General features: G+C 36.3%; 1 protein-coding gene across 2 annotated transcripts; it reads left to right on the plus strand.

Moving 5' to 3' along the window:
* Window positions 1-1,682: 1,682 nt before the first annotated feature.
* LOC150100743 (uncharacterized) lies at window positions 1,683-84,670 on the plus strand. Of its 2 annotated transcripts, none has more exons than XM_090401929.1 (7): window positions 1,683-1,808; window positions 12,419-12,815; window positions 27,390-27,524; window positions 43,163-43,340; window positions 54,803-54,962; window positions 70,104-70,290; window positions 83,989-84,670. In XM_090401929.1, the coding sequence occupies exons 2-7, from the start codon at window positions 12,428-12,430 to the stop codon at window positions 84,354-84,356; spliced, it is 1,416 nt and encodes a 471-aa protein (XP_090258055.1). In that variant the 5' UTR covers window positions 1,683-1,808; window positions 12,419-12,427; the 3' UTR covers window positions 84,357-84,670. The 2 variants fall into 2 exon arrangements, with proteins under 2 accessions (XP_090258055.1, XP_090258054.1); XM_090401928.1 differs by lacking the exon at window positions 1,683-1,808 and adding an exon at window positions 2,143-2,213.
* Window positions 84,671-114,415: the final 29,745 nt, after the last annotated feature.

Here is a 114,415-nt window from a genome sequence, read left to right on the forward strand (position 1 = left end):
AATCAAAGCCTCTTCTTCAACAGCAGGATGGTGGTTGGAAGATGGAGAGGCAGGGACAAGAGATACGAATATACCTGTCCCTACCTGTGGCAGATGAGCTACCAATTCTTGAACTAAGATTTTGTAACTAGCTTTCCGTTTATGACACTTGATGGCATCCAAAGATCTTAATGGAAACACCCTAATTCTTAATGGGAACACCCTAATTAAAGCCTCATTGATGTTCTTTATCCCTCGATCCGTCAACTCGATTTCATGAGCGGCGAGGATCTTTTCTTCTTTGGTAGTCCAACATGCTTTGACGTGCCCAGTTCTTATTGCAGCATTGGCTTCTGCTGGATGTTTTGAAGTGCGATGCACGCCAAGGCCAACTGCAATGGAGAATGCATGATCGCAGACCTGACACACAAAGTATCTGAGATTTGAAATTCCTTGACCGCTGGAACAAGCATAATGAGAACTTGAAGAAATGGGTTGATGACAGTCCTTACAGAGCTTTCTTTTAACTTTCTTCCTAAGGCAGCTGGAACGGGTGACAGGATCACCTCCAAACAAGAAACAGACATCTGGAATCACATTTGACGAGTTTCCTGGCTCTGGCCTATAAGAGTTGGAACCTTCATCTGAGTAGCTCAGTAAAAGTGGCATTTGCACTCTACAGCGCTTGACCGCACGAAGAAAGGATTTGGTGGTTCAAATCTAGTCGCCGACTAGAGGAAATTTTTCTAAGCCTTTTTTGGCGGGTTCCCGAGTTAGTCGATCTCTGGCACGGGCTGGCGGGTTTTTTCTCCCGGAAACTCGGGTTTTTCTACCCGTAAACTAAAAAAAATCGACCGTAGAACCCACACTATTTTTAGACATTAAAAATATTATGTTAGGGTTAGAGACCACGAGATGTCAGCACTAGCTTGCCACCGTCTTCACTGCGTACCGATGAATCAGTGATAGCCCTGTGCCAGCTATCTCTCTGATTGGCTACCAGTGGAGATTGAACTGCCCACTCAGTCTCCAAAAGTTAGATAGGGTAAACGGCCCCACCTTCTCCATATACGGGAACAACATAGGCATTAGCTGACCTTCATCTGATGAGTTGTTGCAAGTGAGGAAACTTAACCCTACCAGAGCTGCTAACCCTGGAAGGGAGGAATAGCATAGCAGGCCAGTCAGTCACCCAAAGGTGTCCAGGAATCACCCCAAGGAGGCTGCCTACTGCTGCACTTGCGAGTGTCTCAGGGGATGTGCACGCCAAGACAACAACGCTTTGGATTCCTAAATTATTTCATTATCATTATCCTTTTTTTAAATCTTGCAGATTCACATCCCCCCATATACCACTTTTTGATATCTGTCAGTCAGCCATCCTTTTATCCACGCTAATATTCATAATCCAAACCCATATTTTCCAATTTATGCAAGAGTCTACCATGCTGTATTCTGTCAAAAGCCTTAGCAAAATCCAAAAGTATCATGGTGTATCCATTCCTTAGTTCAATGGTAACATTGTTATAGATTATCATTTTTTCCTTTCTTCAGTGTATGTTAATTGGACCTATGGACGGTATTAAAATGTAGTCATTAGTGTAAATCTTACGATAATAAATGTGTGCATAGACTGCAAAATATATTAGTGTTAATACTAATTTAATGCGACAGAGGTTTCTGCAGGTTTAGTAGTAGAAGTACATGAATGCTGTACGTTTGGAACAAAATGTTTCGTAGGTATCAATTCAGACTAAACCAGCCTACGTTATACTAGAATGATGTCGGTAACAAGTTGTTAGTGAATAAAAATCTGCCGAAGTTTTGAGGTAAAAACGATTTCTGTCAAAAATTATTTCGTTCCTCTTGTGTGAAAATACTTATTCAGCATGATCGACGCAAGACAAAACCTGTCGTGTAAATGGCTAAAAACGGATTATTTCAAAATTATTTATGGTAAAAACATTAAGAAGCTGAGCTGTAATATCCTCATGTCATTAAATAGCTTTATGTAATTATACTTCATAATTCTGTAAATTCCTCTACATATCTTAATCCTTACAGATCAGTAATAACATTTTAAAGTTACTTTTTTCGCATTTAAAAGGAAAACTTTACATGTAGGTGGCACTAAGGAACGGTTCTACATGTATACTACTTAGTTTAACTTGATATATCGTTATATGTGTGAAAACTGGAACTGTTTAATTGTTATAAAGCGCATAATTCAATTGGTAAGTAGGGAAATAAGTCTGAATGATTGTAGGTCGGCCGGCTGTTGTTATAAAAGCCCTTTAAAGCTAGGTTCTTGGAGATTTTCGAAAGAGAGTTAATTTTTCGTATTCGTGCATTGTTGGTTGCAGTGGCACAACATTTGTCTAGTAATGGAATTCCATCTATCATGCAAACTGTGTTCATAATTGCTTGATACTGACTTGTGTAAACAAAACTCGACTTAGCAGTGGCATTGTTCCTGATGTTAATAAAATTATCATACGCTTAGATTTCACAACTTTATAAGATTAAAACGTATACAGTTTGGTTTAAAACCACTTTAATACAGACGTATGTTTCTTTTGATGCTTAAAAATTTACAACTACATTCTTACATTTCTGGAGGTACCACCTAATAATAAAATGTCGGAATTTTATGTTTTCACCAGGCCATACTAATTTTTCCCAGTGAAAGGATTACTGTTGCCTTTATTCTTATTGTGCTGAAATGGTTAACAAGTTACTAGACAGCATCACGCGATGATACTTTGCAAAGTTCGATGCTGTATCTGAAATGTCATTAAAGTTTCTACATAAAAGAGTTTTCTGCTTAGTAAAGTTTATCAGAATGAAAACTTCAGAATATAACTCTTAGTTGATAACAGCCACACCCTTTAGTTCAAATCTGCCCATCTAGAATGCAAAGAACTATTATATAGGCTTTTCAACTGAAGTTGATTCAGCTGATCTCATACAAAGGATGGCAGGGTTTTTCCATCCTGCAAAAGCAGCTTACTGAAGAACACTGAAATGTAATATACAGTCCTCAAGACCATCTGATATTAAGCTATATGCTGATGCTTTTCTGAAATTAACTAAACATAAGAGTATAGCTTAATATCAAAATTAGCATTATTTACTGGGCTGGTTAGCTGAGTGGTTACTGTATTTTCCAACTAGCAAACTGTGGGCTTGAATCTCAATGTGGGCTTGGATGTTTATGAATGTCTTTAGATGAGAGATGAATTGCTGACTTTAGGCTGTAATTTTGATCTCCATCTAAAGTTGCAGATATCTCATAAGTGTATGACTGGTGCAGACTCATTTTGCTATATTATTATTATATGGGCACCTCCATGGATTGCCAAGACCCATTACAGGAGAACCAATCTATCCACACAATCCATCATACCTCTCCTTGAACTCATTAGCAGACAAAGCACTCACAACTGACTTTGGCAACCCATTCCACTCATTCACAACTCCAAACAAAAAAATCTAATCCTTGCATCCATACTAACCACACCTTTATTCAACTTCCAGGGATAACCCCTTGTTCTGGTCCTTATAGCAAAATGAAACATTTCCCCTGCATCTGTCCTATAAAACTCTTTAAACAACTTAATGTTTCTATCATATCCCCTATTTTTCTCCTATCAACCAACTTCTGCAATCCACACACCTTCAATCTGTCCTCATAAGGAACATTCCACAGGCCACTCACCTTCTAGGTCATTCGCCTCTGAATCCTCTCCACCGCTTCCTTATCCCCAAGAAACTCAGGGGACAAGACTTAAGCACAGTAATTTAGACATGGGAGTATCAAGGCCTTATAAAAAAGGATTAACAACTTCCTTATCTCTACTTGTTAATGTGTTCTTAAATAGCCAAGTAATCTTATGGGCTACCTTTGCAATATGCCCTCCAAACTTTAACTCTCTGTCTACCACCACCACTAAATCTCTAGCTTCACCTATTTCCTGGAGTACAGTACCATCAATGTGATTACATGGCTTGTAATCTGTTTATCCCAAAAAGCATTACTTTACATTGCTCTACATTAAACTGACATCCATTAACTTTTGCCCATACTGACAGCCTATTTAAATCATCCTGCAAGCTCTCCACATTGTTAACTGTTACTCTACCTAATTTTGTATCATCAGCAAACAACTGAATATTTCCTTTCAGATTATTTCCAATATCATTTATGTACAAATTAAACAACAATGGTCCCAGCGCTGAACCTTGCGGCACACCACTAGTTACCTGTTTTTGTCTCAATTCTGCCTCTTCATAACCATATTTTGATATCCGTCCAGCAGCCACTTATCCACTTAACCAGTATCATATCAATTCCCATTTTTTCTAATTTGCATAACAGGGTTCCATGTTGTATTCTGTTATATGCCTTTGCAAAATCATTATGTAGCTATTTCCTTTATCCCACTTGGCTGTTACTATATTATAAAAAGTTAGTAAATTACTAAGGCAAGATCAACCCTTCACAAAGCCTTGTTGACCCTCATATCTACCCATTCCTGAATTCTCTTTTTTTAACAATTTTTCTAGTATTTTTATCACCATGCCTAAGATTCTGATTGGTCTCTAATTTGCTACTGCCATCTTAGAACCTCACATATGCAAAGGAATTATTTTGTCCTCTTTCCACTCCCTTGGAACTCTACCAGAGCTGAGACTTAAATTAAAGAGCTTAGTCAAAGGTATTGCTAGTTCCCTTGCACATTCTTGCAAAACTCTGACTTATGTCCCATCTAATCCCACAGCCATATTTACATTGAGACTCTGCAGTATCCTAAGAATCTCCAATTCATCCACTTCTGTTCCCACATTAGTGTCTGTCACATAGGTTAAAGCAGTAACCTCATTAGGATGATATATCCTTGCAAAGTGGTCACTCAATAACTCTATTTTATCCACTTCTGTCTCCTCGTGACCATCTCACACATTAAGATTAATCTTCCATAGTTGTTCTTCCTCTTATTTGCCACATAATGAAAGAACTCTTTGGGATTTCCTTTGGCCTTCTTGGCTGGATTCTTGCCATAATCTTATTTTGTCTTCTTTGACATGCTGATCACCTTTCTTGCCTGAGCCTTGTACTGTTCATGAGTTTGCTGGTCACCTTTCTCTTTTTATACCCTCCATAGCATATTCTTCTGCAGCTCATGCTTAACCATCATCTAACTCCTACCCGATTAACTCTCCTTACCGTAGGTATACAATTTAATACTGCTTCCTCTAGATGACCCTTAACTATATCTCATGCATTATAAACATCCTTATCCTGCAGTGTTTTATGCCTTGGTACAGATTTAAGCTTTTTCCTAAGCATGGCATAATCACCTGCCTTGTAGTTCTTGGTAGAATAATCCTCATATTTTACCATCTCCCAAGTCAAGATTGCATGGTCCTTCTGATTCTATGACCAGGTCCAGTACTCTCATACCCCTAGTCCTCACCCTTCCATCACATACTGCCTTAAGTAATTATCTCTTAGCAGGTGTATAAATTCTGTTTCCTTCCTGCCGTGTGATCTTTCTTCCTTCCAATCTATCTCTATAGTTGAAGTCCCCCATAATAATCACTCGACCTGGACTCTTACTAATTTGGTGATGCATGTCTTCCAATTCATCTGTGGAACTCCCTGGCCTATAGCAACAATCAACTATATTTTTTGTCTTACTGTCCTTAATCTCACACCAGTTTGCTTCAAATGAACAGCCACCCTCCTGCCTGTCTCTCATTCTTTTTGGCTGCAATTCATCTGCTATCATCAGCAGTACTCTCCCTCCTCCCATCCTATCTTCCCTGAAAATACTAAATCCTACACATTCAATCCTGTAACTACATCATCTGATGTTAGCCAAGTCTCATTAATGCCTATAACTTGGTGAGGTTGCACTAGCCAATGCCCCAAACTCCTCCCTCTTGTTCCTGATACTTCTGGCATTAGTATATAGAAACTGCAGCATCCCTTTACTTTCTGAATTGACTACCCTATTCAATATTTTTGCTTCAAAGACTTGATTTCTCACTTGGTCATTCTCACACTCACTTGCTTCATGGATGTCTTCACACAAACTCGCTTGCTTTCACCCTAATTGCCTTAAGTTTCTCTGAATTTGCACTTCAGCATGTTAGGTGAACAAAGCTCTCTTCAGACACCTAACACCAAAACCATTAGGTTCAGTCCATCAGCATTGTGCAAATCCTTCTTTCCATCAAACAGTGACCACAGATCACAAATTCTACATCATTCCTTTTGCACAATCTACATATAGACTCACTGGCTGTCAATACCCTCCTCTTCAGTTCACCTCTATGGTAGGAGACTTACCATGTTCACCTTTCTCGCTCTTCGGTTTTGTCTCTTCTAACAACTCCTTTACATCCTTATATGTAGTGTGGTAATATTGAACTCTGTAAAACTAGTGAGCATTACTCCTCTAATCAAGAAAGTGTGTAAATTGGGTATAAAGTTGGAGACCAGACCCGGTGAGCCCAAGTCTGGTCTCCTGCTATATGTTGGCCATGGTATGGAGGAAGCCATAGAAACCATGCATACGTTTCCTTCTGTTTAACATGTTTCCAGAAAAGTTGAAGCCTGTAATTAAATATCCAAACTTTCTGTAGACTGTGAGATCAGTATCTCATGATTGTTTGTGTCCAATTTTTAAACTACCTGACATGGACTATGCATACTTACTCCTGAAATGCAGTATATTCTCATGAACTGTATATGTATTTTCAATTTCCAGTTATGTATGCATTTCATTTGATAACCTTAGCCAAATTGAATAATTCTGTGAGAGATATGAATCTTACTGAAACATAAGCTGAAATCTTAAGAAGAAATGAAGGCTTGAAACTTCCTTAAAATAGAGCAAATTGACCACCTCATTTAGAATTTTTATTTTTCCTCCCCTATGGATAAGGATCTTATGTTGGTAATATAAATTGGCTCTATTAAAAGATCTTGTATATTACATGATAAATATTTCTATAAGAGCAACTGAAATGCTTACTCTTTCAGTTTCTTAAATACTGCTATATGTGCATTTTACAAACAAAGTGTCACATTTGTCCAGCCACTCCAGTTTAAATGAATTCGTGGCTCTTTTCTGCATGATTTCAACAATGACATTTTGAGGGTTTAACTCACTAAAACCACCAATGTAATATTTCTCATGTTAATATTGCCTGTTTTTTTCTAACTATAACTTGTAGAATTGCAAGCACTAAATTAATTCACTTAAATCTATTACAATAATCCATCACTGTTTGCACAAGTGATTGTACTGTTTAGACAGTAGGCACTAAACAAATATGACTCTTCAACTTGCTGACATCAGCATCGTTTACCTACACAGTACAGGCTAAAAGTAACCAATTAGTGTAAGTTGGAATAGGGAATCAGGACATTGGAGTACTAAATAAAGTAAGCGACAACTATGATTTATCATACAGTACAGTGCAAAAATTGACTGTAAATTAGAAATTCTGAAAGGAAAAATTTTGTGTGTGCAATTACTAGTCATTTCTTTCATTTGAATTGGTGTGAATGTGCACACACATCTTAGAGGGAACATTGGCCCTGCATTTAGTTTTTAAAAGATTTAGATTTGTTAAAGATTGTAATTGTGAACTTCGTTGTAAGCTCTGAATGCAGCTAAGTTTTTGTCTTACACAGCATATGATTATGTGTTTTTCTTTGGACTGCCTTGTCACACTTTTGAAAAACCTGGCTTGGATATCGGACAGGAGTTTTAAATGGAGGGAAGAATTAAGACACTCATTTAAGCATGGATAATTTCTCTAATATGATCACAGCCAAGATATCTGAAGAGTGGAAAAACAGCTGACCATGGGAAGGAAGAGTAGAATCTTGGAGGTCTTCAAGTTGGGGTTGTGATGCCAAAGGACATCAAAATGACTAAGGGAAGTGTTATCCACTAGAAATGAAACTTTTGTGAAGCTGTCATCTGAGTTATGCAGATGAGAGATTACTTCAAAAGTGGAAATGTAAGATGTAATTAGAAGTAATTGAGAAAAGATCAGGAGTATTGGATGAGTGAAGAGGTTTTCTTTTTTTTCCTGCTCGATAGATGAACAGTTTGCTTAATGTTATTGCTTACAGCAAATATTCTAACCCTCTCTTTTGAAAAAAAAAAAAAAAAACAAGCATGGGAAGTTTGGAGTTTTGGATATTAATTACCAGGAAGACGACTTCACTGTAAGTCTTAGTAAGCCTTTGACCAGGTCTTGCACAAAGGCTTACTAAGCAAACTCCCATCATTTGGACTGTCTCAGGACTTCTGAAGATAGATTGCCAGCTTCCTGTCTGGACACACATTATGCGTGATGGTAGATGGCTCCCTATCCTCTCACCATACAACTAATCCCTCTTCCTTCTATATATCAATGACCTACTTCAGTTGACCCCTAATCCAATACACAGGTTTGCAGATGACAGCACATTACACTCCTCCCTTTCATTTGACAAACCCTACTCTACACAACTCACTTCAACCCACAGAACATCAACCACCACTGCTCTTAATTCCGATCTCCAAGCCATCCTCCAATGGGGCTCAGATAACCTCGTCAACTTCAACGCTAGTAAAACTCAGTTCTGTCTTATTTCTCACAAAAAAGAACCATTTTCTCCCCAGCATTGTTTTTGATAACACTCAAATTCCCAGACAAGATGAGCTTTCTCTTCTTGGAATTACCCTGACATCAAGCCTCTCCTGGCATAAACATGTCACAACCATTGCATCCTCAGCTTCCAAAAAACTAGGTTTTCTCTTTTGCTCAAGATGCTACTTCACCTCTAAACAGTTGTTAACATTATACAAATCACAAATCTGCCAGCTATCGAATACTGCTCTCACATTTGGAGTGGTGCTCCTAAAAGCTCCCTCAAAATGCTCGACTCAATACAGAGGAGAGCAATTAGATTGGTAAATGACCCATCTCTCACCAACTCACTCCTCTCACTTTCACATAGATGCTTGGTCTCTGCAATTTGTATATTCTATAAATATTTCCATGGGAAATGTTCATCTGAAACAGCATCAATAATTCCCCCACTCTGTACTAAGCCCATTGGAACATACAGCTGCCACCCAACATCCTTTCATAGCACACCTTGAAACCCACAATAACAAGTTTCTTTTCCTCCTCCTTCATCCCTGCTGCTGCTGTGGTACTGTGGAACAGTCTTCCTCCCCCTCTCCCCCATGTATTTCCCAAGGAATACAACATACAGGCTTTTAAATCAAATGTAAAAAGTTTCTCCTTTCCAAACCCACCACCCATATGCAGTACTAACATACTATAGGTTGACCAGCCAACCTCTTATATATGGGCCCAACATAATAAAAAAATAAAAAAAACCAATTGCCCTTCAATCTGTTGAGCATTCTTTTTAAGCCTGTCACAATCTGAGTAACTTGCTTCCTAGATTCTCTAAGTCACTCCCTCAGCCTCAAGGAATCCATTCAAACAGATCTCTGTGAATGTGCTTGTATGTCCAGTAAACCAGGTAGAGGAATTGTTAAGAGGAATAATAACTTCCCTATCTATGGCATTCTTCACCATCTAAGTGATCTGGTGAGTTGCTTTAGCCAACATGTAATATGCCTTTTAAACTTTAACTTCCAGTCCACAATTACTCTAAATCCATGGCCTCATTATTTTCCTGTAGTTCAGTTCCATTGTCGTAAGCAGCTTGTGATCTTTTTCCTAAAATTCATTACCTTACACTTTGCTGCATTAAACTGATAACTGTTATCCTTTGTTCATAGCCTGTTTAAGTCATCTTGCTTAATCTCTATCATTTTCATTGACTCTTTCCAGTTTTGCATTTTCAGCAACAATTGGATATTTCTTATATCATTGAAGCACAAACTAAACAGCAGCAGACCAGATAGATCCCTGCAGTACACCAACAGTCCCCCATCTTCTCCTGAATTTTCCCTTACACTCGTTATTGATGTCTGCCCATCAGCCCCTCTCTTATCCATATCACCAACTTCTTATCCCTTCCCATTAGTTCCAGTTAATATCAGGGTTTCATGCAGATCCTGTCAAATGCTTTCAAAGTCAAGTAGTATCACTGTGTATTCATTTCCTCAATCTAACTGAGTTGTCACTTTATTATAAAAAGTGAGCAAACTACTTTGGCAAGACTTAACTTTTCACAAAATTGCACAGTTCTGAATTCTGCCTTTTAACAACTTCTCCAATACCTTAACCACCACTCCCTGATTGGTCTGTAATTTGTTACCTCTGTAAGTAGTAAATTACAGACTTTCTCAGAGCTGTTTGGTAAATAATTATTTTCTATGCAATAAACTAGAATTGCAAATCATTCAACACATCTTCTTTGATTATTCTAATTTTTTTGACTCAAAGGTGTATTCTAAGCACCTCCAGTTCATCTTCTCACATCAGTTAATATCAATATCTGGCACTACTATTCATTCATTCATTTGTTTATGCTCTTGGCTGTGGGGATACGGTCTGATATTGATTTCTTTAAACATCCCATGACTGCTAACATCATTCTCTCTCCAGATTCTTATGCGATGACACTGCTCAAGCCAGCTGTTTATTTGTCATAATCACCTGCTCTGTAATTGCACATATACCTCTTCTTTAACTGAAAATTCCACATCTGACATTGTCCCCAGTCAGAGGCAATCTATTTCAAGCGATTCTCAAGCAGTGTAAGAATTTTGTTTCCTTCCTTCCCTGTGACTTAATATTGTGCTAACAGCCTTAAATGCACTAACCACTGCATCCCATTTTCCTGATGAACTCCTTTTTTTATTTCCTCTCTTATGATTAGTAAAAATACCTCTTCCCATTTGGTATTCTCTGAAAATATTAAACCTGTTGCATTCTATCCCTGGACTATATCATCCTTTGTCAACCGAGTCTCATTAATGCTGACTACATTGAAGAGGGAGATAAGTTTTTGGCTAACCATCGTAAAAAAACTCCCTCTTATTCCAGATGCTTCTGGTATTAGTATACATAAACTGTCATATCCTTTTCAGCCCTGTACCTCCCTTACACTGTACATTGTCTTATTCCACTCAATTTCAGAATCTGAAGAGCTTCATCAACATTGGATCAGTCTTCCACTTATCTTCAGGATGCTTGTACACACTTGCATGGGCCATTCCCCCCCCTCCCCATTCTCCCCCCAAAAGTTTCCAAACTCTTGCTAAACAACACTTCTCAAGACTCCTAACTCAAAATCCATTCAAGCACAGTCCTTTTTTTCAAAAAAAAATCAAACTCACTCCATACATATATGAACTCCATTCCTTCTGCACAGCCTATATTAACTCATTTGCAAAAACCGTTTCCACAGCCAGCATCCATCACATTCTGCACATTTCTGGTGAGCCTATAGTAGTAACATTGAATGTGAGCTGCATGATATCCATTTGAATAATTTTTTGATTATGTTAAAACTAATCACTCGCCTCTTTCACAGTAAAACAAAAATTTGCAGGTTATTGCTCAGTTTAGTAGTAATAGAAAAGTAGTAATTAATGGGATTATTTAGGTACTATGAGGCTTAAAGAACAGTTGGAAGAATATATATGTATAGAGGAATAACGAAAAAACTGAAAGATCAACAGAACAAACTGAAACAAAATTATTTAAGGAATAGATGAAAATGCCATAGATAGCAGGCAAATCCATAATAAAACTTGAATTGTAAAACACTGCAGGACGTCATAATCTATTAAAGCATTTTAAGTACGGCATATTATAGAGTAATACTCTATTACTCTGTGCCCTCCCACGATGAGTCCTTGGACTCCCTGGATGTGTCATGTAATAATAATAATTACAATATTTGTAATCCAGTATAAATTAGTCATATCCCCACGTGTCCCGAGGGCACAGAGGTCCAACATACATCAGTTTACAGGCCAAACTTAACCCTGTGAGAATAGCCAGGCTTCAGCAGAGTGCCAACAGCATCAAACGATTGATTCCCTTCTAACTACTAACCGTGCTCAGACTTGCTTAACTTTTTGCGTGAGCCATTAGTAACAGAGACTACCTATCGACCAACTTTGCTGGCTAATCCAGTATAAATTGCACTGAATAAATTTATACAGCATAGTTTTTTGAATATAAATATCATAAATGTACTTTTAAATATCATTATAAATTTATGAATCTTGAATATGTTAAGAAAAATAACTAGCTGAGAAAAAGCGTACCATTACTGAGCAATGCACTTTTGGTTACACACATAACTGAAGATTTGATTCAATTCTTGTGAAGCAACATTGTTCATAAATCATACTATACCTTAATATATTATTCTGATATAATATTTTTCTTATGAAGTGTCTTGCCAAAAATAATATAACACTTTACTTTTTAGTTTTTCAGAATGGAAATTTGGAATTTGCCATCAGAAATACTGGAGAGGATATTTGGTTATTTAGATGGCCAGTCATTAGGTCGTGCAGAACAAGTATGTCAAGCATGGTTTAGCATTATAAATAACATGCAAAGAATTTCTGATGTCTGGAAAAGATGTTGTCTTAAAGAAATGTCAAGAACAGTTCTTGAAGAATTAGTTGGCAATCAAGATCTCTCCACTCAGAAAATTTCCAGTGAATTTATGCCAAGTTGTAACCGAGAAAATGCTATCCTAATAAATTGGAGGAAAATATATATTCAGTGGTTTCGTGGCCATATGGTATCTAAATGGCCTTACTGGACGAAATATATATCAACTTTCAATATGAATCCTGTTTCTTGTGTCAAAATATCAGGTGAGATAAATTTTAGTTATACTAAATAAGAATCAAAAGTGGAAGAAGAAAATTTATTCACAAAATAAATGCATTTTATTTTAACTATTACAAAGACAAATGATTACTTATAAGAATGTAGTCACATTGTGCAAATGTTATGCTCTCTAGTACATCATATTATAGAGTAATACTCTATTACTCTGTGCCCTCCCACAATGAGTCCTTGGATTTCCTAGATGTGTCACGTAATAATAATTACAATATTTGTAATCCAGTATAAATTAGTCATATCCCCACGTGTCCCAAGGGTACAGAGATCCGACATACATCAGTTTACAGGCCAAACTTAACCCTGTGAAAATAGCCAGTCCTCAGCAGAGTGATTACAAAGACAAATGGTTACTTATAAGAATGTAGTCACATTGTGCAAATGTTATGCTCTCTAGTACATCATATTATAGAGTAATACTCTATTACTCTGTGCCCTCCCACGATGAGTCCTTGGATTTCCTAGATGTGTCACATAATAATAATTACAATATTTGTAATCCAGTATAAATTAGTCGTATCCCCACGTGTCCCAAGGGTACAGAGGTCCGACATACATCAGTTTACAGGCCAAACTTAACCCTGTGAGAATAGCCAGTCCTCAGCAGAGTGATTACAAAGACAAATGATTACTTATAAGAATGTAGTCACATTGTGCAAATGTTATGCTCTCTAGTACATCATATTATAGAGTAATACTCTATTACTCTGTGCCCTCCCGCGATGAGTCCTTGGATTCCCTAGATGTGTCACGTAATAATAATAATTACAATATTTGTAATCCAGTATAAATTAGTTGTATCCCCACGTGTCCCGAGGGCACAGAGGTCCGACATACATCAGTTTACAGGCCAAACTTAACCCTGTGAGAATAGCCAGTCCTCAGCAGAGTGCCAACAGCATCAAACAATTGATTCCCTTCTAACTACTAACCATGCTCAGACATGCTTAACTTTTTGCGTGAGCCATGGAGAAAACTCGATAATTGTGACCTTTCCTTCAAAGACTTGTAGCAAAGTTCTTTATATGGTCTACTTCTTGATCGTCTTTCTCCAGCAATTCCATTGAAGGCTATATTTGGTAATCTTTGAAAGGACGTTCTCTGGAGAATTTGCTGTTTAAGAATTATAGCTATATCTTCTCTATAGTTTAATTCGTGTTTAACTTGCTCATTTGTTTTGTTTTCTGACCAGTGAATCTTATTTATTTTTCTTAAGTATACAAAAACTTTGTATGCTTAATTAAAATAATAAAAAGTAATAAAAATAATATAAAAATTTATTTAAAAAAAAGATGCATGCTTCGAAATTATTTCAAATGCTCTTATTTTCTGTATTTCTTTCTGATGGAGTGTTCAAGTCTCAGCTCCATATGCTGCTGTAAGTATAATAATAGTTTTATAGAGTTTTAGTCTGAGGCTTTTCGAAATGCTAGTATTTTTCCATATTTTGTTTAATTAATTTGTATTAGACCATCCTTTGTTAAGTGTATTTAACCGTTTCTATGTTGTCAAGATTGTGAGTGATGATACCGCTAAGATATGTAAATTGCTTCACTTGTTCAAGTATGTGATTTTTGAAACAAAACAAACAAACAAACTTTATTCCTCTCCAATTCTACTTAAGTGATCATAATACCTGAGGTTAACCCTGCTCATACATTTCTGAATGCTAACAATATCAACTTCCTTCCTTCCTAATATATTTGTTTTTGATATGATTTTGCCACTGGCACCATTTCACTCTCTTAATCTTTCCTGGAACTCTCGTATTTGTGGTCTCCAGTCTTTGAGTGCATGTTTTTTTCCTAACCAGTTCTCAAATTCATAAGTAAAAATCAGTTTGAATACTGCCTTGTATTCAGCTACTTTAGTGTGGGCTAATTTCTCTCTTATCCTATAAATTTATTCAATTGACTTCCTACCATACCAGCTTTGCTAATTTTGTTGTCTATTTCATATTTAGTTTCCTCATTTTCACTAAGACTTGTGCTTAGTTGAAATATTTTACTCGTTCTGTAGTTTTCCCTTTGGGATGCAGTTGATGTTTTTCAATGTTCCTGCCTATTTTTATAGTCATTCTTTTTATTGCTGATTTTCATATCAAATTTACTACAACAGTTATTCAATTTAGTTAAGGACTCCTGCAGACTTACACATGGATTTATTTACAAGTATATATATCTTTACATCTGTAAAGAGCCAAGATTAACATTTCCAATTTTGATATCAGGTTTAATGTCGCTTTCTTTCATAATATGATCCATATATATGATAAATTGACATTATGAGAGAGCAGTGTCGAGGCTAGCTGGTGAACGGTCGTGCTATCGGAGAGCTCCTGAGAGATTTGTGTTTTTTGTTGATTTATTGGTGTTTTGGATTCAATTTAATGGACTTAAGTGTTTAATTTTGGTATATTATTAGAGCTTTATTAACGTGGTTAGTGTACTAAAGTGTTTTATAACATAATCTATGTCGGAAGTCGCCGCTAGATGAATTCGTAATGAGTAGTGTTCGTGCAAGCTCCAGATAAGATAAGTATCATTTTCAGTTATCGATACAAATTACTTAATATTGTGTAGTTTTGTTTTGTTTGCCTTGCGTATTTTAGTGCGTCTATTTTTGGTGTGTTATAACGTTTAATTTGACAAAACACGTTACAGATAAATATGGCACCTGTGCGTAGGAAAATGGCGCCAATAATGAAGGTTCGCCATCGTTATCAAAGAACGGTAGCATAAAAGAAATGAGTCAGTGTACTAGCTGTGAAATGTACGCTTTGCGGAGTGCGGTCGGAGTGTGGTTAGATGATGATAAAGGTTTGAATGTGTGTAGAAAATGTAGGGAGAATGCGGAATTGAAGTGTATTTTGGATCGTGAGTGTGATATTTTTGTCAACCTTCAAAATGAAGGAAATAGGGATATGACAAGAAACGGCAAGGTTGTACATGAAAATTGTGAGAGTGTGAATGTAGAAAGTGTGAATGATAGTATAAATGGTTTCTCAGAGAACAAAAAAGATGAGATAGATGCATTGAGTGAGATCGCGTTGTTGAATAGTGCGATAGAAAGAGCAAAACAGCAGCTAGAGTGCATGAACAAAAGTAGACTGAATGAACCAAGCAATAATAAAAGGTATGACAGGAAAAATAGACGTATGAATGTGAACATGAACAAAATGAAGGATAGCGTGCTGTATGGAGACTCGTTAGTACGAGGTGTGTTAGTAGAGGATTTGACAAAATCGTACCAACCTGGTGCGACCATAAAGGACGTAACTGCGTCTATTAGAGAGCAAAAGGAAAGGGTGAAAGAAATGATTGTTGTGGCAGGTACGAATGATTTGAAAGGAGATAAAATGGAAATGATAGAAGACCTGAATGAATTGTTTGAGGTAGCAAAAGAAAAGAGTGAGAGAGTTAGAATGATTAGTCTTTTGCCACGGTATGACAGTGAAATGTTTAAAAGGAGGGCTAATTGCAAATGACTTTATGCGTGGGTTATGTATGACGAGTGGTGTGGAATTTGTGGATGTGTGGAGTGAGTTTGATGGGCGAAAGGATCTATATAAGATGGATGACTTGCATTTGAATGGTTATGGTGTAAGAAGACTTGAGAAAGTGTTGCTGAATGTAGTGGATGTGCAAATTCAGGGAAACTAGATTTGTTAGGGGGGGGGGAGTAGAGATACAGTCCTTATGGAGGCAGTTGAATGTAAGAATGAATATAATATGCCAGAGCAAATAAGGACAACAAATCTGAGTGGGATAGTTAATATAAGGCATCAAGGTGGGGTAGGGGCTAAAGGGGGTCTTAAATTCATGTACACTAATACTAGGAGTATTAGGAACAAGAAGGAAGAGTTTTTGGCCATGGTTGGCACTTCCAGACCACAGGTTATAGGTATTAGTGAAACATGGCTGACTGTAGATGATATAACTAGTGGGATTGAATGTGATGGGTATAGTGTGTTCAGGAATGACAGAGAGAATAAAATGGGGGGAGGAGTATTGTTGATGATAGCTGATGAGCTCCAGCCAAGGAGAATAGAAGTTGAATTGCAGGATAGAGAAAAGAGCACATTTGAGGCCATTTGGTGTGAGATTGTGGCTAGCAGAACTAAATATACAATTGGGTGCTGCTATAGACCAGGTGATGGAAAAGATGGTGGTGACAGTATGCACAAGCAAATAGAAGAAATGGGTGGAAGGAGGGTGATTATTATGGGAGATTTCAACTATGGTCGCATTGATTGGAGTGAGGAGAGGACACACGGGAGGAAGGAACTGGATTTTATGCGGTTATTAAGGGATAACTATCTGCGACAGCATGTAATGGAAAATACTAGGGGTCAGAGAGTGCTTGACCTAGTAATTACATCTGAGGATTTGGCTGTAACAAATATGACCACATTGCCACCAATCGGTGAGAGTGATCATAGGGTCTTAACTTGGGAGGTGGCTAAAGGTGTAGAATTTTCAATTAAGACAGGGTACATGTGGAATTATCGGGTGGGAAAGTATGACAAGCTTAGGAGTTTGATTGGTTCAGTGCCATGGCATGTACAACTGCAAGGACTAGAAGTTGATAGTGCATGGGAGGTAGTTAAGAAGTGCTTGCATGAAGCAATGGCTGACTGTATACCTAGAGTCCGAATAATAAATCAAGTAGGGGTTAAATGGATGAATAACACCATTAAGCTTGAGTTGCAAAAAAAGAAACAACTATGGAGGGAATTTAAGGAGAAGGGTGACCGGCAGGCACATGAACGGTATAAAGCGCAGGCCGGAAGGGTTACGAGTGTGGTAAGAAAAGCAAAAAAGGATTACGAAAGAACATTGGCCATGCAGGCTAAAGAGAATCCTAAACAGTTTTTTAGATATGTAGCAAGTAAAAGAAAAAATGTACATGGCAGATTGATTTTAAAGAATGCCGATGGTAGGGAGGTAACTGAATCAGTTGAGATAGTTGAGTTACTGAGTGAGCACTTTGCAAAAGTATATCATCCAGGTGGTGACATTGCAGAAACGAATAAACCAGTAGATTATACGGGAATTGTGGTTAATGAAGTGGAGGTGAGTAGTCTATTGCATAACCTCAATGTCAATACATCTGTGGGATTGGATGGTATACCAGCTCGTGTTGTACGAGAAGCAGCTAAAGAATTGTCAGTACCCTTGACCATTTTGTTTAATTTGAGTCTCGGGTCTGGGTTAGTCCCGAGCGGGTGGAAAGAGGGGAAAATAGTTCCACTGCATAAAGGTGTTTCCAAGACTGCTGTTGTAAATTACCGACCGATTAGCATATCAGGAATCATTGTCAAGGTCTTAGAGAAAATAGTCAAGAGGAAAATACAAGATTGGATAGAAGAAAATGGGATACTATATCGGGGACAGCATGGTTTTGTGAAGGGTAGGTCATGCCTCAGTAACTTGCTCATGTATTATAACACAGTGACGGCTGAACTGGATAAGGGTAATGGGTTTACGGTGATTCTACTGGACCTTGCCAAGGCCTTTGACAGGATTCCACATGGAATTCTAATCAGTAAATTGCAGCATATGGGAATGGACATAGGGTTGGTGAGATGGATAGGAGGGTGGTTGACGGAGAGATATCAGAGAGTGGTTTACTCGGGAGTAGAGTCCACAAGACGGCCTGTGACTAGTGGTGTGCCACTAGGATCTGTTCTTGGACCACTGCTGTTTAATTTGTTCATAAATGATATAGGAAATGATCTGAGAGGAACAGTACATTTGTTTGCGGATGATGCGAAGTTGGGTAGGGCAATAGTGAATGCAGATGACGTCAAAATTTTGCAGGATGATTTGGATAGATTGGAGGTCTGGGCTAAGGAGAATGGATGTCAGTTTAATGTGGCAAAATGTAAGGTTATGCATTTTGGGATGAAAAGATTGGCGGCAGTTTACTGCATTGGTGGAACCCTGCTCCAGGAAATTGATGAGGCACGAGATTTAGGAGTGTTGGTGGATAAGGAATTGAAATTTAGGGGACACATTGCAAAAGTGACCAAAAGAGCTCATCAAATCACTTGGTTGCTGAAGAATACGTTGACAAGCAGAGACAAGCAGGTTATTGTTCCTCTCTATCGAGCCTTGATAAGACCCCATCTAGACTACTGTGCTCAGATTTGGTCACCTAGGTTTCTTCTTGATGGGGAGGAGGTGGAGAGGATCCAGAGGCGAGTGACCAAGATGATAGCAGGTCTGTGGAATGAACCGTATGAGAACAGGTTGAGGATTTGTGGGTTGCAAAAATTGGTTGATAGGCGGAGTAGGTGAGATATGATTGAGACATTCAAATTACTGAAGGGTTTCTATAAAATTAATTCAGAAGATATTTTTGAGAACAGGGCTGGTTGTGGGAGGACTAGGGGACATCCATGGAAACTGGGCAAAAGTGTGGTTAGTAAAGGTGTTAGAGCTGGGTTCTTTACTTTTAGAGTAGTGAATGAGTGGAATGCGTTCCCTGAGTCTGTAGTGGATGCTGTGACAGTGAATGAGTTTAAGGCGAGGTATGATAGATACTGTATGAATGTCAGATAGTTGTGATGAATATGATTTGGGGCCTCCCTCGATGAGTCTGACTCCCTGGAGTTGCCCGTAATATTAGTAATAATAGTAATAAATAACAGTGAAGATAACATGCACTCTTGTTGCCCGCAATTGATTTAACATCAAACTATCTTCCTGTATCTCCTTTGATCCAACTGCTGAATTACAACTCAAATATAGACTGTATTCCTGGTACCATTTACACCATGTTTTGAACAGCTTTTCTCTTGGCATCATATCATGCTTTTTCCAGATCTACAAAACATAGATCCTTGATCCCATGATTTCTCAACTATTTAAATGCCTTAAAGTGAAAATCTGATCCTGACAACGTATTTGTTCTGAACCCAGCTTGTTCAAGTTTCCCTGTCCAGAATTTTTCTAGCCTTTTCTATAGGGAAATTTCTCTGCAATTCCCATTTAGTTTTATTTCACTTTTTTTTAGATGGTATATGAGAACTCTATTCCAACCATTTGGAATTTGATCCCCATATTCTAGCAGTCCAATAGCATCTACTCCAGTTGCCTTTCCACATGTCAGATTCAGGTTTATGTTGGTTATCTCTGTCTCCAATTATTGATATGTATTCCTAATTGCATAGTTCTTAAATGTTTACAGTCAGTGTGCTGTCATTGCTTGTTGCATTTAGCCATCTTTCAAAATAACTACTCTATACATCTAGAACATCTTTATCTTCAGTTTTCATGGCATGTTTCCCATCTTTGATTCCTTTTATGATACTCTTTTCATTTCTGAGCTTTTTTTTCAATAGCCTCTAGAATGTTTTTCCACATTCCTGATGTTTGTTTTCTGTGTTCTTAACAAAGTTTCCATTACTTTTGTTTAGCTTATTTTACAGAATGCTTCACTTTCTTACATTTTTGTCTGTATTCTCTCTGAGCATGTTCTAACTTTTCTTTTTTTTTTCCTTTATTACCTCTAACTTCCTAAATCCACCATGGAGTTATGATTTTTCTATCTTTGGCAGCAGAATGCTTGCAAAGATAGAAAAATCTCACTGCATATTTCTTCAGGGTTTGCCACTAAATCTCCAAGGTTAAATTCTTGTTTTCACTCTTTTATATCTTCCTGAATAATATTTGTATTTGTCTGTTTACCTCTGAAAACTGCTCAACATCATTTTCTTAACTTTCTTACACAGTTTTCTTTTCAATATGATATTCAATTTTATCTTGCTCAAAATTAAATGATCATCCTGTTTCTTATCTTCAGTATATTCTTATATCCCAAACCATCATGGAAATGTCACTATCAACATCTTTTATCATATTTGTCAGAACATGGTGTTAGTAATAACTAGTCTGTGTCCTGAACAGAAATCAGCATGTGCTTACCATTATGGTTAGCGGAAAACTTACTCAAAAATTAGTGTAACAGATTCACTTTTTCTCTGCAAAGAATAACCTATTATGAAAAATGATATAGAAAAAACTAAGTTACTAATTAGATAATGTACATGCAACAAAGTTATGGGATAAATATTTCTAGAAAATATTAAAGGATGTACTATAATTTCAGTTGCAGTGATTACAGAATGAATTACAAAAGTAGCTATGAATTGAATTTGCAAAAGTGTTTTGGAATGATCTCTTTGTATTACTTCCACTCATGAATCATTATAAACCTAAATAATCTGGAAATGCCACTCTGATATATCAAAAAAATTTTTTGTCTTACTACAAATTTGGTTTGTACAGAATTTCAAGCTGCAGTTAGTTTGAATTAGCCAAGAAAAAAAAAAAAAAAAACTTGGAATGATGTTTTAATATTAAATATACCCCCTCCCTCTTTCTAGCAAGATTTGAACTAAAATCCTTGCATGTGCAGCTTTTAGGCTAGTTACTTAAGTACTGCCGATTTACAAAATGTATGTTGTTATTTTTTCATTTTCTGCTTATTTTAAGAATACAAGAAGTTCCTGAGTTTGAGTTCTTATACACATTCTTATTCTGAAACATGATGCTGTTAATGACTAGTCTTGAGCAGAAATCTAGCAGGTCTTTATTATTAATCTTAGCCATTTTTCAACATCCAATTACTCAGCTGTTCAGGTTTTCAAGAACCAGCTTTTCCTTCTTTATCTAGATCAGCTGCAATCTCTAACAAAAATTCCCCCTGCATCTTCTACCAGTATCTTCAATGGACCATTGATGCAAATAAGTTTCATTGTTCAATTTCTCATTTGAAAATTTGCTTATATCACTCTACTTGAGTGTGTGATGTTTAAGAGGTTCGTCTTGTGCTGATTACTAGAGCTACTCTTTTTTTCTGGTACTTAGTATCTGAGTAAGTTACAGGAATTTCCTGGTTTGAGTTATTTTTTTCAAGAATCAATAAAATCAAAAATATGAGCATTAATTGCAATAAATAAATAAATGCTAAACATTCATGAATATGGTATTTCAAACCATGCAGGCAACCATGCAATGCACTACTGTGCATACCTTTGTTTGTTCAGGCAGACAGGAATGTCTCACTGACTTTGCTCATCATTTTTGATGTCTTATTTCAGATTTAATCTCCCTCCCCCTTATTAAAACTATGCAGTATGCCAAAACTAAGCAGTGCACACTGATTTTAATTAAATGAAATAGGAAAAACAAATAACTTGGAAAGAAAATGAGATCATAAACAAACATGCAGCAGCCTGTTGATCTTTTTGAGAAATATTATCTATGCACTTCAACTGTGTGTGCGTGCGTGTGCACATGTGCACAATTTTAAAGGATAAAGAAAAATATTCAAAGGCAGTTAAATTCACAATCCATGCAGTTGACATAATTTATACTAAAGAAGTTGACAGCATTTTTTTCAAATGGAGAAGCATTTAACTATGTGGATGATCAAACACAGTGATTGAATATGCCTGTTAACTAAGCTGCTATTCATGCATCTCAAAAGTGGGCAAAACTTTTGCCCACTTTTGAGATGCTTAATTTCTTTAATAAATAAATCATTGTTTAAGCATACTGTTATTTGCTTGATGTTTATCATTGTCTGTGAGAAATTCTTGCTTTATCAACAAATTAACTTGTAAAGTCAGGACCTGTCTGTAGTCGAAATTTCTGTTGCATTAAATGTAGTAATAACATTTTTTGCTTAAGTTCTATAAATGCGACATGCAAGGTATGCTCAGAACTCTTCATAATATGGGTGGATAGGAATATGATACTTTATATGGGACAGCATGGCTTTGTAAAAGGTAGGTCCTGCCTCAGTAATTTATTCACCGTTTATAATAAGGTGACAGCAAAATTGGATAAAGATGGCTATACTAGGATACTGCTGGACTTTGCAAAGGCATTTGGCAGAATACTGCATGGGAAAACTATTACATAAGTTGAAGCTAATGGAAATGGATGAGGCTGGTGGCATGGATAGAGGGGTGGCTGATAGATAGATATCAGAAGGTGGTGTATGGTGGAATGGGATCAAGGCAAATGAGGATGACTAGTAGAATGCCCTAGGTTTCTGTACTAGGATCACTACTCTTTAATTTATACCTTAATGATACAGGAGAAAAATTTGAAGGGGGGACATTTGGTTGTTTGCCGATGATGCAAAAGTAGGGAGGGCAATAGTTGATAAAGGTGATGTAGATATGTTACAAAATGATTTAGATAAATTGGCAGTGTGGGCAAAGGACAATGGCTGTCAATTCAATGTTGTAAACTGTAAAGTAATACACTTTGGGATGAAAAGATTACACACTTTGTATCATATTGATGCTACTAATTTACACGAAATTGATGAGGCTAGGGATCTGGGGTGATGATGGATAGAGATATGAAATTCAGAGGACATATTGCAAAAGTTGGCAAAATAGCTCAGAGGGTTACTTGTAGGCTGAAGAACACATCGACAAGGAAAGATGGGGAGGTTATTATCCCTCTTTGTAAGGTTATGATTCGGTCACATGTTGACTACTGTGCACAAATTTGGTTATCTGCGGTTCTTGGAGACTGGGGAGGTGGTGGAGAGGATTCAGAGATGAGTGACCAAGCTGGTGACAGGTCTGTGGAATGTTCCCTATAAGGATAGATCTAGGGCATGTGGGTTGTTGCAGAGTTAGCTGCAAAGAGGGAATGTGATAGAAATATAATTTACTAAAGGGATACTATAAGATTGACACAAAGAAATTTTTCAATAGATGGGGATTAGGAGGAAAACAAGTGAGCACACTTGGAAGCTAAGAGTGTGGTTAGTAAGGACATACAGACCAGGTTTTTTACTTGGAGAGTGGTGAATGAGTGGAATGGATTTAATGGATTATGTTGAATAGATTTAAGGAAATGTATGATAGGTATTGTGTTAATGGATAGAGCAGGTCTCCTGCGATGAGTTCTTTGACTTCATGGAGTGCCCAAATAAACAGTAATAAAATTTAACTGAAAAACTAAGTTAACTAGTTTCTAGCAGTGGCAGTATTAAAGTGTCTAAATAAACAATGTTGATATATATTTCCTAGCTCACCATGTTGTGAATTTTAAACAACTAAATCATCATCATCAAATTCCTGCCATGTACCCTCAAGGGGTGCACAGGATATGATAGTACTACATGAAAAAAAATTACATCATTTTTAATTTCCTATCTACAATTTTCCTCCAAATCAGTCTGTTACTTGTCAAGACTCCAACATTATCAGATCTTATATTTCTATCGTCTAAGGCACTTTGTACTGTATCAATCCACCTATATCTTGGTTTTCCTCTGGGTCGTTTTGCTGCCAACCTGGCAGAGAACACTTGTTTTGCTAATCTTTCCTCGCCCATTCTGTTTAAGTGACCATACCACCTGAGATTAGCTCTGCTAACGCATTCCTGGATGTTGACAATGTCAAGTTCTTTCCTAATATCCTCGTTTTTAATATGATATTGCCATTGATGCCATCTGTTCACGCCTATAATCTTTCTCAGGACTCTCATATCTGTGGTCTCTACTCTTTGGTCAAGTGTTTTACATCTGACCCAGCTCTCAGATCCATAAGTTAAAACTGGTTTGAACACTGTCTTGTATACAGCTAATTTAGTGTTCCGACTAATTTCTCTCTTATTCCATATGAATTTATTCAATTGACTTCCCACCATACCAGCTTTGCTGATTCTGTTGTCTATTTCTATATTTAATTTACCATCTTCAGTAAAAATCGTGCCTAAATAGCTGAAATGTTTTACTTGTTCCACAGGTTCTCCATTCACATCACAGTTGACATTTTCAATGATTCTGCCTATTTTCATTGTCTTTGTCTTTTTATTGCTGACCTTCATACCATATCTATTACAACAGCTATTCAATTTAGTCAGAGAATCTTGCAGACTTGTAGCGGATTTATTTAGAAGTATAACATCATCTGCATAAAGCAAAGAGCTGACATTAACATCTCCAATTTTGATATCATGTTTAATACCACTTTCCTTCATAATGTGATCCATATAGATAATGAATAACAGAGGGAATAATGTACATCCTTGTCTCACACCAGATTTAACATTAAACCATCTTCCTGTACTTCCTTCAATTCTAACTGCTGACTTACAACTCAAATAAAGACTAAGTATTGCTTGATATAATGCCCCATTGACACCATATAACTGCAGTGTATTGAATAGCTTCTCTCTTGGCACATTGTCATATGCTTTTTCCAGATTGACAAAACTTAAGTATAGATCTTTGTTATATTCCCATGCTTTCTCGACTATTTGTCGTAAAGTGAAGATCTGATCCTGACAGCCTCTGTTTGTCCTGAATCCAGCTTGTTCTTCACCAAGCTTTTCTTCCACAATTCTTCTCAACCGTTTCTCAAGTATACTTGCATAGATCTTGCCAGGAACACTCAGTAGGGACACACCTCTGTAATTCTCACATGCAGTTTTATTTCCCTTTTTATATATGGGTACTATGAGAGCTCTACTCCAATCATCGGGAATTCGTCCCTCTGTCCAGGCTTTCTGAACTATGCAGTGCAGCCACTATAAGACTCTTATACCACCATACTTCAGCATTTCTGGTCGAATATCATCTACTCCAGCTGCCTTTCCACATTTCAAGCCTTTGATGGCTTTTTCTACTTCAAGTATGGATATGTATTCCTGACTGCATGCCTGGTCAGTGTTTTTTACCACTGTGCTGTCATAACTGCTTGTTTCATTTAGCAGTTTTTCAAAGTAATTACTCCATACTTCAAGGATATCTTTTTCTCCCGTTTTCATGTCACCTTTATCATCTCTAACTCCTTTTACAGCACTCTTTCCTCCATTTCTAAGCTTCTTCAACAACCTCCAGAATATTTTGCCACCTTCTTGATATTTATTTTCTATATTCTTGCCAAAGTCCTCCCATGACTTTTGTTTAGCTAGTTTTACATAGTGTTTAGCATTCTTGCATTTGTCTCTATATTCTCTAAGAGCACAAACTGACTTATTTGACAGGAACTTTTGATATGCTTTTTTCTTTTCCTTCACTGTCTCTTTAACTTCCTGTGTCCACCAGGGAGTTCTCATTTTTTTTATCCTTACAGACAACCACACCACATGTCTCTCTGGTAGAATCAATCAATGTTTTCTTCAGAGTTTGCCACTGAATCTCCAAGGTTTGACTCCTGTTCTGAAACTCTTTCATTTTTTCTTCAATAATCTTTGTGTATTTTAGTCTACAGTTCATATCTGAGAGTTGCTCAACTTTTATTCGCTTGAAAACTTTCTTACATGTTATTCTTTTCAGTATGAAATTCAATTTTATCCTGCTCAAGACTAAATAGTGATCACTTCCAATTTCAAATCCTCTGTACACTCTGGTGTCCTGTACCAGGGAGAAAACATCACTATCAACAATAACATAGTCAATGAGACTTTTCTTATTCCTTGCCTCTTCTCTCCATGTGAATTTGTGCACATTTTTATGTTGGAACATGGTGTTAGTAATAATCAGTCCATGTCGTGAGCAGAAATCTAACAGATATTTGCCATTATTATTAGCTTTGCTCTTCTCCAAATTTTCCCAAAATATTTTTGTATGTCTCACCATCATTTCCTACTCTGCTATTTAGATCCCCAACAAGGACCAACTTTTCCTTTTTCATTGTGTCAGTTGCTTTTTCTAAAGCCTCAAAAAATTCCTCCACTTCTACCTTAGTAGAACTTTCTGTGGGACCATAGGCACAAATAAGTCTCATTGTCCAGTTCCCCATTCTCATATTTGTCCACATCACTCTACTTGAGACCGACTGCCATTCAAGAAGATTAGCCTCGTATTTTGTGTTGAATACTATGGCTACTCCTGCTTTTCCTTGATTGTCATTGCCTGAATATAACATTTTGTATTTATTGCTCAGAAAGATCTCATCCGTTTTGGTCTTTTTTGTTTCAGTCACCCCTATTATGTCGATCTGGTACTTATCTAATTCCTCAGCTAGCTCCATTTCTTTGCCATTCAGGCTTCTTACATTAATAGTACCGATCTTTAACTCTGGTGATGTTGAGTTGGGGTTTGTTTTCAGATTTGTTCCAGTAGCTGACTTTTCGCTGTTCACCCTGGTTCCCTGGCGAAAACAACGGGGGCCTTGTTTAACTGGGCGACGCCCCAGCCGGCATGACATTTTGTCATGTTGTACCATCATTTTTTATTTTGGTTTAACCAATAAGAATACAATTTGGTCGGCTAAATCCCAAATTGGCAGCCCATCCTCGTTCGTTCAGTATCCAAGTAGATACCCAACGGGGTGCACCTCGAGAAGGTGAGGATTGGACATTATGTCAGAAACCCTGGTCGGTTCTCCGCATTCCTTTAAAGGCTATGTGGAGGTCTCCTCTCGGTTATACTGCTTTGACCAAGCACCCCAACAATGATATTTCTTGAGATTCAGTGTACTTTTTTATATATATATTTGTTTAGTATAAGACCTTTTATGTGTTCCGTGATTTATTGTGAAATGTTTTTTTAAATAGGTTCCTATGTAGTCACTGGACATAGAAATGGCAGTGTTTGTCTTTGGAATAGCTGCACTGGTGAACTAAAACGTGTTTGTTCTCAACACCTTAGGTTGGTTGCAGATATTGCCTTAGTTGATGTCTTACATTTAGGTAAATTGTTTTAAAATATTTGTGATGTAATATATATGTATATACAAACCATAAAAATATATTATTCTAGAATAAGAGTTGTTAATAAGTATTTAAACAAATTGGGGAGACAATTTATGTAATTTAGTTTAACATTTTTTCGTAGTTTAATAAATTTTGCTGAAGTGAGTAACTATGATGATCTTGTGCAAAATTGTATATTAGTGAGATTTAGTTGACAGAGGAGGATATGGGTGTGAGAAAGAACATAAATGGGTCGATTCTATAAAGACAAAGTTGCTGTGACAAACTGCTAAAAAGTCCCTACTAAATTTTCATAGGTACACCTCTTTCTTATCCTGGAGTTTATAGAATCTCTTGTGTCTTATGTTATTATGGGCAGACTGGTCATTCTGCATAAATTCATATGGAAGAGGATCAAGAATATATTTCACTTAAAGAAACCACTAAATCTAGTTTAGCAAGCTATGCATTATCTACAAAACACAGGATTCTTTGGAACAAGATCAAAGTATTATATAAGTATTTTGTTCTGGAGAGACTGCACAAAGAAAGCTGTGAAGCACACATTCAGAATCCAAACCTTAACAAAAAATGATTGTCTTGAACTTAATTTTGGGAAGTTATGCTGACTACTCACCATCCTTGTGTTTGTTCTGTAAATTGTAATTAATTAATTTTATATTTAAAAATATTTTAACTCATTTATTTGATTGTACTTTATTTTTAGATATCTTTTAATACAGATGGAGCTATTCTCCTGGATAATTCATATAATATCACATGCTCACTTTCAATTGAACTGGTGTTCTCTTTTTTTTTTTTTTTTTTGATTGTTTTCCTATTGTATTGATAAGTCAAATTCTACAAATTAAAAAGAATTAAATTAACATAAGCATTTTTGTTATGAATTAGTTATAATGTATTTCCATGATCCCTGTGTGAGTTTGCTATAAAGTGAGTTGACTGTAAGTAATACTTTGTGATCAACAAGCGTGGTGGTTTAAAATAAGAACAGTAATTAACATCCTGATAAGAATTGCTTGTATGGGTAACTTGCAATAAACGCATTTCAAGAAGGAATAATGATTAGGGATACGCTAGACAGGTGAATAACAAGTGTTTTCTAGTTTCTGCTGGTGAAGGGTTGTGATGTGGCTGATACTATATATTCAAGTAGGGCAAGTGAAAGATATGATTTAGTTGGGACAAACAGTTTGAAAGGAGATAATTTTGATAAGAGTGAAGAGAGAAAAGCATTGTTGAATGGGACAGAAAAGAAATGCAAAAAAAATCAAGATTGTAAATTGCCAAGGTATGAGTGAGCTGACTGGACGGCTGTGATTGTTAATGATTCAATTCGTAGACTGCACAGGAGAGATGGAGTATAGTATGTTGATAAGTTAAGTGTTTTTGATGATAGAAAGGATTTGTACTGGCATGCTGGTTGCTTAAATAGATTTGGTATTAGGTATTTGAAGAAATTTTGGTGACAGAGTGAACATATCTAGTTAGGGAAACTAGATAGGACAGGGTGACTGCATGAGAGATTGGACATGCACTAGGATGAGAGAGAGAAACATTATGGAAATGATTTCCTTGAGAATGATGAGACTAGTTTTTGTCATAGAAGAAAAGCAGTGATTATGGCAGTGGTTTAAGAATTAATTTCATGAATGAAACATGGATTGCTTTTTTGAACCTGTGAAATTTCAATCTCTAAGCTAATGCTTGAATAAGCATTAGCTTAGAGATTGAATGTCATGAAGAGAAGAAAGATAAATTTTTAGCATTGGTAAATGATAAACCAAAAATTACTGGTATTAGTAAGATGTGGCTGACATCATGTTGGAGGCTTAATGGAATATATACAGCACTCGAAAAGGATTAAAACTGATTTTAATACTTCCTATCTTTCGTCTCAGTCACTGAGACATCTTCAGGGATTACAAAAAACGAATGTAACACACACTCAAATACAACACAATACTAAGCCAAACACTTGGGTGACTCTAAAGTCCTATCTAGGTGGTGGGATCTCTGATAATGTTTCCCAAATTTTTGGAAGTTTAATGCAACCGTGTTTATTTAGATTCAGTTGATTTCTGAGTGTTGCTGCAGATTCTAAAAATATTCTTTCTTTTTTGAATTTACTGTGGTGGAGCATGGTGGTTTTTCTCCAGGAGATCCTGTGGGTTGTATCAAAAACATGGTTTGCCAGGCCAGACTGACCTTAGTTGTGATTGCAGGTGTATGATTTGTGTTCTTCTAAGCAGATGGTTGCTGATCTATCTGTCTGTCCAAAATATGCCAGCTTGCAGGAACAGGGTACTTTATAAACTCCAGGCATTGAGAGAGGAAGGAGCTGATCTTTGGTAGAATGAATAAGGGTAGCAAGTTTGCAGTGTGACTTGAATGCTGTGTGAGGATTGTACTTTTTTAAGGACTTGGCCAATTTTTCTGATGTGCCACAGATGTAGGGTATGGTGATGGCATTTCTGAACTCCTTCTGAAGAGATGGCTGGGGAGTGGGGAAGGAACCGATTATTTTTTTTTAACTGTAATCGCTATAGCCATTCATTGGAGAGGAAGGTGTTGTGTATGTGATTGAGTTCAGTTGAAAGAGCAGTTTCACTGGAACAAAGATTGTGGGCTCTCTTGGTTAGAGTTTTAATAATGCCATATTGTTGAGTGGGGTGGTGGGAGAGTTTATGAATGTATCTGCTTGTGTGCGTAGGTTTTCTATATACAGTGAAGGAAAGTTTACCATTAGGAAAGCGTGTAACTAAGGTGTCTAGGAAGGGTAAATTGTTATTTTCCTTATCCACTGTAAACTGGATTCTTGGATGTAGGCTGTTGAGGCAACTTAGGAAGGAGTCTAATGTGTCTGAGCCATGAGGCCAAGCAGAAAGCACATAATCTCATCTTCTCATCTTAGTTAGATAGGTTTCAGAGGGGTTGAGTCTATGGCTGGCTTGTTTTTCAAAATTTTCCATATAAAAATTGGCAAGAGGATGTGAGAAGGGGAACCCATGGCAGTTCCCTCTATCTGTAAATATGGTTATTCTTCCAAGAAGAATAACCATAATTGATGGCAAAGGAAAAGAGATCTAAATGTCAGAAGGCAAAACATTTTTTAAGAGTGTTAAGGTGTCACTTAAGGGAATATTGGTAAACAGTGAGGTGTTGTCAAAGTTTACCAATATGTCTGTATTATTTAAAGTTAGATTTTCCATCAGGGTTATAAAATAAGTAGTTTTTTATATAGGATGTAAGTCCAGTGGGGGGGGGGGTAGAGAGTTAGCCAGCTGCTTTGATAGTTTGTAGCATGGTGCATTAGTGGCATCTATTATAAGTCTTGGGGGGAAGATATTAGGTTTGTAGATTTTTAGTGAACACAAGTTAAAAAATTAAAAAAACTTTAAAAAAGTATCCTCCTGGCCTCCGGATATTATAAAAAAAAACTCAAACTTTTCTGTTTTCACCTTCCCCAAATATACGGCTTACCAAAAATCCACAAATCCAAACCCACATGTTTGGCTTAGTATTGTGTTTGAGTGTGTGCTACATTAGTTTATTGTAATCCCTGAAGATGTCTCAGTAACTGAGACAAAATATAGGAAGTATTAAAATCAGTTTTAATCCTTTCCGAGTGCTGTATAATCCATTAAGCCTCCAACATGTCCTCACAGCATTTAAGTCTCAACACACAGATGTGGCTAACAGAAGAAGATATCCATATAAGAATATAATCTGATGGGTATAGTGTATTCAGGTTGGTTAGACAGGATTGATAGTAATGGGGAAAGATTGCTAATGATTGCAGAGGGATTAAATCCAAGCAGAGTAGCTTATCCAAAGTTGTTTCATGTTGGACGTGCATTCTACCCTATGAACTTCCTGGTTGCCAACAACCAAGAAGTTCATAGGGTAGATTATTGGTGTCTAAAACAGATGTTTTATGTAGCCTCTGTCTTATGCGGACTTTTTGCTCTGCATTTTTGCAGAGCAAAAAGCTAACGATTAACTGAAATCACCTTGTCTTCTGGTGAGTTAAGTACTGAGTTATAACAATTTACAGAATGAATGCTAAGAAGTCGTATGCCATTCAGAGAGTATCAGCTTCTTTAGTCACAGAATGTGATTCAGTCAGTTCTGAATCTTCTTCAGTTTAGGACTTGAATTTAGATAGGAATGAGGCTCTCTGTGGTGGTGGGGGGGGGAGAGGAAGCATAACTAAGAAGAGATTCTTTTGCCTTAATAATACTCACTTTTGTAATAAATTCATCAGAGAAATTGTTATACCTTGTGATATTGCATGACTTTGAAATATGTGAAAATTGGATTAAAAATTAGAATGGATATTAAAATATTGATATGAATAAGACTACCTAAGCATATAGAATGAGTGAGTGAGCAGTGATGTACTGTAGGACTCTGTACTTGAGAAACTGCTGTTTGGTTTAGCTAGTCAGGTAATCTTATTAGGAATGGTCAGAAAGGTGATATCCTTGCACAATTGTCTCAAATTCTATGGAAATTCTGCATTTCTATCCATTCAAGACTACCCTGACACAGTAGTTATGCCTGCTGGACTTAATGTTTTTGTATGCCCTGAAGGAGAATTTGAATAGACTGATGCTATACAGTGGTAGGTGTTGCTTCATTATAGTAAAATGTAAGGTTATATATTCATTTTACATTGTATGCATAACCTTATATTTCACTGTGTATTGTGTCGATGAGAAATTGCTGCAAGAAAAGTAGTATATGCAAAAAAAAAAAAAATTACTGGAATGACCTATGCTAACAAATATAGTTTATTTTTTTCTTTAATAAAATCTTGATATAACCACACCTTGGCTACTCTCTCTTTGTCATAGACTAGGCTCAAGTAGAGAACAGATTTAACTTTTGTGGGTTTATAATTAAAGTTTAGTAAATAGGCAGAAAAGAGAAGATGTAATAGATATATTAGTAAAGAGTATAGGAAAAACCTAAAAGTACGTACATTTCAGTAAAGAACAAGTCATGTCTTGAAATTTGTAAAGATTTTTATTAGTAAGGATGTGAGGACTAGATTTTTCTCACAGTGAGTAGTGAGGAATTAGTGATTACTTTATCATGCTAGATTATTCATGCCAGCATTATATAGCTGAATGAATAGCATCTCTGCTTTGTAATCAGAGACTCGCAAAACATGCCACGATAGGACTTGAACATCCTTCTTTAGGCAGCAGATGGTTTTCTTTTTCCAGTGGAAAACCATCACCTTAGAGACCTTTTAAAAACCACTCCATCTTTAATAAAATACCTTTCTTGGTGTGTTGAGTTCCTTGCTTTTTTTTAGGTGCATTATATATTTAGAATACATTCAATTTGTTTTTGTCCATCAATGTGTAGGTTATTGCTGGTTTCTGGTTCATAAATTTTATTGATATTTAGCATTTAAAATTCTTGCAAAAATTGTTGCTAAAATTTTAAATAGTTTTAGGAATGAAAAAAAAAAAGTTTAAAATTTGTGTTGCAATCATTCCACTCACTGAAATCAAAATGGAAATATTTCCACATTTCAAATTCAAGACATGAATGCACCTTGCACGACTGTCTCAAATTCTATGGAAATTCTGCATTTCTATCTATTCAAGACAACCCTGACACAGTAGTTATTCCTGTAGGACTTTGAAAGTCAACTAACATTCACTTCAACATTCCTTCCTTGAGTGGAGTTGAGCTCTTTGTGACTGTGGATGAGTTTGTAGGGGAGATGAGTCTCACTTTCACCTGAATGGATACCTGTGTAATTTCACCTGTCAATACCGAAATTCCCAAGTATTGTCTATGTAAAACCAGCATGTGATCAAACAAATTCCTTTGCATTCACTCAAAGTTAAGTTACTGTCTGGTGCAGGTTTACAACTTCATTTAACTTTGGACCATTCTTCTTTGAGACATTTGCCAGTTGGACACAAAACACATGCTGAATGATTATTTTACTTATTATTAATACAATAACACTTGACGTTTCGACCCCTGTATTGAAGTCATCATCATCAGGATACATGTGTATAAACCAAGCTACATGCTCTTGCACTCTACAATAAACTAAATCTATGCTGTTAATTAATCTTTTTCTTAGCCTGACCTCTAGTGATAAAAAAAAATTTAAAAAATAAATAAATAAAAAACTACAATAAACTCTGCTAAAGTCCCCCCTGTACTAAGATTACTAAGATTATTCTGGATTTGTACAATTCAGATTGTTATACTGCAATTTTCTTCTGGACTCGACAGTTGAAGTTGTATTGAATGTTAAGGGGGGGGGGGGGGAACTTCACCAAGTCTTCTGGTATTGAGATTTTTCTTTGGCTTGTATTGAAATTTTTTTCAGAAATGCCTCTAACATAAGGTATGATAATAGCATTCTTGAAATCTCTTTTGTTTTTAGTGGTATCTTGTGAATAGTTTTTTTACTGTATCCATTTTTCATAAATATATGGTTGATGATCTTATATTCCTGGTTTAGAGCTTGTTCATTTGAACAAATCATTTGAGCTCTGTGTTTAAGGGTGCTTATGACCCCTAGTTTTTGTGTTGGGTGGTGATAAGAATTTTTGTGTATGTACTGGCCTGTGTGCGTAAGTTTGCATAGACTGAGAAGGAGAGACAGTCTGAGGGAAGATGTGTGATGAGTGTGTCTAGGAATGGAAGAGAGTGTTTTTTTCCATTTCAATGGTGAGTTGGATACGTTTGTGTTGTTTGTTCAGGTGGCTAAGGAATGTATTTAGTGCTACGTGGCCTTGGAGCCAAATGGCGAAAATATTGTGGACTTTCTGAGCCACATTTTGGGCTTTAGGGACGCTGACTCTAGAGCTCATTGCTCAGTCTTCCACATAAAAGTTAGCTATTGGGAGGAAAGTGGTGAGCCCGTGGCTGTACTCTCTTTTTGAAGGTAAAAATTGTTTTGCCACATGAAATATCCAGAGTGGAGTACGTGGGAAAAGAGTGCCGTGATGTCGTGTGGAAATATGTAGGAGTAAGATAGCATCATTGATTGGACATTGGTGAAAATGGATGTTATGTCAAAGCTGACTAATAAATCTTGGTCGTTGAGTGTAATGTTTTAAATTTTGTTTATGAAATGTGTATTTTTTATGCAGGAAGGGGAATGACCTACCAATTCCTTGAGTGTGACTGTTAATTTTTTGGCTAAGTACAGAAGGCTTTAGCCGATGTAAACTTCTTTAATTTAATGCAGTTGGGTATTAAGTTGCTGTCTCTACATTGTTTCAAAAAGGCTAGTCGATTAATCAACAAGGAAACATGTATCTTTAGCTTACCGTAGAGGCTGCACTGCTTGTGGGTCACATCTCCATGGGTTATGATGACTCTTTCTTTTAAGGTTACAAGGTGATCAGCATTCATATTTCCGAATTTAGGGACACAAAACACACGTGTTGAAATTATTATTTTACTTATTATTTATAAAATATCACTTGACGTTTCAACCCCTGTATTGAGGTCATCATCAGCGCTCTGTATCTGTGCCTGGTTGGAAAAAGCTTTGTTAAGGGAGCATATCTACGAGGCACGAAAAAACATAGCGTCTACCCAAGCCACAGTGTTACAGCTAAAATTAGACCTATCCAGCTACGTTAATCCAGAATTATGGGATATTTTAGACAGGATCACAGACGACTCGGCCAGCAACTTATTACTCAAAAACAAGAAAAAAATTAATAATGAAGTTTCAAGCACTACAACATGAAAGCACAAGACAAACAGGATGCCATAATGAAAGGAGCAGCCAATCACCCGCAAACAATGTTAGGAGCAACCAACTACCATCGGACCACGGCCTGGTTATCGATCAATCAATCTACAATCTCACCCAAGGTGAACTCTCACTGCTGGAGAAAGGTCTAAACTACTTCATTGCACCAAAGTCAGTAAATAAACTTGATATCATTTATCATATTGAGAGAAGTTTAAGATCCCTCCCCACCAATCTAGCTGACAAAATACGGATGGAAACATCTTGTATACTAAATTCAAACAAAAAAAAACTGAGCAGCAACCTAAACAAAACAGGAAAAACTGGCCCTCAAATCCCTCAAAAATAACCAGGGCTATCACAAAATCAGACAAAGGGAATGCCACTGTTGTTTTAGATCGGGCAACTTACATAGATAAAATGAACCATTTGGTATTGGACCACAACACCTACCAAATGGTAAATTACAACTCCATCAAAAAGAAAACTGAATTAATTAAATTCGTTAATACATGGCCAGAAGAAACAACTAAAAAACTAATACCTCATTATGCCCATGCTCCCAGAATTTATGGCCTGCCAAAAATACACAAAACAGACACACCACTGCGCCCAATTGTTGAAGGAATCGACAGCCCAAATTACCACTTAGCCAAAAAATTAGCGGCCACACTCAAGGAATTGGTAGGTCATTCCCCTTTCTACATAAAAAATACACATTTCATAAACAAAATTAAAAACATTACACTCAATGACCAAGATTTATTAATCAGCTTTGACATAACTTCCCTTTTCACCAATGATGTCCTAATCAACGATACTGTCTTACTCCTACAGAACATATTTTCACATGACATCACGGCACTCTTTCCCCACGTACTCCACTCTGGATATTTCGTGTGGCAAAACAATTTTTACCTTCAAAAAGAGAGTACAGCCATGGGCTCACCACTTTCCCCCCAATCGCTAACTTTTATGTGGAAGACTTTGAGCAATGAGGTCTAGAGTCAGCATGCTTAAAGCCCAAAATGTGGCTCAGATACATCGACGATATTTTTGCTATTTGCCCACACAGCCACGAAGCACTAAATACATTCCTTAGCCACCTGAACAAAAAACACAAATGTATCCAATTCACCATTGAAATTGAAAAAAACAACTCCCTTCCATTCCTAGACACACTCGTCACACGTCTTCCCTCAGACTGTCTCTCCTTCTCAGTCTATGCAAACTTATGCACACAGGCCAGTACATACACAAAAATTCTTATCACCACCCAACACAAAAACTAGGGGTCATAAGCACCCTTAAACACAGAGCTCAAATGATTTGTTCAAATGAACAAGCTCTAAACCAGGAATGCAAGATCATCAACCATACATTTATGAAAAATGGATACAATAAAAAAACTATTCGCAAGTTCCTCCACAGAGATACCACTAAAAACAAAAGAGATTTCAAGAATGCTATTATCATACCTTATGTTAGAGGCATTTCTGAAAAAATCTCAATACAAGCCAAAGAAAAATCTCCCTGGTGAAGTGTTTTTTTTTTTTTTTCAGATTAAAAAAAAAAAAACACTTCACCAAGTCTTCTTGTATTGAGATTTTTGAAAAAATTTCTGAAAAAATAGAACACTACACAAATACAACATCAAAACCACCTTAAAATCCCTGACAAAATTAAGACACCTACTCAGTTCTTCCAAAGATCCTCTTCTACACCTAGCCCACCCAGGGGTTTACAAAATACAATGCACATGTAACCTACCATACATAGGGGAAGTAGGGTGAACCATCCCAATTAGGAAGGATGAACATAAACGACACATTAAATACCTCCATTTTGGAAATACGGGCCTTTCTGACCCCGCACTCCAAACATACCACAGAATTGATTGGAAAGGTACCAAGTCCCTACACTGCACCAAAACTTGGTTTGAGAGGAAATTCAAAGAAGGATGTGAAATGCTCGAACATAATCCAAATCGGAACAAAAATGATGGTCTAACCATTCCAAGGATCTGGAGGACCCATTTGCAACCTTTATAGCGACTAGAACAAGCCAAAGAAAAATCTCAAGTCCAGAAGAAAATTACAGTATAACAATCTGAACTGTACAAATCCAGAATAATCTTAGTAATTTTAGTACAGGGGGACTTTAGCAGAGTTTATTGTAGTTTTTTGTTTATTAATTAATTATTTAAAAAAAAATTTTTTTTTTTTATCACTAGAGGTCAGGCTAAGAAAAAGATTAATTAACCGCATAGATTTAGTTTATCTTAGAGTGCTAGAGCATGTAGCTTGGTTTCCTATACACATGTATCCTTCTAATGGTGACCTCAATACTGGAGTCGAAACGTCAAGTGTTATTTTATTAATAAGTAAAATAATAATTTCAACACGTGTGTTTTGTGTCCCTAAATTCGGAAATATGAACTGATCACCGTGTAACCTTAAATTTTCCAGTTGGGTCTTGTGACCTGCTCAGTTACTGCCGAGAAGTATTATGATATAATAATTTTGTTGTGCTACAGTAACACTTGTGAATGGATTCGGTCATTTTCATGCAGGATGGGGGGACCCCCACTCCACACATCAGATGATCTGTATAAGAGGTTATTTGTAAACATTTCACAGAAGTCAGAGTGATACAACTGTGCATTTCCCACTGCACGGCTACCTCTTTCACCTGATCCTGACCCCCATGTGACTTCTGAGTCTGGGGGATTTCTCAAAGACGTGGTTTATTGGGATCATTCTGATAACTTGCCAGTGCTGAAAGACCAGCCTCATTCTTCCATCAAATACACTGCAAAGGATGCAATTTGTGGCATACTGGGAATGACAGCACATTGAACAATACAGCCCATCGATGCATAATGGAAGTGAATAAATATGTGTTATTTATGCCTGTGTTGCTTTTCTCCTTACACACACACAGAAAAATTACGTCTACATTCAGTACATCATACAGCACCCCTGGTAGTGAATGTTAGAACTACTGTGTTTTCTCAGATGTCGCTTCCATATGATGCACAATGTATTCCTGAAAAGTTACATGTTTGGATGACTGGGTGACGCTCCACAAGGTCTTAAACAAAGATATTTTAATTTTAATCATCCTGTATATTTTGGTCATATGCATTCATGCATGTATCAGATGCTGATTTATTCGTTTCTACATCAGTTGGTCTTGGGTAAAGGATTGCTTGATGCAATTTTAAAAATTTTTTTTTAAACTTTTTTTTTTGTTATTCTTAAGTATTCTGCAATTGAGCAGGTTCTTCTTTTAGTAGCAAAAACTTTCCACTTTCTTCTGTTCTGAGCCTTCTCTTTCAAGGTTGTATCCTGATGACATGCTGAGTGGAGACATGCTGTCTCCACTCAGCATGTCATCTAGCATTGTTTTCCTCACTCTTCCTCTAGGTCTTTTCCTTTCTATTTTTCCTTCAGTGGCATCTCTGATTATTCCATTTCCTCTCAAGATATGTCCAATCCAATTTCCCTTTCTTCTTTTTATCCTTTTTAACAGATTCTTTTCTTCCTCTACTCTTTTTAAGACCTCTTCATTATTTTATCTGTCCATTTTATTTTTTCCATCCTTCTCCAAATCCACATCTCGAAGTTTTCCAAAATTTTAATTTCTTTTTTCCTCAATGTCCAGGTTTCAGTTGCATATAAGACAAACCTCCACACTTAACATTTTATTAGTCTTTTCTTTAACTTTCTATCCATTTTACTTCTGAATAAATTCCATTTTCTATTAAAGGCATCTCTTTCCATCACTATTCTTGCTTTTATATCACTTATACATCTTCCATCGCTGATAATCATACTTCCTAGATATTTAAATGTTCTTACTTGATTCAGTTTTTCTCCATTTATTCTTACATCCATAGTTGTATCTTTCCTTGTTATTTTCATTACTTTTGTTTTGTTTATGTTAATTTTCATTCCATAGTTGATATAGGATTCCAGTAATCTTCAGCAGACGTTGTAATCCTCCTCAGTGTTTGATAATAATTCCTTGTCATCTGCATATTGTATTGCAAATATCTGTCTACCTCCTATCTTTATTCCTTCTGCATTCTCCAATGCTTCTTTTAATATTGCTTTGGAATGCATATTGAACAAAATTGGTGACAAAGAACAGCCATGTCTTACTCTTTGTCCCATGGTACCTGGTTCTGTTGTACCATATATATCTCTTACCATAGCAGTTTGTCCCATATATAGAAATAATTAGTCTTCTATCTGGAAATACTTTTATTGGGATTATATTGATCAAGTGCATATAACAACAACTAAGTTATACCAACTAGTTTCACCAACTAAGTCTGTTGGCATCTTCAGGGTACATAACTGATGTACAGCACTAAAAAGTAAACTGTTACAAACTATAATCAACCGATTCCAATTATATTAAACAAAGAACAGAGTGCGTACAATACATTCATAGCGCGTGGATGATATCACTTGTTGTTATTTAGGAACGTTCTATAGTTGGCACTGTAATTCAGTTCTGGCGAGTTGAAGGATCTGATAAGGGTCTTCCAGATCACGGGCAAGATTAGTCCTTGGTTCCTGTTAAGGTTTTGTATACAGCGGGCAACTGTTGTGGCCTCCTTAAAAATTTGGGGGCGGAGGTCCTCCTCCATGTAAGGAATTGTGCTTCTATCCCACTCTATGGTATAGTTCGTTCTTGAGAAATGAAAAGCTAATCCCGATTTTTCTTCTCTGTTATTATTGACATCGCCTATGTGTTCTTTTTGCCTAATTTCAAGGCTCCTTGAAGTTTGGCCGATGTAATTCAAGCCGCACGAGCATGGTATGTTATAAACTCCAGCATATTTGGAGAAAGGATGGCTGTCTTTTGGAGATCTTAAGAATTGTCTAATCGTTTCTGTGGGTTTAAAGGCCATTTGTATTTTATGTGGTCTAAGGAGTCTAGCAATCTTATTGGAAACTGTCCCCAAGTATGGAATGACGATGGTAGAAATATAACGTACATCATCTTGTTGTCTTTGCCGGGGTTCAGAGAAAAGTATCTTGTGGACGAGTCTTCGAGGAAATCCATTCATGGTAAGGTTGGTGGATATCAGGGATAGTTCTTCCTGGAGGTCTTGTTGATCTGTTGTAAGGAGAGAGGCACGGTTCTTCAACATATGTACAATACTAAGTTTCTGAGAAATGTGGTGTGAGGAAGTGAAATGTAAATAACGTCCTGTATTGGTAGGTTTGCAGTAAACTGAGAGGTTGATACCACCACTCGGAAGCTTCTTAATTAAAGTGTCCAGAAATGATAATTTGTTATCTTCTTCAAGTTCTAGAGTGAATTTGATTGTGTGGTGTAGAGAGTTGATTTTGTTAAGAAAGTCGAACAAATCCTTTTTTGTGTGGTTCCAAACGATAAAGATATCATCCACATATCTCCACCATACTGTGGGTTTAGGGTCTATTTGAGTTAAGATTTTACTTTCAAAATCCTCCATAAAGAGATCAGCACAAGATGGAGAGAGGGGGCTACCCATTGCAAGGCCAGTCAATTGTTGATATATGGTTTTATTCCATAAGAAAAAGTTTGATGTTAAACAATGACGGAACAGAGAAGTGATGTCTTGTGGGAGCAAACTTCCTGAAACGTTGATGACTTCCTCCACAGGGATGTTAGCGAATAGAGATGTAACATCCAGGCTGGCGAGTAAATCCATATTGGAGATAGAGATGTTGTTCAGTTTCTCAATGAAATGTTGCGAATTTCGTATATAAGTAAGTGTCCGAATTATGGATGTGAGGTTTGAGGAGGCCTGCCAGGTGTTTGGATAACAGATAAGTTGGCAAATTGATTCCATCCACAATCGGGCATAGTGGTGTTCCATTTTTGTGTACCTCAGGAGCACCATATAGTCTTGGTGTTAGTGGATTCATGGATTTCAATCTTCGTTTTAAGTCTATAGACCAGTTCTCCATATGACGTATTAAATCGTTAGTATCATTGTGATTCTTTAGTGTTGGGTCTGTTACTAGGACACGGTAGGTTGATGTATCCGACAATAGTCTGTTAATCTTATCTTCGTAATCACTGGTGTTTAAAATCACTGTTGAATTTCCCTTATCTGCCTTCAGTATGATAATGTCTTTCTTTTTCTTCAAACTATACAATGTTCTTTTTTCCAGAGTAGTGATGTTTTTGTTAGGAGTTCTGAAAGATGAGAGGATGATACTACTTTTTAATCTAATATCATTAGCTATAGGTTCCGGTAACGACGAGACTTTTCTATACTACAAATGATATCCACTTTAGGGACATGATCAGGTGTTATCGCAAAATTGAACCCTTTTTTAAGTATATTGATCTCTGGTTTTGTTAATACATGATCCGATAAATTAAAAATAACTTTGCTGTCTGATAGAGAAGGTTTTGACTTAAAACGTTTTGTATAAAGATTGTTAAATTTTTTTATTTGGTTTCGTTTGCTTGTTGTAAAGGCTTTATCATAGCTAGTAGTAACCATTCTGTCCAAATGCGACCATATGTCTTGATCTAAAGTACTAGAAATATCGTCATAAATCTGATAACAGTCTAAATCTATTTGGCTTAAAAGAAATCTGGTATGCTGTATCCGTTCACGTAGAGGTACCAAAGATGTTTTAAAATAAATATGTTTCGCTCGTCTTGAATGGAATTGAATCCAGAGCTTTTTGGTCAAGAAAATTGAACGTTTTTTTTAACATGAATAGAATCCATGGGGAAACCAAAAGGTACGCCGTTTTGAATTCCTTAAATGTAAAAAAGCCAAACTATTAAATCACCTCACTTTTTTGAAAAGATGTAGAGATAACAAGATTATTCCAAAGTTTCTATTTTTAAAAGAACAATTCCATTCAAGACGAGCAAAACATATTTATTTTAAAACATCTTTGGCACCTCTACGTGAACGGATACGAAAAACTAAACCTTGAAAACCCAGTAGGAAAATCTGATTGATTTAGCCAAGGAGGCTTTATATGTTACCAGTTATGTAGCATAATTTTTGATCAAGAAAAACTTGGCTAACAATTATGTTATGATAAATATTTCATAACATATATCCATTTATCATTAATTATACTGTTTTTTTTTTATCGTGAGAGTTAATGTGCCTACTGCTATGAAATCTTGCATGCTTCTGTTTAGTGGGAAGACTTTAGGTTCTAACTTGTTTATCACTCTCCTCCTCTTCTTATCTGCCATTTTGTTTCAGGATGTTAACATGGATTAAAAATGTCACTTTTACAATTCTCATTCTAATTCTTAAAAAAAAAAAAAAGGAAAAAAAAGTGTAATATGTTTTTTCATACAACTTAGTCATACTTGAGATATGCAGTAGATAATTAATAGAAATGAGAATAAGAAGTAATCAACAACCATCCTGCTTGAAAACAGTGTTTATTTTTAAAAAAATAAAATAAAACTTAATTGAATTAATAACCTTGGTGCTTTGGAATAGGTTATTAGTCATATTTAAATGAATACAATTATAACATATCTTATGCTTTGTCATTATTGAGTGTCCTGACATCTATGTTAAAGCTTTCTGGTTTATGTTTCTGAGTGTTAGTTAATGTTGATTCTATAAATGGAATGGGATTAGTTGTGAGCTGTCTTAGATTCAAGCTAATCTTGGTGTGTGTGTGTGTGTGTGTGTGTGTGTGTGTGTGTGTGTGTGTGTGTGTGTGTGTGTGTGTGTGTGTGTGTGTGTGTTTATGCATGTGTGTGCACATGCACAAATATATTTAAGTTGCAGTGATTATTGACAGAACTCTTTATAATAACTGTAATTACCATTTAATTCTTCTTAGACATTTTTTTCCCCTTATAGGTCCATATGGCTCTGAAAAATATTATTCTGATCACCATCATGTAATATCTGTTTCAAATGACTTTACAATTCATATCTCCCCTCTGTTTCGAATCAGTGATAGTGATGATGATGATGATTATTATGATGATGAAGTGGTGATAATTCCTCATCACTCACGTAGCTTAGAAGCAGTAAAGTATGTACTTGTTTTTTCTTTCTGATCAGTGATTTAACTTGCTAATTTTCAACTCTACACTTTATAATTTTTTGAGTGATTGTAATTTTCCAGTCGGGAATGTTGCTGTTCTACTCAGTAATAAGTTTTTTTTCTCTCATAAACCTTGCTTTCCTCTTTAATTTCATAATAATTTACCAAGTAGTTTATTTATTTTCTTAGAATGAATCATGTAGATGCACACATGATAGTGAACACCACTGTAGCAAAATAATATACTATAACTAACTATTGGACTAATGTTATTTTAATCTCGCTATTACAAACAGTGAAAGTTAAAAACCTTCATGGTAACAAAAGGAATTTCCATAGCAAATGATGTTAAAATCTATGTCCCCAACTGTTCATTTGCTATACAGATGCATATATTCTAACTTTTTCTGTTTATCACAAAGGCAAGATATGTTATCTGTATGAACATGTCAGTACATGTGAAAGGTCACCATGCTTTAGAGGAGGTCATTCAGTATATTGTTTACACCGATTGGCTCAAAATACAGCTGATAGTAATGTTGTTAAAGTATTCTATACAAGTTATATTTTGCACTTTTAATACAAAACACAAGATAAGGACAAAACTAGTCACCTTATGCAATAATTTCATGTTTGGTATTTTCTTATTTCAATGAAGAAAAAAAAATGCAACCTTTTATTTTCCCCTCCAACTTGTAGTGACGAGCTAAATTAAATTCATATTGTGAATCAGCTTTAAGGATATGAGTTAAAATGGCAATTTTTTTTAGCCATAGCAAAACAAATTTTTAAAAAAGGGATAGTTAGTGTAAATTAGCATGTGGTAGCATAAAAAATTCTGCCTGCTGCAATTTTACAATGTACACTGCCACTTGGTTGTGGGGAGAAAGGCTTTTTTAATGGGACTTCCATACAGAATTATTGTTAATAAATGCAATGGTGGGCTAAGTTTATGTTTTTAACTTGATCCTGTTCTAAAGCTAAATATGCAGCTTTTTTTCAAGCCACTTCAGGCCTCCTTATAAGCAGAGCAGCAGTCTTTTCATCTCAAATTTGATCTCAAGTGTTTCCTCCAGCACTCCCAGCTTGAAGGGAGTGACCTCAATACCAACATTCTTGCCTTGTAGCAGTGTTGTACAAATTATTCTGCCCTTGTAAGTTTTGTATTCTGAGTCCTCCAACACTAATATTCTGTGGTGATTTTTTTCATCTTTAAGAAGAAAGTAATTCATATTTCAGGACTTCAAGTGCTTTTTGTCGGGATGGTAGGAAAAAGACCCAGAGGAAGACCAGGATCCAGGTAGATTGGTACAGTATGGAAGTGCCTTGGAAGACTGAAATGTAAGATCTGACAATATTAGAGTTATAGATAATAGATTCATTTGGAGAAAAATTGTCGATAGAAAGGTCTTAGATGAAAAGGTTACATCATTACTATCAAAATATCCCCCCCCCCTGGGAGGACCTATCAGGAATTTGATGATGAATTACAAAGTTGACTTACTGCCCAAATCAGTAAGTAACAGTTGTGTAGGATAGCATGTTCTGTTTTAGTTAATAATTAACAAATTGAATTCCCAATACTTTCTTGGGTATTTACATTCTCAGAATGGAGGGAAGCATTTTTCCTAAATTCACTGTAACAAATCTATAAACTATTTCTCCGGTCCCCTACAGGTTCACTATAGTGAGCATCTACTATACTTGCATGTGTTGATTAAACAAAAGATTTCTTCATAAGTCGATGTTATTGTAGTTGGTAATTATGGGCATGAACTGGAATGAACAGTGTTTGGTGTTTGTGAATATCTAAAAATTGATTGTTATAGTTGTTTTTAATATTTTAAAAATATCAAATTTTTATTTGAAGAAAGACTTTCCTTGTATTAAATAAAATTATATTACAGTGCGTTATTAAATCGTGTGAACAATAATGCAAAATATTTTACTATAAACTTATATATATATATATTCAATTTTTATGATTGAATTGTACCCATCTGGAACATTTGTAACAGTTATTTTCCTATTCAAATTGGTTTTTTTTTGAGAACCTTGATTTCTATGGAATTGTTTCTAGCAGAGATTGTCTGCTGAACAAGGTGAGACTTGTTTCTAGTAGAGATTGTCTGCTGAACGAGGTGAGACTTGTTATACTAGGTATGTAATATAATCTTAATTCTTTTCCTTTCAAATAGATGTGGGCCTTCCTGTGTGACAGAATAAAAGTGATAATAAGAGTAAGACATTTGATAAATTCCTGTAGAATAATGGCTCCACTTTGTCTTTAGAAGAATGCAAGAAGCATAAGTTTTGCTCTTTTTCTCAGTGCCTTATGCTTGATGAGACATCTTGATGTTTGTCTCTGTGTTTCCTTTCCATAGAGAAAGAACTAAGGGCTGCTGTTTATCTCAGTATGAGATGGTCTAGAAAAGAAAATTATTCATTTCCATTCTAGTGTAAACTGGAATCTGATGTTTTAAATCTCATGTTAAAAGGGTGAAATTACTGTCAGTCAAGACTTCCAAACAGTAGAAATGACGTCTGTGTTATGTACCTATATAGAAGCTCTGGAATTTACAGATTCAAGGATGTGTTCCTCAGAGTTTATACATGTATAGGTGACAGTTATAAACAAAATGGACATAGCAGTTCCCTCAACCTGTTTATTTATATAATTTGTCTTCTTGACAGCAGCAATATAAATATCCAGCAGTAGTAGCAAATTCACAGATTCTTAGTATTATTATTGTTAAGCGAGATCTCCAGTGAATCAGACTCATCGAGGGAGGCCACATACTACAGTCACCAGTTGTCATACTTGTTCTTGAATTCATTCACACTGCTTGCACACGCACGCGCGTGCACGCACACACACACACACATCCGATGGCAATCCTATCCAATCACACACCACACTATGAGAGAAAAATCTAGCCCTCGTCCCCCCTTAGCAGCATTCATTTTCAGCTTCCAAGGATACCTTCTTGTCCTTTCCTCACCCTCCATAAAATGGAAAATTCCATCAAATCCTGTATGATCCTTTCAGACGTTTGTAAGTCTCCATCATATCACCACTGTTTTTCCTGTTTGCTAGTGTCTGTAGTGTACAAATTCTCAATCTGTCTTCATAATCAGTATTCCACAATCCTCATATCATTTTTAGCACTTCCCTTTGTGCACACACTCATTCTCTCTATTGTATCAGAATTACAATGGAAACCACCAGACCAGACCTCTGCACAATAATCCAAGTGAGGTCTTATCAAGGTCTTGTAAAGAGGCAAAATGGCATCCTTATCTTTTACATGTAAAAGTTTGTTTTAGCATTGCAGTTATCTTTTGAGTTGTATTTGCAATCTTTTCTACATGGACCCTGAACTTCAATTTGCTATCTACTAACACTCCAAGACCCTTAGCCTGATCAGTTTCTTTTAGCATAATCTCAGCAGTATAATACGAAATTGGATAAATCACACCAAAATGCATGACTTTGCATTTACTGACATCCATTTTCACATGCCCACAATTGTAGCCTATTGAAATCATTCTTCAAGTACTTCATATCAGCAGCATTCCTGATTACCATACCTATCTTTGCATCATCTGTAAATATCTGTATATCACCTGCCAAATCCTTCTCAATATCATTAATGTACAGATTGAATAACAGTGGGCCTAGGACTGATCCTTGTGGTACACTACAAGTTACCTTAAATCTTGCAGACTCACATCCCTCATATACCATTTTTTGATATGTCAGTCAGCCATCCTCTTATCCACACTAATATTTTATAATCCAAACCCCATATTCTCCAATTTATGCAACAGTCTTCCATGCTGTATTCTGTCAAAAGCCTTAGCAAAATCCAAAAGTATCATGGTGTATCCATTCCTCTTGTCTAGTTCAGTGGTAACATTATTATAGAATATGAGCAAGTTGCTAAAACATGATCTTCCCTTAGTAAACCCACGCTGTTCATTGCGAAGTAGAGATTTACTGTCAACCCATTTCTGAATGCGAGCCCTAACCAACTTTTCCAAAATCTTCACCAGCACCACTCATTAAAAGATACTGATAGATCGATAGTTGGATACATTTTTGAACCATCCTTGTGCCATGGGATTACCATTCATTCTTTCCATTCCTGCAAAATCTTCATTGTTTTGGGACTCAAATTATAGAACTTTGTTAAAGGAATAGCCAGTTCATCTGAACACTTTTAGCACCCATGCTGATATCCCATCAGTTCCCTATTGCTGAATTGTTATACAGCTTGTGCAACAGGTTCATTACCTCCTCTTCATACACCCGAGTTTCTTCATTAATTGAAGAGGTAGCAGTGAACTCAATGTTGCATATACCAGGTTGATTGCTTTTAAAAATGGGCACCCATTAGTTGAACAACCTCTTCTGCATCTGTGATCCACATGTCATCTTCATCTAGAAGAGTTATTCTTTCATATTCATTCTTTCTTTTACTTGCAGCATATCAATAAAATGCTTGTGAGTTGTCTTTAGCTTGCAGAGCCAGTTTCTTTTTCTACTCAGACTTGGCTTTTTGTACAACAGTTGTGACTATTCTAGCCTGTTATAATTTTCATAATGGACCTCATTCTTGTGTACATGGTATTCCTTCTACATCATCTATTTCGTACGAATCTCTTGCTTAATAGGATTACACATCCATTTGACTCATACCCTATTCATTCTTTAACTCTCGGGACACATTCTGATATTGCATCATTTAAGTATTTTTTAAATGCTTCCCATGCATTGCTGATATTCTTCTTATCCAGCAACCAATACCCTTCCACTGAACTCAGTACTCCTTAGTTGGTCATAATGTCAATAGGTTGTATCAATCATTGAAATATTTGTAAAGATAGAAAAATTACTGGAACTGATAAGAACATCAGGAGACCAGCAAATATTGGATGTTTTCTTTTGAAATTCATGGTAACTAGTAGTAGATTGCATATGTCCATAAACTTCAAACACAAGTTTTGCTTATCATCTGCTGATATTTTTATCAGTTTGACATTGTTTCTCTCTGTACAAATATCCTGTTAGCTTGATATTATTGTGTTTTTGAAAAGATTTTCCTTCTGTCATACTAAAATATTTAAATTTTTTTATCAATTCAAATTCAGATATCAAGATCAATTATATATTATAAACAAGTTGAAGAAACTGCTATCAGTTCAATTATTACATTTGATATCTATTAAGTGGAACTTTGAGCAGTATATCCTTGAATGTGTTGATCCTCAACTTTTATATATGGATGCATTATGTTAATGATATTTTTGCCAGTTGTAATTTCTCCAGATCAGAACTGTAAGCATTTCCACATAAGATCAACTCCATCCATCTTGGAATCACAGTAGAAATGGAATCCAATAATTGTCTTCCTTTTTCTAGATCTTATTCTCAGGCATCTGGATTGCAGTTTTTTTCTACCGAAAGAAGTTTGATGCTGAGAACTATTAGTATTATTTTGTTGAAAGTTTTTTCACTTGGAACATTAACTTCACATTAATTGCCTTGATATCCTATAATGCAAAAGCACACATCCTTTTGGATATATAAATGCTGTGCATTACAAGGAGGACCACTATCCAGTTTTGATCTTTATTGGGGTACTGTTAACCATGCTACCGGCCAAGACTTCTATAGATGTGAAGGTTATCCATGATAACCTTGACGTCTATCGCATTCATGATAACGTGACATCTATAGACATCAAGGTTATCATGGATGTGAAGTGCATATTAAAATTGTAATACCATTGATATTACATTGATATATGATGGATATGAAGCATATGAGGATGCGTATTTGATCCATAATGGCCTGTAAGGTGGTTAAAGTGCAGGGGGGTACTTCTCCAAAAACTTTTCTCTACAAGATCACTCTAGGGTAATTCAGTGTGATTTAAAGGATCACTACTAAACTCATCACTCCTGATCTGAATCACATGCAAACTTTGTTTACACTTAGATAAACAAGAATATAATTTCTTGGCATCTTTATTTTATAACCAAGTGAAAAAACTTTAAACTAGCTCTAACCCAGACCATTATAATAAGGTGTTTCACCTTTTCACTACTTGTATATGTGAAATGACTTATTGCCAGGAACTTTTCATATGCTTTCTTCTTTTCCTTGACTGCTTCTTTAACTTCCTGAGTCACCCATGGAGTTCTGATTTTTCTATCCATGTAGACAACCTCACCACATGCCTCTAGCTGAATCAATCAATGTTTTCCTCAGGGATTTACCATGGAATCTCCAAGGTTTGTTTCTTGTTTTCAAACATTTTCATTTTTCCTTCAATGGTGTTTGTGCATTTGAGTCTACATTTCACCTCTGAGAGCTGCTCAATTTATTCGTTTTAAAACTTTCTTATACACTCTTCTTTTCAATATGAAATTCAATTTTATTCTGCTCAAAACTAAATAGTGATCACTGCCTATTTCAAATTCTCTGTGTACTCTTGTGTCCTATAGGTTGCTGCTGTTATAGATCCCAGGTATATAGCAGCAGCAACCGACAATTATATTTTATCCTATTGGTCTCTAACACCAGACAGCTGCAAATGTACCATATCCTTCGGATCTATGCTCTTCCTTAACTAATAATTTTGTTGGTTGAAGTTCGGCTGTTGTTAATAATACTCCTACTCCTGACCTATTCCAGACCCTGCCCTAAATTCTATCCCTGTAACTACACCATTCTATCACCCAGGTCTTACTAATGTTGAAGTATTTCTAATACTTTGGACATTTGTGTACATGTATTTCAACATCCTCTTGGAACTGCAGGAGTGCTTGCATAATATCAATACCAGCTCATTCAGATTCATAACCTTGGAAACTACAGCTAGCTCTTCAGTTTTCCTGGGATAAATGAGCACTCAACTCATTTATCCCAGGGGCAACTATTTCCACATGGTCATTCCTGCAGTCACTCATTTTCCCCCTAGGTGGCTACACACGTGCTTGATTGCATCTTCATAATATCTCTAGTTTCCTTGATTTTGCAGTTCCAAACTCTCAATGAACAACAGGTTGCTGCAACTCTGTTACCCTATCAACACTTCCTTCAAACATCTAACTCTAGAACCATTCAAATGTGGTCCATCAGGTATATATACATCCTTTCATACATCAGTTTCACTCCACATCTATAAACTGTACACCATTCTTCTGTACAGTTTCTTGTTGGTAATCATGGCCCTTCTCAATTCTGTACTGTCATACCAAGGCAACAGACTTGCAAGATTTTCTTTCTTTCTTTCTTACTCTTCATTTTTGCTTCTTTCAACAGCCCTTTCATATTCTTTCTCATTGCATATTTCTCACCTTTCAAATCATTTGTACCTTCCAAAACAATCTACTCTTTCACTTCTACATTCTACAAATAACAGCTTCATCTTTGATCTTTGCACTTGGGGAAACATGTTTTCATCCCTTTCTCATTAAGAGAGGAGAAAGAGAAGACACGAACACCAAAAAACAAGATGGACAGATGAAATAGGAAAACTAGCTGGAAAGAGATGGATGCCATCAGACTGGGAAAATTGGAAGATCATGGGGAGGCCTTCGTCCAGCAGTTGATCAAAAATGGCTGAGAAAGAATAAGAGACATCTCTTATAACCTAATTAATTATGGAATATTTTTTCTTTACTCCCAGTTTCTTGCACTTTTATACTTTTTTCATTCACTTTCTTTCATTTTCCCCCTTGCTGTACCACATGCCAATCATTTCTCCAGTCGCTTGAGCTTGCATTTTGTCCTCTGAAGAGTGCATAAGCATGCTATTTCTCTCTGCACTGTTACCCTATCATCTGCATTACTATCATCTACTTTCTTCATACTCTCATTTGTATTTCTTGCACTATCATTCACTGCTTCCACTACATTCTCTACAACACTTCCACAGTCCTGCCCTATATCCTTAATATCAGTCACTTCATACTTCTGCTCTTGACGTGACTCACATTTCATGTACTCACAAAACATTTCTCACTCTCCCCACTCTTGCCCACATACCACAAACCATTCACTGTCTTCAATGAATACATTACACTCGTGCACCACATCACCTTAAATTCTGCATATTGATATTGAATATCAAAGTCTTGGCTGGCATTTTTTTTTGTACCCATCAGTGCTACTAATATAAAATGCTTTTGAAACAATATTTCATAATTGATAGTCACAATAAGTTTACACGATCAACTATTATTGAGATGATAAAAGTATAAAATTTTTGCCCAAGTATCACTGGTCTCATCACGATGAACAAATTAGCATTAGAGTTTATTCATACTGAAGATTTCCTTGATACTAAGCCAAAACTTTTATAATAAATAATAAATCCAGTTAAGTTTTTGACTCATCATGAAAATGCTGCACATTTTTGAGATCTCCTTGTTATTATTATTATTATTAAGCCATTTCTGAGGAGCAAACTAATCTTAGGAGGCCCACATTTTTTCATAACTATCATACTTCTCAAAGTCATAAGTACCAGAACCCTTGCAACCACCTCTGACAACTAATTTCATTCACTCACTCACTACAAATGAAGAAATTTAGTTATCACTTGCCAACTAAACTGTTACACAACTTTCAGAGATAACCAATTGTGCTCTCATATCTTGTAGTGCATTATAAAATTCTTCTACATGTAGTCTGTTAAATCCCTTTAGTAACTTAAGTGTTTCTAACATGCCCCCCCCCTCTTTTTCCACCTTTTGGCTAAACCTAGTCACCTGCAAACCTTCAGTCCATCCTCATAGGAAGCACTTCATAGATATTAGACTTCAGCTGCTCTGACACATTGCTTTTCTTTCTGACATTTTTCTCTGAATATTCTCAGAGCACATGCTGACTTACTTGCTAAGAAATTTGATGTGTTTTCTTCTTTTCAGTGATTGCCTCTAACTTCTTGATTACACCTGGGGATTCTGATTTTTCCATCTTTGTGCCAACAACTTCATTACATGCCAGTGATACTACAAATAGATCTCATCCAATTTCACCATTATGTTGTTTGCCCACATCATTGTACTCGATATTGCTTGACATTCAGGACCATGTTAGTGCTGAATACTACATGTCCACTCTTTTCTTTCCCAGAGCAGCAGCTGCCCAAATACTGAGCCATGGTCACATACCTTCTTCATTTATCTCCACTGTATACTAAATTTGTTACACATCCATTAGAAAGCTTTGTGTTTGTAACTATGTTCATACCAGTACCTACTTACTCCAGTTTATATCCTGTAGTTCCTTGCAGTATTTTCTCAGCTGCCTTTGCAAAGTCTAGCAATTTTATGGTGTGATTACTTTCTTTTTTGGCTGGCTCTATTTTAGAAAGTGAGCAAATTACTGAGATAAGACTTCACAAAAAACCTTGCTGTTTTCCCCATTACTGTCATATTCTACCTGTTCCTTAATTCTACCTCCACTTTTCCATTACCAGTATCAAATATTTAGCTGATAAGAATAGATACTATGCTCTTATTTTAGCTAAAGAACAAGAAATGAAAAGTATAGTACCTGTTTTTATCAATTTAATATCTACATGGACTCCATTGGCCTCTAAGTGTGTGTGTGTGTGTGTGTGTGTGTGTGTGTGTGTGTGTGTGTGTGTAGTTTATTCCGCCTTTGCCATGGTCTTGCACTACATTCAGGGTCGCTGTCCCCCATAGGGGAAGAAATGAAAAACATATATACTAAACTGAAACAAAAGTTTGACAAAACAGTACATGCCCCCCTACTATTTATAATAAAGTAAAAACAAAAGCATAATAGTTAATATCAAAGATAAATTTTATTAATATTTAAATACAATACAACAACAACAAAAAAAAACCCTCAATAAACAGAAATTAACAAATATTTAATGCCACAAGGGTCTTCTCCTTGAGGATTAGGCATTTGCCTGTCTGGCTTCATTGGTCTCCCGCCTCCCTTCCCTGTGGTCTATATTTATCCACTTCTTTTGGTAGCTCATATCTTTCTGTCCTTAATGGTATCTCCACAATCCAGTAAAGAGGCTTGTATGCGCCAGTGACCTCAAAAGCCATGGCAACATTAGCTAAGCTATTGGTAGGGCCTCCCTAGCTAGACAGGTTGAGAGGTAGATGCCAGACTAAAAGAGATACTCTGGTCTGGTCCGCCAGGTTGGGGGTTTTGCATAAGACTTGGTTATTTTACCAAGTAAAAAATCTAACTCCGACTTCAACTGCCACTGGTGTGCTTGCCATTAAATAGGATTCAGTTTTATTCATAGGAATAAACAGTTTTGCTCACTACACCTATTCTTTCAGAAGACAAATGAAAACTCTGTATAATGATAAATATCTTCTCTCCAACAAACACCGTACTACAAATGCAAGAAACACAAGTAGCTTTATTGTACCACTAAATACAGTACGGGCACAATTAAGAGTATGTACTATATGTAGCAACAATTAGCATAAATTAGAGACATCTGGAATGAAAACTGACTGTATAACGATAAACAACTTCTCTTCTGCACACTATACATTTTCATTAACACAGTAATAGTTTTTCAATTGAATTTTAATTGAAACCAATCAAACTAGCATGCTGTATATATTTAAAACTCTAAAAATGCAACCACTCAACACAGAAGGGACATAATATACAGTGAGTTCCCTCTTGAAGGGAAATATGGGATGTGACACTACCCATCCTGAATGTGGTAAAACTATGACATCAGTGATACACTGATATTTTCTATCATTTCATTTAAAAAAAAATGCTGATCGCAACTTGCTGGACAATTTCATGGGTCACAACCTGCAGTTTAAAAAACACTGATTTTGAATAAACTCTTTGTTTTGCTTGAGGAAGCCATGTGTGTGAATTACTGCTGTAGATTCTTTGATCTGTCTGGAAAACAGGTTTTCTTCTAAATAGGATATGATGGCTGTGAAATGTTGTGATCTTTGATTAGAGCAGCTGCAATACATCTACCATGCTTTATTTAGAGGGAAAACCTTTTTTCTCAAATATTCAAGCAGAAATTCACTCATATGACTCTCAGCAGAAACCAAGGGTTTATTCTAAACAATGTATGGAAATCACTAATCAGAACTCTTGACATATCAGACTTCTCCACCAATTGTCTACAGACTTTACAAAGAGATGGCTAACATGTGCTATGTTTCATTGCAGTCTTATTTACTTTGCATTGAATTCCTCATCTAATGATTTAGGTTTTTGACATCAGCTAATTTCTTCTATAAAAAAAACAATCCTCATGAAGCCAGATTATAAGTGTTTGTGAAAGTAGTCAATCTTGATTATTTTTCTAGTGTACTATGCAGTAATTAATGAGAAGTTCCTAGTAATTAAATCATCCCTTAATTGGAAAATGTAATTTAAAATCTTAAATTTCTTATAGAATATTTGGTGACTGTTTTGCTGTCTATTGTGTCGATAATACTCTATCAATATGGAATATGAAAACTCCTCAGCATCCATACCAACGAATAGATGTTAGTCTCTTGCTTAATGTCATACCTACAGAGCTTGTTCAGTGGATTGGATTTTGGCATAGTCATGTGAGTAGCATCTGTATTATGCAAGCCCACATTTCACGTATTACTTAGATTATATTATGTCTTAAGTTATTTGTAACCTAGCAGCAAAAATTTAAAAAAAATAAAAAAATGATAGAATAATATACTGTTTGTATGTATGTACCCTATAATATAAAATGATAAGGCTTTTTTGTCATGTTTTTTGTCAAGTTATTTGAAACGTTTTGAAACTCAGGGGCTACCCTCAGTGTCGAGTCTTCAAAATTTGAGTCATCTGAATTGAAGGAGAACTGGCCTACCAGTCCGAAACTCAGTGGGGGGGGGGGACCCCTTTCGAGTCATCAGAATTCAAGGAGAAACCGGCCTACCAGTCTGGAACTTGGGGGGGGGGGGGCACTGTAGGCATCAGAGTCCCCTAGTATGTATGTGTGTGTGTATATATATATATAAAGATAAGCCGAAATATCTGAAATGTTTTTATGTCACGTTTTTTGTCTCTGGCTTACCAACCCGGAACTCGGGGGGGGGGGGGGGAAGAGCTGGAATGGGCATAGGCTTCTTCATTAAAAGAGCCTATGCTAATACAACTAACTGCCTCCTAGTTAATGGATTTCTGCCAGACCTGATCAGTATTCAAAATGAGTCAAGCAAGGTTATCTTATCCCTTACTCTTTGCATTGGTTCTGAGACTCCTTACAGGAAGCTAACAATTGTATGCTATGAAAAAGATAAGCTACAACCAAATATAGAGCTCTTCATTTGCGACTTTCTGTACCCATCCTATTCTTAGAATCTTCCTGTAACAAGTTCTTTCAAATGCCAAAATTCTTTTTCTTGATTCCATATTTATTACCCAGATTTCAGATCCATACAGTACACCGCTAAAGATGCATGTTTCCAGTACCCTTAGTTTTGTTCGCAGGCTGATCAATTTACTTTTCCAGATGTTATCCTTAAGATTTGTTCTTCCCTTTGCAAGCCTGATCTTTATTTCTTTTTTACAGTCCAAATCATATGTCATTTTACTTCCCAAATATGTGAATTGTTCTAAATTTTCTATATCAATTCCATCCACTTGTATCTTTTGTTTCATGTTCTTCTCACCAAATACCATTGTCTTTTGTTTTTTTCCAATTTCTTAACAAGTCCAAATCTTTTCCCTTTCATTTAACAGTTTCAATGTTTTTTGTAGTTCTCTTTCACCTTCTTCAGTAATGACAATATCATCTGTAAATCTCAGATTGTTAATTTTCATCCCATGCACTTCATTTTATCCATTGCTCTTTCTAAATGTGTGATGAAAATTCTTGGTGATATTGGGTCCCCCCCCCCCCCCGTCTAGTACCTCTGCTTGTTTTAAACCATTTCCCCAAATCATCACATATTCTAACTGCTGCAACGACATTCTTATAAACATCTTTTAATATAGCTATTAGTTTTCTGTCAATTCCATATGATTCTAGCACTGTTAATGCCACTTTCTCGTCGATACTGTCAATTGCCTTCTGAAAATCAACACAACAAGTATATATGTTTTTGTTTTTTCTCCTAGCTTTCTCTGCTATTAACTGCATTGTCAAAATCTGTTGAATTGTAGTTCTGTCTTTCCTAAATCCTGCTTGCTTGTCTGCAAGGTATGCTTCCAATTGTGTTCTCAATCTTTCTGTCAATATCATCATCATCACCTTACCAAAATGACTTGTCAAGGCAATTGTTCTATAACTTTTACATTCTAGTTTATTTCATTTCTTGTATAATATCGCTAATATTGATTTCACCCATTCTTCTGGCATTTTCCCTTCCATATCATATTACATAGTTGGTGCATTTCTGTAACCATACTTTCACCACCATATTTAATCATTTAACTAGTGATGTTATTATTATTATCATGACTCTTGTTGTGTTTTAGCCATCATATTTCTTTTTCTACCTCTCCTCTTAAAATGTCCATATCATACTCATGACATGGTGGTGGTATCTGCTTCATATCTTCAGTCACTTTCCCAAAACTATCTAAATTTAGTTTTGCTTCATATAACTGACTACAGTATCTTGTCCACTGCTGTACAATTTTATCTTTACCCATCAATACTTTGCCTTTTTCATCTTTAATTCTGATCTGTTTTGGTTGTCACTTTCTATTAATGGTTCTAATCATTTTGTACACCTTCCTAGTTGTATGCTCTCCATAGTGCTGTTCTATTTTATTGCATTGGGCTTCTAACCATTTCATCTTATCCACTCTGACTGCTTTTTTCACCTCATTACACTTTTTTCTATATTACTCCTCTGCTTGTTCTGATGTATCTCTTCTTATCTTCAACATTCTTTTCTCCTGTACTGACTATAGTGTTTCTTGTCTAATCCACTTCTTGATCTTCTCTTCTGGTGCTGTTTCTTCAACTGCATCTTCTATCGCCTTCATTATTCCCATCACTCTTAGGTTTGAATTTTTTTCTTTGTTCACACTTAAGTTTCTTTTCTAACACTGTTCTGTATCTTCTTTCTATTTCTGCTTCTCTTATTCTTGCTGTATCTCTTCATTTCTGATGATGGGGTTTATATTTTCTTTTTAATTTCAACTTGATGTTACAGGGTGCTTAAGGGTCAAAGCTGTAAAACTAAGAGGAGACCTCCACATAGCCTTTAAAGGAATTCGGAGAAGAGAACCGACCAGGGCTTTCGACCTAATGTCCAATCCTCACCTTCTTGTGGTACACCCTGTTGGGTATCTACCTGGTTACTGAATGAAACAGGATGGGCTGGCAATTTGGGATTTAGCCGAACCAAATTGTATTCCTATTGGTTAAACCAAAATACATAATGATAGTACAACATGACAAAATTTCATGCCGGCTGGGGTGTCGCCTGGTTAAACAAGGCCCCGGTTGTTTTCGCCAGGGAACCATGGCGAACAGCGAAAAGTCAGCTACTGATACCAATCTGAAAACACACCCCAACACAACATCACCAGAGTTAAAGATCGGTACTATTAATGTATGAAGCCTGAATGGCAAAGAAATGGAGCTAGATGAGGAATTAGATAAGTACTAGATCGACATAATAGGGGTGACTGAAGCAAAAAAGACCAAAACGGGCGAGATCTTTCTGAGCAATAAATACAAAATGTTATATTCAGGCAATGACAATCAAGGAAAAGAAGGAGTAGCCATAGTATTCCACACAAAATACGAGGCTAATCTTCTTGAATGGCAGTCAGTCTCAAGTAGAGTAATGTGGGCAAATATGAGAATGGGGAACTGGACAATGAGACTTATTTGTGCCTATGGTCCCACAGAAGGTTCTACTAAGGTAGAAGTGGAGGAATTTTTTGAGGCTCTAGAGAAAGCTACTGACACAATGAAAAAGGAAACGTTGGTCCTTGTTGAGGATCTAAATAGCAGAGTAGGAAGTGATTGTCAGGCATACAAAAATGTTTTGGGAAAATTTGGAGAAAACAGCAAAGCTAATAATAATGGCAAATACTTGTTGGATTTCTGCTCAGGACATGGACATGGTTATTACTAACACCATGTTCCAACATAAAAATGTGCACAAATTCACATGGAGAGAAGAGGCAAGGAATAAGAAAAGTCTCATTGACTATGTTATTGTTGATAGTGATGTTTTCTCCCTGGTGCAGGACACCAGAGTGTACAGAGGATTTGAAATTGGAAGAGATCACTATTTAGTCTTGAGTAGGATAAAATTGAATTTCATATTGAAAAGAATAACATGTAAGAAAGTTTTAAAGCGAATAAAAGTTGAGCAGCTCTCATATGTCAACTGTAGACTAAAATACACAAAGATTATTGAAAAATAAATGAAAGAGTTTGAGAACAGGAACCAAACCTTGGAGATTCAGTGGCAAGCCTCGAAGAAAACCCTGATTGATTCAGCTAGAGAGGCATGTGGTGAAGTTGTCTGCAAGGATAGAAAAATTAGAACTCCCAGGTGGACACAGGAAGTTAGAGGCAGTGAAGGAAAAGAAGAAAGCATATCAAAAGTTCCTGTCAAATAAGTTAGCTTGTGCTCTTAGAGAATATACAGACAAATGTAAGAAAGCTACACAGTATGGAAAACTAGCTAAACAAAAGTCATGGGAGGACTTTGGCAAGAACATAGAAAATAAATATCAAGAAGGTGGCAAAATATTCTGGAGATTGCTGAAGAAGCTTAGGAATGGAGGAAAGAGTGCTGTAAAAGGAGTTAGAGATGATAAAGGTGACATGAAAATGGGAGAAAAAGATATCCTTGAAGTATGGAGTAATTGCTTTGAAAATTTGGTAAATGAAACAAGCAGTGATGATAGCACGGTGATAAAAAAAAAAAAAAAACACTGACCAGGCATGCAGTCAGGAATACATATCCATACTTGAAGTAGAAAAAGCCATCAAAGGCTTGAAATGTGGAAAGGCAGCAGGAGTAAATGATATTTCACCAGAAATGCTGAAGTATGGTGGCATAAAAGTCTTACAGTGTCTGCACTGCATAGTTCAGAATGCCTGGACAGAGGGACGAATTCCAGACGATTGGAGTAGAGCTCTCATTGTACCCATATATAAAAAGGGAAATAAAACTGAATGTGAGAATTACAGAGGTATATCCCTACTGAGCGTTCCTAGTAAGATCTATGCAAGTATACTTGAGAAACGGTCGAGAAGAATTGTGGAAGAAAAGCTTGATGAAGAACAAGCTGAATTCAGGTCAAATAGAGGCTGTCAGGATCAGATCTTAACTTTACGACAAATAGTGGAGAAATCATGGGAATATAACAAAGATCTGTATTTAAGTTTTGTCGATTTGGAAAAGGCATATGACAAGGTGCCAAGAGAGAAGCTATTCAATACTCTACAGTTATATGGTGTCAGTGGGGCATTATATCAAGCAGTACTTAGTCTTTAAGTTGTAAGTCAGCATGTAGAATTGAAGGAAGTACAGGAAGATGGTTTAATGCTAAATCTGGTGTGAGACAAGCATGTACATTATCCCCTCTGTTATTCATTATCTATATGGATCACATTATGAAGGAAAGTGGTATTAAACATGACATCAAAATTGGAGATGTTAATGTCAGCTCTTTGCTTTATGCAGATAATGTTATACTTCTAAATAAATCCGCTACAAGTCTGCAAGATTCTCTGACTAAATTGAATAACCATTGCAATAGATATGGTATGAAGGTCAGCAGTAAAAAGACAAAGACAATGAAAATTGGCAGAATCATTGAAAATGTCAACTGCATTGTGAATGGAGAACCTGTGGAACAAGTAAAACATTTCAGCTATAGGCACGATTTAGTGAAGATGGTAAATTAAATATGGAAATAGACAACAGAATCAAAAAGCAGGTATAGTAGGAAGTCAATTGAATAAATTCAAATGGAATAACTGGTAATTAGTTTACGGAATTAACAACGCATATGAAGTATATTAATTAAAGGTAACTTGAATGAATAACTTCTATATTTCGGCAACGTCACATTGCCATCTTCAGGAACATAAAGATATGGTATGTGCACTCGGGAACTAACACAAAGCAAATGAGGAAGAAAGCAAGAAACTAATATTGTTCCTAAAGTCCTAATGGTGCCCTCTTGCGGGCTAATTTGGTAGTCTTGGCAGTTGGGCTGAAGTTCTCATAATGAAAGTCTCCCAAATTTGGGGCAGTTTCATGCACCCAAATTTGTTGAGGTTAGGAACGTTTTTTAGAGCTGCTGAAGATTCTTTGAATAATCTTTCGTATTTAAACTTGTTGCGATGAATTATTTTTGTTTTCTTCCAACAAATTTTATGGTGGGTATCTAAGGCGTGGTCTGCCAGCCCAGAGCGGCTGTACTGGTGAAACCGGATGTAGTCTTGGTGTTCTGAAATCCTGATATTTGTTGTTCGGCTTGTTTGGCCAAAGTAGGACAATTTGCAGCTGCAAGGGACCTGGTATACACCAGGTAGGTCTAGAGGAAGTGGTTGGTCTTTGGTAGAGCGGATAAGGGATGCCAACTTTTTATATGGTCTGTAACAGGAAGTAAGGTCATATTTTTTGAGGATATTGGTTATTTTCTCAGAGGTGCCCTGGATGTAGGGGATGGTGATAGACTTGGTGTAATCTTTATTGTGGAGGGGGGGAGGGGGTTGTGGTTTACAGGTTTTAGTATTTTTTGGATTTTTTGGGGGTTATAGCCATTGGCTAAGAAAGTGTTGAGGATGTGGTTTCGTTCATTAGTCAGTGCCTTGTCATCTGAGCAGATTAATTTTGCCCTGTTATATAGTGTTTTTATCACCCCATATTGTTGTGAGGGGGGGGGGGATTGCTGGTGAATGTATCTGCCAGTGTGGGTGGGTTTTCTGTACACATAGAAAACCAAAGCTCCATCAAGCTGGTGGGTGATTAAAGTGTCTAGGAAGGGGAAGGTGTTGCTTTCCTCTTTTTCCAAGGTGAACTGGACTCTGGGGTTGTTTAAGTGTGTTAGGAAGGAGTGGAGTGTGTCTGAGCCATGTGGCCAAATAGCAAACACATCATCCACATAACGAAGCCAAATAGTGGGTTTTTGTGGGGCGGAGTTTAAGGCTTTCTCTTCAAATGTCTCCATAAAGAAATTGGCCAAGGGTGGGGAAAGTGGTGAACCCATGGCTGTCCCCTCTATCTGTTTGTAGAACTTTCCTTCCCAAACGAAATAGCCTGAGTTCATTGTGAACTGAAATAGGGCTGAGATATCGGGAGGAAACTTGGCTTGGATGAGCTCAAGGGTTTCTTTGAGTGGGACATTAGTGAATAGGGAGGAGACGTCAAAACTGACCATTATGTCAGTGTGTTGGAGTGTGAGGTTTTCTATACTGGCTTTAAAGTGGGCTGAGTTTTTTATGTGTGATGGTGTGTTGCCAGTGTAGTGTGTGAGCGTTTTGGCTAATTTATATGTGGGGGAATCAATGCCATCCACTATGGGACCCAATGGCACATTTTGTTTATGTATTTTTGGGAGTCCATATAATCGGGGGGGGTCTAGAGTTATAAGGTTTAAGTTTGTTGGTGACTTCCACAGGCTAAGAAGTGACTTTCTTAAGGAGTCTGTGGATAGTTCTAATCTGAGAGCTGGTCGGATTATATTCAATGGGGAGGTAAGTAGTAGGGTCTAGTACTAAAGAATTTAGCTTACCTTTGTACTCTTTTTGATTGAGTACCACAGTGGCGCTTCCCTTATCAGCTTTGGTGATTACTATTTTTTTGTTGTTTTTCAATTCTTGTAGGGCTGTATATTCGTTTTTGGATAAGTTGGATTTTGGAGGTTTGGCTTTAGTGAGAACACCGACTACATCCAGTCTTACGTTGTTGGCGATATGGTTAGGCAGGTTGCGAATTCCACGCTCTATTTGGATTATGATTTCTTCAGCAGGTATCCTTTTAGGAGCTAGGGCGAAATTGTGACCACGTGAAAGTGTGGTGAGTGCTTCAGGCTTTAAAACTGCCGACGAGAGGTTGACTACAGTGTTGAGTGGTGGCTGAGGTATGGAAGTAGAAGTCTTTGTCAGGTTTTCGCATTTTTTCACGTGCCGACTACGTATTTTTTCGAATTCCTTTCTTGCCGATGCGCATGAGATGTCATGCAGTATAGACCATAGATCAAGGCCGAGTGTATTCGAAAGCTCTTCCTCTAGCGCCCGTAAGGTTTTGTTTTCATCGGCAAGGAGAACGCGCGTCGCGGTAATTTGTTCTCTTAACAGAGCGAAGCTAGTGCGGTTATAAATGCGTAGAGCTTTCTCGGAAGTAAAACGGTGCTTCAATTTGACACAATTAGGGATCGCTTTGCTATCCCGGCAGCGTTTTAGGAACGTCAGACGATTTATTTGCCTCGATATCTTCAACCTCAATTTGCCGTATTGACGGGCCTTTCGTGCGATTGCATCTCCGTGGATGATCATGATTCTAGTATCAAGACTTATACGTTGGTTAGACATAACTGGTAATTAGTTTACGGAATTAACAACGCATATAAAGTATATTAATTAAAGGTAACTTTAATGAATAACTTCTATATTTCAGCAACGTCACATTGCCATCTTCAGGAACATAAAGATATGGTATGTGCACTCAAGAACTAACACAAAGCAAATGAGAAGAAAGCAAGAAACTAATATTGTTCCTAAAGTCCTAATGATGCCCTCTTGCGGGCTAATTTTATAGTCTTGGCAGTTGGGCTGAAGTTCTCATAAGTCTTGCTACTAGAATCAAATGGAATAAGAGAGTAATTAGTCTCGGAACACTAAATTAGCTGTATACAAGACAAGTGCTCAAACCAGTTTTAACTTATGGATCTGAGAGCTGGGTCAGAAGTAAAACACTTGACCAAAGACTAGAGATTGCAGATATGAGAGTCCTGAGAAAGATTATAGGCATGAACAAATGGCATCAATGGCAATATCATATTAAAAATGAGAATATTAGGAAAGAACTTGACATTGTCAGCATCCAGGAATTCGTTAGCAGAGCTAATCTCAGGTGGTATGGTCACTTAAACAGAATAGGTGCGGAAAGGTTAGCAAAACAAGTGTTCTCTGCCAGTTTGGCAGCAAAACGACCCAGAGGAAGACCAAGATATAGGTGGATTGATACGGTACAAAGTGCCTTAGATAATAGAAATATAAGATCTGATAATGTTGGAGTCTTGACAAGTAACAGACTGATTTGGAGGAAAATTGTAGATAGGAAGTTAGTAATGATGCAATTTTTTTCATGTAGTACTATCATATCCTGTACACCCCTTGAGGGTACATGGCAGGAATTTGATGATGATGATGTTTTCAATCACTAAACAATGATCCTAGTCTGTATCCGCTCCTTGAAAAGTTCGACACTGCTGTACTGATGTTATCCATCTTCTTTTAATCGTAATCATATCAATCGTGTTCTTGGTTTTTCCATCATTTGATCGCCACATCTATTTTCTACAGTCCTTTTGTTGGAATCTTGTGTTACAGATTATCATCTCATGGTCCACAGCAAATTCTAACATTTTTTCACCTTGTTCATTTCTTTCTCCGAAACCATATTTTCCCATGACGCTTTGCCACCCATCATTATCTATTCCGACTTTGGCATTCCGATCTCCTTCAATAATTAGTACATATTGCTTTGGTATTGTTTCTATTGTCTCTGTCAGCTCTTTGTAAAATAAGTCAATATCCTCATCTGTGCAGTCAAATGCGGGTGCATATATCTGGACTATTGATATATTAAATGGTTTTGCTTGAAATCTTGCTACTATGATTTATTCCTTGACTGGTTTCTCTCCTAACAGTACCTCTAGCTCTTTTGTTAAGAAGGAAGCCAAATCCTGCTTCGTGCTTGGTATCACACCTTGACCATATGACTTCACATCCATTTATTTCCTGATGATGTCCATCACATCTCTGCCAGTCCTAATATATCACACTGATATCTCTTCATTTCCTCGCGAAGTAGTTCTAGTTTTCCTGACATCCAAAGTGTGTGTATATTCCGTGTTCCTACTGATAGTAGTTCTGTTAGTTTCTGTTTCCTTTCGGTATTCCACTTTTCGATCCAACCCCAATCGCTCGATTGGTATTGCTGACCTTGGGCGACGTCCGAGCCGACATGTTTTTGGCTGTTGATCGTATAGGCATCAGATAACAATCGTGTTTTTTCTTTACAGTCAGAGCATCGCCACTCATCTGACCGACCTTCATCCTTTATCCAGGCTTGGGACTGGCATGAGATCCCTAAGGATCCATTGGCAGAGTTGTGACCAATTCGTACCTCCTTTATTCCTGTCTCCCCTTCTTTACTATTCTTGGCACATTGCCAGGGTTGGCAATGTGCCAAGGTTCTATGAACTATGGATGTATGATACACAAAAAAAAAAAAAAAAAAAAATATGAGTTAAAACTTGTTGTTTATTCAAGAAAATCTACTTGCAGTGAATCACATACAAAAGTTCCACTTGTGATCTCTTGATCAGGATTTCTGGATTATGTAACCCTTATTCCACCATGGATACTACCATTTATATCTTAAGGGCTAACAGCGTTACATGTCTGGGGATTGATATAAAACAAAATCTATTAAGTTAAGCTTTCAAAGAAGAATGTTCGAGAATCAGTCTGTGTATTACACAAAAGTGTAATGCTACTTTAGAACTTTGTTTCATTACACTTCAATCTGCCTCATTCGAAAGCTAAATAAGGGATTAGACTTATGAAGGCAAGTTGCTTTTCTAGTTCATTATTTTGTAGATTATTTTAACACTAAGTTTTATATAAGCATAACCACTTTATTTAAATCGATATTTATATTTTGCATAAAATATAAATATAGATACAAATATAAATATTTTGCATATTTATATTTAAATCTAAATTTATATTTTGCATACAAATCTTTTACTTTCCTCAAGTCTTTCATAATTATGCCTATCATACATGCATATCTGAAGGTTATAGGATATGCACGTAATTCACTCCACCCAGCAACTTACTGAACACACACATAATACTACAACCATAAATTATTAGTAATTCATATGCCTCTAATGGAAGGATTCATATTCCTGTTCTTTATATTTGCCAGTCATTCTGACATATCTCGTATGTCGTTAATTTGGTCACATATTTACTTACTTCTTTTAATAATTTAAATGTACCAAGCAAATATGGGATTCTCCTTAATTATGGTTTCTAATATATATCCTTAAACAAATCAGTTATTCCCTCCCTCAATACAGATTGAGTTGTAATTGAAAAACCTGTTGTGATATGTGGCATGTCTACCAATATGCAAACAGGAAGTACAAGAAACATCTCATCTCACCACAAAGGTCCGTGTCAACCTGAGAAGTTTCTTCTCATCCCATTGTGAACATGTTGAGTATGCATGGAGTATACCATTAGGATGCTGATTTATGAATACAGCTGTTCTCACCTGAGTCCCTCTCTATCACAATCAGAGGCTGCAGTTAGAATCCATGCATATCAATAGCAGCAATTTAGGATTTTTCTATTAGTCTGTTTTCTTCATTGGCAGATGACTTCTTTGAGTTTGAGTATAGTTTCAAGTTTAGTTTATTTTAAATGTTATATTTCTGTTTTGTAGGATAAATCTTATATACTATTCATTATTTAGAGATTTTAAATAAGTAATGTTAAGTTATAACATTTTGAAACTTAAAACGTGCTCTAATACAATATGCATTATCAATTTTATGTACAGAATCCTATTTTTTATTTCTTACTTCTTAAATTGAAATACAATTGTAATAGTGCATTTTGCTAATGCATAATATCACACCATACAGTATTTGGGAGAGAAGTGGAGCAGATTTATAAGACCTCATGTCAGCTCATATGAGTTCCTGCAGTATATTATATTAAGGTATGCAATCTTCTCATCTATTCTTCCTTTTATCCTCTTTTACCTTGTGGTGTTGAGGGTTTGTTAATCATCGGATCTCAAACCATTCACAGGATAGGGTGGTCAGCCCTATGTCCTGTAGTGTTGAGTTCTCAAAGCCAGTTTGTCTGCTTTGTGGGATGAAAAACCCCAGGATAAACTGGGGGAAAAAACCCTACTGTCCACGCCCAAGACTGGCTAACTTGGCTATGTCGGAGGAAGATCCTTCAATTCCTCACATCACCCGACGGGAATCGAACCTAGGACACTCCTTCCACAGGCATATGGTTGCGAAGCGCAAAGCCACTAGGCTAACTGCATGGACCTTAAGGGATGCAATAATAATAATAATATTTGTATGGGGTTCTCCCCCTTTTTCCTCAGTCCCTTTTTTTTGGGGGGGGGAGCAGGTTGAGCTCTCCTGATGAGGGATTAAGTATATATATATATATATATATATATTTTATGACTGTAGATCCATGTGTATGTGTGTATTCATGGGGTGTTCATTGTTTGCCTTTCTGAGGGATGATAACCCAAGTTTCCATGTGTTAAAACCCTCTATCTCCTTACAAGACCAGTTAATTCATCTTTAGTCAAAAGAGATGAGATAAAGGGTCTTCACATCATAGATGGGAATTGAACCCAGGTCTTTCTGACCAAAGGGCTTTGTCTATACCGATGGAGCTATGGAGGCTCTAGGGTATGCAGTAATATTGTCACAGTGAATTCACCTGCTGGTGCTTATGAATTTACTTTGAATTATTCTCCTCCATTAGGGTGTTCAAATTCTACTCATTTTCTAAAAATGATTGAGTTGTGTGTTAAGATGTCTTCTGTTCTCTATATCCTCAACTCATGCAATTGCATATATGTGTGTGGTTATTATATGAATAGTGCATTTTAATGTTTTTTTTTATTTAATTTCTTTTACTGAGATATTTCTGTAACATTATGATAATGTGCTCAGACTGTGTTTTCTACAGTGCCTTGTACTACATCAACAGTTGAACAACATGTTCTTACCAAGCCATGGAGGATTTGGATTTGATCCGACTTTGTTACAGGACATAAGTAATGCTGTTAGGTACATTCCCTGGAAAGGGATGCATGTGACTAATAGAATTACTTATGTTCTCTAGCATATGGAATTTCCCCTGTAATAACCTGTTGGTGATGGAGAGAGTTTTGTTATTTTATTGCAGCATCATGAATTTAGCATAAACTATGAGGAATGACTAATTTGCATTTGTATGAAATGTTGATAAACATACTTCTATGTAGTAGTCCTTTTTCAGCATTTAAAAATTTTTCAGATTAACATTCTTATACATTGATCTTCAGTTTTTTTTTGTTTCTTCTCTGAAGTTCAGTTACGTATGGTGGCTGCAGTTCTGCCCTTGCAGCTGATTTGTTTTAATCCATTAGGGATCTTACACTCATTCAGAATGTTACAAAAACAATTCTCTTGTGCTATATTTGTAAGTGGTTTACTGTAATAGCAAATTCTTTCAAGTCGGTCAAGTAATTGTGTGATGCTTCCATAAGTGCTATTTTACTGTAGTCTCCTTGAGAGAGTAGTTACATGTCCATTTAAGTTTGTGTGCAGAAACAAAGTGAACATCTGAAATGGTCTGTGAACTAATGTAACCTTTTTTATAAGAAAGCACTGTTTCCTATTATTGCAATATTAGAGAATGTAGTAATTGAGTACGTGTATAATGATGCATCAAACTACAGAATATTTGAAGTCCTTAGATTTAAACACAGCAATATTATGGTATGAGAGAAAGTTGCAATTTTATACCTCTTTTTGCAATTAAGTTATAATTAAGCATTAGTGTTAAATCTGGAATGAAAGGCTTAATTTGTCCTTAAGCATATTTCATTCGGGATTTAACTGGGGTGCAAAGTTTCCCAAAAGAAATACTTGTAAATAGGTAAAACTTGAAGTTGTAAATATAGTAATAATGGTTCTTTTATGTATTCTTGTTATGTATTACTTTATAAATGGTCCTGTAAATAACAGACAAGAAACAAGAAATTGTAAAAGTAATATTGTAACAGGAAAGTCAGAGCAAAGTGCAGACTTGTATAATCGGATTATAAACATGACCCCAGGCAGTAGCTATACGAGGTCCGAGGCACGTGCGAGATACCCATGTGGAGACGCAATGGAGAGGAAAAGGTACGGTGTGCAAAAAGACATCTGCAATCAGTGACGTAGTTGGGAGAGCTGACGTGGAGGAATATAAACGGTTTGGCAATGCAAGCTCATGGGCTTGCTCTCTCTCTCTTGTAATTGGAGTCGAGTAGAAGTCGTTCGGGTGAATGAAGGATGGTCAAGCAGTGACTATATGGTTAAGTAGCGGCAGAGTCTGAGCATTATCATCGATGCAACGAGACAACCAGTGAACACCGAAATTTCGTGCAGCTCTAGCCATACCTTTCCGTCAGAGGAATTTCGAGTATGAGGCAAAGAAGTGATTCGTGACTGAAATCACTAGAAGGTTGAGGGGGAGGACATCTGATCCCAGAACAAGGTAACCACCCGAAGTAAGCCTGCAAGAAGATCAGATGAGAAGTGTCTCCTGAAAGATTGAACTGGTCGGTAATGTAGAATTTTTGTCCATTGTATTGTGTTTTAAGGCCAGGATGAGTGAAAGTGTTAAATTTCTTGTGATCGGACTTGTTGATAGAATTCAGGACTCTAATACCTAATCTTCTAGCAAGAATTTTGTAGCTCTAGAAGTGTGTTGTTTTAAGCATTGTCATTAGATTAATTTGATGTGTTATATCTTAATATTTGAGGAGAGAGAGTAAGATATTCATATACGTGACTGTAATAAGTGAGCAGGATTAAGACAGCTTGGCTCTGCCAATGTCCCTTAATGTGAAATGCCGATTGTATTATAGATCTTGTCTGTTAGTGTAGCATTACTTATAGAGACTTTCCATTTAAATAAGTTTATGATTAATATGCACCATTATTTAGAATGAATAAACTTTCATGTTTTCTTTACCCAAAATACGTGTCTGATCTTTCAAGCCAGTGCACCACTTGCTATGAATAGAACCTGTATCAGTTAAAGTGCAGGAACTGGTTACAACTGCAATATTAAAATAAGTATCATAAGAATTTGTTTGTATTAGATTGCTAAATCGTGCAATAGTCTGTGGGCTGACTCTCTGACAATATTAATTCTATTGTATAGGAATTAAGATGGTGCAACTAAACAAATAAATTTTCTTAATTCCGAAAAAGAGTTGACTTCAGATTTTCAGCCAGGGAAAATTTGGCTCTACCTTGGGGTAATCTTTTTGTCTGAAAGATTTGCACACGAGTTCGATTAAGAGTTAGGCCACAGAAAGGTTGGGAACTTTGATAGATAGCTGTAACTAAGGGATTGAGAAGTAAGGGAAGAACGAAGCTGAAATAATCCAAGGTGCAAACAAAATTTAGAAAAAATAAGTTAAAAGAAGAACAGAACACGAAAATTAGGAAATATTACATTAGGATGGGGGTCAGAGCAAAATTTGGATTTAAGTATAACTTAAAGTTTTCCTTACATCAACATTTCAGTTTCCGTCTCATTAGCTTAAAACTAGAAACTAATGTGACTAAATTCTACTTAATTATTTAGTGCCTGACTTCTGCATGAATTAGATGCATGAAGGAATTATTGTATTGATTATTGCATATTAAACTGTCAGTTCAACATTGTTTAGAACTTTTATTGAATATTTATCTCTTTACAGATATTTTGTATTTCTCCATCTGGATCATCAACAAATTTCTTACTTGAAAGTAGAGAATGGAGTCCAGTTATATCACCTATTTTGTGCTTTTCTGTTCCTGATAGCTGTAATGTTCCATTAGAGGATATCAGATTTCATGTCAGGAATGTTTTCATTTTCCAGAAGAATATTGTATTTTTGTTAACATGTATGTATACTATTACTTTCTTAAGAAATAATATAATTCACTTAGATAATAAAGGGCAACAGATATATTCTGAAAATGTTTATATATTTGCATTACCAAAGGAAACAAAATTAATCAATTCTCAGGTGTCTTGGAATTCAAAAATAATCCAAGAATTGTTTCTAAACACATCACAAAAGAGTAAAATAATTTGTTTCCTCGTGTTTTTTTTTTTCACATTTATAACTGCCAATCTTCAGGTGATTTCTTTAGTGATTTGATGCAACTTGCTTAAATGGAATTGGATCAACATGGATTAAGTTTTGTCTTGGTGGCGAGATGCAGCCATTATGTTTGCAGCACTCCCTGTCTCTACCCATATCAGTTATGGTATAGCTCTTGCAGGCATTCTAAGAGTTTGTGAATGCTGTTCTGTTGCATTATTGGATCGACTGTGTTTTACTTTGTGCTTTTACTGACCAAGATTCCTGACTCTTAGTTTTCAGACAAGGAGTGTTGCTATTCTTCATTTATGGTTTTTATAATGGCAGTGCAAAAGCTAAATATGAAAAGCTATTTCTGAGAAATACCAACAGTGGTTAATTGATCGTACTGTCCCTGACCAACAAGGTTTTATTGATGTTTGCAAGAAAACTGGATCATTTCGTGGATCTGAATGTATGTTAATCATCAAGTTCAAATTTCTTGCTTTAAGTGGTAGTACAGTCTTGGGACAAGTTTTCAGTAAATATCTGCATGACTTATAATTCATAAAATTACTGCTTGTAGGATGCTAGGTATAGAACATATATATCCATACCATTTGCAAGAAGCATGCCATCTTGATGAGACTGATTTGAGCCATAAGTGAACTTTTGTCATTGGATGTCAAGGTCTTATTTTTCTTCTTGGGCAGACTTACTTTTCTGGCACATCATATCTACAGTCTTAATATCCTTTCTAGATAAGACACTACTTGTCACCTGCACATCTGCTAACACTGTATAAATCCAATATCCACCCAACCTTAAGACTACTATTCTCACATTTGGGGATGGTTCCTCAAAATCCTCTTACAAATGATTGATGCTATTTAGAAAGGACGTTTCAGTTAATAGGTGACCCTTCTCTCTGTAGATGAAAAATGCCATGTTTTTTGAAAGCTGAGTATGCTGTAGAAGTTGGATGTGTGTGCGTGCCATGAGCTAGAGATAAGTGTAAGTCCAAGAAGAGAGTATTGAATACCAAGTTGAATGTCTTCAGGTAAGAGGAAAGCGACTAAGTTCTGTTTTGTGAGAAAAGAGAATCGTGTTTTGGAAGAATTGAAGGTGGCAAGGTTTTCATATCATTGAAGGATGGAATGGAGAGTTTTTTGTTTTTACTGTACTCTTTATAGACAGTACTAAAGCTTTGAGTGTTTCAGCATGGTTAGGATTGTCATAAGTAGCAGAAAGAAATGGTGAGTGCTATCATTAGCAAAACTGAGAATTGGGGTTCAAGTCAGTGTGAGAAGTTGCCAGTTATGTATTTGAAGCAGAAATTGGGCAAGTGATATAACTAAGATGTGAGGAATACCTGCATTAATAGAGAAGTCTGAAGAGAACATTGTTGACCATTATGAATGGAGTCTGGAAAGCTCTGATAAACACCTAGAACAAAAATGATATTTGTTTCAATAATGAAATACTGTGAGTAGGCATATTTAAAATAATTATAATACCGGATAGGGGTGCTTAAGGGTCAAAGCTGTATAACTGAGAGGAGACCTCCACATAGCCTTTAAAGGAATGCGGAGAACCGACCAGGGCTTCTGACCTAATGTCCAATCCTCACCTTCTCGTGGTGCACCCTGTTGGGTATCTACTTTGATACTGAACGAACGAGGATGGGCTGGCAATTTGGGATTTAGCCGACCAAATTGTATTCTTATTGGTTAAACCAAAATAAAAAATGATGGTACAACATGACAAAATTTCATGCCGGCTGGGGCGTCGCCTGGTTAAACAAGGCCCCCGTTGTTTTCGCCAGGGAACCAGGGCGAACAGCGAAAAGTCAGCTACTGGAACAAATCTGAAAACAAACCCCAACTCAACATCACCAGAGTTAAAGATCGGTACTATCAACGTAAGAAGCCTGAATGGCAAAGAAATGGAGCTAGCTGAGGAATTAGATAAGTACCAGATCGACATAATAGGAGTGACTGAAACAAAAAAGACCAAAACTGGTGAGATCTTTCTGAGCAATAAATACAAAATGTTATATTCAGGCAATAACAATCAAGGAAAAGAAGGAGTAGCCATAGTATTCAACACAAAATACGAGGCTAATCTTCTTGAATGGCAGTCAGTCTCAAGTAGAGTAATGTGGGCAAATATGAGAATGGGGAACTGGACAATGAGACTTATTTGTGCCTATGGTCCCACAGAAGGCTCTACTAAGGTAGAAGTGGAGGAATTTTTTGAGGCTTTAGAAAAAGCAACTGACACAATGAAAAAGGAAAAGCTGGTCCTTGTTGGGGATCTAAATAGTAGAGTAGGAAATGATTGTGAGACATACAAAAATATTTTGGGAAAATTTGGAGAAAACAGCAAAGCTAATAATAATGGCAAATATCTGTTGGATTTCTGCTCAGGACATGGACTGGTTATTACTAACACCATGTTCCAACATAAAAATGTGCACAAATTCACATGGAGAGAAGAGGCTAGGAATAAGAAAAGTCTCATTGACTATGTTATTGTTGATAGTGATGTTTTCTCCCTGGTGCAGGACACCAGAGTGTACAGAGGATTTGAAATTGGAAGTGATCACTATTTAGTCTTGAGCAGGATAAAATTGAATTTCATATTGAAAAGAATAACATGTAAGAAAGTTTTAAAGTGAATAAAAGTTGAGCAGCTCTCAGATGTAAACTGTAGACTAAAATACAGAAATATTATTGAAAAGAAAATGAAAGAGTTTGAGAACAGGAATCAAACCTTGGAGATTCAGTGGCAAACTCTGAAGGAAACATTGATTGATTCTGCCAGAGAGGCATGTGGTGAGGTTGTGTGCAAAGATAAAAAAATCAGAACTCCCTGGTGGACACAGGAAGTTAAAGAGGCAGTGAAGGAAAAGAAGAAAGCATATCAAAAGTTCCTGGCAAATAAGTCAGCTTTTACTCTTACAGAATACAGAGACAAATGTAAGAAAGCTAAACAGTGTGTAAAACTAGCTAAACAAAAGTCATGGGAGGACTTTGGCAAGAATATAGAAAATAAATATCAAGAAGGTGGCAAAATATTCTGGAGGTTGTTGAAGAAGCTTAGGAATGGAGGAAAGAGTGCTGTAAAAGGAATTAGAGATGATAAAGGTGAAATGAAAACAGGAGAAAAAGATATCCTTGAAGTATGGAGTAATTACTTTGAAAAACTGCTAAATGAAACAAGCAGTGATGAAAGCACAGTGATAAAAAACACTGACCAGGCATGCAGTCAGGAATACATATCCATCCTTGAAGTGGAAAAAGCCATCAAAGGCTTGAAATGTGGAAAGGCAGCAGGAGTAGATGATATTCGACCAGAAATGCTGAAGTATGGTGGTATAAGAGTCTTACAGTGGCTGCACTGCATAGTTCAGAAAGCCTGGACAGAGGGACGAATTCCTGATGATTGGAGTAGAGCTCTCATAGTACCCATATATAAAAAGGGAAATAAAACTGAATGTGAGAATTACAGAGGTATTTCCCTACTGAGTGTTCCTGGCAAGATCTATGCAAGTATACTTGAGAAACGGTTAAGAAGAATTGTGGAAGAAAAGCTTGGTGAAGAACAAGCTGGATTCAGGCCAAATAGAGGCTGTCAGGATCAGATCTTCACTTTACGACAAATAGTCGAGAAAGCATGGGAATATAACAAAGATCTGTATTTAAGTTTTGTTGATTTGGAAAAGGCATATGACAAGGTGCCAAGAGAGAAGCTATTCAATACGCTGCAGTTATATGGTGTCAATGGGGCATTATATCAAGCAATACTTAGTCTGTATTTGAGTTGTGAGTCAGCAGTTAGAATTGAAGGAAGTACAGGAAGATGGTTTAATGTTAAATCTGGTGTGAGACAAGGATGTACATTATCCCCTCTGTTATTCATTATCTATATGGATCACATTATGAAGGAATGTGGTATTAAACCTGATATCAAAATTGGAGATGTTAATGTCAGCTCTTTGCTTTATGCGGATGATGTTATACTTCTAAATAAATCCGCTACAAGTCTGCAAGATTCTCTGACTAAATTGAATAGCTGTTGTAATAGATATGGTATGAAGGTCAGCAATAAAAAGACAAAGACAATGAAAATAGGCAGAATCATTGAAAATGTCAACTGTGTTGTGAATGGAGAACCTGTGGAACAAGTAAAACATTTTAGCTACTTAGGCACAATTTTTACTGAAGATGGTAAACTAAATATAGAAATAGACAACAGAATCAGCAAAGCTGGTATCGTGGGAAGTCAATTGAATAAATTCATATGGAATAAGAAAGAAATTAGTCGGAACACTAAATTAGCTGTACACAAAACTGTGTTCAAACCAATTTTAACTTATGGATCTGAGAGCTGGGTCAGAAGTAAAACACTTGACCAAAGACAAGAGACCGCAGATATGAGAGTCCTGAGAAAGATTAGAGGCGTGAACAGATGGCATCAATGGCAATATCATATTAAAAATGAGGATATTAGGAAAGAACTTGACATTGTCAGCATCCAGGAATGCGTTAGCAGAGCTAATCTCAGATGGTATGGTCACTTAAATAGAATGGGAGAGGAAAGATTAGCAAAACAAGTGTTCTCTGCCAGGTTGGCAGGAAAACGACCCAGAGGAAGACCAAGATATAGGTGGATTGATACGGTACAAAGTGCCTTAGACGATAGAAATATAAGATCTGATAATGTTGGAGTCTTGACAAGTAACAGACTGATTTGGAGGAAAATTGTAGATAGGAAGTTAGTAATGATGTAATTTTTTCATGTAGTACTGTCATATCCTGTACACCCCTTGAGGGTACATGGCAGGAATTTGATGATGATGATGATGATGATGATAATACCGGATAAAAACTCACATAATATATCTTATTAGCATAGAATTTTCACCTATGTATTGTAGGCATCTTTAGTACAAGAACACATAATGGCAATTGAATATTGACAGACAATTCTAAAAAGCACCACCATGTAGGCCATCGGATCTATTTAAGTTAGGAGAGTGAAGTAGAGTTTCATATGTTTCTTTATAAATCCATTCCATAAGAAATTGACTTTTATGAAGTACTCTTATCTTTTTCCAGTGAACTCTGTATATTGTTGATAAGACTTGTATTCTTCTAGCAGAATAAAAGCAGATCTTCTGTTTGTCTGAAATAAGATAACCCACAAGAGCAAGTAATCTGGAAGATGCCTGGATAATTGAGAGATGGGAGATTGTCCTTAGGAGAATCAAGAAAGGTAGAGATTTTTCTGATGGGGCGAAAGGCAACAAAAATATTCAGCGGTTTTAAAACTTTTGCTATGTATTCACTAATGCACCTTGCACATAAGGGATAGGAATCAGAGTTATTTCTTCTGTATTTGAAGAGATTGAGATACCATAACTATTAAAAGCTTTTTTGAGAAAAAATCCTTAAAACCATTAGATAAAAAGGTGGAATTAATGTTGTAATTCTTTCTATAACAATTCAGCTGAAGATCGTAAGGAGTGAGCTCGATGAACCAATATTTTAATAGTTTCAGCCTTATGACAGGGATGGTGATGAGATTCAGCATGGATATAATAGCCTTTGAGTCTTCTTCCAGACAACTGATAAATGTGGGTTACCATCTAGTTGACAAAGAATTAAAAGATCTAAAAAAGGCTAACTGCTTATTTACTTCTTCTAGGATGCCTGTGATATGTAGGCGAAAATTCTATACTATATTACCCGAGTTTTTGTTTGGTATTATAATTATTTTAAACAAACATGATATTAAAGTATTTTGGTTTTTAAGCCAATAAGAATACAATTTGCTTGGCTAAATCCCAAATTGGCAGCCCATCCTCGTTCGTTCAGTATCCAGGTAGATAACCCAACAGGGTGCATAATAGGAGGATTGGACATTAGGTCAGAATCCTTGGCTGGTCCTCCACATTCCTTTAAAGGCTATGTGGAGGTCTCCTCTCAGTTATATAGCTTTGACCCTTAAGCACCCATTAAATATGAGGCTAATCTTCTTGAATGGCAGGCAGGCTTATGTAGAGTGATGGGGGCAAATATGAGAATGGGGAACTGGACAATGAGACTTATTTGTGCCTATGGTCCCAAAGAAGGTTCTACTAAGGTAGAAGTGGAGGAATTTTTTGAGGCTCTAGAGAAAGCTACTGACACAATGAAAAAGGAAAAGTTGGTCCTTGTTGGGGATCTAAATAGCAGAGTAGGAAGTGATTGTCAGGCATACAAAAATGTTTTGGGAAAATTTGGAGAAAAGAGCAAAGCTAATAATAATGGCAAATACCTGTTGGATTTCTGCTCAGGACATGGACTGGTTATTACTAACACCATGTTCCAACATAAAAATGTGCACAAATTCACATGGAGAGAGAAGGGGCAAGGAATAAGAAAAGTCTCATTGACTATGTTATTGTTGATAGTGATGTTTTCTCCCTGGTGCAGGACACCAGAGTGTACAGAGGATTTGAAATTGGAAGTGATCACTATTTAGTCTTGAGTAGGATAAAATTGAATTTCATATTGAAAAGAATAACATGTAAGAAAGTTTTAAAGTGAATAAAAGTTGAGCAGCTCTCAGATGTGTACTGTAGACTAAAATACTAAAATACACAAATATTATTGAAGAAAAAATGAAAGAGTTTCAGAACAGCAACCAAACCTTGGAGATTCAGTGGCAAGCCTTGAAGAAAACACTGATTGATTCAACCAGAGAGGCATGTAGTGAGGTTGTGTGCAAGGATAGAAAAATCAAAACTCCATGGTGGACACAGGAAGTTAAAGAGACAGTTACAGAATTACAGACAGAGGCATTTCATTACTGAGTGTTCCTGGTAAGATATATGCAAGTATACTTGAGAAAAGGTTGAGAAGAATTGCAGAAGAAAAGCTTGGTGAAGAACAAGCTTGATTCAGGCCAAATAGAGGCTGTCAGGATCAGATCTTCACTTTATGACAAATAGTTGAGAAAGCATGGGAATATAACAAAGATCTATTCTTAAGTTTTGTCAATCTGGAAAAAGCATATGACAATGTGCCAAGAGAGAAGCTATTCAAAACGCTACAGTTATATGGTGTCAATGGGGCATTATATCAAGCAATACTTAGTCTTTATTTGAGTTGTAAGTCAGCAGTTAGAATTGAAGGAAGTACAGGAAGATGGTTTAATGTTAAATCTGGTGTGAGACAAGCATGTACATTATCCCCTCTGTTATTCATTATCTATATGGATCACATTATGAAGGAAAGCGATATTAAATCTGATATCAAAATTGGAGGTGTTAATCTCAGCTCTTTGCTTTATGCAGACAATGCTATACTTTTAAATAAATTCGCTTAAAAGTCTGCAAGATTCCCTGACTAAATTGAATAACTGTTGTAAATGATATGGTATGAAGGTCAGCAATAAAAAAAACAAAAACAATGAAAATGGGCAGAATCATTGAAAATGTCAACTGCATTTTGAACAGAGAACCTGTGGAACAAGTAAAACACATCAGGTACTTAGGCATGATTTTTAGTGAAGATGGTAATGTAAATATGGAAATAGACAACAGAATCTACAAAGCTGGTATGGGGAAGTCAATTGAATAAATTCATATGGAATAAGAGAAAATTGGTCGGAACACTAAATTAGCTGTATACAAGACAGTGTTCAAACCGATTTTAACTTATGGATCTGAGAGCTGGGTCAGAAGTAAAACACTTGACCAAAGACTAGAGACCACAGATATGAGAGTCCTGAGAAAGATTATAGGCGTGAACAGATGGCATCAATGGCAATATCATATTAAAAACAAGGATATTAGGAAAGAACTTGACATTGTCAGCATCCAGGAATGCATTAGCAGTGCTAATCTTAGGTGGTATGGTCACTTAAATAGAATGGGCGAGGAAAGATTAGCAAAACAAGTGTTCTCTGCAAGGTTGGCAAAAAAATGACCCAGAGGAAGACCAAGATATAGGTGGATTGATACTGTACAAAGTGTCTTAGACAATAGAAATATAAGATCTAGTAATGTTTTAGTCTTGGCAAGTAACAGTCTGATTTGGAGGAAAATTGTAGATAGGAAGTAGTAATGATGTAAATTTTTCATGTAGTACTATCATATCCTGTACACCCCTTAAGCTACATGTCAGGAATTTGATGATGATATTAAAGCAACTAATGTAACAACAAAAATGAACATGTTAGCAGTAGAGTTATGAAGTATCCTTGTATGTTTTTTCTTGTGTTATATTAGTTGCTTTAATATCATTTTTGTTCTGTTCTAGATGTTTATCAGGACTTTCCAGACCCCCCTCCCCCCCGATATGTATAGCAAATAACTTGCAGAGAAAACTTGTGATAGTTAGAAATGGTGGAAGATAGATTATAAGATGGCAATTTGCCAAGTTCTATCTCCTAAACTGTATCAAATGCCTTGGAAATGTCAGATGCAACAGAACATGTTTTTCCAAGCCTTTCCATGGTATATATCCAGAAGCAAACAAGATATTCTGGGGATCTTGAATGACGGAATTCATACTGGTGGTCACTGATCATTTGGAAGGTTCCAGGTGATGACTGCTGATGATCTTCTTTATTACTAGAGAGCACCAAGGTAAGACCAATATGTCAGTCCTTAGATGACTGCCATTTATTTCTTTTTTTGGAATGGACTGATATGGTTCCATGCTTGGGAGTGGATGCCAGCTGAGTATAATAGGGCATAGAAATGGTAAAGAACAAATGCTAGTTCAGCAATGCATCTCAAGTACAGTTGTGGGATACCATCAAGACTTTGAAGCCTTTTTGGTATCTAGATTGTTCAAGATTCTTCTGATCTTTTCCTGACAGAGTACCGCTCTGGGAATGTGGTACACATTTATTGCCTTGGTCATCTGCAAAGGAGTTAGAAATGATTCCAGAAGGTCAGCTTTGTTTTGGTAATTGCAGTATTGCCAACTGAATTAGAGAGATTGCAGCACAGATGGACATAAATTGCACCTAAAATCCTTTAAAAGGAACCAAAGTCTTGATTGCCATTTATGTGCAAGAGGTAAGTTTTCTGTATTCAGCTCTTTGAAAATCAGACTTAATTTGTTAATAATTGTTTTGCAGTCATTGTTGTGGGCTTCTGTATAGACTTAAAATGAAGGCTTTAGTTTTTGTCCTCTAACCACTTGTGATATGGTTGGGAATAAAAGCCCAGATTCAAAAATGAATAATTTCTGTAACACAGATCATTTCTAGGGAGCAAAAAGAGTTGTTTATGATTTAATAAATATTAAATTTAATTTTTTTTAAAAATAGTATCTTTTTAATGAGTAAGAGAAATTTGCCAAACACTGATATATATTTTAAGATAATCTCCATTTTAACCTATTGAGCTGAGAATTGGGTTAGAAATAAAACACTTGATCAGAGATTAGATAACAGTTCCAAAAAGAAATTAGGACATTGAACAAATGGCATTAATATCAGAATCATGTTGAAAATAAAGATATTAGAAAGGAACTTAATATCATTTGCATTCAGGAATGTGAGAGAACAGCTAATGCAAAATATGGTCATTTGAATAGAATGGGAGAAGTAAGGCTAGCAAAACAGTGTTTGTTGCCCAGATAGTCTTAGGAAAGAGTCCTAGAGAAAGAGAATTTTCCTGTATATACTTGACTAGTTTTTGTTTCCTTTCAAAATTTTAGATCTCATCATCAAATTCCTGCCATGTACCCTCAAGGGGTGTACAGGATATGATAGTACTACATGAAAAAAACTACATCATTACTAACTTCCTATCTACAATTTTCCTCCAAATCAGTCTGTTACTTGTCAAGACTCCAACATTATCAGATCTTATATTTTTATCGTCTAAGGCACTTTGTACCGTATCAATCCACCTATATCTTGGTCTTCCTCTGGGTCGTTTTGCTGCCAACCTGGCAGAGAACACTTGTTTTGGTAATCCTTCCTCGCCCATTCTGTTTAAGTGACCATACCACCTGAGATTAGCTCTGCTTAGCTCTGTCAAGTTCTTTCCTAATATCCTTGTTTTTAATATGATATTGCCATTGATGCCATCTGTTCACGCCTATAATCTTTCTCAGGACTCTCATATCTGTGGTCTCTAGTCTTTGGTCAAGTGTTTTACTTCTGACCCAGCTCTCAGATCCATAAGTTAAAATCGGTTTGAACACTGTCTTGTATACAGCTAATTTAGTGTTCCGACCAATTTTCTCTTATTCCATATGAATTTATTCAATTGACTTCCCCATACCAGCTTTGTAGATTCTGTTGTCTATTTCCATATTTACATTACCATCTTCACTAAAAATCATGCCTAAGTACCTGATGTGTTTTACTTGTTCCACAGGTTCTCCATTCACAATGCAGTTGACATTTTCAATGATTCTGCCAATTTTCATTGTCTTTGTCTTTTTATTGCTGACCTTCACACCATATCTTTTACAACAGTTATTCAATTTAGTCAGAGAATCTTGCAGACTTGTAGCGGATTTATTTAGAAGTATAACATCATCTGCATAAAGCAAAGAGCTGACATTAACATCTCCAATTTTGATATCATGTTTAATACCACTTTCCTTCATAATGTGATCCATATAGATAATGAATAACAGAGGGGATAATGTACATCCTTGTCTCACACCAGATTTAACATTAAACCATCTTCCTGTACTTCCTTCAATTCTAACTGCTGACTTACAACTCAAATAAAGACTAAGTATAGCTCGATATAATGCCCCATTGACACCATATAACTACTGCGTATTGAATAGCTTCTCTCTTGGCACCTTGTCATTTGCCTTTTCCAAATCAATAAAACTTAAATACAGATCTTTGTTATATTCCCATCCTTTCTCAACTATTTGTCATAAAGTGAAAATCTGATCCTGACAGCCTCTGTTTGTCCTGAATCCAGCTTGTTCTTCACCAAGCTTTTCTTCCACAATTCTTCTCGACCGTTTCTCAAGTATACTTGCATAGATCTTGCCAGGAACACTCAGTAGGGAAATACCTCTGTAATTCTCACATTCAGTTTTATTTCCCTTTTTATGTATGGGTACAATGAGAGCTCTACTCCAATCATCTGGAATTCGTCCCTCTGTCCAGGCTTTCTGGACTATGCAGTGCAGCCACTGTAAGACTCTTATACCACCATACTTCAGCATTTCTGGTCGAATATCATCTACTCCAGCTGCCTTTCCACATTTCAAGCCTTTGATGGCTTTTTCTACTTCAAGTATGGATATGTATTCCTGCCTGTATGCCTGGTCAGTGTTTTTTACCACTGTGCTGTCATCACTGCTTGTTTCATTTAGCAGTTTTTCAAAGTAATTACTCCATACTTCAAGGATATCTTTTTCTCCCATTTTCATGTCACCTTTATCATCTCTAACTCCTTTTACAGCACTCTTTCCTCCATTTTTAAGCTTCTTCAACAACCTCCAGAATATCTTACCACCTTCTTGATATTTATTTTCTATATTCTAGCCAAAGTCCTCCCATGACTTTTGTTTAGCTAGTTTTACACACTGTTTAGCATTCTTGCATTTGTGTCTATATTCTCTAAGAGCACAAGGTGACTTATTTGTCAGGAACTTTTGATATGCTTTCTTCTTTTCCTTCACTGCCTCTTTAACTTCCTGTGTCCACCAGGGAGTTCTCATTTTTTTTATCCTTGCAGACAACCTCACCACATGCCTCTCTGGCAGAATCAACCAATGTTTTCTTCAGAGTTTGCTACTGAAAATCCAAGGTTTGATTCCTGTTCTCAAACTCTTTCATTTTTTCTATAATAATCTCTGTGTATTTTAGTCTACAGTTCATATCTGAGAGCTGCTCAACTTTTATTCGCTTTAAAACTTTCTTACATGTTATTCTTTTCAATATGAAATTCAGTTTTATCCTGCTCAAGACTAAATAGTGATCACTTCCAATTTCAAATCCTCTGTACACTCTGGTGTCCTGCACCAGGGAGAAAACATCAAAAGAAAACATCACTATCAACAATAACATAGTTAATAAGACTTTTCTTATTCCTTGCCTCTTCTCTCCATGTGAATTTGTGCACATTTTTATGTTGGAACATGGTGTTAGTAATAATCAGTCCATGTCCTGAGCAGAAATCTAACAGATATTTGCCATTATTATTAGCTTTGCTCTTTTCTCCAAATTTTCCCAAAATATTTTTGTATGTCTCAAAATCATTTCCTACTCTGCTATTTAGATCCCAACAAGGACCAGCTTTTCCTTTTTCATTGTGTCAGTTGCTTTTTCTAAAGCCTCAAAATATTCCTCCACTTCTCCCTTAGTAGAACCTTCTTTGGGACCATAGGCACAAATTAAGTCTTATTGTCCAGTTCCCCATTCTCATATTTGTCCACATCACTCTACTTGAGACTGACTGCCATTCAAGAAGATTAGCCTTGTATTTTGTGTTGAATACTATGGCTACTCCTTCTTTTCCTTGATTGTCATTGCCTGAATATAATATTTTGTATTTATTGCTCAGAAAGATCTCACCCGTTTTGGTCTTTTTTGTTTCAGTCACCCCTATTATGTCGATCTGGTACTTATCTAATTTCTTTGCCATTCAGGCTTCTTACATTGATAGTACCGATCTTTAACTCTGGTGATGTTGAGTTGGGGCTTGTTTTCAGATTTGTTCCAGTAGCTGACTTTTCGCTGTTCGCCCTGGTTCCCTGGCGAAAACAACGGCGGCCTTGTTTAACCGGGCGAAGCCCCAGCCGGCATGAAATTTTGTCATGTTGTACCATCATTTTTTATTTTGGTTTAACCAATAAGAATACAATTTGGTCGGCTAAATCCCAAATTGCCAGCCCATCCTTGTTCGTTCAGTATCCAAGTAGATACCCAACAGGATGCATCTCAAGAAGGTGAGGATTGGACATTAGGTCAGAAGCCCTGGTCGGTTCTCCGCATTCCTTTAAAGGCTATGTGGAGGTCTCCTCTCAGTTATACAGTTATACAGCTTAAAAGATTTTAATAAAAGGCTTGTTTTGCAACAACTGACATTTTTAGACTCTAAAAGTTTGTTTGGATCATTGAAGATATTTCAGGGGACTTGCCAGTTTGAACTAATAAGCACATTCTTTGTATGTCACAAACTTTTTTACTATGTTGTTTAAGCAATTTAATTTTTAAGCAGCCTAAACTTTATGTATTTGAGATAATATAGAAAACAGCCATATTACCTAAGATACCTAAAGAAAACAATACCTGAAGATACTTTGCTTTTGTTGTCTTTGTTAGGAAGATGGTAAAGATACCGTTTCATAAATATATAGTAATGCTAATATTTGTTGCGTATTCTCTTCTGATTACACAGAAGAAAATGGGAGAGGGAGGTAATTATCATTTTCTTGTACCATTTAAATTAAATCTGATCCCTGTTATTAGAATGCTTTGTTGTGATGAATATATATTTTAATTGATTTATTTAATTTATTCTTAGATGACAGACAACTCTTTATATCCCTTGATGGTAAATACTACTACTGTTTCAATCCAATGAAGAAGCTCCAAGGCCATATTGTAAGTATCGCCTACTGGGGAAGTCTATTAGCCTTGGGTATGGAAAAGGGAACAGTGCTTTTATACTATATAATAAAGCCAGAAGATTTGCGCTATCTTTGTCTGGATGAGCCACTGTGGTCACAAGATCTTAGTGAAGGTTCAATTATAGCACTTGACATTCATGACAGTAATGGTGGTCCAGTTGTAGTAGCAACAACTACTGATACCATTTATGTGGTGAGATGGTTCCATCCAAAGATAGGAAGTGCAGCCATCATAAAAACTGATAAGTGTCTTACTCTATAGGCGTATTATTCCAGCTCTAGGTAACCTTTATAATGGTTATTCCATAGTTATATCTCCTGCCATTGACTTTTATATTATAGTATTCCATCCAAAACATCATGGCTGTTAGCTGTTCAAAAGTACTAGACTGCAATGCAGTCTATATCCAGGATGAATATTCTTTAATTTCATGGATAAAGTTCCTTTAATTTCCAACCTAATGACATTACTGTTTTATATATATATATATAAATTTATATATACACACACCATATTTAAATAAATGTGTATATGTATGTTCATGTATATTTGTCTTTTATCTCAGTTCAGTTCAGAGTATGTCACAGTTGTACATTGTATATTTATTAAAATAAATTAATGGATTTTGCCTTTTTCCTCAAAGTTATTAAATCATACCAGTTGCATATGTTGCAAGGGTCATCTCAAAAGTTCCACTCCACTCTGTTAAACATTCATTTAACAAAATACATTGCCATGCCTTCATATATTCTCCATTCTGTCTTATGTTTTGTGGAAGTTTGTTGATTGCTTCGTAATCTGTCCATGTAGGGTTGTAGTCACACAGAAACTAATGAAATCCTATGAAACATGCTAACTTGGCCAACAAATTTAAAACAAAAATTCAAGTTTGTGCATCCTTTTAAGCCCAAGGTTGTACAAGGTGAGGTCCAAAAGATCCACAAGGCTTTGGACCCTTAAGACTGATAGTGGATGGAATAACTTTGCCTGCTACCACTTATCCTAACACCTCATTGCTAAACAACCATATCTAACACTTGGACATTTTTTTATCAAGAATTCATCAAATTTCATACAGAAACTATCTGACATTCTTTCATTCTTGGCATTGTTTCATGGTATGCAGATTCCCTGGCTGATCAAGTTCTGAACCGCATTAAAGGTCTATTCCCTCCTGATTTCACAAGGCTCTTTAAACATTGCCTCCAATCTAATTACTTCAGATGGAATGACAACTCTTTGAACAACTCTTTAGCCTAGCTGATGTAGGACCTCCTTTTGCTGTGATGACTGAAGCAATTCTACAGGGCACTTCCTCTCCCATCAAATAAAAGAATCCACCATAGTCTTTTTTCCCATGACTCTCGGTAGAACCAAGAACTGGTTCAAAATGACATTTTGAAATCCTTTATCAGAACTCTTCACACTCCAGATTTCAACTTTTCAGCTTATCATCTCCAAACAATGCTGGAAATTGGATGACTTGTGCCACCTTTCCTTAACTTACATTTTACATTTGCCAGCTTATATGTAGAAAGTTTTTTACCTTGGGTATATACTATGTTAAAGATACCAATCAATTTTATAAGCTAGGTTTTAATCCTTTTTCCAAGTAAGCAAACAGACAAGTCAAGTTTGCGCCTGTGCATAGTGCAAATCTGAGGCAACTCGTGGTAAAGGTGGAGTTGGCTCCGATCACTCTCCTTAGTATTTTCCCCTAATGTCTTACTCTTACTCTCACATCTAACATCCTGAGATTTTTAGTTAATAAGGTCAAAGCACCTTATGGCAACTTCTTTAGGTAAAATTTATAAGCTCTGCATTACTTCAACCTTGGCATTTTTAGGTCTGGCTCCCATTGACAAGACCTCAATAAAGGTCAAAACCAGTCTGAGTAGTTGCCCTTGCCTTTAATGCATAGCATCATACATCTCTGTAAGGGGATGTGCTTTGCATTAGGGGAAAATACTAAGGAAAGTGATCGGATCTTACTCCACCTTTACCACGAGTTGCCTCAGACTTGCACTACGTGCAGGCACAAACTTGACTTACTTGTCTGTTTGCTTGGGAAAAAGGATTAAAACCTAGCTTATAAAATTGCTTGGTATCTTTAACATATAAACAGAATGGGCGAGGAAAGATTAGCAAAACAAGTGTTCTCTGCCAGTTTGGCAGCAAAACGACCCAGAGGAAGACCAAGATATAGGTGGATTGATACGGTACAAAGTGCTTTAGACGATAGAAATATAAGATCTGATAATGTTGGAGTCTTGACAAGTAACAGACTGATTTGGAGGAAAATTGTAGATAGGAAATTAATAATGATGTAATTTTTTTCATGTAGTACTATCATATCCTGTACACCCCTTGAGGGTACGTGGCAGGAATTTGATGATGATGATATATATATATATATATATATTTTTTTTTTTTTTTTTTTTTTTTTTTTTTTTACCCAGAGGAAGGCACACATGGATGGTATGTGGTGAAAGTTAAGTTTATTTTATCTTTGTATATTAACGACAAATAAAAGCCCAGTTGTTTTAGTCATTAAGCTTTACTGGCCGAAAGTTCTCCCTCCAATACTGCTATAACAAACTTGCTCACTCAAACAACTGAAAAATCGTGATCCAAAACCCCCTTATGTGCAATGTTATACAAAAAAGAAATTTACTCTAGCAAACTATTCCTGTGGTCACTACAAGTTTGCTATAGTGAGACTTTGACAGTAATAATAAAATTTACTACCATTTCAACAAATGGCTATTTCAGATATTTATACTGAATTACAATGCAAATTATAAATGTTTTATTTCTAAAATACACTTTAATAATATTAATCTCTTCAGAAAACTGCTGGAAAAAATGTGAAAAAAATTCTGACAAGGATGGCAATTGTAACTGACTGATTGAAATTATTGTAGTAGATCATTTGACAAAAATAAGAGAATTAAGGAGGAGTTAACCAACTAGCACAAAGATACTGCTGTTAATGATAATTAATGTACACAGTGAGACTTCTTCATTCTTGCATCTTCTTTCCAATGGAATTTGTACACATCTTTATTTGGGAACCTGTTGATTTTTATTGCTGATTGTTATACATGTTATAGTAGTTTTTAAGTTTAGTTAAAGCATCCTGAATACTTGTATTGAATTTACTTATTAGTATAACATCATCTGCATAAATTAAAGAGCTGAGTTGAATATCTTCAATACTAATATCAGTTTTAATGGTACTTTTGTTCATAATATGATCTGTATAGATGATGGATTCCCTCCCCCCTATATAACCTTCATTTTAAACTGCTTTTTTTTTGACACCTTGTCCTATACCTTTTCGTGATCTACACAACTTATTATTATAACTGTGTCTCCATGGAGTCAGAAGACTTATCACTGGATGAGTCTTTCTGTTTTCACCACCCTCTGAGCAGGAAATCTAGTCCTAACACTTGTTAACCACACTCTTGTAAAATCTCCAGAGATGACCCCTTGTTCTCTCCCTTCCTGCACTGTTCAGAAAAATGTTATCAGTATCAATCCTATAAAACCCCTTTAATAACTTAAATGCTTCTATCATCTCTCCTTTAATATGTCTATCAGCTAGTTTTTGGAGCCCACATACTTTCAATCTTTCCTCATAGGAAACATTCTTGCAGTAATCTTTGTAACTCGCATCTGGATCCTCTCCACCATTTCTTCATCACCAAGAAATCCAGGTGACCAGATCTGTGTGCAATATTCCAGATGTGGTCTGATTAATTCCTTATAAAGTGGAACAATAACTTCCTTATCCCTACTTGTCAGTGTGTGTTATTCAACAACCATGTAATTTGATGTGATGTTTTGGCACCTTTCGCAGTGTGTCCTCTAAACTTAAGTTCTCTGTCCACAGTAACTCCCTAAGTTCCTAGCGTCATTGAATTCTAGCAGTTCAGTTCCATTAGTGTAGTACACAGCATGTGATTTCATCCTCCCGAAGTGCAGCACCTTACACTTAGTTACATTAAACTGACATCCATTTACCTTAGCCCATACCACCAGCCTAAAGTCATCCTACAAGAAATGTCTACATAATTTGAATTGACTATTGCTCTTCCCAGTTTTGCATCATCACAAAATCATCACACACATCATCATCATCAAACAAGTGGATATTTCCTTTCTAGTTATTTCCAATATCATTAATGTACAAATTAAATGACAGAGTACCAAGCCCTGAGGTTTATGACTAGTCACCTGCCTTCTACTGGACTCAGCTCCACCATAAACCACTTGTTGATATCTGTCTATCAGCCACCCTCTAATCCAAATTACCAGCTTCAGATCCATAGCCATTTGCTCCAATTTATGCAATAGAGTTCCATGTGGAATCCTATCAATGCCTTCACAAAGTCCAGCAGTATCATCAAGTAAGGATTTCCTTTATCCAACTCTACTGTTACTGTATTATAGAAAGTAAGCAAGTTACTAAGGCAAGACCTACCCTTCACAAAACCATGTTTTCCTTTATAAAGTATCATATTTCTGCCCATCCAATCCTGAATTGTAATTTTTATCAATTTCTCCAAAACCTTAACCATCACTCTTGATATACTGATCAGCCTATAATTTGCTACTTCTGTCTTGGAGCCTCCCTTATGAAGTGGAATTATTTTCTCCTTCTTCCATTCTATTGGAACTTTACTAGAACTGAAGCTTAAATTAAACAGCTTTGTCAGAGGAGGTGCTAATTCTCTTGCACATTCTTGTAACACATGAGCCAATATGCCATCTAACCCTATGGCAGTATTAGCATTAATGTTTTGTAATATACTAAGCACCTCTCTATTTCTTCGATCTCTAGACTTTCAACGGTAAGTGACACATTTGCCACTGCAATATTATAACCAAGATGGAATGCTTTTGCAAAATGATCACTAAGTAACTCAGCTATTTGATTTGGTTTTGTTACTTCCCTACCATCAACACTTTAAAGTCATCCTTCCATAGTTATTCCTCCTTTTATTTGTAACATAGCGAAATAATTTCTTAGGATTTCTTTTGGCCTCATCAGCTAGCTTTCTCTCATAATTAGCTTTGGCCTTTCTTACCAAACAAGTTGCCCTCTTTGCTTGTACCTTGTACTGCTCATGGGTATGCTGATCACCTTTATCTTTATACTTCCTCCACAACCTTTTCTTTATCTGCAACTTCTATTTAATAATACTGTTCATCCATCTTACTCCCACTTGATTTCTCTTCCTGACTCTGGGAATACAGTCTGATACTACTTTCTTTAAACACTCTTTGACAATCTCCCATGCACCATCAACATCACCCCCCCCCCTTCAAATTTTCATGCGGTGGCACTGCTGAAAGCTAACTTCTCACCTGTCATAATCGCCAACCTTGTAATTCCACATATATCCCTTCTTAGCAGAATATTCAGCACTTCTTACAGTCTCTCAGGTCAAGACCACATGATTGCTTTCCCCAAGTGGAGGCGACAGTGTACCTAAATTAGTTATTGATATGTTCTCCAATGCTATGACCAGATCCAACACTCTAGAACCTGTTGTCCCTTCCATTACATGCTGCCTCAAGTAGTTATCTCTTAACAACTGTATAAATTCCATTTCCTTCCTTCCTTGTGACCATTCCTTCTCCCAATCTATGTCCCCATAGTTAAAATCCACCATAATAATTACTTTACCTTCACTCATCATGCTAATTTGCCAATGCATACCATCTACATTCTTCCTTATACCTCCTGGATTATAGATTACATAATTCATCCTGTTAATCTCTCACCAAATAGACTCAGATGATGCCCTCTGCATACCTGTCATCTAGTGGCACTTCTACTCTTTTTGGCTTCAGTGCTTCATCTATCATTAGCAAAACTCCTCCCCTCATTCTGTCCTGCCTGAAAATACTGTATCCCTTACTTTCTCTCCCTATAACAATATCATTCTTAGTTAACCAAGTCTCTATTCCTATAAATTTTGGCCATGTTGTACTAACTAATGCCAAAAATTCTTCACATTTATTCTGAATACTCCTGTCATTAATATGCATTAACTGCAATACTCCTTTCCTCCCATGTGTGAATTAGCCCACTCTGTATACAGTTTATTTTCCAAGAACAATTAATCCCATATATATACAGCGATTATTGACCTTAGTACTATTAACAACTGACTCTATCACTTGTCTCCCTAGCAAATTCCATTTCCCTGTTTTTGACCATTTACTCTATCCTTTATGAATTGATTGATTTAGCCATTTAGTCGTGTCTGATACTTGGTGACTTTGTAGGCAAGTATTCTCCATGCTGTCTTGTTGAGCACTACTTCTTTCAGTGCTCTGATGTTCATGTTGGTTTCAGTGCTTTGATGTTCATGTTGGTATTTTGAATGATGGTGAGTCAGCATGTTCTTTGTCAGGTCCTCTTCTTCTGGTTCCACTGACCATTCCCAACATCATGGACTTCTCTAGTGAGTTGGTACGCATGACATGGCCAAAAAGTAAGTTAGATGTAGTCCAGTGATCTTAACTTCCAGTGATGTTGCTCGTTTTAATGAGGTCTGGCACTTCTTTATTTTTCCAACCTAGCTGTCCATGGTATTTGTAACAGTTTCTGCTAGCACCTAATTTCAAATGCATCAATTTTTCTTCTGTCAGTCCTTTTTATTATCCAGCTCTTGCACACATACTTCATTATGGGAAAGACTATAGCTCTGACTAGTTTACTTCTGGTACTTAGAGCAATGTCTTTGCTTTAAGTACCAAAGTTATTGCAGTATGGCCCAGTAGGAGTGATCCTACACTTGATTTCAGGGGTATATCTGCCATCATGGTCAATTTTTGAACCAAGGAAGATGAAATCCCAAACTTATTCAATTTCTTTGTCATTGATTTTTAAACTTTACTTCTCCACTAGCTGCTGTTGTCATGATCTTTGTTTACTTTGTTAATTTGTCTATTATTGAGGAAGGACAGATCTACATAGACATTAGCCAGCACACAGACACAGTATTTGTACTGTGCAGTGTAAATCCAAAAATTAAAATTAGTCAGCAAGATAGTTTTGAATGGTCTGTTTATTCCTCATTACCTATCAGGCATAAATAGTATTGTTTGTAAAATATTAACTTTTGCAATGAGCTGCTTATTAGTTAACCAGTAAAATTTTTCTAGATTTCCATTATAATTCCATGTCCTAACTCATAAGCCAATTTAAAAAAAAAAATCAGATGTCATCCATATATTTTTCTTTACATGGTACTGAATAACTACAATATATATACAGTATATTTATGGAGTAAATGGGTTTATTAACAAAGAAATATGTTTATGCATGGTGATATGTACATCCACAACAATTGGTGGGATCTTGGTTAAATAAAGCATTAACAATGATAGCGTGCTTGAAATTGATGCCTTGTCTTTCAAGACAGGTTTCATAGTGCATGTAAAAGTTCTGTCATCTTGGAGAACAAGGGTTGGGACATCTGTTGGATGTATTGTATAATTTTATCCCTTAGCTCATCAAGATTTGAAGACAGATCATGATGGAATGGGCATTCCATCATGATCTGCTGAATGAACATGATTCCATCATGAACACTTCCCATTCCAGGGAAGTGTTCTGATAAATAGGCTCTAGAACCATGTGATGAATGACAGGTTTCTCCAACCTGTTGGAATACCTGTGCATGAAATAGAATGTTTTATGCACAACACATCCTGGAAATCCTGGGTGAACAGAACCAACACATTCTCGATGTAGCATTTGCTATTCAAGGTCACAGTTACACCATCATGGCCAGAAACTGCACACCATACAGTGACATTCTTGCTGTGAAGAGGTTTCTCTTGGACAAATTCAGATCTCAAGAAACCTGTAGGTTCATTTGTTTACATGACGACTTAGATGGAAATGCACTTTGTCCAAGAACCAGACATTATGGAGGAAGGACGGATCTACATAGACATTGGCCAGCACACAGACACAGTATTTGTACTGTGCAGTGTAATCCATTGCTGTTAAACACTGACTCAATTGAATGATATATGAAAAAGTACCCAGCTCCTTAAGGATTCTATAGTGACTGCCTCGGTATCCCAAGTTTTACTGCTGTTTGGCATTGGTTACGTTTCGGAGACTGTTACACTTGCTCCTGCACATGCCTGTGATTCTCATTTGTGTTAATAGTTTGTGGTCTACTCGAATGCTCTTTGCATTGCGGTAGAACACTCCCGCTACATCAGAACCTCTCGATTAAGGCAATGATAGCACTACTGCTTGGGACATGCTTATGAAAATGACGAACAATCTGCTCACAAACATATTGTTGGCTTGGACCATTTGCTCTATCAACTCCGTATGAATGAAAATGCTCAACAATAAACATCTTTTCTTCCAACGTCAACACCATTGCTACAGCTAAATGTAATGGCATAGACTCTACACGTGCCCTTTTGTTGTGCATGCAGTCAAATGGCATTTCTCATTGAAGGGTATGTCAAAGTTCAATACTGTTTTTTGCTCTGTATACTGTAATTTCAGCTCTTTACTTTATGCAAATGATGTTATATTCTTAAATAAATCCAGTACAACTCTGCAGAATTCCTTAACTAAATTGAATAACTAGTATAACAACTTTAGTATTAAAATCAGTAAGAAGCCAAAAAAAAATTATATATGGCGATTTAATATCTACTGTAATGTAACCATTTTAGCATACAGCTCATTTCTTGATCATGAAATTCACTGTTATTATACCTCTCTGGATTATCACTTATACTGAAGATGATCTCTAAGTTTGATCTAAATGACCAAATTTTTCAATCATCTAAATAGTCTGACTTTCCTGTGTCTCTGTGTTCATGTCTACTGAAAAATGAGCTCCATCCTGAATGAGGAAACCTGTAGCACAAGTAAAATGTATCAGCTATTTAGGCTCAATTTTTAGTTTAGATGACAAATTAAATATAGACAATAGAATAAGAAAAGCCAGTATTGTGTGGCATCAACTGAATAAATACTAATGGAATGAGAGTTCAATCAAAATACTAAACTAGCTGTATACCTGACAGCATTCAAACTAGTTTGAATGCTGTCAGGTATGCTTCTGCAAGCCAGGTTAGAAATAACAGTTGATCCAATTAAGGCCCAGATGAGTGTTGATTAAAAAAATAAATAAATAAATAAAAAAAATAGGGGTGTGAGCAGAACTAATTTGGGGTAGTATGGTCACATAAACAACAGAATGGGAAAGGTTAGCAAAACAGGTGTTGGACACCAGGAAAATATCCTGGCCTCCATTATCACCGAGGAAAGTCACTGCAATTAATGCCTTAGAAGAATGAAATGTAAAATCTTGACGGGATTGGAGTCCTGAAAAATAGCAGGTTAATTTGGAGAGAAGTTGTCGATAGGCAGGAGGTTAATATTAATGTAAACTTTATTGTGTACTACTAACATAGTATCCTGTACAAATTCCTGATATGTACCCCTTAAGGGTACATATCAGGAATTTGATATATTGTATTCTACAAAATCACACATGATAAAAACAGTTTGACAATTTGTCTTTAGGTATGTAGGAGAAGGGGAGGGTGAAAGAAAGTTGCTGTTTTTAACTAGTGAAAAAGTGATATGTAAATTCTACCTTCTGAGAATTTTGTCTATTTTGAAATTCCTTTGGTATTGAGGTTTTGTAGATTCAGAATAAATACCATTGTGACTATAAATTATCATAATCTGTTGTATCCATCATTCAAAGAAAATTTTATTCTTGTTAGTTTGTATGCTTCACAAATAAATTGACTCTGTGAATCAAGGTTTGATTATTCTTTGCTTTTGGTCAGAGTAATTCTCACCATTTTCTTTCCCAGAGAGATACAGCATGGCTGAATCCATCTATGTACAGATCTGTATGTATATACAGATCTGGCAGTTAGCCAGATCTGAAGACATACGTTTGGAGCTTTGCATACTCTTGCAAGGTGATAAACATTAAGAATAGAGCTTTGTTGACTTAGGGTTCTCTTACATACATTATACTATATTTCCAAAAAAAGTACTTGAAACACCAAGCAGAAGTGCACAATTCAAAAAACGAAAATATTAGCGTTAAATATTATTAAATATTAGAGACATATATAAAGATGTAATACCGCATTTATTTTGAAACTAAAATAGCACATAGTGGCAGAATGTGGATACACAGTAATATATCAGATCATTGGACTGACAGTAAGAAGGAACTTTATAGGAGATAAAGTAGTTAATTTTGTGTTAAAGAAATATTTAGAGTATTATATGATAACACTATGGCACCATTGCATAAAAGAACAGTGATGTCATTGTTTAAAGAGTTTGACATAAAACATCCTGAGGTGTAATGCATGTGAAATTTTAAGGGTGAATGGTTTGAAGTCAGATTACTGAGAGAAAGAGTCCTGAAAGTGAGTGTCAAACATGAGTGTGAAGTGGTTGGTGGAAGTGTGTAGATGGAAATGAGTTTGCAAAAGTGATCAAAATATGAGTGAGAGCATGGAAAATGTGAATGATAAAGTGGTTGTGATGATAGAGAGAGATAGCTAGGGTCATTAGTAATAGTGAAGTAGAAAAGTCAAAAAAACACAGGTACACAGTACAGTGGCAGAAATTTCACTAATTTGAGCACTTCATAATGCAAAATGGAAGTTAGAGATTAGAAAACTGCTTGTTAAGTATTGGAAAGTTAAGAAAAAAAAAAATACAAGAAAAAAAAAGGTGAAAGGGGATATGGTAATATAGCGTGAATCTGAATTTCGGGGGGGGGGGGGTGCACAAAGAGCAAAGATGTGGCATGGCTGTATGTAAGGGTAGAATAAGTTAAATGGAAGATGATTGTTAGTTGGAACAAATGACTCATTAAGAGAAACCTCCAGGGAGTCAGAAACTCATCGAGGTAGGCCACATACTACAAGTATCATGGTGTGTATCCATTCTTCTTGTCTAGTTCAATGGTAACATTGTTATAGAATATGAGCAAGTTGCTAAAACATGAATTTCCCTTGGTAAACCAATGTTGCTCATTGCAAAGTAGAGATTCACTGTCAACCCATTTCTGAATGCGAGCCCTAACCAATTTTTCCAAAATCTTCACCACCACTCCTGAGATACTAATTGGTTGATAGTTGGATACATCGGTCTTTGCACCACCCTTGTGCAATGGAATTACCATACATTCCTTCCATTCCTGTGGAATCTTCCCTCTTCTGAGACTCATTAAACAGCCTAGTCAAAAGAATAGCCAGTTCAGCTGAACAGTTTTAGCGCATATGCTGATATCCCATCAGTCCCTATTGCTGAGTTCTTATTAACTTTGTGCAACAGCTCTAATACCTCATACACCTGTGTTTCTTCATCCAGTGAAGATGTAGCAGCAAGCTCAATGTTGTGTACACAAGGTTGATAGCTTTTAACAAAATGGGCACTCATTAGCTGAACAACCTCTTCTGCATCGGTAATCCTCGCGCCGTCTATATTTAGAAGAGTTATTCTTTCATATTTATTCATTCGTTCTTTTACTTGCAGCATATCGATAGAATTCTTGTAGGTTGTCTTTAACATGCAGAGCAGTTTCTTTTCATACTCAGACTTTGCTTTTCCATACAACAGTTGTGACTATTCTGGCCTGCTGCTTATAACATTCATAACAAACATCATTCTTATGCACATGGTATTCCTTCCATATCATCCTTTTCTTACGAATCTGTTGCTTAATAAGATTACACATGCATTTGACTCCTACCGTATTTATTCTTCAAACTCTTGAGACACATCTGGTATTGCATCATTTAAGTATTGTTTCAATGCTGGCCATGCACTGCTGATGTTCTTCCCATATGGCAACTTAACTCAGTATACTCCTCAGTTGGTCATAATTTCCTATGTAGTTCAGCATGTAACCTTTTCTGAGTTATAGAGGGTTAATCATAAGAATACCATATGAGGTATTCTCTCATACCATAAGAATGGTAAGATAAGATGGCTGCATGAGAGCTTGTATGCATACACCTAAGGTGAGAGATAAAAATTATATAAATGCAGAGAGAAAAAATGAGATATCGAAGGAATAATAACTCCAAGAATGGTGGGTCTAGTTTTGTCAGACAAGCAGTGGTTATGGTTGTAGGATAAGGAATTTGGTTGAAGAATCAACTCGGGCTACTTATTTGAACCAGTCAGGTTTTAAGAGCTACTTGAATAGATATTACCAAACTGGTTATCATACCGGTTTGCTAATGCATTTTTGATGTGATGATTTTTAACATTACTAAAGGAAATGGGACATTTTAAAAATTATTGACATTAGTGAGATCTGTCACAGAACTGGATACTCTTATAGGAACAGAATATGATAGGCACAATGTATTTGGAGAAGGACAGACAGGATAAAGATGGGGGAATACTTGCATCAGTAAAATTACTGATGCAAGGGAATTAAAACTAGCTATGGCAGAGATCCCTGATAATAGAATGTGTAATACAGAAAATGGATTCAAGGCTCTTTGGTGTGGTTAATAGGATAGAATAAAATTTTTCATGCTGCTATAGGCTTGGATATTCCAGGACATTTAACTGTTATAGTTCTACTTATATCCATTAAGATTTATCAATATGGGTGATTTGATTCCAAATATACATTTATAGATGAGAGACAGAGGAGAAAGTATACAAGACAAGGGAAATTAATTTATAGTTATTAAGGGATAACTACTTAATCAGCAGGGGTTGGAAGAGATTTATGGTACAAAAACTATTGAAATTAGTAATAGCATCTGAATATAAATCAAGTAGCTGTTTTGCCTCAGTTGGAGAGTGATCTTGCAGTTTTAACATGAGTATTGAATGTTTTCCCCACTTGGCTACAAAAGTATATTATGTTTGATAAAAAGTTATATTATAGTTTTAATCCTTTACCTAAGTGTAAACAAACAATTTACACATGAAGTATTTTCATGATCTACTTAATATCAATTGCTTCTGTCCCATAATGCCAAAACATTAGGGGAAGTATCACTACTCAAACTGATTTTCAGTGTTTATTGAGGTCTCATCAGTGAATGCTAGTTCCAGAAGATACTAAGGTTAAATCAATGCAAAGTGATATATTTTTCATATACAAGTAATAAAAATAGTCTATTACCATGTTATTAAAATAATTTAGATCAGAGATAGCTGAAGAAAGTTTTTACACTTGGTTACAAAAGCATATGATACTTGACCAGACTGGTCATGAAAATTCTTCACTTGCAGACTATTTGGGTAAAGGATTAAAACAAAAAAAAATATGATTTCTTTTCAAGTATAATATAATATACTTCTTCCTACCACTATCTCTTAATATAATAAATTTAGTTTAATCCTTTATCCAAGTGTGAGCAAACAAAGTTTGCACCTGAAAATATCTTCAGGACTGAATGTAGTGTTGTACTACCTTACTGGGATAAGGTAGTATGACACCGGGCAAATCGTAGCAAAGGTGGACCAAGCTAACATCAACTCCTATCCCAGTATCTCCCATAATGCAAAATACATCTCCTTGCAGATATGTATAATGTTATGCATTAAGGGATTGGCCACTACCCAGACTAGTTTCGACCTTTATTGAGGTCTCTTCAGTGGGAGCCAGGCCCAGAGGTGGAGATACCAGGCAGAAGCAATAGCGAGGTCATCTTTACCTATAGGAGTTGCCAAAAGGTGTGCCACCTTTTTTTTTATTAAATTACTCTGGATTTAGAGAAAGATGTTGATAGTTTATTTTTCACTTGGTTAGACTCTAATAAATTTAGTTTTAATCCTTTATCCAAGTGTGAGCAAACAAAGTTTGTGCCTGAAAAATATCTTCAGGACTGAATATGGTGTTGTACTACCTTACTGGGGTAAGGTAGTACAACACCAGGCAACTCGTAGCAAAGGTGGACCAAGCTAACATCACTCCTATCCCACTATCTCTTATCCAGAGTATTTTAATATCATCATGATTTTACCATTTTAGTACTTATATATGGAAAATATGACCTCTGCATTGATTTAAGTTTACTATTTTATTGGGTCTAGCTCCCACTGAAGTCCTCAATAAAAGGTTGAAAAAAAAAAATCTGTGATTCTCCCCCCCCCCCCCACACACAAAATATCCAACTCCTTTCAGAAACACTGAACATCTGTTTGAAGACAATAGTACTGTCGGAAACCAGGACCTTTAGAAAATTAATGGTGTTTCTGTTCACATCCAGGACAGATTCAACAAACTATAAAGAATGCCAGAGAAGGAAATCCCTAGGGCCACAGTCTAGGGGATAAAACTTTGTCATAAAGGTCTGGGATTTTTTTCTTCCCATTTTAGTTATATTCTTTTAATTTCTCTCCCTATACATTCAATAAAACCAGAAGTATCAGGAATAAGAAGTGATGAATTTATAGCAGTAGTAAATGAAATGGGAGCCCTCTTTCTCTCTACCAAGTGAATTTATAACCAACTATACCATCCTCATTCAAAAATCTAATAGAGATCACAATACAGTTGGAGTCCTATTTCTATATCTAATACTTATGGCTCAAAGTGGGAATGAGATACATAATCAAAAGCACACAAGTGTATGGAGTTCTAGGCTGAGCAGTAGAATTTAATCTGTTCTTGTTATGTGATCTATTCCATCTAGTTAATATAAAAGAGCATCTAATAGCAGTAATCATATTGGTTCATATTCATGTATTTTATAATGTCTGGCATCCCTTTCTGTTCCATATCCTCCTGCACACTGGAATGGGCATAGGCTTCTTCATTAAAAGAGCCTATGCTAATACAACTAACTGCCTCCTAGTTAATGGATTTCTGCCAGACCTGATCAGTATTCAAAAATGAGTCAAGCAAGGTTATCTTATCCCTTACTCTTTGCATTGGTTCTGAGACTCCTTGCAGGAAGTTGACAATTGTATGCTGTGAAAAAAGATAAGTTCCCTCAACTGTGAAGGAAAATAAAGTATTAGCATATGCAAATATAGGTACTTTAAGGGATAAACAATTCAGTATACGTTTTTGGTATTTTGAAAAAATTCAGCAGTCAGTGAACTGCCTGTCAATGTTGACAAGATAAAATTACTTTTTTGGAAGATGGGATCTTGGGACAAGGAACTTTTCACCATACTTGGAATTTCCTTCCTCTATCAATACCACTATTTCAAGAACTTAATACACAGCATTGAAATCTTATCAGGCTACTTTTCTATTCATCTAAAGCTGTAATAAACTGCCATCGTCCCAGCTTAACTGTACTTAATAAATACCAAAGAAACTGGAGAAAAGCAATTATAATAAATGTATTATAATTGCTTTATCTGTATTATCTGGACCATGTAATTTTTTTGGTCCAGATAATACAGAGAAATGATACTTGATATGATAAATTATTATTATTACGTGCCACCTCCAGGGAGCCCAAAGACTCATCGAGAGAGTGCACCTACTCAACTCTATCTCCAACTAACGAACCACAGCTACACCAATGTCATCTACCACTGGCCCCCACGATTAGTATTTTCACAGACACTCGCAAACATCCATGCCCCTGGCAGGATTTGAAGCTGCAGCCTTTTGGCTGGAGAGCGGATACGCTAACCACTTGACCAACCAGGCCAGCATGAAATAAAATAATCCAAAGATCTAAAGTGTAAAGTTATGCATTTTGGGGTGAAAAGATTATTAGCAGTATACCACATTGGCGGAACCGTACTTCAGGAAATTGATGAAGCCAGAGACTTGAGAGTGTTGGTGGATATGGAGTTGAAGTTTAGGGGCACATAGCAAAAGTGGCTAAATCAGATCATCAGATTACTTGGTTACTGAAGAATACTTTGAGCAGAGACAAGCAGGTTATTGTTCCTCTTTATCAAGCCTCGGTAAGACCCATCTTGACTATTGGGCACCAGGATTTCTTGGTGATGGAGAGGATGTAGAGGCGAATGACCCTTACAAGAACTGGTTGAAGATTTGTGGGTTACAGAAATTGTTTGATAGGCAGAAAAGGGGTAATATGATTGAGACATTCAAACTACTGAGGAGTTTTTACAAGATTAATTCAGAGGAAATTTTTCAGAACAGGTCTGGTAGTGGGAGAACTAGGGGCCATCCATGGAAACTAAGCAGGAATGTGATTATGCCAGAGCCTGTTGTGGGTGCCATGACTGTGAATGAGTTCAAAGCAAAGTATGATAGATACTGTGTGAATGCTGAATACTTCTTGACAGGATGTTTAGGGCCTTATAAAAGAATCGATTCAACTACCAACTGATCTACAGGCATAAAATAAATATATATATATATATATAAACACATGTAATCCCATATTAGGACAATTCAACCTGCTCCCCTCAAAGGGGGCAGGGGAGAAACCCTATACGAATATTATTTTGGTAGAGCAAGGGCAATCTCTTAGCAAATGCCTGGAACACATTTCATTGGTTTGAAATGCTATCCCGAATCTGGATAGCATTGGATACAATGCTATGTAAGATTCTAAACCTGTTTACTGCGTAAACTGAAACCTTGAATTATTGGTATTTTCCTCAGTTGGGGAAGTTTTATGCATTCATATAATTCAGGTTAGGCTGATTTCCAAAGGCAACTGCAGATTCTAAAAGCAGTCTTTCTCTTCTAAATAAATTTGCTGCAGTGCTGCTTTTGCCATTCATTCCAGATATTTGTTTTGAAAGAACAAAATTTACAAACATAGGGTACCCTAATGGGTTTCTTCTGCATCAATTGTTTCATGAAAGAGTTTATAAAACAAGTTCTTGACTCTGCCACTCTCAAAACAATTTAGCTGAGATATGTAGATGCGTTTTAGATTTGGTCTCATTGTCCAGGCACAAATAAATTATTAGAGTACTCGAGGGCCAGGGGTGTTTCCTCCTCTTTCAACTAACCACTAATAGTTATACTAGTGGGCAGCAATGCTACTTGTATTAACCTCCTGTAGCATACATGTTACAATACTGCGATGTGGAAGGCAAGGGGAAACCACCACATTACATTCCCAAGTAAAAGCAACAATGGAAGTTAAAAATGAAGTCAAGATCGGCAATGGAGCCTTCACTGAAGGAGTCATGCCTGGCAGGAGAAGTAACCAGGCTTCTCAGGTCAACAGCCAATGAAATCCTGGTACTTATTCAAAAACGAAGACAAGAAATAAGCTGAATATTGGAACATGGAATGCAAGAACACTGCTAGAACCAGGTAAAATAGAAAATGTGAAAAAAGAAATCGAAAGACTTGAAATAGACATTCTGGGTATTAGTGAGACAAGATGGGAAGGACAGGGTGATTTCTGAATGGAGAATTTCAGATAATATATTCAGGACAAAAGAAGGGCAAGTCAGGTGTTGCAATAATCCTTCATAAAAAAGTTGGAAAGTTAATCACTATAATAATTAACCATAGTGACAGAATCATGGCGATAAGCATTCAAAATGAACCAGTAAACTTCAATATTATAATGGTCTACATGCCAACATCACAACATAGCGATGAAGAAATAGAAGAAATCTGGAGCAGCTTTAACCACGCTGCTGGCCGAGACGTCTATAGATGTTCAAGTTATCATGGATGCGAAATGCATATTAATATTGTAATACCATTGATATTACATTGAAATATATGATGGATGCGGATGCATATTTGATCCATAATGGCCAGTAAGGGAGTTAAAGACAGAGACAATACAATAATTAATGGGAGATTGGAATGCTATAGTGGGAGAAGAGAGCAATGATAATGTTATAAGAAGATTTGGTCTTGGATGTAGGAATGAAAGAAGAAAGCAATTGATAGAATTTTGTACACAAAAACAGTTAGTTATAGCAAATACACTATTTCAAGTTCCAAAAAGAAGATACACCTGGAAAGCACCTGGGTGTTCAAATAGATTATATATTGGTCAAGAAAAGATATAGAAACCAAAAAAAAATTGCAAAAGCTATCCAGGTGCTGACATTAGTAGTGACCATAACCTTGTCTTAATGAAAACAGAACTGAAACAAATCCAAAGATACAAACCAATAAGATGGAACCTTGAAAAATTAAAGAGTAAAGAACTAAAGAGAGGATACCAAGAGGCAACTGATCATAACATTCCAGAAAACATAGTCAGAATAATATTGAAAACCAATGGAATATGATTAAAGAGTTAATTACAAATTCATCAAATCAATTATTGAAAAATGCAGAAAAAGAAAACATTGGATAACAGATGAAATACTTGGCCTTATGGATGAAAGAAGAAAATATAAAAATGCTCTTAAAGATGATGTGGCCAAATACAAATATCTTAAAAATGAAATTACAAGAAAATGTAGACAAGCTAAAAAAGAATACCTTGAACAGTGTAATAGCATAGATGAATTATTTAAAAAAGAAAACATAGAGAAAGCCTATAAAGAAATTAACAAACTGACTTTCAAATTTAATAAGAACATCAAAAACAATGCCATCAAAGATGAAAATGGAAAATTACTAATAGAATCTGACGATATATTAATGGAATGGAAGAATTATCTTGAAAATCTCTATAATGGCGACGAACTTGATGTTGAGATGTTGATATCAGCATAGAAAATCAAAATGAAGATAATGTAGGACCCCCAATAATGTGAGAAGAATTTGATAAAGCACTCTCCAAAATGAGTAAGGGAAAAAGTCCAGGTGTAGACAATATTCCTATAGAACTGCTACAAAATCTAGGTGATGAGACAAAAACCTTACTCTATCAATTAATAGCTCAAATCTATAATAGAGGAGAAATACCAAAGGAATTTATGAAATCAACCATAATATCAAAAAAGAATAATGCAAATAAATGCAGCCAATTTAGAACAATAGCTTTAATCCCACATGTTAGCAAAGTTCTAAAAATTATTCAAACTAGATTGTCTATCGGATGAAGACCAATTTGGATTCAGAAAGAATAAAGGAACAAGAGAGGAAATACTCTGTTTAAGAACAATAATAGAGAGAAGATTAGACCTTAGACATAAGATCAAGAATAAACAATGCAAAAGCCTAATTCTCTAAGAAGAAAAGCATTTTAACAGAAAACCTCAACCTAGAATTGAAAAAAAAAATCAGTAAAGACATTGATATGGAGCATTGCACTGTATGGATGTGAAACCTGGATTCTAGGCAGAGAAGATGTAAGAAGATTGAAGGCTTTTGAAATGTGATGCTGGTGCCAGATGAACAAAATAAAATGGACAGAAAAAAAATCAAACAAACAAGTCCTGAGAGAGATAAATGAAACAAGAACTCAATTAAATCGATCAAAATTAGAAGGGATAGGTGGTTTGGACATATACTTCGACATGATGGACTTGTGAAAAGAATAACTGAAGGCAAAATAGATTTACAGACCAAGGAAAAGCTTTCTTGACCAAGTCAAAGACAGCACAGGTTTGAGGAGTTACGAAGAAAGCCAATGACAGAGCGGAATGGAGGAAATTGCTGCCGAACTACCAGTCCCAAGACTGATGCAGCTGATGATTATGATGATATATATAAACTATATATATATATATATATATATATATATATATATATACACACACACACACACACACACACACACACACACTATATATTTGGTATTCTATACAGATATACACTGCTTGAAAGAAGTCAACGGGACCATTCTTCCTATAGGCATGTAACGAGGTCCTGGACTTGTGGGATGGACATTCCTTGACCTCACCCAATGCCTCAGTTCATCCACAGATATTCAATAGAGTTGAGATCAGGGCTCTGTGGAGGCCAGTCAAGTGTGTCAACAATTTCTGAACAGATAGGCTTACAACATGTCATCCTATCAGAATGCATCTTATTACATATCATATTCCTCCAATTTATACTAGCTACATGCACGTGACTCATTACATGGCACGATGCACCTTGCTCATGGGATGTCTTGATTCTTTACAAACAGTGTACAATATATATATATATACCAACAATATGGTGTGTATACATATATAGTTTTTCTGTTTGTGAAAGAGGTGGTCTCAGTTGAATATTAGTTCAGTATATTTAAAATTTCTCTTCTTGCCTTAAGAATATATATATATATTTTTTGTGTGTGTGTGTGTGTGTGGTGGAGAGGGAGATGAGAAATGGGATGGATAATGCATGATTTGCATTATCTATCCATTAAATTTTTGGATGATTTATGAAATGTTTAGGATACTGTCTATTTTTAAAGTGTTTCATTAAAAATTCAATCTCACTTTCACTATCAGATCCATAGAAAAGAGGCACAGAAATCTTGAAGTGTAGATCATCTCAGTTATAGTTGGAATTACCAATAAAGCTAACATCAGTGGTGTATTTGAGGGAAGAGCTGATTAAGAAGATGTCCAGGGTGTTGGGAGATGATTATCAGGAATGCTAGTAGGTATGTTGTGAAAATAAAATCCCCAAGGAAGATTTACCTCATTGTTTGGGTGATTAGACTATGTGATTCAATTTTGATAGATAGAAAAAAAAAAGGAAAAAAAAAAATCAGTACAGTTATCATAATTAGAAAGTGGCAAAGACAGCAGAGTGAGACAAGATAGTCTTGAGACATAGCATATCATATAAGAGAGATTCTAGGTCTGATAATCTGCATAATGTACTGTGGAAAGTTATGGTGAGCTGTAATCATACAGAATGCCAGTTTTGAGGTTCAGTGATGAATAACAGATTAGGTTTGAATATCTGTTCTGTTGCAGTGCACATCACTGATATTGGCAAAATCTATACGAAATCATTTTGTAATTGATGTTTTATGAAAGAACTTCTGGACACAAGGGGTGCCCAGATCCCAATCCAAGTGTGGCCTGGAGAGTGCAGACAGCTATATTTAGACTCCCTGCAGGCACAAATTGGCAGAGCAAGTAAGCAGCAGCAGAATTATTTGCCATCTGATTGGAAATCCTCCCAAAGTGTTACCAACTGATTTGGTCCTGTGCTGCACTATCTGGCTGGCCTGCAGAAATCATTTTACTGTTGTATCCTCAAATAGAGAAGATGCTGGCTCCTTAGATGAATAATTACAGTCGGTAGAGTATACCTGTCACTGTCTCTACTGTATGGATAAGTGTTTGCAATAAATTATTCTCCATGCAAAACTCCGACATCCTTTCTTTTGCTTCGTTCTTAAATTCTAAACTGAATTTTCCAATGGTGCCTCATTTTCTCTTACTTCAATGTCTATTCCAATATCAATAGAAAATTGCAATCTACCTTACGGTTCTTCTGTCTCCTCTTGCATTCACTTGCATCTGTAGTGGCTGCATATATACACCTGTATGAGTGTCAGTAAAGTGGAGGCAGCAGCATCTAAAATTAACTATCAGAAGACCAACTTCCCAAAGGCTTCAATCTGGTTTCATCATTCTGGTTAATTTCATTGGAAGTTTCTCTTTACTCTTCTCCAGTAATCATTTGATGCCTTCTGACCTGGGTGTTGTTCCATCTTCCAGCACCACATCTCAATAACTTAAGCCTGTGTTCATAAGATTTTCTTGGCAATATTATATATATATATATATTACAGAAGTGGTTTGCCATGGGAAGCTTTACCAGGAGAAACTTGAAGTTCAGATTGTGCTGTCCCACCACACTGACATGTGCATCCAACCTGAGAAGATTGTAATTAATTAGAATAATTAAATTTAATAATTTATAATAGGATAAAAATGCCATAGTAGACCAAGTAGATAGCCTGTTGGAGAGCAGAGATACTATGAGTTAAATTCCACTGTGGTTGTGGATATTTGAATGTATTTAAGTGGATGACACATTTCATTGCCCAATATGATGCCAGTTTAAACTTCAGTTTAAACAATTGAAGAAGCTTGAAAAAGTCCCATGTTGGGTCTCAAGAGCATGGTGTCCAAATCATCTAACCTTTAGCCCACCTATAGCAATAAATCATAGGTTTGCAATCTTTCGTGGTTTGGATTAACTTAAAAATATAATAATGATTATCTAATATAGCTATGTTTGAACATGTCAGTATTGTGAAAGATGGATGTGATAAAATGGAAGAAAGTGAGAAGATAAAATATGAGTGTAAATATATGCAATCCAACTTATAGTGAAGTAAATTGCATATTACACATTTTGGCCACAGTGTGATTACTTAGTATATAACTCATTTGTTGTTCATGTCCCCCCCCCCCTAATGAATTAGTTCCATGCTGTATGGTTTTTGTTTCTTTCTAGATGCCTAGTTTTCCACTCATAAAACTAAAACCAACCTTAAACATTTATATTATAATAATTACATGTGTTGTAAAAGGTATAGAATTTAGGTATTTCATGAAGTTACAATACTACTACTACCATCCTAAATTTGGTATTAGTTGCATGTATTGTAAAAATATGGAATTTGAATAATTCATGGAATTAAGTCTTGGTGGAGAGTGATATTATTATCCTAGAAATTACAAACTGATTTTCCTATTATCAAACATTAAGAGGACCATTAATGGGCTAGTAATGCACTAATAAGAGTATAGCCTCTCCCAGCACAGCCAACCCTATTTTCCTGTGGTATGGCCTGTTTCTACAAATGAGAATCTGGTGAGGCAAGTATTGCCACCTCAAAAGCATACCTTCCCTTTTTGGAGGAATGTTACCTTGACCTCTAGGTGGCAGATGACTACTTGCTTGGTACTAGTACCACTACCCTGTGTATTAAAAGTTTGACGTGGCTATTACCATGTTCTCATATCTAGAGTAGGGTCTCTGGTTGTGTGTGGGGAATAATTTATTGCAAACATTTACCCATTTTACCGACTAATTATTCGTCTGGGGAGCCAACATCTTCTCTCTTTGAGGATACAACAGTAAAACGATTTCTGAAGCCAGATAGTGTACAGGACCAAATCAATTGGTAACGTTTTGGAAGGATTCCCAATCTGATAGCAAATAATTCTGTTGCTGCTGCTTGCTTACTCTGCCAATTTGTTACTGCAGGGAGTCTTAAGTACTTGTATAGCAGTCTGCACTATCCAGGATTGGTTGCTTCAATATCAATGATGTGCACTGCAACTTACAGATATTCAAACCCAATCTGTTATTCATCATTGAACCTCAAACTGGCATTCTTTATGATTACAGCTCACCATAACATGAGAAAGCATGTTGAGGAATAATTTCAAACACTAGTGCAAACACTCGCCCTTCAACAACATAGAAGATTGCACAAATTGACTTCATCAAATGGTGAATACAGAAATAATCCAAACAATCTTTGAAGAACCAGTTTTCACATGGAGAAAGTGAGGCAGGAGTGTATATTATCGCCTTGTTTTTCTACTATTTATAGCTATGTTATGGCTGATTTAGATAAAGGTACAGCAAGAATTAAGATGGGAGATAGAAAAATAATTTATAGATTCCAGAATGTTATCGAAAAGGTGAAACATGAAAAGCAAAAAATATCAGTAAATCTGACAATCTGGACGAAATTATGATCAGCTTGGATTCAGAATAAGAAATAGTCAGTGTGAAGATGAAATTAAAGAGGGTTAGCTTTGGGGAAGGAAAGTATGTTAAGCTTGACAAAAATTATGGAAAATGGATGTTGGTAAGTCCACAAAAATTAAAATTGTTAAAGCAATATGGTCTTTCCACAGACAAATCATTGAAAAACAGTTATATTAGGGAAGGATTAAGGGCATAAGGAGAGGAAAACAGTTAGGTGAACAATGTAAAATAATTTACCCACATGATACCAAAGTCAGAAATGACTGGATGACATATAAAAACATTTAATTAACCTCCAGCAATAACTAATTATTTCTTAAAGCAACATAAATTCTTTACTTCTATAACATATTGCTGAAAGTGAAAGTTACTGTATATATAATCTTAATCCTAATAGGAAAAAGTAAACTCAGAAATCGACTGTAGAACCCACACTATTTTAGACGATATATGATATTAGAGACCACAAGTTGGTGTCACTTGTCTGACCCTCATCACCGGATGCCATTTAAAATGAGTGATAGTCTTGGTCCAACTATCTCTGATTGGTTGTAGTGGAGAGTGACTGACAATCAGTCTCCATAAATTTAGATAGGGCTAAATGGCCTATGGGGAATAAAAGGGTGTTAGTAAACAGTAAAAATTTAGCATTTAAAAAATAATAATTATATATATATATATATATATATATATATATTATTTATTTATATATTATTTATTTATATATTATTTTTGAGGATTTGATTATTGATTGGACTCCAGATTTATTATGAAATCTATGTTTAGAATAAAGTTAGACATTAAATTTATACTAAATATCTTTCAGTATTAATCTATTTTACATACCCTCAATGTTAGTTTTCTTGGATTCCACCTCTAATACTTCCTAATTATCACCCTCCCTTTAGTCTGAAAATACCTCTGCCAGTATCAACTGATTATTACTGCATAAGGCTCCAGGTAATTAATGATTTTTCATTGTTCTTAATAATAGGTTAGGTTCATGTATTTGATGGTGCTTCTTCAATAAGGATAGTGCAAAAACTTATTACCTGCTATATTATCCTATCAGTCAAGATCTTCCATATTAAAATTCTGTATTAAAATCATCAAGTAAATGATCCCATATTATCATTACCTGTCTTGAATTCCTTTTCTTTTTTCTACTCAGCCAGCCTTTTATGGACATTATTACCATTATGCACTTTGTCATCAAGAATATCTTTATTATGCTATGATTCTGTAATATACAAAAACTTTGCTCAGTTCTGTCAATTAGTAATTTGAATCACAGGAAGTTTGAAGTGCTGTGCATTTGTATATAAGAATGTGATACTATTCAAAGTTCCCTTTAATGTTAAATCATTATACCACCCTATCAATAGTGTAGATGGTGAATTATGATGTAGAGCAGTGCTTCCCAAACTTATGGATGTAAAGGCCTCTTTGGAAATATTAAAATATTTCACGGGCCCCCATCAAAAAAAAAAAAATTCGTAATAGAGACACACATTATTATAGTATTTATTGTATTTATATTCAATACAATAAATACACAACGAATATTGCAAAAATCAAATGTTAAGATGCTAAAAATGCAAATATTACATTTTTAGCATCTTACATACACATTTGACATGGCACATTATCTTATATTTTTATATAGATAGATATATTGTTATTGTACATTTGCAGTACAAATGTTAAATTTGTTTTCATTATTTCACGCCCGCCTCTCAACAAAACTAATGGTCCACAAGTGGGCCGGCCCGCAGTTTGGGAAGCACTCTCCATAAATCTCTTCTTCCTTCACTTCCAGAATCACTATAGACTTAACTCTGTGTCTTACACTACATCTAACACACAATTCTTTTTAGGTAGGAGATGAATTTCATTGCTTGGTGTCATACCACTGCCCTGCTCATGAGGACCTGAAGTGGCTAGAAAAACTTTCATGTTTGGTCTCTATAGCAGGGTTTCTGGACTATGTAAAAAATGTCATCTATCCTATCCTTCTCATCCATCCCTTAGGTTGGTTGAGTCCCCTAATGAGGGACTTATGACAAATTAATGCAGCTGGCTCGTCACTCCTCTGCTGCATCCCCTAAGGACAAGTATTCATGACTGTAGATTTGTATGTGTGTTCAAAGGGCCAGCGTGATTGTTCTGAGGGACAAAAAACCTGAGTTTCCAGGTGAAAAAACCCTCTACCTCCATATGAGACCAACACTCACCTTTAGTCAAAAGAAACCAGATAAAGGTTCTTCATGTCATGGACAGGAATCGAACCCAGGTCTTTCTGACCAAAGGGCTTCGTCTATACTGAAGAGCTATGGAGGCTCATGTAAAAAATTAAACTATAAAAATATATATAAAATTGATGAAATAGGGAAAACAATTCTTAGCTCCATCCATAATACAAAACATACTGTAGGTTTGCAAATAACCTTTCGTGGGTGGGAGCAACATAAAATTGTAATCAGGGATATCCTGCTTATTAAAATTCTCCTCTTTCCCCACAAATAACCAGCTGTTATCACCCAAATTATGGCTGGAATTATCTATTCTTGATTTGCTGCTGCTTTCAATCTCAAAACAATCATCCCCTGTACCCCTTCCCATATATCCTACCTTGTAAATGTATGAAATGTCATCATTAATTTCCTACTGTGTATCCTCAAGGGATGTTCAAGCTACTATGGCAGCACGACATAATTAAGTTTACTTTATTACTAATCTATCAACAATTTTCCTCCAAATTAATCTACTCCAATATTGTTGTATCTAACATTTCATTCTTCTAAGGCACTTATGACTGAATCGATCCACCTAGACCTGGGACTTCCTTTGGGGTTTTTTCCCCTTCCATTTTGGCATCAAACACCTGTTTTGCTAACCTTTCCTCTCCCATTCTATTTAAGTGACCAATACCAACTTGGATTAGCCTTGCTCATACATTCCTGAATGCAAACAATGTCAAGTTCCTTTCTAATGTTTTCATTTTTAACAATTCTAACAATGATGCCATCTGCTGAGGCCCCTAATTTTTCTCAGAACTCATGTCTATGGTCAAGTGCTTTATTTCTAATCCAACTCTCAGATCCATAACTTAAATCTGGTTTGAACACTGTCTTGTATACTGCTAGTTTAGTTTTCACATTTTCACACAATTGGCTGTGTGAAAATGGGGATCAAAAAATGATCCATGTTTAGATTGCCATCAGTCTACCACCCAAATATTGTTCATTGACTTCTCCCCAAAGTTTACAATTAGTATAGTAATTAGACATTTAATAGAGACATGCATGTTAGACATAGTATAATTTTTTTTAAATAATGGCTTCACATATGTAACAGAAAACTAAATAGAATTTATTATTATACATTTTGTTCAGTATGTCATGAGCTTCATTCAGGAAGAAGGCAGAAGAACTGTTAACATTTAAATTATGAATACAAGAATGACTCATATAGCTCGTGTATAATATCATATGTCTTCGTCGGAGCTGTACAGTAGGAGGAAACAGAGTTCAGAGATGTGGGTATAAATGTATAGTTAATTTAAAAATTATAAATAATTAACAGCAATCACTTCCCAGAACTTAGAGACAGGCATACAATCTCTCCAATTAAGATTAGAATGGTGGTGTAGGGCTTCACATGATTCAAAAAATAGACTATCAAATTTGAACCTAGTGTAGCAAATAAACGGTGGTGGCGCTGTGACGTGTGGCTGGTGATTGATTTAACTGTATAAAGTTGTTTATGCGTTTTAGTGAAATATTTTTTGTTGAGGAGTATTTCTTTTAAAATTATGATGTGTAGGTTGAGCACATTGCATATAGGTTTGTGTAAATTGTCTATTGGTTTATAGTGAGTATACTTTATGAAACTGTAGTGGCAGAGAATGTGCGAGCAACTAAGCCTAATTTGAGTCGAAGCTTATTATAGTACTTTGTTGTATGCAACTGCTTCAGAATTTCTGTCGCTAGTACTATGCTACTCAATTTAGTTAAGGAATCCTAATATAAGGGGAGGGTTAGTGAAGGGGCCAACCACCCCTCCTGTAAAAACCCTATCGGTTACAAAACAAGCACCACAGAAGCCTCGGAATTTCGGACGCCTTTGCGACTATGATTATTAATCGTTTTGGGACCTGGAATATACCTAATTTTGGTGAAAGAAGGAGCTCTTTTTACTGTGACGAATGTCTTACGACAGTATAAAATTGGACTTTGTGCTGTACAAGAAGTGCGTTGACCGGGACAAGGCTCGACCCGCAATCAGGGGTACACGCTATACTATAGTGGTGACGACAGAGGACAAAGAGTCCTCGGAACTGCGTTTTTAGTTAGTGATAACCTTTTGTGTAATATTTTAAATTTTAAACCTGTGAACAATCGGCTGTGTACTATTAGAGTTAAGGGACGTTTTCAAAATGTGTCTATTGTGAACTGTTATGCGCCTACTGAAGAGAGCTCAGAGGAAGCTAAAGATTGTTTCTACGAAGTGCTTGAGTGTACTTGTAATAATCTACCATCCTATGATGTCAAGCTAGTGGTGGGAGATTTCAGCGTGAAGCTGGGGAGAGAGCGTGTGTGACGCCCTTTCATGGGTAGTGAGAGCCTACATGAGGAGTGCAATGATAACAGGATCCAACTTGCGAGTTTTGCCACCGCTACAGGATGCTTTGTAAAGAGCACTATGTTTGCACATAAAGACATTCACAAACAGACCTGGAGATCGCTAGACGGTAGAACAGCTAACCAAATAGACCATGTACTAGTGTATCGACGTCACTACAGCTCCATCTTGGATGTGAGAAGTTTCAGAGGAGCAGATGCAGATAGCGACCACTATCTGGTAGCCTACGATTTCAGGCATAGAATTGCAGTTCAGAAGCCCACGTGTCCTACCATACGATCGGCATGGGACCTGGACAAGTTGAAAACAGTGGAAAGCAAGCGGGCTTTCCAGTTAGAGTTGCAGAATCGTTTTGGGGAGTTACAGGAAGAAGAGGATGATCCAGATGGGATGTGGGACACCATCAAAAATACGGTCACATTAGTGCCTCGAGAACTGTGGGAAAGAGAAAGAGGAGGAGAAAAGCATGGTTTAATAGACAGTGTGAAGAAGCTGTAGCGAAACAAAGGGAAGCACTATTGAACTACCTAGCAGATAGCAGGAAGAAAACTGCATATCAGAGGGTGAGAAGAGTGGTGAATACACGTCTATGCAGGGAAAAATGGAAATATCTTAATGAGAAAGTGGCTAGTATAGAGAGAAATAGGGTGACGAATAATGGACAGGAGATGTATCGGATGATCAAAGCCATGCGAAGTGCCCAGGCACAAGCGGCAACCATGAGAGTGGAAATCTATTAACAAACTCAAAAGATGCTCTCGCTCGGTGGTGTAGATATTTTGCGAACTTGCTGAATGTCAATATCGGAGGATTATACTCCTTATCAAACTGCTGAGCCATTTATTGAAGAGCCAACATTTAGTGAGATTACTCGTGCTATCTGCATGCTGAAAAATAATAAGGCTCCAGGAGTGGACTGCATACTGGCAGAGCTCCTGAAGAATGGTGGGGACGTCCTGCTGGAGCAGCTGCACCGCCTCATCTTGATGATCTGGCGAGAAGAACGGCTGCCAGACGAGTGGAAGGACTTGCTGATCACCCCAGTATATAAGAAAGGATATAAGACTCACTGCGGCAACTATAGGAGCATCTCACTGCTGTTGACTGGCTACAAGGTGCTGTCTAACATCATGCTAATGCGTCTCACACCATATGCAGAAGAGTGCCTTGGTGACTACCAGACGGGCTTCAGGAGGAACCGTTCTACAATAGACCAACTCTTCACGCTGCGCCAAGTTTTTGAAATGTGCTGGGAATATAACCGGGAAGTTCATAATATTTTCATAGACTTTTCTAAAGCCTATGACTCAATGATACACCCAAAAATATGGCAGGTGTTAGAAGAGCTGAGAATTCCTCGAAAACTCCGAAAAATGGTGCAGGTGTGCGTAGCTGGTTTGAGAGCAAGAGTGAAAGTAGAAGGTGACCTTTCGGACCAGTTTCAAGTACAGACTGGTGTGAAGCAGGGTGATGGGCTTTCTCCGATTCTCTTCAATCTAGTGTTGGAAAAAGTAATTAGAAACACACAGCAAGTGGCAGGTGGAGTCAACATGGGGAATGCAAGTTAGGATTCTGGGCTATGCTGACGACCTGAACGTTATGGCACATCAACAGGACAATGCAGTGGCATTGGTTACTGCTATTGAAGAAGCTGCAGAAGAAGTTGGCCTGAAAATAAATGCCGAGAAGACAAAATACCTTTTTATGAGTCACCATGCTGCTCAAGATCCAGAGGGAGCTGCACAGTTTGAGAGGGTGAAGGTATTTAGGTACTTGGGTTCTTTCGTGACTGAAGACAACAAAGTTGAGGCTGATGTCCAGAGTCGGGTAAATGCTGTGAATGTGGCCTATTATCAGGTTCATCCCCTTTTCGCCTCGCGCTTGCTGTCTTGGACTACAAAGGTGAGACTATACAAGACTTTGATCAGGTCTGTTCTCCTCTACAGTGCTGAAGCGTGAACTCTCACAGCGAGACAAGCCAATCACCTGAGAGTATTCAAGAACAAGATGCTACGACATATCTATGGAGGGGTCATGGCAATCTGGAGGAGGTGGTCCAATGCTGCCATACACGCTTTATACAACTCGGCAGACATCTTGATAGAG

This window comes from Typopeltis vanoorti, chromosome 12 (genome assembly GCF_054136105.1).
Source record: "Typopeltis vanoorti isolate ZY-2024b chromosome 12, IOZ_Tvanoo_1.0, whole genome shotgun sequence".
NCBI lineage: Eukaryota > Metazoa > Arthropoda > Arachnida > Uropygi > Thelyphonidae > Typopeltis > Typopeltis vanoorti.

Excerpts from the sequence above, each read along its gene's own strand:
- LOC150100743 (XM_090401928.1), top strand. The coding sequence starts at position 2,163 with ATGTGTGAAAACTGGAACTGTTTAATTGTTATAAAGCGCATAATTCAA. Across the intron at positions 12,816-27,389 it reads TTCTTGTGTCAAAATATCAG|GTTCCTATGTAGTCACTGGA; the intron begins GTGAGATAAATT and ends TTTTTTAAATAG. Across the intron at positions 70,291-83,988 it reads TATTGTATTTTTGTTAACAT|ATGACAGACAACTCTTTATA; the intron begins GTATGTATACTA and ends ATTTATTCTTAG.